The sequence below is a fragment of the Pezoporus wallicus genome, unplaced genomic scaffold (assembly GCF_028554395.1).
Source record: "Pezoporus wallicus isolate ANWC-B61680 ecotype Strahan unplaced genomic scaffold, APGP_CSIRO_Pwel_v1 contig_14689, whole genome shotgun sequence".
Lineage (NCBI taxonomy): Eukaryota > Metazoa > Chordata > Aves > Psittaciformes > Psittacidae > Pezoporus > Pezoporus wallicus.
In genome coordinates, this window is record NW_026637698.1 from 873,821 (window position 1) to 987,667 (window position 113,847).

The 113,847-nt window shown below is 45.6% G+C and overlaps 4 protein-coding genes across 6 annotated transcripts; 1 reads left to right on the top strand and 3 right to left on the bottom strand.

The window, feature by feature from the left end:
* Positions 1 to 4,116: 4,116 nt before the first annotated feature.
* On the bottom strand, positions 4,117 to 25,237 carry SSU72 (SSU72 homolog, RNA polymerase II CTD phosphatase). Its single transcript, XM_057407285.1, has 5 exons — positions 25,007 to 25,237; positions 17,648 to 17,791; positions 7,039 to 7,178; positions 5,692 to 5,810; positions 4,117 to 4,714 (listed from the first exon to the last, which is right to left on the bottom strand). Exons 1-5 carry the CDS (start codon positions 25,084 to 25,086, stop codon positions 4,613 to 4,615), a joined length of 585 nt encoding a protein of 194 aa, XP_057263268.1. The 5' UTR covers positions 25,087 to 25,237; the 3' UTR covers positions 4,117 to 4,612.
* Positions 25,238 to 31,966: 6,729 nt separating this feature from the next.
* FNDC10 (fibronectin type III domain containing 10) lies at positions 31,967 to 32,916 on the bottom strand. Its single transcript, XM_057407277.1, has one exon. The coding sequence runs from the start codon at positions 32,678 to 32,680 to the stop codon at positions 32,018 to 32,020; it is 663 nt and encodes a 220-aa protein (XP_057263260.1). The 5' UTR covers positions 32,681 to 32,916; the 3' UTR covers positions 31,967 to 32,017.
* A 5,307-nt stretch (positions 32,917 to 38,223) lies between these two features.
* On the bottom strand, positions 38,224 to 64,834 carry LOC130598132 (Golgi integral membrane protein 4-like). Of its 2 annotated transcripts, none has more exons than XM_057407267.1 (14): positions 64,283 to 64,834; positions 58,465 to 58,539; positions 58,231 to 58,280; positions 56,557 to 56,610; positions 53,026 to 53,176; positions 50,870 to 50,952; positions 47,491 to 47,646; positions 47,098 to 47,382; positions 46,304 to 46,461; positions 42,361 to 42,569; positions 41,055 to 41,122; positions 40,606 to 40,770; positions 39,438 to 39,522; positions 38,224 to 38,752 (listed from the first exon to the last, which is right to left on the bottom strand). In XM_057407267.1, exons 1-14 carry the CDS (start codon positions 64,467 to 64,469, stop codon positions 38,736 to 38,738), a joined length of 1,743 nt encoding a protein of 580 aa, XP_057263250.1. In that variant the 5' UTR covers positions 64,470 to 64,834; the 3' UTR covers positions 38,224 to 38,735. The 2 variants fall into 2 exon arrangements, with proteins under 2 accessions (XP_057263250.1, XP_057263249.1); XM_057407266.1 differs by having other exon boundaries at positions 39,451 to 39,522; positions 64,283 to 64,832.
* A 7,993-nt stretch (positions 64,835 to 72,827) lies between these two features.
* Positions 72,828 to 109,539, top strand: MIB2 (MIB E3 ubiquitin protein ligase 2). Of its 2 annotated transcripts, XM_057407288.1 has the most exons (20): positions 72,828 to 72,951; positions 73,383 to 73,501; positions 83,294 to 83,644; positions 84,079 to 84,250; positions 90,323 to 90,429; positions 92,660 to 92,854; positions 93,644 to 93,786; positions 95,464 to 95,571; positions 96,787 to 96,891; positions 97,623 to 97,785; positions 98,653 to 98,786; positions 100,691 to 100,839; positions 101,461 to 101,617; positions 102,317 to 102,471; positions 103,046 to 103,172; positions 103,280 to 103,510; positions 104,868 to 105,046; positions 106,013 to 106,197; positions 106,858 to 106,923; positions 108,342 to 109,539. In XM_057407288.1, exons 3-20 carry the CDS (start codon positions 83,398 to 83,400, stop codon positions 108,581 to 108,583), a joined length of 2,865 nt encoding a protein of 954 aa, XP_057263271.1. In that variant the 5' UTR covers positions 72,828 to 72,951; positions 73,383 to 73,501; positions 83,294 to 83,397; the 3' UTR covers positions 108,584 to 109,539. The 2 variants fall into 2 exon arrangements, with proteins under 2 accessions (XP_057263271.1, XP_057263273.1); XM_057407290.1 differs by lacking the exon at positions 96,787 to 96,891 and having other exon boundaries at positions 72,929 to 72,951.
* The last annotated feature ends 4,308 nt before the right edge of the window (positions 109,540 to 113,847 follow it).

The following is a 113,847-nucleotide window of genomic DNA, read 5'->3' on the forward strand; positions in this document are numbered from 1 at the left end:
GAGGCAGCAGGGACTGACTGTACTCAAGCAAAGCGACATTACACTTGCAGGAGCAAAGGCTGTTTTTTTACTGTAGGTAACGCTGTGCTACACAGATACATCTGTGTAGCAAATGCTTAGACAGTTTTGGGTTCCTACCACAATATGTTTGTTAAACATGCTCCTGATCGCTTTAATATCACTAGAAGTAACCTGCTCCTTTTGGAAAACAAGCACCCACATCCACACGACCTCGGGCTCCTGCTCAGCTTCGAGTCCCATGTTGTCCCATCACCACCATCCTCATGCAGACAAGTCCGTAGTCCACCTGCCTTTTCCCTTTGTTTTAGCCCAAGAATGACCTGGTGCTGTCACCCAGCCTCTAGCATTTGAGGGCAGACAGTAAACACATCCTTCCCTTCTTATAAAATACCTTTTAAGCCCCAGCACTACGACGATAAAAGAGTTCAGAGACACCTATATGGGAAGTATCTCAGGTTTGGTTTTGCACTGTCAGCATGCAGCCCAGGTAGGAATACTATCACAAGCCAAAGTCACAGGAACTGATTCCCTCTATTTCCATCTTGAAGGGAGCACAGCCCTCAGCTGGAGTTCTGGGGTGCTCACAGGGGTCAGAATTTAGAGTCTGCACAAGAACTAGAGCATTTCTTCCACAGGAACCCATGCAGCTGTCCAATACCCTCCCTATACTCCACTTGCTTATTCCCCTGTTCTTTTCATAGCTCCTGGTACAAACATTTATGTGTGTCCTTAACTGATACCTTCTCCTAAGCTCCTACATGTATGAGTAGTAGTTGAAGCTGGGTAATCTGCCTAGCAACAAATTAATTAGGCTGCTGCATTGGGGAAATCTAACTGGGATCATTGATCTTTGCACAGTCAGATCCAGCAATATGAAAACCTAGGAGGAATGCTCTTCGCCACCATATGCGGCCTGATTGCATTATCTGCACCACTTTGTGCACCGAGTGTTATCAGCAAGTGAAGGAAGCCAATAAGCAGAGAACTTCAGGGATAAGACACCAGCAGTGCTCTTAAATCACCAGGGGTTTTTATCCACATAAACCTAAAGACGTTCTGATGTCTCTGACAAAAGAATGTTCATGAGTGCTATGAAGGTCTTAAGCAAGATGAGAAACGCAGAAATCTGACGCAAAGTCAAGAGTGATTTGTGTGAAAGAAAAACAGGCTGCAAACGAGAAGTGAACGGGGCTCCACTGCTCCATACTGAATGGATAGGATCAGCAGAGGGCTGGAATGTGAGATGGAAACCTCAAGAAGCTCTTGGCAAAGATCTGCCCGCTCAGGAAGTGGCAGCAAGCGAGCAAAACCTTACAAACACACTTTGTTTGTTAATCAGTGTGGCCTTTCATAGCAAGTCAAAAAATGAGTGAAATGCTGACATTTTAAAGCCACCTTTATGGGAAATGGGAGAGCAGCCTTGACAGCTGAAAACTCATTTACAGCAGCAATCTCCCATCACAGCCAAGTTCTGAGCACTCGCACCCTATTCACAAGGTGTTAAACCCTTCATTGCTTTCCTTCCTTCATTAGACAGAAAGAAGGGACTTCAAAAGATATGGACCATCTTTCAGTACTAATACTCATCAAAAGGAGTGTCAGTGTATCTACAAGGAAGGGATAAACAACCATCATCATATATATGCCACCCCACTCTTAAAGGAAAAGTACATTCTTTTCCCCCTTTTCCTCTAAACCAAAGTTTCTCTTGGAATTTCTTTTTGACACAGAAAATTATTTTATACCCACATATGTATTTGTGTGTGTATAAATATGTTTCTCTCAAACAAGACTAGGACCCCATAGAATTCCTTATAAACTGAGCTTCATTGTGGATTTCAATACAAACGAAGCATATAGAGACAAAGCCACTATATAAATGCATATATTTTTCACTAACCTGCAAGTTAAATGAGAAGTAATGTGTCAGAGTAGCAACAGCTTTAGGTGAAGCAGTCTTGCTCACAGCAATTTGAAATGCTTTGGACTGTAGATCACCCAGAATACTTGCTTGTCCATCCATTCATCCATCTATCCAAACATCCTTCCACACACTGGTAAATAAACAAAATGACAAATCACCAGCTCCAAGCATTGGTTTTGCTTGTGAACAGAGTATTTAGGATGGAAAGAACAATCCTGTAAGATCCTGTATGTTATATCATGTTTTTAGATCAAGACTTCTCATTTCAGTTGAGGAGATGCAGTGAACTTAAGTTCTGCTAATGAATCCCTACTTGGCACTACAGCAAGCACAATCCTCTGCCAATTACACATATGAAAAGTATAGTTTATGCAATAGAAAGGACACTGCTGTAAATCTCCACATACACAGGTTAAAACATCCTGTTTGGCTTTTTACTGCATTTCTGTAAAATGACAACGAAGAGTTCTGCTCAGGATGGATGAAGTTGAAAGCAGAAAACATTTTCAAACACTCCCCAACTCCCACCTTGCCACAGAGTAGACTTCAGTACTGACACTGTACAGGGAAAGAAAACTGCTCAAAATACTCTGTATCATTCTTGCCTGAAACGTCTTTTTCAAGAGATCAACTAATGCAGTCAGTCCTTAGAGAATCATTTTCTTCCTTTGGCTGTAAATATCCCCATGGAAACAAGCAATGCTATCAGACAAATAAGAAGGAGCAGAGGAGGCTGAATGAAATCCTTCAAATACGGAGTCTCCAGAACCAAAATGGGACAGGACAAGCCACCCAGAAAACATGAACTCTGCAAACCTTATCACAGCTGCTGCTTGAGCTCCCCATCCCCTAACTGCTCTAATCCAGTCATTCATTCTACACAAATTTTCTGCTTTAAGTATTTTTAACAGACAAGAAAACCAGCACAGGTAATTCAGGGATATTAAAAATTCCTCGGACCCAAGTACGATGCAACAACCCATTTGGACATTGTCCAGGGCACAGACTGAGCTGGCAGAGGTCTAAGGTTTCCCACAAGGCAACTGAAACCATAGCCAACCCCCAGATCTCAGGGGCAGAGAGACATACAAGGTTTCTCTAGGGGCCTGACTCAACAGACTTCAGGATTTGTAACTGCAAAGAAGTATTTTCAGATACAGACCTGCAGTTTTCAGATGTGAAGCAGATGCCTTTTAATAGATTTGAATGAGAGAGGTTAAGCAGCATTGCCATATAACTAACTGCATACACAGCAGAAGTTGTCCACATAGATGGGTAACATTGCCCTAAATCGAGGCAAAATACTTCACATTACCATCCTACATGTGCACAACAATTAAGGTAAATTAAGTGATTCATATGATCTGGCAGAGGCCCGTGACAGAATGGGAGAGAGAAGCCAGGAGCTCAAACCCAAGTTCATGCTACTTCACTTTTAACACGATGTTGAAGAAGCTCCCCTCGCATATCCAAATATTGAAGAGAACACAGACCTCATCTGCTCCATGGTGTTTACACGTTCCTGTAACAAGACTTGTAAAATCTGCTCTTGCCTGTAAGCAGTAACATTTTAACATCCACATTTTGAATGCCTAATGATTTGGTTTGTTTACACTTTTAACTTCCATCCGTTAAATACAACTCTGACCTCTTGCTCTGTATACATATACTCAGTTTCTGGAGCTGGAGCTGTGACAAGCACATTTACTGTTGCTGTATGGGAGGAAAAGCGTTCTATTCAAAAGATAAAGCAGTAAAAACCCCTTTAAACTACTTCTATTGACAGTGGAGTTTGCCATTTCTCCCCATCTTCCTTATAGGAGGCATTTACGCAATTGGCCATGACTGCTGCAGTTCCAGCCTCAGTCTTCTTAACTTTCCACACAATAATTCAAAAGCAATTAAGATCCCAAAAGATTTCCTTGTAGTGCCCTAAAATTCATACAGAGAAAACAGCTCACTTTGGTTCAATATAGGATCAGAAATCATTAGAAGCTGCCCAAACACCCAGCCTCTCTGAACACAGAATGAAGTTTGGGTCTTTTGAATCCCATCAAGATCTTCTTGTCACTACCAAGACACTGAACAAGCATTCTTCTGCTACTTCAGCTACTGTGTTTTACTTCCCGGACAACAGTCACACTTCACTGCTGCTTTGAAAACAGACAAACTTCCAGGGTTTTCACTTTTATTGGATGCTTCCAACTTTAATAATATACAGATACTCATTTTTATATTGTTCCATTCAGATCCTCACGTAATTCAGCCATTCTGTCACATTCAAATAAAAAAACAGAAAAAGCACAACTGAAATAAAATAAATTTGTAGGCTGGAAAAATCCATTATAAACTTAATATTCATGAAACATTCTCTTTATAATTAAAACCCTACTTTGTAATAATTAAAGTAGGATTTAAAGAAAAACTTGATTTGCATTTTTAAATAGGTGGCCTTTGCGTATACTTTTAATCATCTCATATGTACAATGCCAACCAGTATCTCTGCCTCCCTGTGACAGAATACCTGAAACAAAACAAAAAGACACTGAAAAGGAGCTTTTAAACCAAAAAAAGAACAATAGTCATTTTCCAGGAAAATACAGTATAGTCAGAACTTGAAACACATGCTTTCCTCATCTCTATTAAGGCCTAAGAGACAGATGTGCTTTAATAAAAGCAGACAGTATGAAGAAAAGTCCTTCCACTTTTCTCTTCAAATTCCTGTAACAGCTCATCTATTTCATTTTCCATGTCTTCTGTGTGCTGTATCTAGAAAAGAAAAAAAAAAAAACTAAGCAACCACACTCCAAGGACATGATGTAGCTTAGAAAACTGTAATAATTCAATGCTTGTGGCTTACTGTGCAATCTAAACTGGGTGCTTTAGTGAGATTCCCAAATATACATATATTCTGCATCATGTTTATCTGCATATCCTTCCTCCTCCAACCCACTGAACTGGCACTTAACTAGTACTTTGTTGAGTAGGCAACATTCATCCTCGCTAGGTAACAAATGGAAGCTTCAGAATAGCTACAAGCACACTGAACAGATGGTTAAAATTGCAAGTCCTTGAACCCTTTTAGGCTTTTTGAATCTGGAAGGGATTTAACACCAGAATAGATCAAACAGGCTAGAGTAAAAAAAAACCAAAGCCCGTTGCCACACTGGAACAGGTGAACTCAGCAACTTGCACGCTGTAAAAGGACTCAGATCCTTCCTCTGGTCTCCTGACAGTTTTATCAACTGCTTTGAGTGCAGCTTATTTCAGTCTTAAAGGACTAGGTCCCTGAATGTGGATAACAGAAGGCACCATTTTCCTCTTCCACATCATACATGCAACAGAGTGGTACTACAAAATACACCTACATAGGATGTTTTTCCAAGTGTATCATGATTCAGAATGCAATGTATCACAACTGCTTTTGAAACACTGCTTTTCCCATAAACAATGTTTTGAGTACAGGCTCAACCTGTGCAATGGTTACTACTGCTTTTCATCAGTGCTTTGGTTTGAATGCACACATGCACAAGATCCACTTTGGAAGCCATGAACTTTGTTACAGTTTCTGTTTGCACAATAGCTCCAAAAATAACCTAAAGAATTTGGGAACTTACACCTTTTGACAAGGATTTTACTTAACTTTTGCAATATGCAGCATCTTCAAAGATTACTAAGCAAACCCCAACCTCTGTGCAGTCAGCTGGGTCCAAGGAACCCATAGGCAATGAGCCCTCTCTACTTACACACTGGCAGAGCTCACAGATAAGGAATGCACCCAGCGTTGCCTCCTCATGGTTATCCTGAATGTCCACATTGATCACATGTACTGGCTGACATGTCTCCTGCTCTCTGGAATTTAAATCTATTTGGAAACAAAATATATGTAACAGCAAAATTTTGAGTGGAATGGTACCATATTTTACAGAGTATTCTTTTAAAAGTACATAGACATTGTGTAAATCTTCCTTCTTCAGTTGAAGATCCACTTAAGGTTCTTCCTTTCATTGGTTCACTGGGCATTACCATGAAGTTGGGAGATGCACCACTGGAAGGAACATTAGCAAGTGGTTGTTCTTCACCTCCCTTCCTCAGGATATTCACCTAAAACACTAGAGTGAAAGCTGCTTTCAATGTGAGACATGCTCACCTTGCTGAAGATCCATTCAAGTACCAGGGCAGCTGCTCTCAGAACTTACTAATACATTTCAAACACTCCACTTAACAAACACTTAAACATTCAGAACACTAATTGCTCAGCTTGCAGAAGCCCAAGGGGATCCTGCACTCTATTGCTTGTGACGTGACCACTAAGGACAGTAAAGGCAAGGTAACAGCCTTTTAAAGCACGTGTATGATATTAGTGCAGCTGGTTAGACTTTCAAAGTGAAGGAAACACCTTAAACCTCACATAAGCCTGTATTCCCAGAGAGAGACAGGCTTCTAAGCCCAGGAGCTGAATCACTGCTGAAGCCCCATGACTTTCAGTGAGTTCATATCAAGGTTGCTGCATTATCTTCATGCAGAACCCAAACCCTGAGATTCTTCTGGTGTATCTCGCTTTGACTCTCATAAGGGAAAAGCTGCTGCATGTTTGCAGAGCGTAAAGCACACTCAAGAACAGTTTTTCCACCTGTACAGGAGGATTTTGTTGTGGATAAACTGCTTGGTAGATCACAAGTCTGCAGAGAAGGGAAAGGACATTGCATAAGGAACACAGCTTAGACTTCATTTCTCCATCAACCCAGGGCGGAAAAATGCTCATCACATACAACCTGCTAGTCCATGAGCATTTTCCAAACAAAACTGTATCTGAGTTTCTTCAAATGCTTGTTATTTCCTTATGCCATCCCTTAAAACTGCCATATATACAAATTCTGTGTAGCTGCCAACACCAGCATCTTTGAGAAATAAGCATTCAGCCACCACTTCTCTGGTACATAAAGTCTACGTCAGTGAACGGCGAGCTCATGTCCCTGCTGGTGTTCAGCAGCAGTAGTCAGAAGAGAGAGATATTTCCAGATTTGTGAAGTACTCCGGGGGGGGGGGGAAGCACTCAAAGTTAACTTGGTTTATCAGTTCAAGGTCCTTACCTTCTACTACTTGATCATAGACTCTTTCTTCACACGTTAGGATCAAATCAAAAACATCTTTGCAGTTCTGGAATCTTTCTGGTCGTGGCTTGATTCTCTTATTTCTGTCCAACATGTGTAAAATCCCATTCTGTGTGTATCTGAAGTTGCTTGGGTTAAGTAAAGTACCTTTTACTTCAAGAAAAGTCATGGTTTTGAGCAAATGACCAGAACAAGTCAAATCATTACTGTATCTTTAAACCAAGATCATTTATGTTTGCAAATATAAAGATCAGTGACTGATAAAAATAGATTCCTAAGGTAGCAGCACGATCCCCACAGGGTAATTCATGCAGCTTCTGGATTTCAGAGCCCTGTCACTGGCATTAGTACAATAGCAGAGACAGCTTTAAAGTCCCTCATAAGAGCAGAGTTCCTCAGAAAAACAACTTTCCTTGGGCAACTATTTTTATATCCATAACGCTTAGAATGCAGGCTTCACTGTTTGTGAGAGCAGAATGTCCTACATTCATTTAAGTCTCTGTCCCTCACTCCAGGGGCCTCTGTCTTCAAAGTCAATTCTATGGCGTTTCTATTGTCCACTGCACATCTGCATGAAGTCCTGCTCAGGGCTCAGGTTTATGCAACTGAGCTTCCAAAGAAAGCTCAATAAATCACAGGAGCATAGTCCCTTAAAAATATCCCAAGATATATATAAATGGAAATGAAGAAAAACACTGACTTTGTGCCTGTCAGAGCTTCAGTCACTGTGTGAAAGGAATCTGTTATGCTGCTTGGTAGCTATATTTATGCTGGTACTGTAACCCTGAGGCTCAAATTCACATCCTGTATCCCCCTTTCTGAGTGGATTCACTTATCCCACCATCTTCTGAGCCTTCCACGACATGCAGATTCATTAGGAGCACACCAGGGTTGACTGTCACATAAATCTGCTCACTTGACCAAAACCAAACTTGCTGGAAGGGCGAAGTTTTATGGGTAAAAATGAGGAATACCAGGAAAGATTTTGAAGAAGAAACCTGGAAACTCATGCATCTCTTCCTTGCTTTGAAGCAGCAGTGTTTTTAGCCATCTAAGTATATAGTTTTAAATTAAAATAGCAGTAAGGATAACAGCCTAATTTCTTGAGGTAAGGAACTTGAGTAAAAAACCTTCATCATTAGTAGGCATGTATGTAAGAGGTCATTTTGGCTTATTTTTTTGTTCAAAAGGCCATATACATACCTAGCAGGTATCTTAATTCTTTTCAGAGAACAGTCCTAATCCTTTGTAAAAGGCCAACAACTTTCTGTCTCCCTGTTTGCAGTCCCTCTCTGGTATCTCGGTTCTACTGCCCTGGGTAGATCTGCCCCTGCTCATCTATATGCTTCAAGGTGTTTTTCAACAGTTTTCAAGCAAACTGCCTCCAAAGCTTTTAAATCTTTGAAGTGTTTAAGCTCCATTCAAAATTAAGCCCATTTTTCTACCTGTAAGAGCCTACTTGATGGAAAATATGTTCAGTTCTTGAAGTGCAAGGGTGCAGACACATTAAACTTCTTAAGGACATTTCAGTTTTGAATGATACACTGTTTATCACAAATATGGTGTCAATTCTCTCTCAGCCAACTGGCTACTACTGCATTTCTGTTCTTCAGGTCCTCCCCAAGCCTTTTATCTTCTTTCCCAAAAGACTTCTCCCTATATAATTAAATAACTTTCTTTTATAGCCCAAAGCTACCTCACAAGCAGCTCTTGCACACCAGCACCCCTGTAAAACTCTCACTGGGTTTGTCATGCTTGGAAGAAAACCCACTTCAATGTAGCCATTTCAGACCTCTGGTTATTTGCAAAGCAGGAAAGTGACTGCAAGAGCCATTTTCAAACATCTGGCAAACATCTGGTTCTGTTGCTCTGTTCACTTCGAAGGTGAGCCCTGCCCTGGGCTCTACAGACCTCATTTCTACATCACGCAGCTCAAGGGGAAAAAAAAATACACAGCGTCCCACACAGTTTTTTGGGTTCCTTTTTTTCCCTTTCTAGGATGTAACACTGCTGGCATCTGTCCCCCAGCTTTGCAACTGAGCTTGGAGACAGGATTACGCATATTCACAAACCCACACAGTCAAGCTTGCTGCTTCACGCAGTCAAGCATGCTGCTGCCAACTTACAGCTATTTTTTTTTCCTCCAAGGGTCCATCTGCCTATAAAAGGAGACTGAAATAAGCAGTTAAGATTCATGACACTGTCATATTTGGTTCTCTGGAATCTTTTCCACCTGGAAAAAGAACAGCATAGCATCCTTGCAGCAAGCAGGAGGATGTGATCTGCATCATTGTTTTCAATGCATAATCATAACCCAGCTTCTTTCTCTTCATGAGCTCAGGTGAATGCAAAGATATGACAACTTAGTAATGGTTTCCACCATAGTGCCAGATGTTGAGGCATTTAAGTGAGGTTCTGCTTTCCTTCCAACAGATTTCAGCTCCATGCTCCCTGCCTCCTGCACCTCTGCTCTTTCCTTCAGCAGTCATTTCTTCAGAAGGTACTCACTAAGTCTTCCCCGGCTTTCAGTGATGCTTTGTTGTCTGGCCGCAGCAGCCTTCTTAACACTACCATGCTCAGAAATGCATCCATTTATCTAAGAGGCCTTCACTTACTGCAAACTATTAGTATAGTAAATCCATTACATTTTTACACTGAGTCCAACTCAGGTATCACCTTTATTGGAGTAACTATGCTTAACAGACCTACAACATAATGAAATGTATGCATGACAACTCACTGTTGGAAAGACTTGGTATAAAAAGGAGATGGTGTAATTCAGGTTGAGTTTTGCCAATAGACATGGCACTGTTCCTCTTTCTTACAGAGACAGCTACACCCAGCTATTTCTACTGTCACTGACTGAGCATTCTCTCCATTTACTTAAGGATATCACATAATAATGTATTGATGAAGATACTACTCTAATATGTATGTGTGTGTTTAGATTAAAACCCTAAGGCTTTCACAGCTTCTTCCTCAAGTCTGGTGGGGGCCAAAGCTGCAGGCTACATATCCACACATCACTGAAAGCAGCAAAGATCCTTAGTTTGGCCTAGAGCTCAAGAGATAGACAATGACTTGTCAGTGCTGAACAGCTGAAATTGTAGTTGAGGATGAAACTGGAAAGCTACAAGCTGTCAAAGAAGAAAGAACGGGAGCAATGGCCAAGTCCACTGCCAAAGAGCTGGAGAAGGGATATTACAGACTTACTGAAGACAGAACAGACTTACCAGAGACAGAACACAAGATGGTCTCAAAGATGTGGCATGTTTGGTTATGCCATTCAAACCTTGTGTACTTGATCCAAGTGTGAAAGAGGAGCTTGCTGTAGATTGCTGGAATCTACAGTGTCTGCTCACTTAGCAAGACAGTTCACAGTACTGACAACTCCAGCCCACGACACGACATGAACATGTAACAAAGGAATACAGAAATCATTATGGGGACCAGCAGGCCAGCTGGTTCCTAAGAGGGTTCCTAAGTATCCCACTTGACTTTTGGATGCTCTTCTCAGGCTTAGAAACAAGTGCCAGATTTCAGAAGATGAGCAGCAAATGTTGTAGGATTGGGTGGGGGGAAGTACTGAGGTAGCTGTGAGATGTCTGTGAGAAAAACATTAGTCACTGCATTTCATGTCTCAGAGAAACGGGGTCTGCAACAACTATTTTCAAATTGGTTTCTGTTGTTGCCATTGCTTTGTACTGCAAAACTCAAAGGTAATTCTGAAGTAAGTAACAGTTGTAGCTGGAGAGGGTAACTCTGATAAAGCCAAACACAAGCATTACAAACTGAAATCAATTAAAGCATTTCATTTAACGCATTGGGGAACCTGGAGAACACATTCATGAAGACAGCAGGACCACTTTTAAACAGCAGCATGCAGAGCAAAAAACATGCTGGATGAGGTCTTCTAGTGCAACACTACAAACAGAAGACTGAAGAACAGAGGGATGTGGTTAATCCACAGTCTGAGTACCAACCAGCTCTGCAAAGCTTACACACACACAGCCTGTGTGCCTTGGGCAAACACTTCTTACAGGGGTCATCAGGATGTCTCTGTTCTTGCACTAAAGATCCTGAAGGCTGCCAGTTCTGTCACTGGGCAGCAACAAAGCTGGAACAGATTCTGCCCCCCACCTCAACTTACTACCTGTGGAAAATACAGTACTTTAAGCACTTTAGGGTTTTCCACTAAATGATCTCTACACTATGTCAATTAGAGGTACATGGCAGCAAGACAGTCTGAATTTCTTATACACATCCTGAAAGTGGACTTCAGTAATTAATACTACTTCTGATTTTAACACTACTTTCACTCCCTTGTACCCAATCAGTCAAAATAAAATATCCCATAAAGCAGCAGCATCACTCTTGGGGAAGATAAGCACTTAAATGCAGATTTCTAGTAAATTCCCCCTTTTGCTGACTTTCAGAAACTTACTACAGGCTTTTTTTTTGACAAGAGCTCTCATGCATATGAACTTCTCAGGGCTGCCAGAGCTCTACCTGGGATTATCAAGCTCTTCAGACACATCCTGCGTGCACATGAGCAGCACACATAAACAAGATCTTCCAATGAGCATTCCACACCCGTAACTGTTCTCTACATCGAATGGGATTTTATAAATACAGCTGTGTCAGCCAACTTGTTTCTACTGAGATGGAAAATAAGAAACTGGCACAGACCTCTCCTGCCATTCCCATGCTAAACTTCCAGTTTGCGCTGCTAAATGCTTCCTTATATGCTGGGTCATTGCTGAAACCTGGCTGTATTTACTCCACTTGAATAAATCTGGCACCTGGATCCCCAACTGCCAAAATAATTCTATCTGAAACACAGAGGGAGATCTGCTGTCCTTCACAGAACAGTGACCCAAATAATTCAGACAACACTTGAAGCATGTACCTGCACACTCCTGTGTAACCTAAGAGTACAAGGAGTATGACCAATGTAAAACGGTAACAGCCACCTTATTTGGATTTCTCTTGTCACCTTTTTCTGATCTTCCTTCTAACTAGATGTGGGTTATTGAGCATATTCCCAAACACATCCAAACAATATTTCGTTTCTACCTGTTAGGGGCTTTCAAAGTGCTCCTCTGTGAGCTGCTGAGAGATGTTTTCTGCCATGCTACGTGGGCAAGCTACACAGAAGCGAGCTTTCAAAATGCCTCATAAAAGCAGGTGACATAAGCCATCTCCACTGCAGATTATCAGAGAAGATTGACACAGTTCACTTCATTTCTATGATTTGTATCTTTGGCAGAACTGAGAAATTGTAAAGACCAGAATCATTAAAAAAAAAGATGACGAAGCATCAAAGTTTCACTTGCTCTCCCAATGACCATTGGAATGACAGCTTGGAACAGAAGCTGACACCTGTTTATCGGTTCAAAACCCATGAAGAAAATCAAATGGAAACATAAGATAAATACATGCACAAAGAGCTTACCTGAGGTAGAATTTCATTTAAGTTACTCCTCAAGATGGAGCTACATGGCCCCAACAAGCTGCGTGCAGATGCTCATAGATCTCAGTAGTCCTCCTGTACCCCCACAACACAGGAGGTGGTGTGACTTCCCCCATCAAGCAACTCAAGGGTAGTTCAATGATTCAGAATGTCAGGAATTACTACTCAAGTATTATGGATCCTAGAGCTTTTGTTACAGGTGGCAGAAGTTTCTGCAACAAACAAATGGTGTTCAAAAGAAACTGGGAAGTGGTTTAGAGCAAGATATTCCTGTCACTGCCCACTTTCCTTCCAACAGCTTTTCCGCATCAGTGCCTGTGCTCATTAGCTCGGGCCATGAATCATCTGGTATCAGTATCTTATGCCACTTTCTGAAAGTGAAAAAGCACAACCAAGAAGCAAGATCCAAGATCTTATTTGATACTACAACCCTCTTAAGGAAATGAAAGTCTAAGCCCAATGGAAGAAAGATCTTACATAACCAAAGAACTTAGGAGATGTGAAGTGGATGTTAAGGGAAAGCAGAGGAAACCTTCTGGAAGAGATGACTTAATACTCCAACTGTTGCTAGAAGCTAAGCTTGGCTCCAAGACAGGAAATGCAGTTTCTCTGCAAGAAAAACCTAACTGCAGTGGTGCCTGACCAAGATTTCAGCACCAAAAGATCCTCCTTCATCACCACCCTACAAAGACAGAAAAATTATTCCTCCCTACAGTCTCACTGCTGCTGGGTGCCCCCTCATCTCAGCTAGTCCTAATCCTCTTTGTGTTTATTCCTCTTCATGGGCACAGAAGATGGTGTCTCAAGTAGGACTGAAAAGTTTTGGGAAAGGCACAGAATCTCTCTCCTACACAGTTCTATAGCAAGGCCAACCTAGTTCAATGATACACTTCTGTTGGCCTTCCTCTTCTTCTGTAGGGAAATACAGATTCCCATTTTGTTCACCTAAACCTGGTGAAGATCCTGTGCATCAGAACATACTTCAGATTCCCACTCCCCTCAATTCTGGAACTCCCTTAAGCACAGTCCCTCAAGCCAACGCTTTCTCCACAGCCAAGACATTTTCCTCTACTGATGTTCTACCACAACACATCAGTTAATAAAGCATTATCTTCTTAGGCAGATGGAAGACGGGGATAAACCAGGGATAAGCATCAGCTATGGGAAAACCATAATGCTATGCAACATTGCAAATGAGTATTTCCTGGCAAAGAGGTCTGTATATGGCAGAGAAAAATGGTTCTGCTTGCCCCGAATGTGAAAGGTACTATTAAAAAAGCCAACCAACCAACCACCACACATCAGCAATAGCACAAACGTTCCCATATGGCCATTCAGCTTAAACATGGAGTTCACACAGAGAAAACTAGATCTGAATCACCTAGACACCGACTGAGATGTACCAAGCCAGTTTTGCTTCTTCATTTCCCAAACATTTTCATGCTAACTGAAGCACACCTTTAGTAACTTCTGGAGGCATGTTCCAACCCCCTCCCTCCAATTTTGTATCATCATGTAACTATGGAGCTAAAACTGGAATTGTATCTACAGTTAAGAGATCAGGTGAAATTAAAAAGAGGAGGTTAAAGTAGGAACCAGAGGAGGAGGCCAAGCTTGCAGAGTTAGGCTGCCTACAAATCCTAACAAAACCCCCTCCCTATGGAAATCACTCGGGATCTTCCAGCTGAGGGTCACAGATTGATCAGTGTTGAGAAAGGGATAGAAGCAATCAATCATTAAGTTAATGTTGATAAAGAATCCAGCACCTCCTGCTGCAGAATTCTGGACAGATTTCCATTTGAACAGCTCCCGTCCCTGAGGATAAATGCAACTGCTGCTGCAGTTTTAAGGTGGCATTTAGGAAGTTCCATCCCTGACTAGTTTTTGCATTCACTTGAAGGCAAAGTTCACCAGTTTTTCCTCTATTTTTGTTTAACCTTTAAAGTCCCCACCATATAACTAGAACCAAGTCCTTAAAATCCTTCAGACAGCTTTAAGGGGCAAGTGTTCACAGTGGCCTGTCTTTGAGAGGTCCAGTTACACATGCAAATAGAATGTAGTATATCTGTACTATGCACACAGAACTCCAGAGATAACCACACAGTGTGGTCATGTCTCTTGCAGGTGAGTAGTAGAGCCCTCTGCTGATACAGAAATAAAAAAAGGAGGACTTTAAAAGCATCCAGAAGTCACATTCAGAACAGCCTTAAATGGCTTTGTCACAGCCCTCTATTAGGACTTGGGGAATTTAAATGCTGTATTCTAAAGATGCAGTGGTAGATGTGGATACTTATTTTAACTGTAAGGCTTAACTACCACATCTTAAATTGCTTAAGTAATTCCATTTTAGATACACTGCAACCACCTACTCAACTGAATCTGTATGCCTGGCTCCATTAATCCCTTATTCCTCTGCATCTGAAATTCAACATATGCCTTCAAGATATGTCAGCTTGTATTTCACTAATTACTGCAATGAAGGTGCTTTTAGTCTCTGTGGAGTGGGATTTTTAAGTTCTCCCCCATTTCCACAAGCGAATAGGGGAGTTCCAATGGATCTTTTCCCCCTAACTTTGCCCTGACTTATGTTCAATACTGCAGAAGCTCCTTTCTGTTAGAGACTACTGGTTTCCACAACAGGGGGTCATTCATTTGGCTGGCCAGAAAACATTCAAAGCTTCTCACAACCACAACTTCGTGGAGTATCTAGCATCTTTAGGCCCCTACTGGCACACAGAACTGGAAGAAGGACATCACTCCTGAGGCACTTCCACTGCAATATGGGAGCACAGGCAGCTGTCACCAAGAAATACTATTTCAAACCCCATGGAAGGGCTACAACTGAGTCATCTCACTGAGCTGATGGAAGCAAGGGTGGGGAACAGAACAAGCTGCTAAACTGTATGAGAAAACCACACGTTCTTTTGTTTCTCCATCCCACTCAGAGCCCATCAGAAGAGCAGACCCTCACAGCCTTCAGCAGCAAGCAGCACTTGCATTGCCCATCACCTCCAAGAAAGGAATGCTCACCCAAAACCCTGAAGAGTCCCCACGACCCTGGTTCACAAAAAATTACCCCACAACCCCCTGATGAGAGTAGGCCTGGGTTTGGTTACCGTAGAAGTATTTACCCTCAAAACCTGTTTCTGGCAATGGAGCTGCTTTCTGTGCTGAGTCTTGACCCTGGAAACCTTAACTTTGTTATCTGAGAATCAAAAACACTAAGATGTAGAGGCAGTTCTTCTTGCCCCGTTTCCCCTTGAACAGCTATTGTTTGAACTTGCTTTCTTTTATCTTGAGAAAAGGTTTAACTGTAACACTGCATATACATATGTCCAGCACGGAGCAGAACAAAAATGGTAACTCCAAAATATGCTGAAAGGGGCAGGAGTAGGTAGTTTTTCTGATGGTTTTCTCTCAAAGCATCACTGTATTCAGTACAGCAGCAATGAGGAATGCAACAAGGAATTTACAAGTCTTTAGCACTTGCCAAAATTACTTCTCAATTCAAATAATTTTATCTTGAAGCAATTCTTTTTTGACCAAGATGGGTTTGCAAGGTTTTCCTTTTCTTTGTAGGCAGAGGGATAAAAACCCCCAAACACCCCAGCACATCACAAGGGATTCATTAAGACTACACCTTACATTTTGATTTTCTGTTTAAAAAGACTTCTACCTAGGTATTAGGAATCAAACAGCTTGCAAGGGACACTATTTGTGTGGAACACCATGCAGAAAGGTACTGCAATGTTCTACCAGTTCTCATTGTGCTCTACAGCTTTAATCGAACAGCCCAGCCCTCCTTAACAGGAGCCTTTTGATGCCAAGTGGAAAACCCTCCACCACCCTTGGAGTATCAGCAGCTCTATTTCTGGTCAGCAGATACAACAGCTTGCTGTTGTAGTAAGCCGCAATATCATGTGTGCTACGCAACAACTGTACAGTTAGCTTCCCAAAAGTTCCTGGATTTGCCGACTCCTTAGGTAACAGCTTGAATGTTTCTACCACGTGCCAAGTTTTCGAGGCTCTGATAACCTGTTTAGTCTTTCGCCATTTTTTTTCCTCCCCAAAACCATGTGAGAAAACTGGGCTATTTGAGCACAATGAAGATATTTAAACCATTCCTGTTGGATCTCCAGATGGCCATACCCGAGATTTTAGGGAAAAACCTTGCAGCACTAAGAAGTGCACAGACTGCTCTATTAAACTACCTAGATTCATTTCTGGGATTCTTTCTCTAAAGGGTTTCTATCTTTTAAGTATAAATTCAGCATATCCCAAATCCCTTATTTTGGGCAAGTTTTCTCCTTCATATTTAACACTAAAAAATTAAAATCGGATCCCTTGTTGAGGAAAGAGTACCCAGAACGAGTTTCCCAAGTTGTGGGTCTGTGGGTTTTCTTAAAACCAAATGAAAATTCAAGTTGATTTTTAGAATTTTTTGATTTTTTGATTTTTTTTTTTTTTAGCATTCAACTGCAAAACATGCAGCTGGACACCATGGGTTTAAGTAGTGTGAATAACCTTGATCACTTCTGCTGGTCAGGATTAAACATGTTATTGAGCTCTCCTATGCCCATTCTTTATCATATTCTATAGGGATTTTTTTTCAGTGCACAGATCAAATAATGTATCAAGAAATTCTCAGTGAGAAGGGTGAGCTCTTTAATGAAAGTATCCTCTTTCCCAGAAAAGAGTATACAGGAAACCTTACCTGGCAGTTTGAGCTAAATACAACACTAATGGCAAGGTGGTCGCTCTTCACATATCCGTATCAGGGCAGTCTTTGCACTGAGAAAATACGATCCACAGTGCAATGGAGGTAATGAACAATCTGTGATGGTATTAATGTGCTTTCACTCAAGAGCTAAACATGATAACACACTACAAAAGAGCATTCTGAATGTGTGCATTGTAACTCAATAGCAATTTACAAGGGAGCACTAGAGGCCCATTGTAAGGAAAAAAAGAAAAAACCCTCCTATAAACTTAAAACATTTTAAGTTCTCCAGTCAATCAACTATATATTCCTAACGCATAATGCCAAATAATGAATTACACCTTTCAAGGATGAACCATATTGGATTTTTTAAAGAGGCCACGCCACAGGGATACAGTTCTTTGTCTTTCCTAAGCAGATCATTGTACATCTGATCATATGTTGTTTTGAAATCATAAACATTCGGCTTGTCCGGTGCTGGTCCTGGCAGTTTCACATGAGTCCCTGTTCCAAAGGATCGGACACTGAATCCTCGTTTGCTGGAAGACAGAAAGGGAAAGGGGGAGAGAAAAGGCAATTAGAGTGGATGGACTTTAAACACCAAAGTGCTGAAAAACACAGACTGAATTTTAAATACACCTCTTAGCAATCAGCCAAGTCACAATCAAACAAATGGGCAACTCATCAGCTAAGTTGCCAATTGTACCCAGTGTGCACATTTCTTTACAGTTACAACTGAAACTCACACACCATTTCTGAAGAAAACTTACATAAAATATTAAATTTTCTTAGAACGACTGTACATAGAGTTTTGGTTATTTCTTTTTTGCTTTCAGGCATCTTGGATTTGCAACAAGCATGTGTTCTCTATTCACTCTCAGACAATAATACTATAGGCAGTGATGTTTTTGTCCTGATAGAAGAAAGTAACAATACCAACTGCTCAATACTTAATTATTCTGCTAAATTGCTGGATTAACTACATTATTCCCCTCACTATGTTGCCAAAACTACCTCTAATGTCACCTAATTAGCCGAGTACAAATATTTGTGTACCTCAAGTGGACTGAAAAATATGCCATGCCATTTACAGAAGTGGGGCTGGTAGCTAACGCCAGGGAGAGCTTCATTCCATTCTTATGAACAACTGTATGTTTAATAATTATAATTAAAAAAAGAGGCAGAAACCTGCCTGACTTTAAGGATAATGACAAAATTTTTGATTAACCTATAAACATTTATTTGACCCTCAACAAATCCTTCAGCAATATTATTTAACAAACATCGTAATGTTTTTTAACAGACAAAAACTATACTTATTTCTGGTGGCCTAATGGACAAAATTACGTGTTAAAAAACATCTGGCTTTGTAATGATAATCTAAGTTCTAAAACAGGTCAGGACCACAGTTTAATCTCATTTTTTTAGACTCACACTTTGAGTAATTTAATAGAGACTGAATAGAGCAAGCAATGTTAAATGAAAAAAAAACACAACCCACAGCCCCTAACCCTCATCAAAAAAATTCCATTTATTTTCCCTGCAATACTTCCAGACCGAAGTTTTTATTCTACTGCTTGTGTAGACATGGAAAGAGCCACGATATGCACAGAAGAAACTGCAGTGGTAAGATATTGCTATTTCAAATTGATCAATATGCATTTCTCATGTGGAATTTCATGCTTTGACACCAGCAGGTGCCAGGGTGCAGCTTACACTATTTATGCACTAGCTGTACTATTATGAAATATTCTGAAGATGTTTCAACACATTTCTTGCAACAGTTGGGGGCGGAGGAGAGGGAAGAACGCACAGAACCATATTCAACAGAGCCTGTTCTTATTAAGCAGCTGGACAGATCTAGTTTAGTGAGTCATTAAGTATCTGTTGTCATGTGGCACACAGCCTTTAACAATGAATATTTTCTACAAGACAATGTTTATGTGGTATTCCCTCTTGGCCTAGCAAAAACTATTCAGAAGACAGAAAATAATGAGCATCAACTTTACCACAAAGAGTAAAGGGTAAGATATACTGCTATCCTATCCTAGCACTGACTCCTGAAAATGTGAAGCTTGAACACTGACCTGTAAATGCTGTAAGATTCTGGGAATGTGTTTCTATTAACATGATAAAGACCAATGTGTGTAAACTATCAACATAGTGAGTAAATACAGGCCAGTACACAGATCTCATTTTCAGCAGGTATGCTCACCTCACTGCAATGTGATCACATGCACTACTCACATGCTCATGGGTTTATAGACTTTTAACTGAAGAACCTGTAAACAGTCACTGCATTACCCTCCAAAGAATCTCACAGCTCACAGCAAATAGTGCTTCTGATATGCTTTCTTTCCATTGGAAAACAGATGACCCGGGGAATTACAGAGCAGTCAGTCTCACCTCCGTGCCTGGCAAAATCCTGGAGCAGATCCTCCTGGAAGGCATGCTAAGGCACATGAAAAACAAGGTGCTTGGTGACAGCCAGCATGGCTTCACTAAGGGGGAATCCTGCCTGACCAATTTGGTGGCCTTCTATGATGGGGCTGTGGAATTGATGGACAGGGGTAGAGCAGTTGATGGCATCTACCTGGACTTGTGCAAAGCGTTCGACACCGTCCCACACGACATCCTCGTCTCTAAATTGGAGAGACATCAATTTGATGGATGGACCACTCGGTGGATAAAGAACTGGCTGGATGGCCGCACACAAAGAGTTGTGGTCAGTGGCTCAATGTCCGGCTGGAAACCAGTAACGAGTGGTGTCCCTCAGGGATCGGTGTTGGGACCGGTCTTGTTCAACATCTTCGTCGCTGCCATGGACAGTGGGATTGAGTGCGCCCTCAGCAAGTTTGCCGATGACACTGAGCTGTGTGGTTCAGTTGATACCCTGGAGGGAAGGAATGCCATCCAGAGGGACCTTGACACGCTTGTGAGGTGGGCTCATGCCAACCTCATGAGGTTTAACCATGGCAAGTGCAAGGTCCTACACCTGGATCAGAGCAATCCCAGGCACAGCTACAGGTTGGGCAGAGAAGAGATTCAGAGCAGCCCTGCGGAGAAGGACTTAGGGGTGTTGGATGATGAGAAAATGAACATGAGCAGGCTTCAGTGTGCGTTCACAGCCCAGAAAGCAACTGTAACCTGGGCTGCATCAAAAGGAGCGTGACCAGCAGGTCAAAGGAGGTGATCCTGCCCCTTTACTCTGCTCTTGTGAGACCTCACCTGGAGTATTGTGTGCAGTTCTGGTGTCCTTAACACAAAAGGGACATAGAACTGTTGGAACAACTCCAGAGGAGGCCACGAGGATGATCAGGGGACTGGAGCACCTCCCGTATGAAGACAGGTTGAGAAAGATGGGGCTGCTCAGCCTGGAGAAGAGAAGGCTGCGTGGAGACCTCAGAGCAGCCTTCCAGTATCTGAAGGGGGCCTATAGGGATGCTGGGGAGGGACTCTTCATTAGGGACTGTAGTGACAGGACAAGGGGTAACAGGTTAAACAGGGGAAGTTTAGATTGGATATAAGGAGGAAATTCTTTCCTGTTAGGGTGGTGAGTCACTGGAATGGGTTACCCAGGGAGGTTGTGAATGCTTCATCCCTGGCAGTGCTCAAGACCAGGTTGGACGAGGCCTTGGGTGACATGGTTTACTGTGAGGTGTCCCTGCCCATGGCAGGGGGGTTGGAACGTGATGATCTTAAGGTCCTTTTCAACCCTGACTTTTCTATGATTCTATGTAGGAAGCAACTGCTGCTGAAAGCAGAGCTCAACCAGGACTACACTAACAAAGCACTAACACATGACAGAACTGCTTCTCTTTTTATAATAGCCAGTAATAACTATTACTAGACACTAAAATGCAGTAAACCCTGCAGGACCACCAAAGGTGGGAGGGGAGAAGATTTTCAGGTCAAATCATTAATTTTAATACATCACCTTCTATAACATGTAGCAGGAAAATATCTGGCATCAATCCCCTCTCACCACAGACCCCTTCAAAAATACCTTGTGTTACCAATGTAAAAAAAACAAAGCCAAACGAAAGAAACCCCCCCCCCCCCCCCCAAAAAAAAAATCCTACAGTATTGAACAGCAGGAACAGGAGCACTGCTAACTGATTTTGACTATGAAATCTTTAAAACATTAAGACCTTGCTGTAATTTGCATTATCACTGATAAGCTGTCAAATGGAAGTGCTTTAATATATAGAAGCGTTAAAACATTTCCTTCTTTTTGAGGGTTTATTAATACAATTTAAGGTTTCTAAAATTAAGGAATACAAATTCCAATACCTCACTGCATTCAGCTGCTGACAGATAACGTCAGCAGAGAAGCTGTCTAGTGACTTACATCAACTGTGAGGGCTGCAACTTAACTTATGTGGTCAGTGTTGAACTACAAATCCTGGCACCAATATGAAATACAACTTTCAGCTACGAGGACTTCAGTATTTAAATCTAGTTGCTGTCACTACAGATCTCCTATTCACACTCTTAATTTCTTAACACACTTCATTCCCTAAAACAAAGGAACATTAATATATATTGAGCATGTATCTGTACCCTTCATGTTTTCATTATCAGCAGTAACACACACACCCTGAACTCAGAAGACTGAGATACTGTAGCTATACCTTAAGAGCCTAAAAATGCAGTTACCAGAGCACCTCCTATACACTGGGAGAGTCTGAAATGATAACTTCCTTTTAAAGGCCATCAGTGTGATACCAAATAAATATACACAACCAGAAATGTCAAAGTTGATGTATAATAAAGATCGGTAATGAGAAGTGTTAGCATTCCACCTTCCTCTATGCTTGAGGAACTGTGGCCTAAATCTGCATAATCTATAGCAAAAAAATCCCCCAAACCTATACACAGATTACAATTACACTTATAAAAGCAAGCAATGTTGGGCGAGTAAGATTCAACCTAGGGACTAGTTACAGACAGACATCCAGTTTGACAGCTTTCAAAAAGGGAAGGATTATGCCTTTCCACTAGTCCTTACAGCTTTTCCTCTTTTCCCTGTGCTTTAATGTCTCAAAATACCCCTATGGTGATGGTAACAGTACTACCAACAAACTTCAAAAGACCTTCAGTTGAATTCTGTTGGAAGATTAGAATGAAATGTTTAAAACCTGGTTAATTAGAAAAATATGTAAACACACTACAAAGCACATGGGAAATACTGAACCAAGATAACATCAGAAATTGGAAGACATGAAAGAGATCCAACACATGCGCTTGTTTTCCACAGGCACAAGTGGCCACAGGGAGGTATCAAGTACAGAAAGGATGAGTGAGAAATTCAGGCTGGAAATGAGACTCATTACTAGAACGAACCACTGCAATTTAGAAGGACAAAAAGTTTGTAAGTGTCCAAAAAAAAGCAACTCTTATTATCTGGTATGTTGAAAGAAAGAAAAATAAACCTAAACACACACCACCACCCCCCAAACTGCTGAAGTGTGTGAAGAAAGTATTACAGGTTTGCTTTTCTGAGTCCAAAGGAGAAAGACCATAAGGACGCTGTAAAATGTAAATTCATCAAGATGTTAAATCAAGCCTGTTTAAACCACTTGGTAAGTTTGTACATTCAAGAGGATAAACTACCAAGAAGCATAAAAGCAAGAAGTGATGGACTGCAGGTACTTCCAAGAGATGCCTACCAGGTAAGTGGAACATTTCACCTGGATGTTCTATGTAGACAGCTAAATTTGATATCTTATAAATGAATAAGAAGTTAAAATTCAGGCATTTCTGCAAGACCATTTTTGCTTTAAAAGGCATTAGCATCCAATTCATGCAACTTTTAGTAGGCATTAGGTAGGCCTAACATTAGGAAAGTAAAATAAGCTCACCTTACTGCTAAGTATTTTTCTCTGTGAACTGAGGAATGGATTAAGCACAGGTACTGTAAAAATTCTACAGAAAACTCTGGCTTCACTAAAACTTGTAATTCATTAAAACACTGAATAGACCAGAGGAGTTAATTCTGAAACCTGGCGTAAAGCATTACAGAAATGTAAAAGACTCAACATAATCACTTCATCAAAAATGTTGATTTTTATACATACCCTAGCATAAATATGTGCAAAAATAAAAGCCTATATAAAATATTTCTGCAACACCCTAGTGCTTTCTAATGTGTAGCCTGTTTATAAATGTTCATTAAGATGTTCACACTGAAGATTGCACTCCAGACTGTTTCCAAAGTCACCTGCAGTTCTATAGGACTTTTATCTTTTAAAGTCTTGTAATCTGTTGAAAAATACCTTTAAGATTCATTTCTTCTTAACTCTTCTTCCTCCTTAAGAGTGTTCCTTCCAACTGCAGTGCAACATAGAGCAAGAGATTACCCTGAATTGAAGCCTGCATTGGCTCAAAGCCTGCCTTTCCCAGAGATTCACTGGCAAATGAGCATTCTCATTGTGTGGGCTAGTTATTTCTCTAGAAGTGCAATTCATCTCTGTTTTGCTATTTATGCTATTGTTGCTATAATTACATAGGATGTCACTCAAAATAAAAATTTGCTGAATGCAAATGTTTTGCTACTTTTAATTAAAGTCCTATGGAAGAAGGGACTTTTAAAAAACACCACCACATTTCCCTGTCACATTTGCCAGGGAAACAGTCACACCGGAAGTGATTTATTACTTCTGCAAAAACAGAGGAAGAAAAAGGCCAGACATTAGAAGTAAATGTAATTTTGCCCTTAGTACTCAGGTTTTGATTAAAACTCAGCTCCAGTATTATTAGCAGAAAGAAACCAACAGAAAAATAGCACCCTTCTCCCCCTCAAAAGAGCCACTGGTAACACTGTGTTTTCAACGAACCGCCACATGTAACATCTGATGCCAAGTTTAAGCATTAACAGCATCATACGCGGCTCACAGTAAGATGGCTGCCAAACCAGATGCTTCTGTTATTTATTCCTTTCAAGGCTGCTAGTTTTACTTAAATATAGCACACAATTTACACGCAGTGGTTGAGTTTACTATGCTAGCACTGTGTATCGCCTAATGTGAATGGTATGCTGCATAACTGTAACAAAATCAGAACATCTTCACCGCGTTCCTTCAGTGTATATGGAAGGTTTAAGAACAAGGTTTAGGTCTCTCCTGTCCATCAGTCTGTCCCCAGCCTCCCCTCTTTTGAGCTCAGCCAAGCTGAAAATACTTGTAGCGCTAAACAGATGAACCCTCATAACCTGGAAGACATTCAGTACGATGAGCTAAACACTTGTTTCCAGATGCCGAAACACGAGGCCTGCTCTGCGCCTGTCCAACTCCCCAGCTCGTGTTTTGCAACGCTGGATCTGGAGTTGTGCCAGCGGCGGTGGAGAAGAGCCCACGGCCCGGCCCCGCCCCCCCCCCCCCCCCCCCCCCCCCCCGGCGAACCCAACCTGGAGCAGGGTCCGGAGGAGGCCGAACGTAAATAGGACCAAGTCCCCAAGCCCATGGGACCAGCAGGGCCAGGCGCGGGGCCCGAGCACATGCTCGGGCCGCAGCCGGCGAGGGGCCCCACTGCTCCGACAGCCCACTCGAGCCCGGCTCCAGTGCAGGCACAGCAGCCAGCGTCCGCACCAGAGGGGCCAAGGAGGCGGCTCCGATACGGTCCGGAAGGGCAGCCCGAAAAGGAAGGCGGCCGGAGGGGCTTACGACGTAGTCGCGGGGCCCGGCAGCAGCGGATCAGGCCACGCCGCCGCCGCCGGCCGGAGGAAGGAGGGCGGTCGGGCAGGCTCTGTTTACCTGAGGATGTTGTGCGCCTCCATGCTACGGTTCTGGTTGCTGGAGCACACCACGGCCACGCGGAGCGGCGAGGAAGGCATGGCGGCGCAGGAAAGAGCCCAGCTCCCTCCCCGCGGCTCCCAAACCCTCTCGGCCCCGGCCGCGACTCACACAAAATGGCGGCGGGAGCGCGGCGGCGGGCGGTGCCGGGACGTGTCACCAGGGCCGCGCCGCCCCGCCGCGGCCAACCGCGGAGCGGGCGTCAGGGGGCGGGAGCCGCCGCCGCACGGAGCGAGAGGCGGGGCGGAGCGGCTGGAGGCGGGTGTCGCCTCCGGACCGGCCCCGATCAGCTGCGGGACCGGCTTCGTGTCCCTCTGTGCCCAGCAGCGATGGGCAGGCCCCGGGCTGCTCGCAGGAAACACCGCTTCCCCGGAGCTTCCCGGGCAGCATCGGCGAACCGGCGGGCTGAAGCGTGCACCGAAAAAAGCAGATCGTCTAGCCTGAATTCGTGGATCTTGCTGATTGCAACTGAAACCACCACCTGACTTGCCAGCCGCTTGCTGAGAGAACAGCCACCACACGGCTGTTCCCTGGCGATCCCATTTGTTTGCTTCCATCCAACCGCGTTCCCGGTTTTCTAAGTGGAGCAAGAGGCTGGAAACAGCGCTCCACAAACGGTTCCTGACCCACTTTCTGATTTCCCGCAGGACAGCCCCGCTATTAGCACACAGCTTCTTATCCTTCAATGATAAAACTTTGTCCTGATGGAGTATCCAGCTACCGGGTGTTTTCCACCCGTGCAGCTAAGCACTCGTATGAAACTACATTAGGGCTGGTGCACAACAGGGAGTGGCTGTGAGGAAAAGTCCAGCTTTGCTATCGACTACCATTAAATGCTGTAATTTGTACTACTCTGCTGTACACAAGGGCATATATAAAGTATTTTACTGGATAGACATTCACACACCTCATGTAAATCAAGCACGAACATAGGGATGTAGGAAATGTTTGGTGACATACCTGTCTGGGGTAGTGTCTTCGCAACTAACCACAGCCTTGTGCTGCTGCTGTGTCAGCCTGTGGCTCTTTCCACATTGAATACAGCAGTTAAACAATGCCAGCAGAGACAACAGCAGCTTTTCTGCTTAGTACTTCTGTGGTTCCGAGTCTCAGGCACATGTATACGTATTCACATGCCAAACACAGACACAGGAATGCAGTATTTTGCTGTGACCTCATGTTATACATTCTAGTCACCCCCAGTTCCAAGTCCCCTAATTTAGCTTCTAGACAACTCTGTGTCACCCAAATACACAAGCAATTTTCCAACATCTGGAAAGAAATTACTCCAAATTTACAATGTAAGGTCTTGGGTCTTCCCATCCTCTTCCAAAATGTGCCCTATTTCCATACTTCACAGCAGTATAATTCCCGTCAATGTAAGCCACATTCTTGTTTTCAGAAGTATGTAATTGAAGCAATCCATCTTTATTCCCGAGGAACAGTCTTTCGGCCGGTTTTCTTTCTCGGCACTAGATGGCAACCGAATATTGCATGGGCGACAGATCCCCGTTAAGCAGCATTTGGATGGAGCTGAATCACCCCTAAGAAGAAATAAATTGGATCTGATCCCCAGAATCAATCCCATCTCCACGTCTGTGCCCAAAAACCCTCAATTCTGAGGACTGTGGAAAACGAGACAAACGAAGACATGCCTTCTGTTGTGCTTAATAATGGAGTTCTGCACTCCCTGCGGTGCTTGAGAAATGGAACAGGAGAGATGAGCAGCCAAGACTTCAGCAGGATGCAGAAGTTGCCTCCTTCATTCCAGAAAAGGTCCTTCTGAGCACTGAGAGCACATCAGCAGCCTGGTGAGGTGAAAGCTTATCTCTTGGTGTATACAAAAACCGGGAGCAAGACAAATACAGAAGACAAGATCAGGACATTGAAGAAACAACTCTACTGCTAGCCTAGCTGAACTCCACCAAACAAGACAGGACTGTGCCCAGGAAGGGGTGATTTCCCCTCAGTGCTTCCTAACACTGTTTTCTGCCCTCCCAATAATGCTTTTCCCCCTTCACAGCTAATTCTTCCCTCCCTTCCCTTACGCTTTGCACGAAAGCTTTTCCCCTCCAGCACCTTCCACGGAAAGCCTTTCCCCACAGCCCATGGACACATCCCTGCAAACCCTCCTCCCTCACACACCCGGCACTTCCCGACGGATCCTTCCTCTCCCCCTCACCTCAGCCCTTCCAGCGGAGCCTCTTCCCGTCCTTCGGCACCTCCTCACACAACCGCCGCTCTCCCTTCAGCACCGCGCTCGGAAGCCTGGCCCTCCCCAGCGCTTGGAAGAACCTGTCCCGCTTTCCCTTTGAATTCCTCGCTCTTTTCCTCAGCATTCCTCGACTTTCCCGACAGAATCTTCCTCTCTCAGTCAGGGCAAACCGCTCCCCTCACATCTTCCACCTCACGTTTCCCGCCTAAACGCGTCCCCTCAGCGCCTCATGAGGAAAGCCTTTCCCCTTCCTCCCTCAGCGCCGGCCTCCCGCATGGATAAACGTCGGTTTTCCTCCTTCTCCTTCACTGCTTTTCCACACTGCCCGCCCGTCCTTCTCCTTCCTGCATTCCCCATGGAAATATGCCTTTCTGTTCGGCCCTTCCTGCAAAAACCTCTCACCTCAGCTCCCCCTCAGCCATTCCTGCTAAACCTGCCCCGCCGGCTGCAGTGCCGGCTCCTTCCTTACTTCTTACTCTGCAAAGGCACCCTGCGAATCATCTGGTAGTTCTGGAACAATTAAATTAGTGACTTAGTTACCTGAATTAATTACCTGAATGTGTATATCTAGGTTTACAAAGGGTCTATATGTCCAGAGATGTCATCTGGAAAAGTCTCCCACCACAATCAGTTTTCTTGGCGCACTGTGTAAATCCTGTACTATCCTGTGCCATCAAATGATATCAGATTTAAATCAAATGTAAATATATGTCAGCAAAGCAGGCTGAAAATGCTGCCAGTGAATTTTAAAGGCCAAATATGTGCCATGAACATTTCTGCATCAAAATCAAATCCTTTTGGGTGAAAATGAAGTGAAACAAGGGATTTGGGCAATTCTTTCCTAGATGAGATCAATGTGTAAAGACAGGAGATGCAGTGACCAGAACCATGGTGGAACAAGAGCAGTCAGGGTAGATTCACTCAGGCTAAAAAGACCCCATCCAAGCATCACTGCTATAATCCCTTAAGCCTTTAAGAGGAGGGTGACACGGGTAACTGTTGCCTGCCACTTCTCTTCCTTTCATCCCACTCTTCCTAACCTTTCTTTTGGAACGCAGTGCCAAAGGAGAGCAGCAGTCTGATGTCTTGCAGGACTCCAGGTCTCCATGGAAGCAAAACACCAGCTTTCACTTGCACCTCCAAAGCAAGCCGAGCAGCCTCGCCTTTTATGTCCCACAAAGAGCGCTATCATCATTGAATTAAGAGAGATGCTCTGCCTGAGGCACAGGCTGTTTCCTCCAGAAGATTCAAAGTCGAGGTCAGGCTGAACTTGGCTGCTCCTATTTAGCACAAAGCAATGGGGAAAAAAGGCTTGTTAACAAGTGTATCCCTCGATTTGTACCCCTGCAGAAGCAGGGCTTGATATTTGTGCTGGAAATCACTAGGCAAACACAGAACCATATGTATATAACAGTGTGCCAGATGGATTTTTAATACCCAGGTACTTGTATATGTAGTAGTTGCCTTAGAAGCTATTTCCACTTCTCCCCAAAGCATTAACAGCCAGCTTCTTGGCAGTTAGAGATCAGCATACTGCCATTTGACTGATAGATTACAGGATCTGATCGTAACCCCGAAGATACTCTGCATGTTTGGGGAATTACAAATACTGGATAAAGCTTTCTTTCACTGTGCAATCTCACAATGGCTTGTGGGAGTTAAATTAACAGCACATCTGTGTACGTGGCATTTTCCCCATTGTTGCTGAAACGTCTATACTCGTGGTGGAAGGAAAAACCTGGTTATCAATGGGTCAGCAAATTCTTTGCTTAATATCACATAAAATGAAATAGGGAATACTCTGATTTTTCTTTTCCAGACACCAAGGTATGCTCAATTAAACCTTAATCCACCAAAAATAAATGAGAAACTATGAGATAGTGTTTCCCACATTCCATTTATAACGCATTTATAAGGGGAAAAATGATAAAAATAATCCTCTAGAGAATTATAGAATTTCCTCCATCAGGAACTACATTCTTGTCCCCTATTTTGCTCATCTTTCCTTTGCCTAGCATGCTGTTGCAATGCAATCCACAGAGACAGATGTGTGAAGATGTGGGATGACCACAAATAACATCTCTGTTGTATCTGCTAGCTGCTGGTTTAGCAGCTAACTGTATCCTACCGATACCTGCAGAGGTGCCTATAGAAGACAGTGACACACAGAACTGTAAATTAGATTTGGTGCTCAGCTTCCTCAGACTTACATCAATGTTACCACACTGAACAGTGCTGTCTGCATACAAAAGGAAGTAGCTTGAATTGGTAACAAAGATGGATTTAGGAGTTAAAGGTCCAATAGGGATCATTTATATTCCAACCAAAGACGTGGAATAAATGGGTTTGGCTCAGTGAGTTTTCATACAAAATTTCACACGAGGCTTCCAATAGGTGAAAGACTGAACTGATTATCTTAAGTGTTGTGCCTTTCCCCTGCTTTTTGACACATAAAATCATGAGCTTCTTGTAGCAGGTGCTATGACCTCCTGGTTGCAAGGAGTAATTTAAGCTGCACCAGATGGACGTCTCTAGCCCAAGCTGACACTGCTTCCAACAGGAGGCTGGGCTAGATGACCTCCAAAGGTCTCTTCCACCTTGAACTAGCATCACCTAAACCTCTCGCAAAAACAAATCACGTATTCAGAGAATAAATCTCTTCTCATTTTCCCATTAATGTTGCAATTTTACAGTAGGCAATGGAATAAATACCATTAGGAGCAGTCTTTGGGCAGATTTGCTCACTTCGAGTCAAACAAGATCTTGAATCATTAAATATCTGTGATGTTTAAATTTCTTTCCATTATTCTCTTCATTTATTAAGGTGAACGCCAAGGTGGTACAAGGCTCATTGTTTATACATTTCATTTTCACATCTGGCAATTCACAACAAGATGAAGAACAGAAGAGTAATGTTTGGTTGACAGAAGCTGAGAGAGATACACAAAATCAGTGCCGCTCTAATAGCCCTGTGAAGAACTGGCTACAGGAAAGACTGACCCAAGACCTTTGTCCCAGAGTTACTCTGTGTATAAATTAGTTGAACAAAACCACCAGGTACAATTTGTCTTCATGTAAAAATGATGACATTGTCCTTCAATATCAACAAATGACACCATCCTCCTGTTGCCACATTGCTCGATATTGCTTAAATCAAGTACATTGGTGAGTTAATACAGAGAGAACACTGTTGAATTTAGAGTCAGCTGCATGTAAGAAAGCAAACAAAGCAAGAATAATGCACGAGTAAAAGGTGGTTTTGCCTGATGAAACACAGACCTTCGGTTTCTCAGCCACTCTCACATTACTGAAGGGATTATTAGTACAAATACTGCATTTTGTGAAGGATTCCATACACTTTCTATATTTACCCTCTACTAGCAAGTTTCTACTTCACAAACTACTTTCACAAAGAAAAGCACAGGGATCATTCACCAGGGATGAACATGTACACAAACAGACTGCATATAATACTGAAGTATTTTAATAACAGTACCCCTTTACAGAAGAGCTGTTCCCCTACTTTAGCTTCAGGTGCTTGGTGATATAAAGTCATTTTCTCTTACAGCAGTCAACTACACACAAATAACACTAAGTAAAAACTAGCACACTAAATAAACACCTCTCAGATAGTAACCGGCTCTATTTTTGTGTTTATATTAAAGTTCAAGTAATGATCAGCCGAAGTTTGTGGGTTTTAAAACCCAAACAACTGAACAACCAACCAACAACCACTAGTTTCAGAGACAAGAACACCAGGGGAGATACAGTTGTCTATGAAGACTACAAGAACAGAGATACTGCTATAAAGGGGACAAATTCTCAGCACTAAGGCACAATAGAATTAATACTAGAGTATGGCTAAAACCTTACTTACTACAGCATTGGGTGAGCAGGTAACGGGCAGTGCTCCTACGCTCAAAACGCTGGGCTACATCAGTGAGCTCTGTGTTTAAGACGCTTTACTTCAGCGTAGCTGCACGCAGCATTCCTAAAAGGTGGGATGTCGGAGGGCAGTGATGGTGCTCACTTACACTGTACTTACTTTATAATTAAGGATCAACTTATACTTGCACAACAAAACAGAATTTTCAGGCTAAATTTATCCCTTTAGCATTGCCCTTTGTGGAAACTATCGCTATGACAGTTCTAGTGGGAGAAAAGCAGGCTGAGTTGGTGTAGGATGTTGATGGTCGCTCAAGCTGACCAGAAAACCCCCGTTGTTTCGGACAGCAGCCAGTCCAGGTCCCAGAATTTGTGAGCAGCATAAGGCACGATACAAAACCCACTTAAGTCACGAGATTTAGGTGGGCTTTGGATCAAACACACACTTAGCTATGTGTGGGAACCGGTCTGTTCTCTCTCAGCCTTCACACAACGCTCCCCCTCAAGAAAAAATTCAAGCACATGTCTACAGGCGAGGAGACTCAGGCTTAAAACTGGGGTGTTGTTGTCTTCTCAAGCGGGCCCTCTGTGAGATCTGCTGCTTGCTTTTAAAAACAGGCATTTCCCTGGCACTTGTGGACCTTTTATGTTAAATCCACCGGGTTCAGGAACCATGTAGGGCTGAAAAGCCACCCTGCGAGGAAGGAAAGCTCCGAACAGCGAGGAAAACCCAAATCCTGCAAGTTTGGGATAGGAAAGCCCTGGCTGCGAGAGCAGTTTGGAGCCACACACACATACACCCCCTCCCGGTCCCCCCGTCCCCTGGACGAGCTCCAAGGAGAGCCGCTCCGCTCCCGTGCAGCGCTGCGGGGCTAAGCGCGGCGCGGAGCGGCGGCCGGGGCCCCGGCCAGCGCCGGGCTCATGAGGTTCTCGGTGATGTAGGCCACCAGGAGGCAGATGAAGACGAGCATGACGCAGATGGAGCCCCCCACGGCCGTCATGGCGACGACGATGTCCCGCATGGCGGCCGGCTCCACGCGGAACTCCACGCACTGTGCGGGCGGCGCGGGGCGCGGCGGCGCGTAGCGCGGCTGCAGGCAGAGGCGGTAGCGCACGCTGCCGTGCGCCTCGGGCAGCAGGTAGTCGCGGCAGGCGGCGCCCAGCTCCACGCTGTCGCAGGGGAAACGCGTGTAGGTGCCGTCCCAGGAGCAGTTGAGCGCGAAGCCGCGGAGGCCGGCGGCGGGGCGCGGCGGCCCCCACTGCAGCAGCACGCTGCCGTTGCGCAGCACGTTGGCCACCAGCGCGCCGCTCGGAGAGCGGTGTGCGCGGCAGGCCCGCGCCTGGCACTGGAAGCCGCGGGCCGGCGTGCGGAAGCACAGCCGCCCGTCCGCAGCTCCCTCGGCCCCCACCTTGTAGGGGCACCACGGCTCTTCCGACCCGGACCCGTCTGGCCCCGCGGCGGGCGGTGCCTTCAGGGCGGGCGCCGGCGCCCCGAGGCAGAGCAGGGCGAGGAAGGGCGGCAGCAGGCTGGACATGCCGGCCGCCGCGGCATGGAGCCGAGCCGCGGTGCCGGCGGAGGGCTGCGGCGTCCCGTGCGCCGGTTATAAACGCGGGCTCCGCAGCCGCTCCGCCGGCCGCCAATGGAGAGGCGGCTCCGCCGTTAACTCTCGCTGGGCTGCGGAGCACCCGCCGCGCCGGGCAGCGCACGCAGGACGCGCACCCGCTCCGGCCGCTCCGTGCGGGGGGGCCCGTAGCCCGCGGCGGGCGGTTCTCGGGGGTTCTGAGCACTGCGCTGCCCGCAAGGGCCGGCACGGTGTCGGCTCGGCTCCCCCCATTCCTCCCCGGTGTGCCGGGCAGCCCCCCGGTCTGCGTCCTCAAGGGATGAGGCGAGCGCGGGTCCAGGTACTGCGCACATATGCCGGACGTCGGTGCTCGGGAAGAGTCCCGGGCCACCGCATCTCACGACCGGCAGGGATCGGGTCCAGGACAGGGCTGGAGAAAGTCACCGAGTGTGGTCAAAGAACTGGGGGGCACCTGGATTTTTTTTAATGGGTATGGCTACAGACCGAGGCTGCGTTAACCCCTTAGGACCAGGAATTCACAGAAACTCTGCAAGGATGTAATACAAGGAAAAAGGCTTGAGTCCCTCATGAGGACTGCTGCTAGCAGCGAGGAAGCTGCACTAGTCTGTGAGACCAAAGGAAAAAGATACTCCCCTTCTTCCAATAAATGCCATCTTCCCCTCCCTGCAGCAGGACCAACCCACAATCCATCCATCTGCTCTAGAGCCGCTCATGTTGCAGCACAGAAGAAGGCTGGAGGAGATAGAGCAGTGCTCCATCCCAGCATTACACCGTAACACTTTCCCAGCCCTTGCAAGATTTCCACTAGACTTGTCTAAATGTGGCAACAAGAGATCTCTAATGAAATAATAGTAAAAATACATACTTAAGCAATGTTTGAAGAGTCTCTGAGCAGTTAAATGGGCAAAAGCTGCCTTAAGTCCTACCTTTTCTGGTTGTTTCTTTCTGGTTTATCTTTTGATCAGGTTTTACATAGTGTCCTGTTGTAGGTTTTATAGCAGAACAGAAGCATTTATCTATATTTAACTTGTAAAGCAGAACAATTATCACATTACATGTTTACCACTCCCAGAAACATGCCTAAACACATTGGTGTCCTGTTTCTTCACTGTTACCTGTTTGGAGATACAAGATCTGCAGATGACTGGGTAAGTTTCTTCAAAACTGTTTATTGGCTTACATTGTAACCTTGATATAACAAAAATAAGATTCTGAAGCCTGGTTTTTATTTCATAGCCTAAATAATAAAACCCAAACCCAAATCATACACCTTGCACTTCATTATATATATGAAAATAACACCTTCAAAGGGTAATTTGCAGCAATAAGGAATTTACTTAAGTTTTGTTTTCTGATGCATTGAACATGAACATGACTCGATAGTCTCGTGTCAGGACACCTTTTCCTGTCTGAAAGAGTTGCCTTTTAAAAGTGTATGGTTTCCTTAAGGAAATCTTTAAGCATAATTTAACAATACCAAGTAGTTTTTAAACCAGATATAGTGTTGGGGAGGAGGTTGTCTATTTGCCTATATAAAGTTGCTAGAAATCTCTTTTGATACCAGGAGGCATCAATAGGAATTAAAGAAAAAGCAGGATCAGCATAGAAAAGGATGCTGAAGCTGTAGTAATGGGTGCTCTCCTCGGAAAACGCTGGGTTATCACACAACAACAGGAGGTGCTGTGCTGCTGAAGGCACTTCTTGGTGACTGAGGCAAACTTACCTGTGGAAGTTCCAGCCAGGATGCAAAACTGAAGATGTGACAGCCCTTCCCAAGAAACTTGTGGGTGTTGAGGAGATGGATAGAGCCAAACCAAGCAAGTTTCCATCCTTGAACTTTGTGCAGTTCTACCAAGAGCAAGTTGCACTCCAGAGCTGTCATTGTTTCAGTGATCAGGGTCAAGATCTGACACCAGCCTCTGATGCTGCTTAGGATTTGCTTTGAGTTCTCTTGAGAGATCCATCAGCAGGGTCTAGTGTTTAGTACAGGAAACGAAAATGGTTGGCACAGCAGTGAAGGAAGGCACCCGATGGCACGTGCCACATCACTTGGCTCTGGACTTCATTCCAAACTTGCATTTGAAGTTGCAGAAGAGACAAAACCAAGTTAGCCAGAAGCTGTGAGAGCCTCCTCTTTCCCAGAATGACTGCCAACATTACCAGGAATCGGAATAATCACATTGTTCCCTTTGGATTCACATCCTGAACCTCTGACTCCAAGACAGTAGGACACCTGTGCACTCACTTCCATTTAGCCATTCACATATGGTCGGAATAACTGGTTCTCTGGTTACAGCCTGGAGCAGGTTTGTTGTTGGGCAGGACAGTGAACACCCCAACCTCTGTCAGGGATACTTACACCTAACTCATCTTTTCCATGGATATTGATATTCTCTAACACTAAAGTAGCACAGAGCTCAGAAGAACAGCTCACTCCAGGGGATATGCAGAGAGTTCACACAGGTTCAGGGCATTCTGTCCTCCATCTATTTTCAGATGTCTTAGAGAAAAACATCTTAAACTCCTATTAGATTGTCACACTTTAACCCCTAAAAAATGCCATGTAAGGCTTAATAATCCTAAACAGGCTTCCAAGAAGTGGATTACAGAGAAGTAGGCTTCATTAGACAGAGCTTTCATTTAACTAATCAACAGGCATATGTTTTCCTCATCTGTGCCTTTATTTGTGAGGGCACAGTATGTACTATTTATTAATTCTAATTATCCAGCTGAAGCTGTGGCCAAGTCACTTCATACTTTGACATCATGTGAACCCTGTGTGCAGAACTCTCAGCTATAGCATCTTGCTGGAACCCAAAGGAAAATAAAGAGCAACCCATCACAACCTTTGTAACACCACTACAGGTTAACTTACCCTGTGTCCTCTGGACTTGTTGCTAAGCAAAAGACCATTATTTATGCAAGAGACAAGCAGAAACACATGCTTTGGCTGGGTCAGTCTGCCAGCACTGGCTTCAGAGAGTACTTAGTCTCACTGTTTGCTCTCTTTGTAATCCAGCTGCTTTCTAAAACCTTCTCCAGTGCCCCAGCCTGCAATAAAACTCAGCCTGGACTTCTCAGATATATTGCTTCAACAGTTCACTGCTCAGGAAAACCACTATTATTTGCTTTAAGCAGTGAACTCCCAGGCAGCATATCAAACTCTGTAACAGCCCATACTGCAGAGCCAACACCATGGGTTTCCTGCTTTTTCTGGTTCTCCTCCACTGGGTTTATTGTCTCTTGTTTCATCTCCTGTTAGAGGAAACCATGACCGAGTATTAAAATGGGGGCAACTTGCTATAGGCTAGATAAGGAAGCACTGACCACCCACAGCTTACCATTTATGCAACACCATGCTAAGTTTAGTCTTGGATACATCCAGGGCAAAGAATCCCTGGAGGAGAGATGCTCAGCTCTCAGCTAAGGGCAGCACATGACATATGGTTGCTAAAGCATTCTCCTAACAGGCAGCTTTACACTCAGGGCCGAGTTGCTACAGTTCCCTCCAAGTCATAACTTTGAGGATTACTCATCCTAGACATGCAAAAGCAGAGCATTTGCCTCCTAATTTAGCTAGCTGCTGCAGCCTCTCTGAGTCAGCACGCAGTCTCACCCCCACTGGAGGTCTATTTCCAGCCCTTGATTCACTTCCAGTGAGGTCCGAACTTATGTACTCTGACACTCAAAGGCTAAGATAAGCACGAAAGAGGAGTGAATGAAGTTCAGCAGACCAAGAGCTGTACCACATATCCCACTGGGGCAGCTTGGGCAGGCAGGTTTGAGGCTCATGCCACAGACTGTTGGTCATTGATTCTGCACTGAGCTGTGAAACAACAGCATCTTGCCAGCCCAGCTGAGGACTGGAGACATTTTTGATCAGGATGCATCCAAAATGATAACTGCAACTCCAGCTGATCCATCCTGAGTGTGCTATTTATAGCAGACAGTGGCGGCCGAGATTGATTGCATCATACAGCAAGGTTGGCAATGGAAAGCACTAACACAGCATTAACCATTTCAAGTCACTCTGGGTATCTTAAACCCATTACAGTTTTGCAGTGAGCTCCTTAGTGGGCTATGTGAGCAGCTATGGCACTTGGCTAACAGACCTTTTCCTAGACTCACTGGAACAGCCTCTGGCTGCTGCTTTGCCTCTGGCACCTTTGCTTATTCAGCCCAGAGCTCATTGTGTTGGTAGGAAACACAAGCAGAGTAAAAACAGAGAACCAAACCACCCTAATGACATGTTAACTTCAAGCTCCATTAGAACTAGTGGAAGAAAGAGAATTAATACTATCTGAGTGAATAAACACCAGCTTATTGGGAGATCCTGTTCTCCCAAGTGTCTAAAAGCACTTACAAAATATGCTCAAAGGAAGGGATTCAAAAAAGCATAACTAATTCAGATAGAGAACAAAGAGCTCTCCCCTGGTCCTTTATCCGGTCACAACATTTCAACCACAAGCTGTTTGATGAGCGAGCTCATGGTGATGAGTAAGGAGGAGGCAGCTCAGATGCATGGGTCTTGCACAAGGTGGGAGATGTGACAGCTCTGCCCTGTTCATATGACTAAGCCAGTCCAGGCTTTGAGATATCATTCTCTGTTTAGCTGCCTCCACTTTATGCTGGGGGCCAGGGACTCCAGCTGACTCATTCCTCCTTTCCTTCTTTCTATCTGAGGTCAGGCAAGATTTGCCTTGGAGTCTAAGTACTGCAGATTTCAATCTACTGAATCAACAGAACACCAGAAATACCCTGATTAAAAACCAGACCTGTCCAGAAGGAACAAGATTTATCTTAGCTCCCTGACAAACGCTGGGAGACTGGAAAGAAGCTGAACGGGATGGAATTGTATTAGCTGGGCTCGAAATACTCCTCCATACTATCATGAGTACTCTTCCTTATTTTTTTCCCCCTCCTGTGCACCAAATTCCATCCTTAGCAAGCCTCTCATGCTTGCTTGGTGCTAACAGCTTAGGGAGGTACCAAAAGCTGAGTGTACATCAGTAGGATAAGGAAGGAGGAGGTTATGGGTCTGAGAGGCAGAGGCGGGCTGGATATGTTCCGACGCACTCTGCTAATAGCCTGAGGAGGGACAGCTCTGCTGGGATGCTGCAGCTGCACCATAAATAGGAGTAAGGTTGGAGCATACCCATCACAGAAGTGGATGTCTGCTCCCATCCTGCTGCTTGCATTTGAAGACTTGAAGCAGCCCAGCAGGACAGTGACATCTCAAAGCCAAAGAAAGACCTCTATGGGGTTCTACTGCAAATCACTGGGAAGCATCTCTGCACCAGGAAGGGGATCCAGTCATTCATATACACACATGCACACACACAGACACACCCAGGCTGGTACGTGGTCATTTCTGTTGGTGCTCATGGTTAGTTATCACCCTTGCATTACTCCAGACAAAAAGCAAGCTAAATTCCTCTCCACCTTATTCTGAGGGGAGCAAAGGATGTTTTAAAGAAACACTACTGAGCAAAGTATGTTATGAAGACAGATTCCTTTGTATTAGCAATCAGTCGAGTCAGTCCAGGGACCAGTTCAGGCTCCCCTCTGCTGCCCAGGGGGTTAAAAAACATAAGAAAAACTCTCCAGCTTGGGAGGGGAGAGGGAAAACGAGAGGGTGAAGAACACAACAAATCAAAAAGTGCTTCTAAGAAAAGCAGCAGGATAAAACCCATCCCTACAGTCTGAGAGCACTTCCATGCTATTGATTGGAGAGGCAGCAATGGCCCCCCACATGCAGCTGTGATGCACATCTGCAAGCACCCTGCTCAGTGCCTGTGAAGACCGTTACCTCCTCCTGCCTCTGGTCTGGGCAGTGTTCAGTACAGGAGCCAGTTCCCAGGAGGGGTTCCTGACCCCTCACTCCCAGCTTATTCCACTTTCCTTTAGCATCTCTCAGTAGTAGTCATCCTTTTTGCCATCAGCTCCCTGTATGTTTGCCCGGTCTTTCTGGTCTTGGACAAGTTCCAGGTCATCATTGTCATCCACCTCACCTCCATGATCCTCCTGCATGCAGACAAACAGCCAGGAAGGAAAAATCAGCAAGGGCTGGGAAAGGAGACCCTAAGCAGCACACTATGCTGCTTCTGAGTATAGCTGTTCTACTACACAGCTCAGGTTGGGAAATGAAGGAAAAGAAGGAAGAATCAGGAAGTAAAACAGGTCCATCTCTGCCAGGGACCTTTAGGTGTCATCAGCAAGCCACTTAGCCAAGACACAGAGGGGGCACAGGCAGAGCTCCATCCCTTGTTGCCCAGAAGGCACCAGGGTGATCTTCTCTAGTACTTCTGCTCTCAAGCCTGGGTGGCCTCCAGTCCTTCTCCTAGAGGGACTGTCAACTTGACACTGGCTACAGTAGTCCTGGAGCTCTGACACACAGCAACAATACCTGGTTTTCAGTCAAACAGAGGAGCAGTTGCTATCTGACAACTGTGGCCTAACCTGCACACCACCTCCCATGCTTGTTTGCCTCAGGAGTGGGACATCACTTTCTTCTGCCACAAATACCTTTGTTCAATAAAGGGAGCAGAGGTAAATGGGTCCAGGTTTGTTCTGGAGACCCCCTTCACTGAGCAGAGACAAACCTGAAGTCGGTGCTCACATCTGGTTTCCTAAAAGCTGAGTCCTGCTCAGCTCCTGGCTACCAACATACGCAGGTAACAATCACACCAGAGAGGGAAAGAGGAAGAACCTTGGTGTCGTACAATTTCTTGCTCCTGATCTTCTTGATAGTCATCCATTGGGTCTTCCCTGGGCTTGGCAGGTCTGCCAGCATCCTGGAAAATACAGGAAATCAGATGCTGCTAACAGTGCTCCAGCCCACTCCCACCCCCTGCCAGGGATACAGCTGTCTTGCATTAGAGCCCCAGGTCTGGAACACTGGGAAACAGATCAGGAATCAGGGGACAGCAGAGACAATGAGGCAGCCAAACTCCATCTGTACTTTCTCCACCCAGTCTCTCTACGCACATGCCAGCAGCAACTGCCCAGCTCCTTCCTTTGTGGAGAGAGGGCCCCAGGGCCCCTGCACATGCTGCTGTTGCAACAAGCCTCAGGACTGCAGGCAATATACAAGTCATTTAGGGCAGAGCTTTAGGGATCACAGCACAGCCCTATTTGAAAGTCAGGTATTTATGTCACTAATTCTTTCCCCATTTTCACTAATCTTCAAGCAGTGCTGCTCAGCTGGTGCCAGCATCTCGCTCTTGTTTGGTTTCATTGGCCTGCATGTCTTTTTGTTCTTTTTAAACCTCACTACTAATCATGATTTTAGAGCCTAACAGATAAAACACTCCTTTTAAAAACAAGCAACGCTCAGCTGCTTGTCAAAACAAGCTAACATCTCCCTGATGCAGAGGCTGGGTTCAGACAGCAAGGAGCACTTAGCAGGATAAATGGATTCCCTCTGCAAGCAGGCAAGCAAAGAGCCAGAGCTCTCATGTTATGACTGCTGCACACCCACCCCAGGAACAGCAGTGGCTGCATTGACCAGACCCTGAGCTTAGGGCCGTGGTATTGTCTCCGGTTTTGGTCTCTCAAGTGCTTGAAGGGACCCAGCACCTCTAAGGTAATAGCTGTGGAGTGAGCCATCTCCTGTTCAAGTATCTCTCCAGCCATGCTGCAAATGCAAGGGTTGACTTCAAGAAGCAGAGAGGGCAGGGCCAGGACAAGTTCTGGTACTGAGGAACCCACTGATTCTCACTCAGAAAGGTTTCTCTTGCCTGCCATATCCTTGCAGTTGGATTGTGGATCCGTTCAGGAACATGATATTTTCCTTTGGGTCCTTAAGCTCCCTGCCTCCCCCCATTCATAGCTGGGATCTCTCCCTGGCCCCTGCTGGTTGCCCTCATGTCAGTCACCTTCGGTGGCTTCTCCTTAGACTCTTCTTTCACGCTGGGCTCCTTGAACTTCTCCAAACCTCCCACCTTCTCTTCAAAGTCAGGTCTCTCCAGCTCAGCTTCCTCAAACTCATCCTCACCTTGGTTATTGGGATCCTGGGCAGGATCTGCAGCATCATCTGGCATCTGCACAAGAAAAGCCTCTTGTAAATAACCGGCAGCATATCCCCTCGAGAGACAGAAGGTTTGCTGCCTTCCCCAGCAAGCAGGAAGTGCTGGCTGGTAACATTTCAGTCACACCTCTCTTCAAGCCTGTTAGTGCTTGAAGGCTTCCCCCCCCCATCTTTGTTATCCCTCTGAATCACTCCAGAGCCAAGGAGTTTGGTTTGTTATAGAAAGCATCAACTTAAATGGGATAGCTGGATTCTTATTCCAAGCTAGGGCTGCATCCAGCTGACAGCGTTACTCACCATTGGTTCCTGGACAACAGTCTCTTTCTGAGAATGCAAATTCTCCTCCCTCTCAATCACTCCTGCATCTGCAAGGAAAAGGGACAGTTACCAGTGTACTCTCTCAAAACCCAGTGTCACCAGTCAGGATTCCCACTGTTGGGAACAGCTGTATAACTCTATGTCAAGTAGGGATTTGCTTGCTACAGCTGCCAAAGCTGCTTCCTTGTCCCTGAGGCTGGGGCATAAGCACACGTTGAAGCCTGCCCATAACTTCTTGATACATGTCCAGCCCTGGTACTCATATGCCTGCCACCACAGACTGTGTGCTTCTCTCTGCAGCATCAAAGAAGCCTGTGTGACAGCAGTGTTCCAATGGGACAGCAGCACAGCCAAGGCATTTAAGCCATTACTGTAGTTCTTCATTCCAGTTAGGATCCAGAGTTCAAGGGCTGTGGGTCCTCACTTATACCTGCCATGAGGCCTTTTCTTTTCAGGGTAGAATTCACTTTGATGTGAACCAATTAGCTCTGTTCCTCTAAAGGGGCCTGTTGAAAATCAGGTCAGGAAAACATTAAATAGCAACTAAACACAGCTGTGGGAAAGCATGGGGATACAGAATGTCCTCTCCAAACAGGCATCTGTACACACCATAGCTGTCACCTAAGTGTCACTGCTCTGGAGGGGAGGACTTCACTGCCCAGAGTGAACCTAGCCAATGGTTCCAAATCCAGAGCTAAAAATCTACTGTCAAGAAAGCAGGCTGAGATCATCTTTATAATGTTTAATAGGATGCAAGTCAGCATTTCAAATGAGATCCTCACAGGAGCCTCAGCTCCCAGCTTCCCTGTCTCACTGCCTTCAGGACTGCAGCAAAATGTTAGCTACATGAAAAGCCATGCACTTAGTCATTCCCCCTCAGCCTAGCAACACGCAGAAGTAGCATTAGTCACATCTACATTTCAGTGGCTTTTTGACAAAGGTAACTAGCTGACTTCCAGATCTTCCAGGTTATTTCCACATGTGCAAGAGAAATTGATGGCAGAGTCTGTTTGCATCAAAGAAATCTGTTTACAAAGCGTTCACACTGTATCCCAGCCCCTTGAGCACAGCAGAGCATCTCTGTGCAGAGTCTCAGACTGGATGCCTCTGCTGAAAGCCCATTTTAGCTCTGCCCTGCCTGCCTGGCTTACTGTAATTCATTTTTGATGTCTTTATTTGCTCCCAAGGAAATTTGCAGCTTCCCTCTTCCACTCATAGACATACATAACCCACCTTGGTTAGCAGTAAGTTAGTACTGGACAGCACAGGGTTAGGGAAACCATACCCATTTCGAGCTCCTCATCATCTGTCCTTTCCTTCTGGCCTTCCTCATCAGCTATCTGATGCTCTTCCCCTCTCTTCTGCTCGGGTGCCTGTGAGCTGCCTTTCTGCATCTCTTGCCTAGGCCTGGGCTCAAAATGAAGGCTCTTGGGGTAACTGTGAGCTTGTTGTTCATCCATCTGGGCATTCACTTTGTTAACAATGTCTTTCCAGCTGCAACAAGGGCAGGAAACAAAACAATCCTTCTGCTTCAGTATATCAAGAGCTATTTCATAATGCTGCTATTTCACTATGGCAGAGGAAAAAAACAACTCCATCATCAGCAGAAGTTTGTCTTAATTTAACTTTCTGGCAGAACTAGCAGATTGCATTAGTTACTGTGATAACTGCCTGAAACTGGGTATTTAACATGCCAGAAGTACAAAGTTACGCTTTATAAACACGATTTATTGTAGAACTGCTTTAATATTACTCATATGATACAATAACACATCCCCATAGCAATAAGCTCCAGTTCCAAATAGATACTTACTCATGCCTCACACATACCCCAATACAGAAATGATGTCTTTGAAAACATACCAAACCCAAAAGTCCTCTTTATTGTTCCAACTTCATTTAAAATGAAGGTGCTAAAGGAAAACTGTAGAAGTGAGGCCTGCAAGGAGGAAAACCCTTTCCACATAACCAGGAAAGCTGCAGTACAGAGCTGACAGTTTCCGTTGTCTGCTGATGTTTGTTTCAGAGCTACAATGTCCTCACAAAGCTTCACGACTGGGATGTGTATACTTAAAGCAGCAGATGTTTATAAAAGTCTTCCACAGCATCTGTGCCCTGTACAAACCCAAACTGTGACAACAGAACCAGCTGAAAACATCTGCATATTGCTTTGGTTTTCATGGGAAAAATGCTTCACTGCTTCACTCAGAGGGAAGCCACGTTCCAGTGTGATTTCCTGCTTCTCCTACCACCACTGCTCAACTGCTTTGATCCATCTACTGACCTGAAAAATCAATTATTCACACACAGCTCTATCTGAGAGAGTTCAGGCAACCCCTTTCAGGCAGCCACAGTCAGGAACTGCTTCCTCTGTAATGCTTCCACCTCCCATTCTCCTGCTGTCCACATCAATATCTATGCCTGCTTCCTTCGTAGCAGGAGTGCCTCAGAGGGACAAGTACTTGATACCAAGATACTTGCCAAATGCAGCACATCTTTCATTAATGCCTCTCTGCCTGCAGCAATGGCACAGCTCACACAGATAGCCAGAGGCTCAGCAGCAGAGGACTCTGCAGCTTAGCACCATTCCACTGCATGGAAATGGATTGGAGGTCAGAGAACAAATACTATTGAATGAAGCCCTGAAAAGCCCCGAACGCTGTCTCACAAGGAATGTTTTCCTCCCAAATATCCTTACTCAAGGACACCTTTAGAAACAAAGGATCAAGGAAGGGATGAAATCACGGTAATGGGGACTCTTAAAAGTGACTGAAACAACTTCTAACCTGAGTAAGTTACCACCAGTTCCAAGCAGGATTACTGCTTGGCTTAGCCTGAGCCAGATGGCATTTAGAAGTCTACTTAAGACACCTGAGTTTTGAAGTGCTGAAAAAGAACAAGTGGCCTTTGCTTTAGCAGCTTTTCAAAGCCAGCATACTACCACCACCACACCAAACCTTCAGTGAGAAAAAGCATAACCTTCAGTCCAGTTTTCCCCATTACAAACCCATCAAAATGCAAACTGGCCATCAAGAGCTCGTCTGGAATCTGCTGGTCTCAGCCATCCAATGCAGCAGTTCTTGGCATCGGATGCATGGCCTCTTTTGTACTCTGCTGCGGTTTGCTGTTGTTCTTGGCACTGACACCTTCTGGAGAAGGTTGGTTTATGCACTCCTTATCACCAAGCTCATGCAGTGTTAAGTAACAGCCTCCAGCTGCTCAGTGTGATAGATCCAGGCACAGAAAAGCACATCAAACATACCATGATCTCTGTCCTTGCCAAACAAATCCAATACTTGCATTTTCTGTTTCACAGAGGAGACACAGCATCGTCTCTAGGCTCTACACGGCTGAGGAGAGGCCATTCTGCCATCACAGTTTCAACCCTCACCTTCAGCTACACCCACACAAGTCTCTCCCTATAAAAAGGCAGAGTATTCTCTGTGCTGTTACTCCTTGTGTCCATGCAAATTCCTTTGAAGGAATATGCAAAGCACAATCTCTGACCTGGGAACATTTCAGGTTAAGTGAACAAACAAAAGTGACAGAGAAGAATGGGAAGGATCAGGCTGAATTTAGAAGTAAATCCAGAAGCCTCCTCTATTGATAAAACAGAAATGAAATCTGATTTGCTCCGGTGAACTGGACAGATATGACCTGGACACACACAGAGAATAAGCAAGTTAAATAAGGAAGCACTATTTTCAGAGCCAGGTTTTGGAGCACGGCCAGGCTTTGATGAATTGCAGCCTGAGAAAGACATGTTCTTCCTTTTGCAAAACAGCTTCTGCTGCGCCTGTACAGCATCCCCAGCAGCAGGATCCTGGTCCCTGACTAGACTCCCAAGTACTACGGCAATACAAGTATCGTACTGTAGGAATGATCCACTCTGTTACCTGCGTGGAATGGCTCATGCTGTTCTCTGAACCTCTGCCCTTTGTAAGGGACTCACCTCCACAGAGCTCCCTCTGTTCTTGCACCAAGAACAGGTCTGGAGAACACACTGTGCTGAGGATGCCAGATAGGAGCAACAATCCCAGAGAATTTTAATGCCAAGGCTTCAGCTAAGCTCAGAAGATTGTACCAGTTCCAAGTCTTTTCTTATTGTAAACCCTGATCCTTGTATTGATATGATTGAACTGGTTTGTTTGACCTGTCTAGGTGAAGCTGAAGTTTATATTAACTACATCACCTCAAATGCAGATATGCAGGAACACAGACAGGATGAAAGCCTGGGCTGTCTGATGGATTCTGCTGTGTCCTCTATTGCTGTAACCTCTTCTACTCCATTCTGGATAAAACCCAATAGTTTCAGGACAAGAGGTCTCAGACCTGTGTGACTTTTCATGTGCCCTGTGAAGGAGAATCCCTAGCATCTCTCAGGAGTGCACTGGCAACAGGAAGCCAAGCTCCATTCCCTGGGAGGAAAGGAAACAAAGGAGAGAGAATACAGAGTTTGGGATGTCTTTGCCCTAGAAGCAAAGAAAACATCCTAGTACCTGAATTGGGGCTGGCTGCCAGCTGCCTGTAGACTACCAAGTAACCTTGGAGATGAGAGGCTCTCAGATCTTCAAGGTCTGGTTGTTCCTGCAGAGCTTGGCACATTACAGATTAATTAGTGGCAAAACTGGATCGCAGCTCTAATGTACAACTTATGCCTCTCATTCATAGAAACGGAGGGAATTTTTAGCCACCCTTGCTGCTGCATATGGTGCAGAGTATCTCCAGCTTGCTAAACAAAACAGGGTATTTCAGTCACCATCTATGAAAGGGAGGAAATTTCTTCCAGTGAGTTCAGCCTCCCATCCCACTCTCTCCTCTAGCTAGCAGGAAATGCATGGTGACCTGATCTCACTCGGCAGGAGCTCCTCTTTCTCTCTCCTCCCCACACAAACACTTCACTGAACAGTTCAAATACAAAGGCAGCCAATAGAGCATGCACCATCAACATAAGAGCCTTTTATTTTCCAGCACAGCACCCACAGCAGACTGTGCACTCCATCACACAACATTGCCTGCAACATGACTAGTGCTCTGCTTCAGCTGAGATCAAGACCTGGCAGCGACAGTCGGTTACAAGCATTAGATGGCAGTGGAACCAGTAACAAACACGTTCTTCAACCACCTTTCAAGTAGAAACCACAATAAGCACAAGAAGTCGGGGATGAGCCTGTATGGTACCTCTCAGCCTCAATACTGCAAGCAGAAGGGAGTTTTACTTCACCAACCTTTGCATCTGGACCTGTTTGCTCCCTGGAGAGTGGTGGTTGTCTGGTGCCTGAGGTTTTTCTGCTGCAGAGGGCTGTTTCAGGTCAGAGGGTGCCAATCCAGGAGCCTGGCTTTCCTCATTGCTTTGAACATGAATGCGCATCACCATCTTTAGATCCTGCAGAGAAGACACATGCTTGGGATACACACAAGCTCCTAGTGTGATACCTCAGCATCTCCCTTGCATTCAGGCAGGTTTATGGACCAGGGCAAGCCTTTATCAGAGAACAACAGATTCAGAAGTGCTCCAAAACAAATCTACAGTGCTACCCAGCTGGCCTGCAGTAAGAGAAGTCTTTCTCCTTCCACACAGCCAAGAGGAAAACTTGGAATTTATCTGACCCAAGCTTTTCTTGGGTAGGCGAATCTCCAAGAGGAGGAACAACAAAACCGCCTCTAAAAAACATCCTGCAGGTTCCCGTTGGAAAGTTACTGTAATTCCAGTGGAACCACACTGCAATTGTCTGGTTTTTAGATACCTGCTTTCCATAAACTCCCTCTCTATCACCCCAGGAGTCAGGGGAGCTGCTTTTATGATTCACTCTTTGCAGGTCCAGCAGGATCCAGAACAAGAACCCGTTCATCTGAGCCCAGCCACTAAACCACAAACCCTTAAGAGTGCACAGGAGTCCGAGGCCTGAGGCCAGGACAGTTTCCACATCAGGGAAGTGGAATGCACACATGCAGGTCATTACAAATACCAGAGCTTCGAGCCTCAGAAGCAAGTGCTACAAAACAAGGGCGCAGGACTTACAGGGTTCCCATTTGGCAGACTGTTCATGGTGCGGGTGAAGCGGACCACGTGCCCGTCCCCGCGTCTCACCGGCCAGGCTGGCAGAGCATCCGGCAGTGAGTTGGCATCTTGCCTTGGGGCTGGATGTGGATGGGTAAAGAGCACGTTGGCTTGTGGCCTTGGGCCATCGTTACCGTACGAGTTCTGGCCCTGCAGCAAAGGGCCACCTGCCTGCTTCTGAACCCCGGAGACTTGTGAGGCCAGCGGGTTCCCAAAGGGGCGGCTCTCCTGGTTGACTGGAAAAGCCTGCAAGGAAGAATGGATGAGAACAAGCTCTGAAGGAACAAGCTCGGTTCCCTCCTGTTCAGCCCCCTGCAGAACTCTTGTCCCTGGGGTTTCCTGGGAATACCACACCTTCTGCCTCACAAGCTGCAACTGGCTGTTGGCTGGCACCATGGGCTGCTCCTTCAGCACCTGAAACTGCTGCTGCCCCTTCCCAGCACCTCCTCCTTTGAAACTTGGCATCTTCTGTAGAGCTTCCTTGAGCTGCCTGAACTCTTCCATCTGGGCCTGAGGGGATGAGAAGTGTACAGAGAAACCTCACACAATAACAGGGTTAAACCACTCCTTGCTGAGAAGAGCCACTTTTTTATAGCCAGTTGTTCAGCATGGATACACTGCTAAAGAAGATAGAATTTCATGTATATGAAAGGCTGGAGATAACACCATTAATGTTTAGTCTTTAGCTTTCCCTCCAGATTCCAGTCTTGCATCTTATTGCATACCCTGGAAGTGCTGGCCCACGACATCCATTCTTTGCCCAATGCATTTAGTGCTTAAGCCATGGACACAACTCCAGCCTCTGCACAAGAGCTGTATCCTAGGTCCTGTTAGGTTTGGCTCCCTCTCCTCCTGTGCTCACACACGTGTACCTCCAGGTCAGCTTTTCTCTTTCCCTTCCTGCGGAGGCATTTCCCCATGGATGTGCTCAGCTCAGCAGGGCTGACAACAATTGGCACAATCCTCCTTGACAATTCAATTCACTTTGCAAGACAAATGAGAACTGATTCTCTGGGACTCTTCAGCAAATGCAACACTTCTCTCTCTGCTGCAGCTTATTTCTTCCATCTCCAAAAGTAGGGCTTGAGAAAGCTACTCAGGAAGAGCTCCTCACTCCCACCCCAGCTATTTATAGGGAAGTGCCGGGGAAAGCTTTTCATATGCTTGCCAAAGGTACCTGGAAAGGGACCAAACTAGGGTCTGGGCAGAGTAGGAAAGCTTCCAAGCAGCAAGGAAAGTGCAGCAGGAAATGAATTCCTGAGCAGGCTCTGGTGATTTGTGATCTTCCCCCTGAAATTTGACCTTAACGTGAAGAAAACAAACCAAACCCCAACAAAACCGCTCAGCAAAGCTAACATAAAAGGAATGAGGAAAGGAAAAGGAAGCCAAGTTCATGGCATATAGCCCTAGCTAGTGGGAGACTGCTTCCAGTCAGAACAAGCCAGATGGAAGCAGAGCTTGTACCCATCAAAAGCCTGTTAAGGTGGTCAGCCCAGAGGGAAAGCGGCTATAAACCAGCCTTAGTGCACAGACTCCCACACGCCGTTTGCACCCCGTCACAGCAAGCTGTGCGTGTCTCACTTGATGCCTCCGTGCCTCATTTTACCTGGCAGAGCAACTGATGTGACAGCTACTGCAGGCTGGGCTTGGGGAACGTGTTAGAACCCTTGGAATGGGAACGTGTTGTCTAGAATGCAAATTACTCCTCTAAATTTCCACCTGCCAGCAGGAAGCAAGACAGGATACAGTGCAAATTGCCACGGCAAAGAGAAGCCTGAGCCTTTGTAGGTGTCTGCTCCTCCACATGGCACCTCACCCCGCTGATGGCAACCACGGCTGCGTTCATCTTTGTGATGGGAATCACTGATTACACGCTACAAAGGGCTGATCAGAAACGCAAACAGAACCCTTTAACACTAGGCTCTTTGTCCAAAGATCCAAGGAATTTTCTGAAATCATTGGGATCAACCACTGCCTCTTCTGTAGGAGCCAGAAATAGCAGGCAGACAGATGGCTGGAGCACAACTTCATTACACGACTGTCTGGTACACCCAGAGCAGGCAACTGAGCCCTCTCCCTCACCCAGGGCAAATCCTTCTGCTCATTCTTTGGCAAGCAATGACAGGGAGCTGCTTCTTACAAACCACTTTTCCCATTGGACTCAACACTGAAGGGCCTGAAAGTTAAGACTGGCAGCACAAACGCTGCCACCACATTTTCCAGCCTCAAGTGCTTGACTTTTTAGCCTCAACCACCTCTGCCCAAGGGGTTGTGATGCTGTTCCGAGTGTGCACTAGTCTGCCCAGCTGAACTGCTGATTGCTTTCTCTAACACGGCACAGGCAAACAGCATTTTAAGGGTACTCTGCTGAAGTGGAATTCAGGAGGTGTGAATGAATGTAGGCTTGCCAGGGGCACCGGGGAAGCTTGTCATCTCATGCTGCTTCAATTCCCGGCTTGGGCTCGCTGGACTGACCCCTACAGAGACTAGAAGTCTTTGTTTAGCTTCCAACAAGTACACTGCAGGCAGCATCACTGCAGAGGATCCGAGCAGCCGTGTGGAGGAGCAGGGTAAAAGAGCAGTTCAGTGCTAAGGCATTAAGGCAGGCAAGTCACATACACTGATGGTGCACCCGAGACCCCTCAAACCACATCTGACATGAGCCAGAGAGCTGTCAGAGCCACTTAAATCCCTCCTATTTTGCAGGGCAGATCCAGTCAGAACTCAAGAACAATCTTGGAGTCAAAGCCCACTGCGCCCTCCACCTCTAGTTCAAGTTCAGCATCCAGTTCAGGGGAAGAATCGGCTGTCGACAGCATCTAACCAAAACCAGCTCCTTGCTTCTGGGCTTATCCTATAATCCCAGGGAGTGCTTGACAGAAGGCTGTTAATTAACAACAGAAAAGGCTAATTCAGACTGTGAAGTGACTTGTAAAGTGTATTTACAAAGCTGCTTGTGTCTTGGCTCAGCTCAAGAGCCTCAGGCACTGTAAAGACATTAAATCCTCCTACCTCTGCCAGCATAACCCCCTTTCTCCCTCTCCCAAGTCTCCCAGCTTCAGGTGGATGAGCAGAATTCATTGAGGTTGGGACGTGCAGTGTGCTGAAGAGGCTCAAATCACGAGCACAGCACCGTATGAACAAAAGATTTGTCTTTCCCCCTTGCAGGAAAGTGCTTTTCTGCCTCTCTAGCTTTAAGCCACCACCACTTGTATTGCTCCAACACTTACTAACTGAACACCTGCTTCTTTACTTAGCTCCTTACCATTTCCAGATTCCTTATAGATCTCCCTCTCTACTAAGGCTTCACATGGAGTTGTAGAAAGGAACCTTGTTGCCAGGGTTGTTGAGTGTCTGTAGTCTCAGCAAGCACCTCTGCATTGCTAATCCTCTCTGCAATTAGTTATGGGCAAAACTAGGGGCAGTTCGTCATCATTCAGGGTATTTGAGATGTGTGTGAGTGGAGGAGGCATTCAAGGGTTGGGAATGTGCTGGTTCACACTCACTTGAACCAGTGGCTTGTGTAGCATATCCATATTTTCAGCTACTGGGATAGATTCCAGGCTGGAGAGCTTGTACAGAATGCATTTTACAACCAGCACCATTTTAGGCAACGGACCACACTGGGATACAGTTGATAACTAGATTTATTACTTAGAGAATACTTGATGGTGCATCCAGACCCCAGTGAAAGATTGTCCCGTGTGGCCACAAACAGCCCCTTGCTGGTTACCTGGGCATTAAGGAGCTGCGAGTGAACTTCCTGGTGGGCCTTCCGAAGCAGCTTGCTCTCTTCTCTGAGTTTAAACACTGTATCTGCAAGAGAAGAAGATATTTGCTTAAGAAAGCTATTTTTTCAAGTGTCCCTCATAATTAATTCCTCTTGATCCTGACAGATCTCTCCAAGCCCAGGGATTACAGTGAAGCACTAACTAGGGATTAGGCAAACACACTGACAAACCTGAATCCTCCTTCCTGTCAGCACTCAGGAGTCCTGCCCATCCAAGGAACTTCCTTCTCTCCAGAGTGTCTCTGCTATCACCATCAGGTCAGGCTCTGGCTGTGCTTGCTGTCAAGTTTGTTTCTTCATTTCCCTTACCCATTGCAGCTGAATACCAGGAGAGCAACAGTCACTGCCCCTACCTGTTGTAAGGGAAGGCTGAGAAGCAACTAGAGGAGAGGTCTGTCCTGTCTCCTGAACCCACAGCAGATCCAAGGAGGTTCCCCCCTACTGCACAGAGAAGCTGCCTCTTGAAAGGATGGCACAAAGACCCCCAACACACAAAGCAATCGCAGGACAGCTTGGTCCTCAGGCACATGTATTCCCTATGCTGTTAAGTAACAAGCCTGTGCCTTGCAGCTCCCAGGCTGGGCTCCTTTCAAGCTCTTTGCACACTAAGTACTCCAGTGACAAGACACACAATGCACTTACATTTCACTGCCTGGAACATAATTGTGTATCCTCCAATAAAGACTGTCAAAGAATATCAGCCTTATTTGGGATGCTGAAGCTCTCTCACAATATCAGCATTGCTGCATGCACTGGGATTTCTGTGCAAACATAGCTGCATCTGCCACTACGGACAGGGATGGGAATGTTTCCCTGTAAAAAGGATGGTGACTTTGCCATAGGCTGAATTCCATGCAAGATTCCAGCTCTAGATTATAGATATTTCTGATTACAGTGGTACATATTTTTATATACTATTCATCCCTGAGACAGGACATTCTGCCATTGAGGCTGGGTGCCTGGGAAGATGGACAGCGAATGTCAATATCCCAGCCTTAAGCCGACCTTCCTGACCAGCTTCCCTCTAGGAATCCCTTTTCTGATCCTTATTCTCCTTCCTCTGCACAATTTCTTTTCCTTCTTCACTGAGGGTTGCATATTGCAAGAAAGAGACAATCAAATATTTAGGTTTCATTTGCTTGTGTTCAGCTTCTCCCTTCGAACCCAGGAGTGCTCAGAGAAAACACCCAAACAAAACAGGAGCAGATTTCCATCTCCCAGACCTAATATAAGTAAGAACAGATGTGAACCTTAAACCCCCCCCCCCCCCAATCTAATTAAAGAGCAGACTAAATAGAAACTGCTCTTTGGGAATTACAGGGATCAGCATTCTCTGCAATATTTGCAATAGTAAATGCATTTTATAGAGCTACACCATTAACTACAAAAAGTATGTTTAATTTGCTTCAATGTTAGCATTTACAGAATTCTAGTAGTGTAGAAATTGGTTTTTATTGTCAAAAATGTACAGAGAAGTGGGAAATGTATATTGAACCAGATGGGATACCTAAATGTCACAATGCTGTATCTGTGCCACATCTGTGCCCATGTCTGCCTAGTTACACTCACCCACCAGAGAAAGGATAGGGTAAGGCAGCATTATCCGATGGATGAACCTTTGCTTCTTCTCCAGCCTACTGTGGAACCACAGGCATGCACCTCTACCTTAGCCTCATGCCTTTTACTTTGGGATTATCTTATCCTGAGTGTCACCTCCTTGGGACATGGACTGTTTCACAGGCTGAATACCATCAACATCTGGCACAATGATTTGTTCTCTTACCTGGTCCTGCACAAATTCCACACAAGATAAGTAGCATGGATGTGTACTATGAGTAAGCAGACAGCAAAGGTCAATTAGGCTTTTAAAAGAACACTGTGAAAGCTGGTGTTGACAGAAGCCAGGGATGCCCCATGCAGTGTAACAGCACAGGCAGCTCTGAACCCCAGAGAACTCCAACTGGGGTACAGAAGGGCTAAGGCACTGCACACTCACGGTCCTACAGTGTTCCTGCACTCTTCTGGGGGCCTGTAGAGGAAACACTGTCCTCTCCTGAACCCGGTTTGTCGGTGTTTTCTCAGCTCTCCATCACACTCACCCTGCAAGTTCGCAACTTCGCTGTCCTTCTCCTGCTGCAGCTGGGCATATTTCTGGCTATGAGACTCCAGTGTCTTGCGATGTTCCAGTTTCAAGCTGTTGTGCTGCAGCTGCAGGTCAAGCAGCTGCTTCTTGACATCTTCATGCTGGTTCTGAATATGAGAAGAGGGGACAAAGTCAGTACAAGGTGAAGAAGAGTGATTTAGCTATTGCCAAGTGCTACTCGAGTGCCTGTTTAATAAGTTGCTTGGGGAGGCAGAAGAGGTGGTTGCTCCTCCAATAAGGTAGCCAGAAACCCCCGATACAGCGAGATATTCTTTGTGCTCAGTGGTTCAGGAGGGATGTGAAATGCCAGTTAAACTCTGCTGCGTGAAGCAGTTTGGGAGGTGTTCCTGAAAGCTACTAAACGGGAAGCAGAATGTGGTGGCAAGTCCACTCCTGCCTGAAAAAGAGATGGAGATTCTGGGGCACAGCCAAGAACTACTCCTACTCCTTCCCAGCTTCCCTGCACACCCTGCTCTGTGAGAGCAACACAGGCTGTGTTAGCTGATCCAGCACAAAGCCAAGGTCCTTTCCAGACTCCCAGCCATGCTGAAGGACAAGACTGCTTGCAAGGAGAGTTTCCCTGGTGCACGTAGCATCAGTCTGCACATCTCTTTACAGGAGTAGTTCACCTTTAAGTAGGGCTAAGGTCCAATTCCCATTGCCTTTGGACACCCAACCCCTCTGGTTGTTCTCCGTTTGGCTCGCTTCCTGCTCGCCTGGCTGTTCTCCCACCCACCACTCCAAGCTGCTAGAACAGGAGGGAGGAACCTTTTGCAAGGATATCACATCCTCTCACATAATGAGACCAGAGAGAGCTCGCATCCCACCCAGTAATGTGGGGCTTACAGGCATAAAAAGCCAGGATAACAAGACTCTCACAAGACCACAGACTATGTCAAGCAGGCTAAGAATTCATCAGGGCTGAAGGGCTGTTCTCTTCTCCCTTTCTCTCTTGCAGAGCCCTAGAACAAAACATGCTGAGACATCCTTTTGCTCAGACCCACTGAACCAGAATTCACCTCCCTTTTTGTTCCCATGGTAACCCTGAGAGTCCTTCCACATTCAGTTTGTCAACACCAATCATGTATGCAGATGGACAGGCTGCAGGTGAACCCTGGCCCTTCCACACAACAGCTCCTCAGGACTCAGGCTGCAATTTCCAGCAGCATTCCTGTAAAAACCACCTCCTCTTCTTTTCTAGAAGCCCCAAACCTCTAAGTGCTATCAGTGATTGCATTTATCCCCAGTAAAACAAAGCATCTGTGGCCCAGGCATTCTCCCCTGAAGCAATTATCCTCCACTAAAAGAAGAGAACTAACTGTACTCCAAAAATACATGCAATGCAGAGGAAAAAGCTATTGGTATGGAGGGTCCCAGAGACAGAACAAAGGAGTGAGACGAGGATGTCAGGTTAATCACATCACCAGATCAGGAGGGAAAAGAGAGAATAAAAGATTCCTGCTTCGGCTTTCAGAGACGTTCGGTACTTGCTGTTCTCATCAGAGCCTCTGGCAGAGAGCTCTGCAGAGGAACCACATCCCTCAAATCATTCTGATACTAAACACCTCAGAAGCCACCAGCGTTAGCAAGTGGGAACTGATTTCTTAAAAGAAACCAAGCAATCGAAGGCATTTTTAGTCCTCATCAGCTCAGGTCAATTAATTTCTAGCCCATATTCTGCCTGGCAGGGGATGCGCATAATGCCTGTCCCCAGACTGCTCACAGCCGGGAAGAAGGGAGGGAATACTCATCCTTTGCTAGCAGCAGGAAGCTGAAGTGCCTTGACCAAGGTCACACAAAGCACTGGAGGCCCAGGCAGCTCATTAAGCACACAGAACATCCTCACTCTGCTGGTTTCTAAGGATGGATGTGACCAATGGATGCAAGATTTCGGAGGACTCTAAAGGCGCTGGGTTTTGTCTGGAACATGCTGTGTTGGGTTTATTTCAGAGAAGCATCTCATTCAGGATGCCACCTCATCTTCCAGATATCAGGAGTCCTTCAGCTGAGCTGTATGAATTCAGGCCAGCTTGTCCTCTCATCCCACCTCCCCTTTGCTGTTCAGACAACATGTAGTGCCCAAGATGCATGAGCTATGCAGCTCTATCTCTGGGGCAATGGGCAGGTAAAGAGAAAGATATTAAGAGTACCTCAAAACCATGTATTGCTGCCACGATTTAGAAGCAGCTTTGTAGATAGCACAGATGTTCATCAGACATAGATGACTTCAGAACAGACCAGAGTGAGAGCAGTGGCCAGAAATACCAAAGCCAGTTATGCTGATGTGGCTTCATGGATGTCTTTGGTCATATTTGGGACCTGCAGCGTAATAGAATCGGATGCTTCTGTTCAGCATAAGTCTGCTTCCTAGGTGATGACACTGCTGGCAGCAGTCTTCCTCCTGAGGAAGCTAGCATCAGTGGGAAGTGGTTTTCGTCTGTGTTCCAGTACCAAAGTGTTACTCAGGCTCAGAACTAGCTGGAAGTTGGGCTGAATACTGCTTTTTTTGGGGGGGGGGGGGCTTGGGGAGGAGGCTGAAATCTCCCTCACTGCAGTGCCAAGGGCTGGCCTGCCTTTCAGCAGCTGTAAATACAGCTAAAAAAACAGATTTCTCCCCCCCAAAAAATAAGAGGAAGCAAGAGAAAGGGAGCCAGGACAAACGGCTCCCACTGTCCCCTTGAGACAAGCAAGCCAGAGCATTCTGCTCAGACTGCAGTTGCTATGAAGAGGAACATTGCTATTGCAAAGCGTTCCCAGAATCCGCAGTGCTGGATAATACCCAAGAGACAGAACTGTACTTCCCTTTTCCCGACGCTTGAATCCAAAAGCCAGGCAGCTGGAGGTCCAGCTCTGCTCAGGAAATACAACCCAGTGGTGCTAAGGGCTGCTGGAACATAGCCCTCTTTCTCCATCCCAGAATTAAATTACCATTTCACTGCCAATGCTCCAACTGAAACCATCTCACCCCCACCAGCACCAGGCACACTTGCACTGCTCTAACAAAAGCAAACTTTAACATCCAGATATGCTTTAGAACGTCAAGATATAGCATGTGATAAGCTATCAAATGCTATAAGATGCCTGCCTCTGAGCCTTTTGCAAGGCCTGGAATACACTGTGTTAGCCCAGAAGGGCAAGTTACAATGAATAGACCTATTTTCACACAAAGAGACCCAGAAAAGAACATTCTGAACAACAGAACTCCTGTGAGATAAACTGCACAAAGACTTCCATTGAAATGAGGTATAGGTGAAGGCTGTAATCCGACACAAAGCCCAACAGGATAAATAGGAAACTCCCATGAACCTGAATAGCCAGGAAGGAATGTGGATCAGCACCACGGTGTGGTCTCCTCCCTCTGTGCTGGCACTAGCTGCAGGAAACCCTGCGTCCCTCCTAGGCACCTCTGGTCAGCAAAAGCACCGACTCTCCCTCTAGGGAGCATTCCTTAATGCCCAGCAGATGCCACACCAGACTCCTCCCTTACCTTAAGTATCTTGTGCTGGGAACTGAGGGCCCCGTATCTGTTCATTGAGTCTTGCTGGAAAGAAAAAGATCCAACAGTGTCATTAAACCCCAGGAAAACCTAAGACAGGAAACACCCCAGCCCAGCACCTGCCCAGCCACTGCACCCCCAGCAGCTTCCTGCTGGTCCTTCACGCACACACACACACACACACTGACTGGGAGCAGGGTGGCCAGCAGAACAGGCAGCTGGGCACAGCTGGAAGAGAACCTTTGCACAACAACCCAGCCAATTAACTAACAATGAGCTAATTAACTGCATGCCCTTGATTCACGTTCCCAGTAGTTCTCCCCAGTCCTTTATCTAGGACAGGCCCAGTGCTGAAAGAGCTTTGCACAGTAAACTCCCCCCAAAGCAGGCTGAGCAATCCCTGCAGCAGCTGAGGAGGAGGAGGCAGCCAGCACCAGAGCTGAGGCTTTCACCCACACACACACAACCTGCACCACTCAACCAAAAACCATCACTGAGCACTTGGCTAAGCCTCAAGGAAGCTCCTGCAACCAGGTACAGCTGAACTGAGCTCAAGTGACACAAACCAGCAGCGGGAGGGATTTACACATGTCCACAGATGGGTCTGTACCAATCTAATGGATGTGCTTATGCCTTGCTAACGGTCACGTTCATCCCCTTTGTGCCCAGGGTACCATTCTTCGCTGTAGCATCTCAACACAGGAGGTGTGAAAGCCACCAGCACTCACAGGGCAAGTTCCCACAGCAGCAGTGGCACCCACCTCAGAGGGAACAGGCTGCAGCTCTCCCTGTTACAGGCACTTTCACAACCATCTGCTGGGATCTGTGGTTGAGTAGCTTAAAGCAACGGGGCTGAAACACTAAGCAGCACCATGGCAGTGCAAACTAACCAGCGTGCAGAGATTTCCACTACAGCCCACAAGGTAACTGACAGGTTAAATACTCACTATGGCATGAAATATTACCAGCACAAACTGCAAGGGGGCTGCCCAGCCATGAGAGCATTCAGATATTCATCCATGAGTTCCTGTTAACAGGATGACATTCACTCACAGATGAGCAGGCTAAAAGAACTACTTTTCTCCAGCATCTCGTCAACAGATGCACTGAGAAAGGAATATAAGCAGCCTTATAACTTGAAGTGAAGGGGACAGGCTGTCACCCAGGGATGTTTCTTCCTAACCCTCACTGGAAAGGCCTCCTCTTCCTGCAGAATGAGAAGTCCACAGGGTAGTGGAAGCAATTTGACAATCCCTGGAGACAGAAAACAATGGATATGCTTCCCAACACCACCATGGCCTTTTGTCTCCATGCTCCCTGTGGTGTGCCTTGCATTCAAGTTCCCCAGGACTCTTCTGTACCATGGAACAGCAATTCTCTTTCCAGACTGCAGCACAGGACTCCCTGCTACCCCACGAGCTACTCTGCTGTCACGCAGGGGAGAACAGGCAGAGCAGCTCTAGCACAACACAGCCATGCCCCGAGATGAAGTAAATCCTCACACACCAACAGCCTTGCAAAGTGGAGTCAGCCAAAGTTCACCCTGTACCATACACACTCGCAGTCTCACACATGCCAGACACCCCTGGCCTCATGATTGTGGTGGTACTAGAAGGATCTTTACCATTCTCACACGCACAGCTCTGAGGAACAAAGTGAACCTACCTTCTCCTTGTTGAGAGCTTCCTGAGCCTCTAACTTATACACTAAAAAATCTAGAGAGGGAAGAAGAGAAAACAGTTCAATGAGCTGGAATTTAACGGGAGGGAATAAGGAAATCAGCCTCTTGCTGAGCAAAAAGCTGCAGCTCAGAAAACGCTTTGTGTACGACACACACCTCCCCACAGAAGAGCTGGGGCTTGGCTGGCCACCCCTCTGCCACCCATGCAAGAGGCTCACCTTCCTTTGTCTTCTTGTGTTCCCCTCGCTCCTTCTGCAAGGATCGTTCCAGCCGGGATCTGTGCTCATACACAACTAGGGAAGCAGAAAGAGGCAGAGCATGAGAGAAACCCTAAGATTTCTTCCCACATCTTCCCCAAAAGGGGCATAAGTGGACCTCAAATCCTGCCTTGGACTGCCAAGGGGCCTTTCCTGTTTTCATCACTCTGGATGTCCAGGCTTGAGCATGCAGTAGCTCATGTGTAAAATCCACACCAAGAAAGCAACAGTCCTGGCATACACGCAGATACCTGATGTTCTAGACAATGAAAGGGTCAGGTGCATCTTGTGAGCATCTGCGCTTGGGTTTTGCTTTGGAGCCTAAGCTGCAAAGCCCAAAACCTGGCTTTAGTGACCAGTGGCTAAACTCTGTATTTGTGGAACAAATCCACTACCAGGCTTGAGACAGTCAGAGCCTTTCAGGTCATCTGTTCTGCAGAGGAATCATACAACCATAGCATGGTCAGGGACACCTTCCACTAGAGCAGCTTGCTCCAAGCCCCATCCAACCTGGCCTTGAACACTGCCAGGGATGCAGCATTCAGGAGAGACATCTTCTCCCCTTCCACAACCCAGCCATTCAGTGGCCCTGAGGCCACTAAGGCAAAGTGAGCCAAGCAGCTCCCTCTCCCATTACACACAAAAGAGCATCTGTACTCCGCACAGGAGCTGGGAAGGGAGAGCAATGAGGCTGCACCACACAGCAGCCACATGACAAATGCAAGTGTCAGAGAAGCTTCCTGATGGATGGTGATGTTAATCCACCCTGATGGCTGAATGCTACCCAAGAGCTTTCCCAGAGTCACAGCACTCAGCTGCAACAGGCTCCTCCATCCCCTCCACAGGCTGCCACCACGCCAGAATGGCACCGGGCAGCAGTTCAGAGGGGAGGAGCAATGGGAGAAACTTGCCTCCAGAGCCAAGATCTTTGGGGTCAGGCTATGCCATGATGCAGTGTCCAGGAAAAGGAACAAAGCAAGATGGTATCTGCATGCATAAAACAAGTGCTAACCCATTCCAGGAGCCCCAAGGACTTGTGTTCTCACAAATGAATCTATAGAGAGAGCCAGCTCCACTCAGGTTGTATGGGAGCAGCAAAGCCAGTGCAGGTCCTGCACTATCAGGTGGTTTGCTGCCTGAGAGCAGATACTCCAATCTGGAGAAATAAGAGACATAAGACATCCTTATGCATCCCTAATATTCACAGTGTTGACCATCAGTAGCACCAATGATAATGTAGATGCTGCTCTCAATGTATAGTGAGGAAACTACCACATTCTCCAATCCATTACAGCACAAATACATGTTTTCCATCAGGAAGGACATTTTCCCCTGCTGAGCACACTGCGAAGCAGCAAACCCATCACTGCTGCTGCCCAAGTGTCTGCTTCATAACAGCTTCAGGTTTAGGAACACTCTTTCCATGGGACTACTCAGATGTCACCCTGAGGGCTTCCCCAGCCCAGCAAAGCACCCAAGAGACTGTGGGTCCTTCTTCAGTACATGACAAAAAGCTTTATTGCATGAAATGGTCATCTTCAGAACATCAGCCACTTCCCAAAAGACCTGTGGGCTCTGGGCACTTGTTTCTGCCCCAAGCACCTCACTTTCTTTCAGGCAGATCTAGCAGAGCACCCAAGGACAAGCCTTTGATGTGATGGGGACCTCACGCCAGCAATGAAAAGTCACAGCTGTTGGGATTGTTGGGGATGCCCAGCAATTCCCAGGCTTTACCAAGCCCTTCCATGTACTCCAAGCTTCAACTCTGCATTTACCCCAGCAGCCCTGGCCTTGGAGGAATTCCTCCTGCAAGCAGTTCGTGTTGTGTCCCAGTCGCCTGAGTAGACTCTGTTTTCTTCTGGTGTAAGAGCAGGGTTAGAGATTCCCCCTGCAGGAGCAGGTTGTCCACCCCTCCAGGTCCCACAACAGCCGGGGCAGGCACCAGCCTCACAGTTGTGCTGTCACCCAGACCAAAGTGCACAGTGGGCCAAGTTCAACAGCTACAGCCTCACTCAAACGAGCCAAGCACTCCCAGCAGGGACCGGGCAAGGAAATAACTGTTTCATGCAGAAATATCTGCTGAGATGACCCCAAGCCACAAGGTCTCACACAGTAAATGGGAAACTAAAGCATAGGAAAGCACAAGCCTGTTGCTGTAGATGCTAACACACCCATAACCACAAATCCTAACGCAAGCATCACAACACAGAGGAGTCTTCAAGAACAGTTCCATCCCATAAGCTGTTGCTTGCAAAGTTTAGGAAAAAATCTGTCTCCCTGATATTTGTTTTCTTTACTAAGACAAGCTGAAGTTACCTCCAGCAACTAGAAATGCAGTTGTCCTCTCTCCTGCCATTCCTCCAGGTTGACAGGGCCCAGAAAAGGTGGGTTCAGCTTTACACAAAGCAGTCAGTGCTCTCCCTGCTCATGCCTGTGGTGGGATACATCAACAACTCAGCTGAGCTGACCAGCATGGCCCAGTGTGGCTTCAGAGGACAGGAAGCCAGGAAGTCTTTAACAATTTTCAATTACAGGAGAGAATGGAGGGTGGTCAGGGTCTAAATCCAGGCTGGAATTCGGCCAGAGCTCAGCACTAACGCCCCGTCACCTGCTGCCAAAGGAGCTGAAATGCAGAACTGGGGCTGCTAAGACAATGAAATCCCCTGCAGGGCCTTGCCTTTGGGAAAGAACAGGTCAGGTCTTGCACTGACTTGTTCTCACTCTCTCCCAAAGCACAGAGTGATTGTGTAAAGGGGTTGCCTCATAACCCCCACAGTGCTAAGATGAACTCTCCCTGCCAGGTGCTTGAGAGATCCATAAAGAGAGGGCAATTCCAGTCTTGCCACCAGTCTCAGATTTTACTCCCATGGTCCTCAATTTACCCCTGCCTGAGTAAGCCATGAGCACGTGCTAGCTCCCTGCTTTCATGGAGCAGGGCAGCAGAGGCATCGGATGTGTTGCTCTGGTTCTGCTAAAGCTATGTACATAGTTCGTTAGACCACTTCTATGCCAACGATACGTGCTGTGGGAAGAGTCCCCACACTGCCCATGCCTTACAGCTCCAAGCAGCTCTCAGCATAAAGAGACCAACACCAACTCCTAGACTGCACCGTGCTCCTTCCCTCTCATAGCCCATCACCCAGAAAAAGGCTTTCTTCTCCTTGTTAGAAGCATCAGATACTCCTGCCAGTCTCCATCCAGTCACATCACAACTACCACCAATGGCATCAGTCACTCAGGCTCAAGAATCATCCACAGCAAGGGACAAGGGGAGCAGAATGAAAGCCTGACTCATCACACCTCCCTCTCTGATCCAGAGAGATGGCAAAGGAAAGGGACAGAATAAAACACACCCGCTGGGGAGGACAGGAGTGCCGCATTCTCAGGCTCAGCCAGCATGCAATGATAACCTCTTGTGAGAAAGAATCACGGAATCAATCCCAGACTGCTTTTAGTTGCAAAGGACCTTAAAGCTCATCCAGTTCCTACCCCGTGCCATGGGCAGGGACACCTTCCACTAGAGCAGGCTGCTCCAAGCCCCATCCAGACAGCAGCCTGATGTTGTCAAGCCCCACCAGGAATGTCAGATGGAAGTGCACTGTAACTGCACCTTCCTTCCCATGTGTTCAAGCAGTGCTGTTGGTTAGTGAACTGACCAAACTAAAACCTCTCTAATTGCACAAATATTGTGCTCGGATACAAGAAGGGTAGGAAATACTTGATAGGTAGGAAATAGTTGATAGGTGAAAGGAGACACCTGAAGCACTGGTTAAACAGCACTGAATTCCACTTTGGAGCAGCACATCCTCCTTCTGTAGAGCTGGAAAGACAGAAATGGGATGCAGAAGACACAACAATAAATCAGGCCACGAGTCAGCACAGGGGCAGGGATAGAGCGCGGAGCCCCAACTCCCCGCACCAAAGCACCAGCAGCACAAGAGCCATGGCCAAGTGTGCAAGATGCCACTGTGCAGTGAGTCTTCCATGAGTGTGGCTCCTGTCTGCCAGTCGCCAGGCGTCTCCCACCAGCCAAAGCCAGCAGGAAGCCTTGCCTTTGTTAAAACTGTTGGACAAGTAAGTGTCTTCTCAAAATAAAGAGGGTAGCTATGGCAACAACTGTATTTAGGAATGGGAGGACTGAGAGAGGGTTAGAAATCCCAGCAACAGGCTACAGCTCTGCCACTCCAATGTATTTGGGTGCAAAACCACAGGAGCCTGTCTCAGTTGTTTGCTTGGGCCTGCAGTTCCCAAAACTGGGGTACCCCAAGGCTACCACTGTCAGCTTATCCTCTGAAGAACCAGCCCCTCTTTCCAAGAGGAGCAAGAGATGCTGACACACCAGAAAGGAATGTGAGCTAACTTCGGCCCTGCTGATCTTCGCATCTCAGAAACACAGGATGCAGGTGGGAATTGCTGTGGCTGGGACTGTGCAACACATTAGGAGCTGTAGCTGTTTGATTGCCGTGTGATAGAGCAACAAGAAGTAGAAACAAGGCATAAGATCATACCAGTGAATCTATACACACACTGCATCGATCCACAAGATTCATTGGCTCTTTTAAAGCGTGTTTCCTTGGGAGACAAACCAAACACATACACCACACTCTGCTTTCCCAGTTTACAGATAGAAATACACAGCCCTGAGCACAAGGAAGAGCTCTGCATTTAAGCACAGTGGTCTAAACCCACTTGTTATAAGAACCTCTTGACCTTGACTCACTAGACCCACAGGCAAACATACTTTGTCCACACAAAATCCATCCTGTGGGCACTCCGGAACCTTCAGCATTCCACACCCAACCACTGGCTACCAAAGAGCTGATTCCCACCAAACCTCTCTACAAGGACCTCAGCAAACCCCTCTGGAGACTCCAAATCTAGTGACAGATGCTGGAAACTTTGGCAGATGCAGTGAGGCTGGGGTGATAGACAAAGACAAAGAAGAGTTCAGCAAGGGAGTAACATCCTCAGCCTTCCCTGCTGGGATCTCTCCATGGGCTAAATGCCATTCTCCCACAGTTAAACACGTCTGTAAGGAGGACAAATGAGGGGAGAAAAGGAAGGGGGAATATACACATTATGCTTCCCTTCTGGCAGCTCTTGCCAGAGGAACCAAGTGGTGGTCAACAGGCTCAGAAAAGCCAGTTCCTCTTCCTCCTCCCCTCTTTTTGGGGAGCTGTGTGCCAGCATCTGTGAGCCCCAAACAAGCAGGCAAGACCTTTCTAGTCACAGATCAGTCTCTCTAGAAGCAGGTGGGCTGTTGAGGGTTGTCTCCTTGCAAACGCAATAGGCAGCATGATGACAAACTTTATGAAAGGATCCCTTGCCTGTCTCTTCCCTTTCCTGACACTCCTGCAGGCCAGAGAGCAGAGCCACATATCGGAGCCTGCCCAAGCAGCTTCTCCAAGTCCTGCTGGCATCTATACTGCTTCACATCTAGAATGTCACAGGACTAGTCCTCACAGCCAAAGAGAAGTACAGGGACAAGAAACAGAATAGATGTGACGCAGCTGAACTCACCAATCCAGCACCCTCTGTTCCCCTTACTGCTGTGAGCAGCAAGTTGGATTCTAGGCTGTTCCAACTGTAGACAGCAAAGGGGGAAAGAAAATACATGCCAGCATCTTTCTGGAGCTTTTTAAAGCCAAAAGCTGAACCACAAAGGCACCCTGCTCATCAGCAGGCTGTGCAGCAGAACTGACAGCGGCTGTGTTGGGAGAGAGGGAAAAGGAGGGAAGTTCAGGCAGCGTGTGGACACAGAGAGCAGGTCAGAACTCACCTTGGAGCTGGGCAGACAGCGCTTCCTGCTGCTGTTTGTATTTCTGGGCCAGGGCTTCAGCGTTCTGCACCTTTTGCTGCAAGTGGCTGTAGATGAAAACTCCCGAGCCCAGGCACGCCACGGTCACCAGGCAAAACCCGGTCTGCAGGAGCCCCTTCTGCCTCCTCGAACACATGCCGGTGCCCATGATGGGCCCCGGGCACAGCGATGCTGTAGCGCTGCCTCTCCGGCGTTGCTAAAGCATCTGCTCGGGTTTGCCCAACAGCCCTTTTCCTCCGCAGATCCCTCGGCAAGGCGCGATCAAAGTCTCCTCTTCGCTCCTTCCCAGCCCTCAGGGAGGCTCAGGCGCTCCAGCAGCGGTTTATTCCTCATCGCCCAGCGGAGGGAAGCGCAGCACAGCGCCGGTACCCGACAGCAGCCGCCGAGGAGCCGGCGGGAGCATCCTTCATCTCCGAACCGCTCCGGGGGAACCGGCCCGGGGCCGCCTGGGCGGAGGGGAGAGAGGAGGAGGAGGAGAAGGAGGAGGAAAACTTTTGCTTCCCATGTGCTGCAGCGCAGGGGGGGCGGGAAGGGGGCACCGCCGCCTTTGGCTCTTCCCACCTCCCTCTCGGCAGCACCGACCGGAAAAAATAACCCATCGGGATAAGGAGCGCTTCGGCCCCCTCCCCGCGGCCTCCCCCCGCCGGCAGCTCCGGGAGGAAGCGGCGGCACCGGGGCCCAGAGACGGGCCAGGAAACCGGCGGCGGCGGCATCCGGCGGGACCGAGGGGGAGCCCCCGAGGGGACCCGCTACCGGCGGATGGGGAGCAGTGCCCGGGGTACCCAACCCGCAGCGCCCCGGGAAGCGGACGGGGATGCCGGACCCACCGCCCTGCGCTGCCCCCGCCGCACCGGCCCGTGTCCCCGCCGGTAGAGCGGAGCCCCCCCCCCCCCCAGGCTCTCCCACGTGTTTGTTTTCCCCTCCCTTCTCCAGAGCAGCGGACAAACCCGCTGCTGGCACCTGCTGCTGCTGGGGACACCTGCGGTAACAAATGGGGACATTAACAAGGACGTCTTCAAGGGACCTTCAGGTTCATCCAGCTCCAACCCCTGCCACGGGCAGGGACCCCTTCCACTGGAGCAGCTTGCTCCAAGCCCCTGTGTCCAACCTGGCCTTGAACACTGCCAGGGATGGGGCAGCCACAGCTCCTCTGGGCACCCTGTGCCAGCTCCTCAGCACCCTCATAGTAAAGTATTTCTTCCTAAAATCTAATCTAAGCCAGTTTAAAGCTCTTCGTTCTACTTTCCCATCCCTGGCAGTGTTCAAGGCCAGGTTGAGCAAGGCTCTCAGCAACCTGGTCTAGTGGAAGATGTCCCTGCTCATTGCAGGGGCTTGGAGCTGGATGAGCTTTACAGGTCCCTTCCCACCCAAACCATTCTATCATTTTATACTTCATGGGACAGACAAAGCTTTCCGGAGCCCTGCTCATGCTCTGAGCTCAGATCTACTACGGAAGAATCCCAGATCTGTAATGAATCTTGCCTGCACCAGCAGCCTGGCTGTCAGGTTGGCTCATCTCTTATCTGTGCTCACAGAGATACTTCCTCCGGAATTCTGCCAAGTTCTGTATTTCAAGCATCTGGGGAGCAAGCAAAAATCATAACAATTAATTCTTCAGCAGCAATTCCCCTCCAAGAATCATGCATGGCTTTATAAATGTTAATCCAATCAGCTGCACAGTACTGCTGGGAAACAGCTGAATGGCGTTCCTGTCCCCCTCGTTTTCTGATGGGAAAACTGAGGCACAGCATTCCTGTAAGGATCCAAAGTAACTCAGGTTTTTATGGTGGGGGTTTTAACCCAAGCCTTTTAAGTGGATTGGGTATGTTGTTTGAGATGTCTGCCAGAACAAGGGGGAGACTCAGCCTACTGGAAACCGGGTGATTTGGCCACCGGTCCTGGCTCCGAGTACAGCTTCCAGAAATCATTATAGATTTTCCTTAATGAATTAACTGATTATTCCAGACTCCCTGCTTTGCTCTTTCTGAAAGCCAGAATAACACTAAAGGGATGCTGCATGCAGCCTGTGTCTGCCGTGGATCCACTGCATGTAAGACAGGGATAATCTTGTTGCTGATTCCCATATCCTCAGTTTAAGAGACACTCCACCTACAGACACAAACACTGCATCGGCCTCACTGACCGACTGTTTCTTTACCTAAATGTCCTGGGGGATTGCTGGATGCTTCAGCATCTTTCCAAGCTGTTTGTCAGGAGCTGGAATGTCTTTTGTCTGCATCTCGAGGACTGAGGAGGCAGCCTGTGGGATGAGGACTCTGAGTCTGTTTTGCCTCTATTCAGGACATTCTTTTTTCCCCTCCTGCTCTCATTAATTACTTCCTCATGTGCTGGTTCCTGCCTGAGAAATACTGGGAATTTCTGTGGTTTTGACTCTGGACAAGGTTAAAATCCTGCATTAGGGTATGCCTATCTATCTGAGAGAGATTTGATTGACAAAGATTCTGCAATCTAGCACTTTTCTATGCTGTAATAAACTCAGTTATAGCTTTAGCTCCATACTTCTGCACCAGATCTAGGGCCAGATGAACAGCACAGCCCCAGCAAAGAGCCAAAGGGTTTGCTTCTTGCTCATGCTTTGCCAGGATTTCTGTTATGTGGCCTGCTAGTGAGATCCCAGGAAACAGAGCTGATCCCACTTCCCCTGCAGTCAGGGATAAACCCCTCCACTTTGGTCCTGGCCTTCCACATCAAAACAATATAAGGGGCCCACCACTAAAGTCTGTTCTGAGACCCATGGCACAAACCCCATATTCAGAGAGTTCATTTTTATTGTGCCTAATTTGTATTCAATACTTCAGTATCAATACTTCATGACCATGTCTTTAAGCTATATCTGCCTGGGACAGGTCAGAAGTTCTCTTTGCCAAGGATTTCTATGCCCCAGAAGAAAAGGGGGCATCCTGCTGATTTGGCAAGGCCTGGTTTGGGTATTTCCCTGCTATTCACTTGTGCAAGTTTCTCCTTTAACCACGCATTCTTTCTGGGAAGGGGTTGTCACATCAGCCAGCTCAGAGGGTACTTCCTTGAGCAAATCACATCCCACATCTCTAAAGGTCCACAACCCCTAGGCACAAGTATCTTAAGGAGGATACAGGGAAGTGCCCTGAGCTGAACAAACTGGCCATAGGTGGCAGCTCTCTTCAATTCCAACTCCAAATGCTTTGTGCCACAGGGGTTATCTGCCCCATGCAGCATTTTGGGATGAGAGATGTGGATTCTTCTACTACTTCTACGCTGCAGTGTTTTTCCAGGGGATGCTTTTATGCCTGCACAAGCATTCTCTTGGAATCAGTGGGGACACAGGGCTTTTTTGTTTTACTTTAAGTTTGGTTTTATGCTATCCAGATGTCCATGCTGCATTCTGAGTGTCAAGCTGGAAAGATCATTTATGAGGAACTTAATCTGGCATCCCTGCACACTGGGTGTCAGCCAGGGAGATTTCAATCTGGTTTTTAATACCCCCATAAGCCAAGAGCTTACATCGTCTCTGCTTTGCCACTGTCTCTTCGCTGTGACCATCAGCAGCCAGGATACAGATTTAGGCTGAGATTCTCCAAATTGTTGATTTAAAACGCAATAGATTTTCCCGAATCATGTCTTTGGTTTTGCAAATTTCAGTCAATGTCCCACTACTCCTGCACAGAGATAATGGGAACATAATCTAAATGGCTTTGCCAGAGAGATGCTCTATTGATTCTGAGGTCCACATCTGTTTGCAGAACAGTGACGTGAGTATCTCATCTACCACTCAGATTGGCTACCTGGGAATTCTTCTAAGGTAGTTGCCCTCAGCATCCTCCTTCCAGGTATTCCAGCTAGCGTGGAATGGATATATTTAATAGTAAGAATTCAACAGGGAGAACAACCCAGAGCTATAAAGATGGAAATCAGCTCCTGTTCTATATTAACCTGTCAAAAAGCCTCTGCATGGCCAACGATCAAGTTGACACTAAGTTAATTACAGAAAGACCTTTAAACACAAAAGACTGTTACCTGCCTCCATTTCCAGCTCCACATGCCTGACCAGCCCAGAAGTCTAAAAGTACTATTGTTCATTTGCCCCCCTGCACACATACCAGAGCCCCCATTTGTACAGAAAGCCTGCAGAAGTGCCTGGTACTCTCCTAGCTGCTGTGCCTGTGAGCACAAGCAGCCAATTTGGCACATAGGCACTCAGCTCTTGCACAAAAATGCCTGTTCCAGCCAGCACTGCCTGCAAAACCCAACCTCAAGGAGCATAAACTCTGTTTCTTACATAACACTAATCAAGAAGCCTCATAGAAAGTGACTCTCCTGGCCCTCTTTATAGGATTTAGACAAGAAAAAAAGCCCCTTTAGGGCAAAGCAATTCAAGCCTCTCTTCTCCAGATGATGACAGAATGATGGTTAGCGCACTGCCTGTTTGACTTCATTCTACAGTGCACTGTCGAACACCCCAAGGAGAATAGCACAGGACAATTATGTTGATATTTAAGCTTTTATCTCTGCAACTCTGCCAGTTACTTCCATTTTCCCTCTTTATTTGCCTGCTCTCTGGCTCCCACTGGCACAGCCTCTCTACCTCCAGTTCAGCACAAAGGTTCACTGCAGCATCTCGCATTCTCCCACCAGGCTTCATATATGGCATATGGATAGGGAAGAGAGATACCTGTAAGGCAATGGCAACCCAGCCTGGGTACCAGCTGCCCCCCATGCACAGCTGGAAGAGGAGAATGGACTCTTCTGGTAGGAAAAAGAGAGAAGTGGCAAATGTTCAGCGTTACAAGGTCTCCTTCCTCAACAGCCTTGGAAAGTCAGGCAGTCCTACAGCAAGGATGTACTGCCCCTGCTGATCAAGCTCCCTGCGGAGGACGGGGTTTCGTGCTCTGGGCTTCCATTTGCTGCAGGAGCCAGTGTTTGCAAAGATCCTTAAACTTCAACTTCCAAAAGGCCTTTGTTTGACGACTGAAAGGCTGAGGTTGCTTTGTGCCTGTTTACTGTCCCATTGCTCCCTATGGGCGGCGCTATTAGAATCCTCTACTCTATTCAGTCCCTCAGAAGTGAATGGGATGAGAGGGTAGATCCCACTCATCTCATTTTACAGATGAAACCAAGACAAGAGGTTGCTTCAGAAGCAGAAAGCAGTGCTCCTCTGGACACCTCTGGCAGCCCCCAGGCTGAATACATGCCACCAGTGTATTTATTTGCCATTTGCCTTATTGATGGCAGGCTCCATCCCGCAGATGCTTTGCCAAAGTTTGTTAGCAAGTGTTTTAAAGCTCCCCCTGAGATCTCCGATTGATGGATGAAGATCCAAGCTGTCACCAGTACTTTGTATCACACTGCAAAGAGCAAGATGGCAAGGGACTGGCAGCTGAGTGACTCAGGAGCCTGTGCAGGCACACACGAATGGCTCAGGGGAAAGACTCCACTGAACTCCAAAGTGACCAGGCTCACACCACTGTGAATCACACAAAGCTGGACTCGTGCTTTGCTATTATTTATCAGTTAAATATTTGCTTTCATGTTTATCGGATGCAGATGGTGCCCCCAGATGCAGGCTTTTTAATGTATACATCTCTTAGATAACTGTCACAGCATCTTTGCCACAACCCCTGGCTTATTTCACATCTCCTGTTGTTCAGAGCAGCTCCTGAAAGCCCAATGGCTCAAGACATGAGGGAACACTTCAGTTGTTATAATCTGAAGGATTCAAGGTTTCCTTTACCTTGGAATCATACATTTTTCTAACAAGAAATGTGGATTTAAAAACCAGGATAGTTGTTTTTCAGTGCTAAAAATTGTTGGAAAGGAAGAAAAAGGAATTCCCTCGGGTTTGGATTCTATTAGCCTGTGATTCCATTTGCTTCAGAGGAGACCTAGATATGGAACTGAACTTCCTCAAAGGTAATTCCCAAAGCTGGGTATTGGATGTAGGTCACTTTCTGCTTGTTCTGAGACTCAGCTGAGCTGGAAATACTGTTCAGTTTTCCCTAAAAAGTGGAAGCCACACGTATCCCTTCTGTTGTATCCAGGTCATAGCGTCTGAAGGCAGTGCCACAAGGTGTAACTGTAACATCAGTGCACATCTGCAGTGTGTGAGCCAGGGAAAGCTACTTCCAGGCTTTGCTTTTAGGGAGAGAATCCTCGGAAACAGTCTTTCCACACACAAATTCCTGTATTAAGCATGCAAAACAGGCACTGCAGGACAGAGTTGTTGGGGAAGGTGTCCATCTGTCCATCACCTAAAGACACGTTTTGGACAACCTGCTTCTCCTAGCATCCAACCTCAGTTTTCATCGCTGTATTTTGACCCATTACTTCTTGGTGTACCCCCTAAGCACACAAACCAGGTTCTTTCTTTCTGCTCAGTATCAGCCTTGTGCATGAGGGCACTTCTCTAGGACTCTCAAGTCCTCCCTTCTCTAAGATGCAGCACTTCCTACATCTGCCTTGCAGTTGTAAGCCTCAAAAGGAAAACTCCTTACATCTCGCAGGCTGCCTTTGGGTTATACATCCCTGCATGGCTCATCCCTTGTCACAAAGGTTTTCCCACAAGAAAAGATTCATTGGAGCTCACACTTATTTACACACCGGAGAAGTCTGCCGTTTGCAGTGCCTTTGGTCTTCAGTACAACCAAAATACCACCTCCCCAAAGCGGTTCCATTCAAACACAGGCAAAATCCCATCAGAATAATCACAGTGAAGTTTTTACGTTGGCCATGGACTCAGCTGCTGATGCTGTATGACTTGGTCTGGGCACGCAAGTTCACGTTTACAAGCACTGGCAAAAGTAAGGCCTAAGTTATCTTGGTATTTATTGAGTGAGCACAACAGAAGCTACTTTAAATGTGAATGGCTCTTTTCAGACAGTCATGTTGGCTGGACTCCCCTGGCTCCAATGTATTTCTATGTTTATGCCAACATATAAATCTGCCTGGCAAAAAGCAAGCAGAGGGGGAAGCATCAGTGCCTGCTTCGATCCGCTTACCACGTTCCCAAACACTTCACAGTGCTCATTCTCCACCTTCTGGCCAAAGGGTAAAACGCACTGCAGGTCTGGTCAGGACCAGGGCGCATTCAGTTCACTCATTTCACATCCATGTTTTCCCAGTCCCTCTGATGCGTGTGTGTGAGTGGTTTGGCCAACATCGCTTTTGTGCAACACAGAGGACAAGGGGCATGGAGTCGTTCAATTTGGCTTTTATCAAGTGACAACGACAAACGTGGTTTTGGACACATCCTCTGTACCCTGTACGGATAAAAGTTATGGGGAGTGCAAGCAGAATTTTGCTCTCTTCAGCCTTCATAAGCCCTTGGCAACTCTGCTGCTTGGTGTCTTTGTTTCCTCCTCTAGGGCTCTGGAGAGTATTCCCGAAGGGACAGTGGGAACAGGGATGGCATGGGAGGTTTGTATGACCTTGCTGCCTTGTGAGCGCAGGGTCTTACGCTGGCAAGTCCTGTGCTGTTGCCTTAGCACTCTGAGGCTGCCGGGGCTTGCCATAAACACATTACTCAATTTCGCTGCTGTGAACGCTGTTCTTCGCTATCAACACAGGCCACTTTTAAGCCTTGCTCTGCCTCGCCAGTCTACATTAGCAAAGACTCCATGTAAACCAAAATTCCAGTCCTTCAGCTTCAACAGGGCCACGCTTGATGTGCCACGGAGCAACAGAATGGACCAGGCAAGGGTAATAAGCGTGGTTTAGGTGTCTCTGACCTCAGCAAAGGTAAAGTCAGCAGAGTGTGTCCTTCCAGACACAGCAGAGCCACATGAACAGTGATACAAACTCCTAACCTGCCTCTGCCTCGCTGGGGAGAAACTCATTATAAAAGCAGTATTGCCTTATGCTGTTAGATTTGCACACCAATAATCCCATGCAGGCAATACCCGAGCTATGACCTTACCCTGCAGAGGCTTTCAAAGCCCTCCTGTCTACCTGCTGAGCAAAGACACACGGCACCTTGCAGGGAGTTACAGTGCATTCCTGAAACTCCCTACATTATCCTAAGATCACCTCAAAAATAGAACACTCGAGTGTTTAAAAAGGAGTGCATTCATTCCAGCAGCTTTCAACGGCACAGAAGAAATAGGAATCAACCATGGAATGGTTTGGGTTGGAAGGGACCTTAAAGCTCCTCCAGCTCCAACCCCTGCCACAGGCAGGGACCCCTTCCACTGGAGCAGCTTGCTCCAAGCCCCTGTGTCCAACCTGGCCTTGAGCACTGCCAGGGATGGGGCAGCCACAGCTTCTCTGGGCACCCTGTGCCAGCGCCTCAGCACCCTCACGCTGAGCACCGCTCCCAAACGTTCATCCCCCTCGGCACCACGAGTGCGGCAGCCGCGGCAGGGACCCCGCGCACAGCCCGACCGGGGCCGGGGCACGGCAGGGCCGGGGCCGCGCCGCTGGGGCCTCCCGGGAGTTGTAGTCGGCGGCGCCCCGCGGGCGGGGAGCGGGGCAGGCCCAGGACTACGTCTCCCAGCGTGCCCCGCCGCTGTCACCGGGCTGCGGGAGGCCTGGGCGGGGCGCGCGCGGGCGGCCCCGGGGGAGCGGGGTCGAGCGGAGCCGCTGCACCACCCGCGGGCGCCGGGCGGCCGCGGCCCGGCTCCTCGGCCGCTTCCCCGGGGGTAAGCGGGGGCGCCTCGGGCGTGAGTGGGGCCGGGCTGGGGCAGGGCAGCGGCAGCGCGGGCCGGGCCGCCTCAGCGGGCGCGGGGCCGCCTCAGGGCCCGGGCGGCAGCGGAGGGTCTGTCGGCCCCTTTGGTGGGGCTCTGGGCGTCGCGGTTTCGCCGGGCCCGGGGTGTTCGATACCCCCGGGGCCGTGGGGGGAAGGAGAAGGGCGGCCCCGACGCTGCTGCTGCTGCTGCTGCTGCTGCTGCTGCTGCTGCCGGCGGCGGTGGGGAAGCGCCTGCGGCCGGGCCGGAGCAGCCGCGGCTGTGGGGTCTGGTGCCGGGTTCGTGTCTTCGTCCGGCGGAGGGCTTGAGGAGGGAAGGAGCCGGTGGCCGTGGGCTGCAGCCGCGGTGCTCACCTGGGCCGCTGCTTGTGTTTCCTTTCTCCCTAGGCCACTGTAGCGGGTCTGTGCTGAGGATGAATGAGGGGAGGAAGCAAACAGAGCCCTTGGCTAAGGACAGTGGCTTTGTGAAGGGTTGTCCGAAATTCGTTCTCCTTCATATCTGTCAGGTAAGTGCCTGGCTTTTATCCTTTTCCTCCCTTGGGCTAAGCTGTAAGTCTGCTGGAAGTGGCCGGTTTTCTCGGTGCCATGGTTGAGGCTGTAATAGGGTGAGTCTGCTTGGTCCTGCTCCAGTTTTGTTCTTTTCTTCTGGATGGCGAGTGCTGGGTGCCCAGGAGGGTGTAAACACGGATTCTGTCTTCCTGTTCTGGAACAGGTACTGCAGGTCAGTCCTTGCGTTCTAAGGTGAGAGCTGAGTGCTGAAACATTGGCAGTGATTCCTGCCAGGCATTTTGTATCACTGGAGCGTGTGCTCAGGTCCAGTGGGAACTGAAGCACATGCAGCTTTCTCTCTCCTGTGTTTCTGTGCAAGAGCAATCTTTGTGAACTGAGAATCAGTCAAACAAGGGGCAGACTTAAACCTAGAGCGGGTGGTACAGCCACACTGGAAGCAGTGTGCACGCTTGTTCTGATTTCCCTTCAGACACTCAACTCCAGAGGTTACTTCCTCAACATAGCAAATCCTAATTTCTGACGCAGTTCGAAGCAAGGGAGCTCTGGCTCACCTTCATGGAGGTCACTTGGGCTTGGCTTTGCTACTCAACCCTCTCTTTTTTTGGCTAAGCGCCTCATTACATCCTCTGCACTTCTCTGTTGCTATAGGAAGAGTTTATTTGGCTCAAATGGGATACAGTTTGTATTTATCATCTGTTTGCCATGTCCTTGGTTTCTTAAACCTGCTTCCTATGAAGAACAACGCAGTTGTGCATCCTTCGGTCTTTCCTCCATACTTGATTACCTGTTGAATTTTTCATCTATGGTTTCAGGATGAAGACAAGTGAATTCTCAAGGGATGCAGTTACCATAAATTACCCACACTGTTACAATTGGAATGATGTTGTGTGTCATGTTGATAATAGAAATCAGAAAAAGAAAGCTTCAGTAGCCTTGGCAGAGCTGGGGAAGCTCTTGCCCAGAGCAGAAAGCAAAGCTGAAAATGAGTTATAGGTGTCTAGGTTTGTGTCTGGAGAAGCTAACTTACATTTGGTGCATGATGGTTCCCTTCAAGAAGTTCCTCCTTAACTCAGCCGACTAACAAGACAGTAGATTGGGTGTCAGGTAACTCATGTACTCCCAGCTCTACCACTGATGTATCTTGAGTACCTTATGCCTGTTTTCCATATTATTCCTGTCTGTTCCTGTGGTGGAAGGACATGTTTTCTTGAATCATTCCTCTCTTTTTAGGCTTCAGAAGGGTAAAGATGTTTCCCATCCCTTTCTCTTTGTACAGCATACCTCTGTGAGCCACTGACATGAGAAGAACCTTCATACCTGTATGATATTTGGTTAATTCTCTGCTTATTATGGTAGTGCTTGTAGCTTCGTGTGTTTTAATATTTATTTTGGGTGCATGTTTAAAGCTTTGTGACTATCCTGTGCTCAATTAGTGTATAAAGAACCTGTTATTTTCCTGCTTTGGTTGGCAGTGGCAGCTGATCCACTGCTGGGATTGTTTGGGAGAATTGGGAGGCCATGCATAGCCTCTTACCACTAACACTTCGACAAATGTCTTGGAAATTGCAAGAACTGTGGAGATACTGCAAGTGTGGAGGTGGAAACTGTCTCCTTCCATTTTTACTTGGAAAGGAGTATATTCATGGCTACTTTGATCAACAAGTGTGTGGCTACATGACCACCATGGGCTATTCAGAGCTCATCATCTCTTGCCTCGTCTTTGTATAGCATTAGTATTGGCTGCTCACGCATCTGCTTGGTTTCATATGGTTTCTCTGAAGTTGAAGGCTCTCTCCAACTTGGTAATTAAGCTCTCCTAGGTCATGTTGCCCCTGCCTGCCTGTTCCCATCAAATCAGTTCTCCTCGCTCATCATCTCTGATGCAGAACTGCTCCTGGGCTCTGGCAGAATTCAGGGTCACACTGAATGTGACCATAGCACTTGCAACTGTGCTGATCATGCCCTTTCATTTGGGGTTACTGTTTTCCAGGGATCCAGGAATAGAATGCAAAGTCCTGGGAGCAGACTATTTGAATCCCAATTGTTTTTCAAGGATTCTGATTCATGGCTTATCAAGGGCACTTATGGAGGGGCCAGGGTGTTGCAATATAGTGTGCTCAGAGGGAGACAAAGGCAAGGACGCATGCTGGATCATGGGTTGATACCTTCTACTTGCTATCCAGAGCTGAAAGATAACATCTGTGCTTCTAGAATGTACAGACTCCTAAGTGAATTGGTGTGCATGCTGACCCTCAAACCTTCGTTAAGTACCAGGGAGGAAAACAACAGCAGAGCTCCATTCTGCTCCTATATAGCTGATGTCTCTCTAGCCAAAGGCATGTCAGGTTAGATTAGACTTAAACCTTTTGATCTGCTTTCAGAGCACAGAAAGGGTAAGTTCCATGCTGGAAACTGACAGGAGTGTGGTGTTGACCATTCTGAAAGCCTGAAGGGGAATCTGAAAGTTGGTAGGATGACCTATCAAGGAGATTCAGCAGGTTTTATGCTCTAGCTTGCTTTATGCCAGAGTCTGAAGTAGCTACTTTTCATTTTGAAAAGTTGAAGGAAGTTGTGTTCCTAACTCAGATGATTTATAATCCTGTTGTGTGAGTTCCTATGAACAGCCTATCACAGAACCACCGTACTGTTTTCCCCAACCACATGCCTACCAACAGGACATTAGTGTTAATTCCTCTTGATTTTTTTTCACTCCTGCAGTGATGTTAGTCTTCTGATTTGGAATGACTTGCAGGGAAACTTACTGCCTTTCTAGACAGACAAGGCAATTGTGTAACTAGATTGGAGGATTTTAAACTTTTAACTGATTTATCCCAGATTTTTGTGGTAAATAGGATTTGAAAGCTGGTGTGAGGGATGTGGACCTGAGCTTTACTTAGGGTTCAATACCACCAGCTCTGGTCTGGCCTCAGAGGTATATTAGAGCATTGTCTAAGAGCACAATTTAACACAGCGTTAGCAAGTTTCTGTTTGCTTTCCTTATGCCACAGGGGTATTCCATGAAGGGTATGAGAAAGTGAAAATACCATTTTTTCCATGTAAAGTGAAAAAGACCTTAATTCAGTCTTAACAAATAATCATTTGGGTTTGGTTTTTTTAAACCATCACCTGGTGGGTTTGGGGCAGGGGGTGTGTGTGTGTGTGTTTACTGTAGTGCAATGTAAATTTAACTCTGAAATCTCTGTTGAGGAAAAAGTGGATTCTCATCAGTCCCAGCTGCTGAGCTTTTCAAGGCTTGAGGCAGCAATCTGCAAGCTGTCAGGTCCAATTAAAGCAAATGGCTGGAGCTGTTTTTCTCCCTCCTGGAGAGAGCACAGTTCATCAAGAGCCAGAAGGAAATATCATTGGGATCATGAGCAATTATCTTGTGGGATGTAATGAGAAAGATCCACCACATGCCCAGTGTGAACTTTCACTTATAATTACTCTTAATTCTGCAGTGGGCACATGAGTGCTGATCTAGCCAATCTAAAGCCTGGAGCTCTTGTATTCAGTAGAAGGTGGTACAAGGAACTTGTTCTTTTGTAGGGCTTGACTGATGTTGACTTGTAAATCTGAATTTTCAGTATCCCTGACCTGACAGAAATTATCCCACCTTTCCGTGTGTTGTTAACTCTGGTGGGCAGCTAAGTATCACACAGCTGCTTGTTCACTTCCACCCCATGGCATAGGGAGAACTGGAAGGGTCAAATTGAGCACTGTTCAGCAATAGCTAAAACATGAGTGTGTTATCAACAGTCAACACTGCTTTGGTCACAGATCCAAACCAGAGCACTGTACAAGCTACTATGAAGAAAATTAACACTGTCCCAGTGAAACCCAGCATGCTGTAGTATACCAGAGCCTTTGTCGTTGGAAGCCTGTGACAGCTCTTTGTTTTTGGCTTACTGGTGGTGTTTTCCAAAGGTTGTGTTTGCATTTGTATGGTTTAAAGCAAATATTGACCTACTCTGCAATCCAGTTTATTTCATGGGTTTATTAGTCCATTAGTTAGCATGGAGCTGATTCATTAAAAATACTGTGCTGCATCTTTGCTCCTGGTAGATCATGTGGTTGATACTGTCACTTTCTATTTAACTTATTTTGTTACTCACTGCTGACAAAAATCCCTTTTTGGTCTATAGAACTTGGTGACAAAACCAGTTTGGATTGAGGCTATGCAGATGAGCTCTTGGTTTTTGGAACAGGTTTTCTCTTCTGTGTCTGTTGTCATCACAGGTGGTTGTAGTTTGAGTAAGGTGAGAATTGAAGGTTCAAGGCCAGCTCAGCTCTGGTTAGATAGCTTTAGAAGACTACAAGCTTTTTGTATGCCTTCGTACCCAACTGGAGGAAGTTTTGTGATTAGTATTTTTCATGAGACTTCAGCCATATTGAAGATGTGGGGTTTTCTGGATCCAATCTGTGATCAAAATAAAGGAGAGGTGTCTTCTAGCTGAGATTTCAGTTGTGGTGCCCCTGGATCTAGAGGTAGGCAGTACTTTCTGTGTGTTTAACCTCAGAAGTAGAGAGGACTTCACAGTGTTAGCGTATAACCACAAAGCATACTCATCTCCAGTGTTTGTACTTAAACTGAAGACATTTAAATCTTGTAACAAGGAAGATAGAAGATAAACCTGCAGAGTTTTTTAAACACCATCTCAACCTTTGGAAGCATTATGGGATGCTGACCTTCTTAGGCTATGGAGCCATTTTTTTCCTAGTGCATCTTCCTTGCAGTCCAGATGATTACTTGCACATTATGAACCCAAAAATGTTAAGGTGTGTAAATTCTCTCTAACTTCTTCCATCTTTAGGGTCTATTCTGAGGTTGTCTGCCGTTTTTTAGGGAACCAGAATGGTGGGGTCAAGCTTCTCAGAAGGGTTTGCACAGATCTAATGGTATTGAATATTAATACATTTGCTGGAGGTTCTGAGGCCTTCAGCCTTTAACAAGGTGAAAGAATAAATACTAAACCAGCATGATAGCCCCTGAGAGTCTGCAACTTGAAAGGCACAGCCTTCCCCTCTCACCATAACAACTCAGTGCTAGAATACAATCGGTGTGAGCTGAATGTAAAATTCAGTTCAGGCAAAACAGATCAATGGGCTGGCATTTGTAAAGGACAAGTGTTGATTGTAGAGGTAAAACGCACTCAATGGCACCTAGTGCCTGGCTAGTTATTTTTAGCACTTGCTCACTCTCTGTCCCAGTATTTCAGGATGTGTGCCGGCTCTTAACACAGCAAAGCTGAGATGACAAGATATTAATCCCTGAGCAAAGGCATATTAATCACCTGCTTTATTCTGTTTATATAATACAGTTAAATATACTCTGAGAGCAGGTGAGGTTTGGGGCATGGAAATGATTTAACCCCATGCAGGCTTGTTCTTGATTGATTGGTTTTAACAGTGGCAGCTGCCCCACTGCTATTTTTCTTGCTGCTGGGAGTGATTTGTCAGCAGAATGGCTTCATTTATCTGCTATCAATATTTAAGCCCCAGAAACATCATCTGCTCTTTCCTGCTCTGTGCCAGCGATGCCATCTCATAAAATTTAGACTAAGCAGAAATCCTGACAGCACAAGAAAAAGTGAAGCAAAGGATCATTGAGACCTTGTGGCTTTGCAGTGGAATGTTAAACTCTTGAGTCAGCCCTGCAAATCCTTCCGTGGGCTGAGAGGAGCAAGGATTTCATGGGTTTAGTCTAATTTCTAGTGGTTAAGTTTGTCACAGAGTAGCTAAGATAGTGTCAGTCCTGTACCCTAGAGGATCTGCTAGTGCTGGGAATGAGGAGTTTGTAGTTCAGCACTGTGGCTTTGCAGTGGGGCTGGGCTCTTAAGCCTTTCTTGTTTTAGCCATGAAAGATTGAGCTTGGAAACTGCCTTCTCCAGGCTGGAGAGTGGGACCTTTGCAGACTTTCAGTCCCAGTGGCTGATCTGACTTGTGCTGCTCTTTTTATGAGCAAGGGCTGTGGAATGAGATCTGGAGAGCAATGAACAACTAGATGGACCTGACTCTGTGTTTTTCCACATCAAGAAGCGGGGCTTGTACTAGTGCTGTGTTATGAGGTAATACGAAAGCTCCGTGTTTGTGAATTAATAATTTACTGAAACAACTGCTCTGAGAGCAAAAAACTCCTTTATCATGTGTTAATTTTTTCTCATTTAGTAGGGGTTTCTGTATAGGTAATAGAAGGCACTATTACCACGGAGCTCCTTAAGAGGCCTGCTATGAAGGCAAGGGTTTTGAGTGGTGGGGGAGCTAGTTTAAAGTAAGAGACTGAGTTGAGGAGTAGACAAACTTGGTTCAGAAGAAATGGGAGCGAATTAGAATATGAACTTCCACTGGAGGACTTTTGGGCTGTGTAGAAAGGCAAAAGGAGAGAGATTTGCAAGTGGTAGAGCTTGGCATTGAACTGATGTGAACTGGAGTTGGTAAAATGCCAGGGCATAGGCAAAAGTCTCCAGATGGGGCCTCTACCAGGAGCTGGAGGTTGAGTACATCAAGTTCAGGTGTGATGGCAGCCAGGGCCTCCTCTGGGATTGCAGTTCCAGAAGGCAGCAATAAAAGGTGAAGATAACTCCTGGCCTCACCTGGGAGCCAGGAGGGTACAAAAGCTACAAAGTGGTCTTTGTGTGGTGGTAAGTCAAAAAAGTTTATTTACTGTGTGCTTTGCTGGGTTTTTTGGCCTGTTTTCACTTAACAGTGACTGTATTTGTGGGAATTGGGTGTCTCCTTGTGAGAAATGACACTGCCTCCTGTTAGTAAGAGTACTTGTGTGTCTGCTGCTGTGCTGTCCTGGGAGCTTACTGTTTGCTGAGAAGAAAGAAAGGTGAAGGGTAAGGCTGGGTATGTACCAGGGCTGCATCCAGAGGGTTGAATTGTATCAGTTTTAGGGGTTTGTAGCCTCTCTGAGCTTTGTATTCCTTGGAAAACCACCTAAGAGTAAAAGGATGAAAGAAAGAAGTAATCCCTGGCAGTGTTCAAGGCCAGGCTGGATGGGGCTTGGAGCAACCTGCTCCAGTGGAAGGTTAGCAACCCCATGGCAGGGGGTTGGAACTGGGTGAGCTTTAAGGTCCCTTCCAACCCAAACCGTTCTGTGTTTCTGTAAGTAGACAATGTGAGCTCTTTGGTAGTTGTTGGATGTTGCAGAGCTCATTTTCAGAGACAGAAAAACAGCATTGCTTGAAAAAAAAAAAAATCATCACCTGCATCTTCCTCTGTTTATTGAACTGTTCAAATAATGTGATAACTAAATGACATGCACTGATTTTGTCACTGCTTGCACCACTGGTTGGTTCTGTTTACTGTGTATCCAGTGCAGCAGCAACCTTTGGCTCTTGCCAGCCAGATGCCTGGCTGTCTCTAGAGCACCTTCTACCAGCAGCAGTTTGAATGTTGGCAGAAAATGGCAGTAATTATTGCAATTAACGGGTGAACTGAAGGTACTAAAGTATGTTCCCTTTGTTCCAGTTAAATATTACTGGGATTTCCCAAGAATGGGCTCCTAGGTTACACTTGGGCTGTTCTTTCCTTTGTCACGGTCGATGGGGTCAAAATGTTAGGTCAGGATTCAGAAATATGCTGGTGTCATAATGGTTTATTTGTTCCTAGTTACTTTAAAATCCCATGGGAAACTGACATTTTCTCTGTGAATCATTTCTGGCAAGTCTACCTCTCTTCTCCAGGAGAGTTTTCTGTGACCCAGAAAACATTGAGGGAGGAGTGTTTGCTTCAATGAGTGAAACATTCCCACTTAGGAAGTAAATAACGCTGATCTCTGGCAAGGTTCAGCCTGCATGAGCATTGTAATTCATCCTGTAAGGATGTTGAATGGTTCTTTGCTCTTGTTACGCGTCGCTCCTGCGTATTAGGTGGAAATGCAGGCTGCATTTGGTGCCTTCTTGGGTGGAAAATGTACCTTTGTATTGCTGGACGTTTGCATTTGCTTTCTCTGCGGTGGCTTTGTCTTGACTGGTTGATAGCAGCATTTTAAAAAGCAGTTCTGCCTCTCAGTTAAAGCAATAAATTGCCCATTTTATTAGTCTCTGATCTGAAGGAAGAGGGGATGGTACAACTCCTTAGGCTCTGCAGTGCCTTCGAAGAAGGATATTCTTTCTTTTTACTTTCATCAAGACAGCAAACACTGGTGCACCTTAAACTTGGCAATTTTACATCCACCTCCACAAAGGAAGCCTAAATTAAAGCGTTGCCTGAGGCATTTTTAGTGATGATGAGAATGAAGCTGACATGAAATTCACACGGACATTTGGGTTTGGTGTTGCTCTCATATGGCTGGTGTTTGGATGTCGCAGTGATGAGTAGCAGGAAAAGTCTGAAGCTAGAGATGCTAAAGCTGGACAGAAATCAGGCTCTCTCTGCATGCTGGAAACTTGATTTTGCATCCAGTTACTCCTCCATACATTTAAAAGAGAATGTTTGGCTGGAGAAAGATCCTTATTTTTAGGCCTCGGTGGGTTCAGTTGCTTTATTGGTAGGTGGTGGTGCTAAAAACACATCACATGGCACAGAGCTGCTGCTGTTGCTGGGTCTGAGTACACATCCTATTAGCTTGTCACCTAAACCAGGTTGGTCAGCCTGGTTTGAACCTGCTCTGGGGCAGGGCAGTTGGGGAAGTTTGCTATACCTTGGGAATCGTTACTGTTTGAGCTTTGGCATTCTGTTGAGTCTTTCTTTCAAATGTGCAGAAAATTCTTCATGTTATGGGTGCCCAAAAATAAAGGGGTGCTGCAGTATATTTTTCCAGAAGTCAAACCAGCAGCTTGGTCCTACATACTGAAAGCCACACTGTGTCTGGTTCTGGTAAAAGAGGTAAACCAGGCTTTGAAACTCTGATTTAATTCAAAGTTGTGGACATGCTGCATGCATGTGGTATTCATTTATCACTTCATTTATCACTTGTCATGGCAACAGCTGTAAAGGCTACTCCAAGCTTTTAATGATCCCAGCACAAAATCTGCAATGCTTATTGCAGGTAAGCGATTCCACTTCCCTGTTCCTGCCATTGATAAATAGGAGCAAAAATTGACGTTTCTCTGACATTGGCACTTTAAAACTGCTGTTACTTTTGGAGAACAAACATTTTTTTTTTATATGCACCTTTAAAACTTCTTGTATCCCAAAATCAAACCCAGAACTAACTTTCTGGGCAAGTGAAATTCAACACTGCAGTGTCATGTGGTGCGATGCATATAAAGAGTCTTCCTGAAAAGTAGACTGGTATTGACTTCATTGCTAAAATCACGCTGCTGGTGTTTTCCTGGTCATTTCTTTCAACTCTTATGTACTGTGCTCCTTTGTTTCTGTTGCCATTGTGTCCCTAGGAGCTGTTGCACACAATCACAGAACTGGTTTGGGTTGGAAGGGACCTTAAAGCTCATCCAGTTCCAACTCCCTGCCATGGGCAGGGACACCTTCCACTGGTCCAGCCTGGCCTTGAGCACTGCCAGGGATGGGGCAGCCTCAGCTTCTCTGGGCACATGTTCCTGAGTTTGAAACCAAGGGCTGGTACTGGAGTTCTGTAAAGATTTCTTGCCCAGTTCTCTTTTTTCATGCCCAGTGCTCTGAAATAAGTCTCCTGGCTGTTACACAGATGTTTCTGTGCCTTGGAAGTCTGCTGGTTTGTGTATCTGCAAAAGCTGTGAGGATCCCTGTTTTGATAAAGTACAGATTTATCTGCTCAGCAGGTCAGGCCTCTTCTGTAGGCGTGTCATTGTGGGGAAAATGTGATGTGTTGAGCGGCATCACTTAGTTCTATGTTACCTTATTAGGTGTGCTGACCATGCTGCTGGCGATGCTGACTGTGTTGCTGATGATACTGCCTGTCTCCAGGACCCTCTACGTGGAAGAACTGTAGGGCTCTCTGTGCAGATCGATGGACGTGGACCCCTATGCCAGCATGCAGGTTGGGATGCGGGTAGTTCGTGGAGTGGACTGGAAGTGGGGCAACCAGGACAACGGAGAAGGGAATGTTGGGACTGTGGTTGAGATTGGTCGGACAGGCAGCCCAACCACTCCAGACAAGACTGTGGTTGTGCAGTGGGATCAAGGCAACAGAACCAACTATCGGACTGGATTCCAAGGGGCTTACGACCTTCTTCTGTATGATAATGCTCAAATAGGTAAGTATAGCACAGACAAGAAGCACAAAACTAGTGCTGTAAACCCGTCTCCTCTAGCATATGCCTGCCTCACATGCTAGCTGGAATGTTAAGCCTTTGACAGCTGCCTTTGGGTTGATGCTGAGCAGCAGTGTACATTCAGCCAATTCATGCAATGAAATTCCTGTTTGCCTCTATGCAAAGGCTTTTCTTTCCTCTTTTATATCTGTGAGCCTTATGGTTTTGCTGACTGTCATTCTGTTGAATTCTGGCATGGCTTTTAGGATCAGAGTCCATTAAGCTGGGAAATGGATAATTCATATTACACATCACTTGATATTATGTTGCTGCATCATCTTCAATGCTCAGTGCTTGATTTTATTTCTTTAAAACATGCTGATGTAGTTCTTAAGAGCCTGGTCAGCCCGTTTTCTCTGGATCTTTTGTTCTCCTAGGTGTACGTCACCCTAACATCATCTGTGACTGTTGCAAGAAGCGTGGGATACGGGGAATGAGGTGGAAATGCAAAATGTGTTTTGACTATGACTTGTGCACACAGTGTTACATGAACAACAAGCATGATCTGTCCCACTCCTTCGAGCGCTATGAGACAGCGCACTCACAACCGTAAGTGATGCTGCAGGGGAAGTCCAGTTAATCTTGTTGGGATCTGTAGGTCACTGTTCTGTCATAGTGGTCTCCAAAATGGGGTGTGTATGCCCCAGGGGTTGGTAATGTGCCAAGACATGGAAGTCTATTCTCCTGTCCTGAGGGAGAACTGAAAAGCAGTCTCAAGCAGCAGTTTAATTTCCACCTGCTAAGGTAGATATGAAGGTGAATCTTGTAATCCTCTTGCCTTTAGGAAAAGTAATAGGAAATCAGCTCTTGTCACTGTCTCTTATAGTTTACTTCCCTCCTACCCCTCCCCTTGAGAACATCACTGTGCATTGCATCCATCTGCAGAATGAAAAGTGTAATTACTTTGCTAAAGACAGTGGTGCTGGATTTGCAGCTGTTTTTCTTCCCATATGCTCCCACTGAAGTTGATTACAACAGTTTTGCCAGTGTGGTTGTGCCGCAATTCTTGGTGTTAGCAAAGGGATAGATGTTGCTGTCCAGAGAATGCCCCCTCTGAGCATTGAGCCTTATGTTTATCCACCGGATTAAGATGTTTCTTGAGCTTGTGTTGTTAATATGACAAGTAAGCCAGATCCTATTGTGAAATGAGCTTTGTGATTTCATATATAGATATAAAAATAATACATATAGATATAAAAATGTTCTGATTTTAGAAAGAAGTGAAACAAGGGGCATGGAAGGAGATCACCTTTGAACAATGCCACAGAGAGGATTTTTTTGGAATAACGGAGGTCTGAGCTGTAAAGATACATTGCCTTAGGCAATGCAGCATCTTTTTTTGAGAACAAAAATTGCATACTTATGACTCACTAGGACTATTACTTAAATCACCCATCTCAATTTTCTTGCTTAATAAAACAGAAGAGAAAACCTTTGGCAGTTCCCCAAGGACCAAAAACAAGCTGTGTGTTTAAAAAGACATGGTAACTGCTGCGTGGATTTGAGTTTGCTTGAGATTTTGTTGCTAGCTGCTGTTGTTTGAGTGGCTGTGACACAGGATGAGTCTCCATATTCTCTCCTTTCTCTGGCAGGGAATGGGTATCTTTCACTTCACAATGAGCCTCAAGTGCAGCAGTGTGTTGCTTTCAAGACTGCTCACTAATCCTGGGATTTAAGTGGCCTTAAGCCCAGAGAGCCATTGTAGAGGGTTCCCAATCAGTTTCCTAAAGAGGCTTTGAAGACACCTTTACCTGAAGGCTATTTCAGGTCTTCAGTGACCTGAGTTTGAACGTGAGTTTGGAAGTACTGTGTTTTTTATATTGTGCCATTTAAGGGCATCTTTTCCTGACATCTGCCAATTGCTGATGTGTTTTATTGGTCTTGTTTGGAATGAAATTAATGGCTGTTTTGGGAGAGGCTCTCATCCTTAGTTTAAAAGGGTGGACTGTTCAATTTCACTGAAGACCTTTCTTGGCAGTTGTGTACCCGTTTGCTAAATATACACTTAATAATTGGAAGGTAAATCAATGTCTGTCAGCAGAGTGCCAAGCAAAACTTATCAGGGTTAGGGCAGGAATAGTCAGGCACACTCAATCAAATCTGAGATAACCTTTCTGTCATCCAAAATCTTAATAGTATTATATTTAAGTGCAAAAGCAGCAGTGGCATTTTGCATGCTTCCCCTTCTCAGGGATGATGCTAAGTTGAATTTCAGTAGGGGATGTGGTGCATTTTACCAGGCTGTTTTCTAGACTTCCCTCACCAATAAATCACAACCTTAACACTTGAAAAGGTCCTGTTCTGTTTGTGGAGAACAGTGGAGTTTGAGGAGCCAGCAAAGCACACAGGGAAACATTCTGTGTAATCGAGCATAAGAAACACAAGTATTTTCTCAGTATATGTTGTGTTTTATACTGGACTCAAAACAGAGTCTGCAGTTATTTTCAGCCATAGTTCTTAAACTAGCTCTGTCTAGTCTAGTTACCAGTAGGATTTCTAAGTCAAGATACAAGAACAAACACATGATACCACGTAGGTATGCACGTGCAATGCAGATCCATCCAAGGCAGCTTTAATAATGCAGCATACCATCTGTGACGGCTTCTACTATAAGCCTGAACTAATATAGTAGTTGAGTGATAACTGCTGGTGTTTTACTACTAGGCAATAAATAGGATGCAGGTTTATGTACTGTAGTAGCCTCTTCAACGTGTGTTATTTATGCAGTGTCATTTAAGTTGCTAGACTAAGAAATGTTGGTGAGTAACATTCTGAACCAAATCTGTCTTGTGTGATGATGTGCTTGTTTTCCTAACTTTTTGGGAAAGAAAAGCACAGTAAGTATTTAAGGAATTTATCAGTATGAGTTTATGAATTTAGTAATGAATGAGTAGAATCGTACTTCTTAAAAAAGCCACCATGATTTACTGGGTAAGTTACCTAATATGTCTCCTTAAAATCCACATAGATTGGAGAACACTAGGGCATATCCCCACACTAGGCTTCCCTTATTTAGTTTGGGATATTCTGTTTGATTTGTGGAATTAGACAGTAAATTTCATTGATATATTTTATCTTTTCTGGATCAAAACGTCAAGCAAGAGAAATCTTCCATGAGAGCATAGTTGAGAGAACCTTCTGTCTGCAGCAGGGTGTTGAGTTTCAGTGCACACACACACGTGCTTTCGTACACATTTAGTCTGAAATCTTGCCCATTGTGGCTTTCCCAAACTGAGTCTGACACAGGTTAGCTTTGGAGGTTATCAAAACAGACAGCAAGCATTTAGCCCAGCTCAGGCCTTGCAGTGTAAGCTACAAACATGCAGGTTTTGTGAAGAGCTGTGCCTGGGCAAGGAAGGGTAGGATTGACAATGGAAATTCTTGGTAAAGCCAGTTCCTGAAATAGGTTCCTGCGATCCTGATCCCTCGCTTACCAGCATCGTTGTCTTAGTCTGGTTCACACTTGAGCAATCAGCATCCGCTTGCCATCTGTCAGAATTTCCTTCCTTTATCCTTTGCTGGAAGTGCTTCAGTAAAAGCTTTGCTAGGGAGGATTAGAGAATCTAGAATCTCTTGTAGTGCTGAGCTTGGTTATACCCATAATTTCTGCAGGATATTGTGTTGGCTTGAGGTGTAGCATATGTAGATCTTTATATATTCCAGGAGTTTGTACCCACCATGAGCTGAGATTCTAGTTACAGCAGTGCCTTTCTGAAGAGATTGACGCAGTATTTACAGGCTGCTACCTTGCAGGGTGACCATCCCTTTGACTTTCTAGTCCTGTTTGTTGTGCTTGTTTCTTCAGATAAGACTTTTCTGCAGTGAGGAAGTCTCTGTCTTATAAAATATGTTAGGTGTGTGTGGTATGAAGAGGCTCTGCCTTCTGCAGGACCTCAGATTGTTGCTGTACAACTCTTTTAAACTCCAGATCAGTCGTTTTGGGTCTCAATATCTGTAAAGCATGGATGATGCTATTTTTCTAACTGGCTGGAGCACAGATCTCAGTGATGTGAAAGGCTACGTGAGCACCTAGTGAAATCTGAACACAGGCAGAATATCCCCATGGGGTGATTCCCAGCATGCTGAGGAGAGACACGGCTTCATTCTATCCAGCACATGCTCCTCTAAGTGTTTTCTGCACTCTATAGTAATTTAATGTCATTGGAATTTGTAGGGCAGCAGTGGCTGCAGACTTTGGCTGTCATAATTGAAGTTGTTATTAAAAGCAATACTGTAATGATTTAAGTTTATCCCTAGGGTATTTTTGCAACACGCTGGTGACTTTGGTTGTTAGCCAGTATTTGGAACAAAACATGCTGAATTAGATGAAAACCAAAGATGTGTTGGCTGAGGGCATTTGGTTCTCTCATCATTCTTTGGTGTTGCTGGTCAGCGGTGTGTGGTTCAACACAAGGTCGATGTTTTTGTGAGGCTGGGGAAAGAAGGCACTTACAGTGGGCTGCCTCCAGCATGTAAGTAGAATGGGAGATGGAGTTTCTTATGCTTCTTTAAGGATCAGCTTTCTGACCTGGGCACCTTTGTTTTCCTGGTTTCTACCCACAAATTCCACTCAAAGTGGCAAGTTAATGTGAGAGCTGTTGAGATGGGAGATTGCTGCTGTTATATGATTCATACACAAAGAGAAATGATGCTGGAATGTAAGTAATGATGGTTATTTTGTAGTTTAAGCATCTTGCTGCTTTATTTTACTGTCACTGAAAATCTTTGCCTTGAAACCCCTTGTGAGAGTAGGGTTTGGAGAAGTGTATTTTTATCACTTTGTCTCAGGGCTCGACTGAGACATCTTTGATAAACTGCTAGAAAAGCATTCAGCAGAATACTGTGAAAATAGGATGTTGCAGCTGAGTTGCTTCAGATGTAGCACACAAATCCTGGGATTTGTAGCAAGTCTATAGGGGATGACACTGTGATGAAATGAATGCTGATCAGTGTTTCTTTTTAGCTGAGTTTTTTCCTGGCCCTCTTTCATTATCTTCTTTCAGAACAACTGCCACCAGCCTTGATGGTGTTTAAAACAGACAAAATCTCAGTCATTCAGAAGATGGTCTCCATCTTCCTCTTGTTGAGCTACACTCTGGGTAACAATTCAGCTATTACAAGAGCATGTGTAAATAATCTCTCCCTCTTTAAAAATACATTAGGTTGTAAAGCACAGTTCCCAAGTTAAGGAAGGTAAAAAACTTAGGCATTTGATGGATAAGTAAACAGTAAGTTCAAGCATAAGCTTTTTATCCTTCTGAGTCTCCACCTTCTCTCTCTAGGTATTAGATGGAAAATAAATACAGCATTCTGAGGTCAGGCTTCCCCTCCCCTTCCCTGGGCTGGAGCAGCTGCTGAGCTTGGGTTTGCTCTGTCTGCTCTGGGAGCTGCCAAGAGCCTGTCAGGAGGAGGTGCATGGTTATGGGTATGGACTGTGGTACTTCTGCAGTCACCTGGCAAAGTGGATTGTACCTGAGTGAGCAACACAAATTGGTCCATAAGGAATTTGGTGGCTTGGTGTCTCATGAGACAGCTTTCTGCTAGGGAACAGGGACTAGGAGCAGCAGGCACAAAACCAGCAGAGGAGCTGCTGTAACATTATGGGAATTGGAAGCTGCTTTAACAGGACATCAGACCCCCTGTTTACTATCACGTAGGTATTTCTTGTCTTTGTTCTTTATCTGGGTCAGTGTGTGTGTCTGTGATGCAGACAGAAAGGTCTCTGTTATCCTGGAAGCAGTCTAGCCACAACACTGCTGCTCTAATCTGCTCTGCTTTTCAGCCAGTGAACTGGGCTGTGCAGTCTGCGGGTTAGGTTATGAAATGTGCTGAACTCCTTACCAAATAGGAGACTGCCTAAGCCATTAATGCTTCCATGCTGTGTATGTCTTAGTAATGTCCAAATGTGTTGCATTCAACTTAACAATGGGATACAAGGGCATCTGAGTGCCAGTTTTGTTCTATGAAGTGATGTCAGACTTCCTGGATAAATGACTTTCTTCTTATTCCTCTGATTTTCTTTCTCTTCCTCTCGGAGGCTCTGTTTTTTAATTGTGAGACAGTATTAATTGACTTGGGTGGTGTTGTATGTGTTCAACTTCCTGAGTCAGCAAGATGCAATTCTGGTGGCTACCAGCATGAGAGAGAGATCCCACCACAGTCCTGCTGCTTGTGTATCGATTGTGTTGGTCTCCACAGACTGTCACTGAAGTGTGCCTGTTCCTCATGGCAGCCTCCATCCCCAAATACTTGCATCTCACAGCTGGGAGAGACACAGCTTTTTTAAGTTCTATAGCATGAATCTCACAATTTTTGGTAACGTTTGAAGATAAAACCTGTGTCATCCTTAGCGCACTCTATTATTTGTTAGTTGTCTTTCTGCCATCAGTGGAACAGTGCCTGAATATTCTGACCTTCCTGGGGGACCAGCTTTTAGGATCAAAGACCCTGTGTTTTGTGGTTTTCTTTCACTTCTTACATGCTCTTCAGAGCTCAAGCCGTGTTTTTCTGTGTGTAAGCGTGGTACACTTGGTCCTCACGTGACAGACCTTGGCTGGAACAGAGCTTCATGAAGTGGGAATAGTAGCAATAAATTCATGTGTTTTCTCTTTGTTTTTCCAGAGTCCTTGTGAGCCCTCGACAGAATTTGACTCGCATCACACTAAAAGGAACTTTCCAGGGGGCTAAAGTAGTGCGTGGCCCTGACTGGGAGTGGGGTAACCAGGACGGTAAGCTGCTTTTGAGGTGTCCTATAAAACATACTGGTGACATAAGCTGTATGCATCCCACCTTTTCCTGGAAAGGCTTCCATTCACAGGAGGAGTAGGGTCTGTGCAGTACTCCATTTTAACTTTGGAGTTCTCTGGGATATCCTTAGTTGCACACTTTTAAGAACAGTTAAGAGAAATGATCTAGAAGGAGTGTTTCCCCTGGAGCTTTAATGAAGAACTGTCTGCTGTGGTTGCTGGTGGATTGTTTCTGCTTTCTGTATGAATTGTAACTTCAGGCTGAAAATACAAGAAGAAAAAAAATGCCTTTTCTAGAGCTGCTTTTGGGGTATGACTAAGTTGAACTCACTGATAACAATTTCTGTGTAGCACTGCAGGGTTAAGGACATGTTACTGTCCATTTCTATTCCAGAGCCTTTTACAGCTTCTTTTTCCCTTTTATAATTACATTGTAAGTCCAAAGGTTTCCAGTGTTGACTCCACCTTTTATTGTAGCTCTGAGTTCAGTGCAGGGCATATGGACACTTGCAGGGTATGAGAGCAAAAGAAGCTTATGCTCAGTACAGCTTATCCATCCTTTTGAGATCAGATCAACATTTACATGTCTGAGACTTGTGTTGCTTACGATGATTGTGACCTGAAAGCAGTTAATATGTGCAAGACAAGTGAGGAAGCATAAGGTCAGCCACTCAGCTGGTCTCTGATGAGCACTGCTTTGTCTTTGATGGAGCTGCTCCCATCCCCAGCCATTTGCTGTTCTGAACTTAGCTTCCTGGTAGCAGTAACACATCAACTCTGTTTCCATTTAAGGAGGTAACATGTAAGACTGGTAATAAATAACCTTACAGACTCTGTGATAGGGTCCTGGTAAATCTGTGTATTTGGTAGGGGCAATAGTAGCTAGTTGAGAAATCTGATCAAATGGTGTTGCTTTTCAGCCACTTCAACTTTTTCACTGAACATATGTTTTTCCTTACTACCACTTCCCAAAGTCCAGACGCTGTGGAAGTGGAAGCTGGTGCCCTTCTCAAAGAAAATCATCTGAACAGGGTGAGGCAGGAGATTACTTTTTGCTGTTTTTCAGTCTGAATCCCTGCTGCAACACACAAACATAAGTTCTTGTGTCACTTTGGTCATTTAAGTTATTTTGGTGCGAAGTTTCTGTCAGCATTAACTTGAGGCCTGTGACACATACCAGGTTTCTTACAGACTGAAGGAGCGGGGAGAGGACAGCCATCTGCTACAACCTGTCCACGTTATTATGGTCAAAGGAACACAGTGTTGATGCAAGATGAGTGTTTTCCCATACTTGAACCTTGATACTGTCCAGAGATTGTCCCTTCCCCTGGTCAATAACTGCATATTGGATGTATGCTCCCCATGCCCAGCCACATTTACCTTCTCACAAATATATCCTGCTGTTCTGGATGGTTCAGTAGTATGCTTCCTTGCTTGGGCTAATAAAGAGAAGAACCAGAACAAACTTGGTGTTCCTCCACCTGGCCACAGCTGGGGAGAGATTAAAGATTTTGGGTGGATTTTACACCACTGCTGTGTTTTTATCTTGCCACAGCGTGGTGCCATGACTCTGTGTTGTCTAGCTAGGCAGTGTTTCTGTACACTGAGGGATGGCTGTTCCTACACAGAATTCACCTTTTCCATACTTGTATTCCTAAGTAAATGGCTGGCTGGCTTTCAGTGAGTTTAATGCAGAGATTCTGGCCTTGTTGGTCAAACCGAGTTGTCTCATGGTGTAATTTCCCTAATTAAAAAGGTGACTAAGATTTCTTGTGCCTTCTGCAGATCCAGGTGAATCATGCAAGCTTTGAGGAAGTTGTACAAGTTGCTGAATAATTTGAGGGTATTTTTGGTGTGGTTTCCTCCTTTCATTTGTATGAATACTCGACTGGAGGGCATTGCTTCAGGCAACAGTGTGCTACTGTTTAATACATAAAACTGGCCCAGGACAGGGCCCCACAGAAATCCTTCCTGGTGGCATCCTCTTTGTCAAAATACTGTCTTCCCAGCTATTGACTTCTGGCTCTGTACCTACTCCTCTGTGGTGAATATTTGGAGAACTGACAGTTTTTTCCTTCTTTTTTTCCGTTAGTTAAGGTAAAAATCTCATTAAGCTGCATCTCAGTAAAAATCTTGGTGTCAGGTGAGTTTCTGTGTATTGGTCTCAGTGAAAATGCAGACTGAACACTTTGTCCCCCTCCTTTTCCATCAGGTGGAGAAGGTAAAGTTGGACGAGTGGTTGATATTCGTGGCTGGGATGTAGAGACCGGGCGCAGTGTGGCCAGCGTAACGTGGTCTGATGGTACCACCAATGTCTACAGAGTTGGACACAAGGGAAAAGTGGACCTGAAATGTACTGTGGAGGCATCTGGTGGCTTTTACTACAAAGAGCATCTCCCAAAATTAGGTATGTAGAGATAAGTCTTTTGTTGAGAAATGGTGACGAAAGGGAGATATCTAAGAAAGGAGCTCCCAAATACTTGTCCAGCAGGGATATTAGGAACAGTAATGGGAAAAGGTGATGTCTGTGTGGGCAAACGTGCTGCAATCACCTTTCTCTGATGACACCAAGGAAATTACTTGTGGTTTTGGATTCTTTTTACTAAGGTGTAATTTAGTTGTAATTTTTTTTTTTTTAATGAGGTGTAGGGACCATCTTTTGCTCCCCTGGGAAAACAGGGAGGTCTGTTCTTGAGTTTGCAGCAGAATTAGGTCGTTCTCATTCTTTTCTCTCCCTGAGCAGCTTGGCAAGAGCATGAGGGAAGGGAAGGGTTGGATGGGGAGCCTATTTCCAGTGGAATGGCCTCTTGCTATGCAGGAAACTGGGAGGATGAAGCAGGCTATATGGCTGCCTGTGGAAGAGAACTTTGAGTCCTGTGTGGGTGTGCCTGCTCAACAACTGGTGTGGGTGACTGGATTGCTAAGAACAGCTACTGATGTTTGACATGACATGAGAGGCATCATTCAAAGGCATTCCTCTCTCTGAGAAGGGACAAAATTGTCTTGTAAGAGCTAACTCATCCTTAACCCTGTCAATGTTTAGTGAGAGCTAAATCTTCTTGAACTCTTTACATAGGTTGCCCCCCAGCCGTTCTGCCCCAATTAAGACTATTAGTTTGTAACCCTTGTTACAATGAGACATAAAGTGTGTTATTGCATCCTTCATCTCTATGGATGGTGTTGTCCTTCTCTTTAGGAAGGCCAGCTGAACTGCAGCGGAAGGAGAGCACAGAGAGGCATCCCTTCCAGCACGGGGACAAAGTGAAGTGCCTGCTGGACATTGACATCTTGCGGGAGATGCAGGAAGGCCACGGGGGCTGGAATCCTAAAATGGCTGAGGTATGCTTCTGCTTGCTCCCGTTCTCTCAGTAGTGTAGTAGTCACTATCTCAGCCTATGTATGTAGGCACTGGCTAGGAAGTTAGCAGAACATCTTTGTGTAAATTGTTACCTTCTACATCTATATTGTATTGACTGAATCACAAACACAAATCCTTTAGTGATAGGACACTGGAGCTGGATTTATTTTTAGGCTCGGATAAATCTGTGTTGTATGAGAACTGCCCTGGGGAGCCCTGTCTAATTCCTAAGAATCTATGATGGGTCTGAAGAGTTGCTCAAAAGTCTTGGAAGCCAGCATAAAAAAAGCAAGGGCTGGTTTGTTTGTTTTTCAATGAGCCATGGATCTTTTCTTTGGAGTTCTGGATCCATTCCCTGCTTTGGCATTACTACTAATGAAAGTTATGTGTTTTGTCAATAGTGGGCTCTATCCTTGGCCAGGGCTAAAATTTCTCATCCCATACAATGTTCTTGGAGCTTGGCCTGTTACCTTGGCTTTAGTTTGAAGAGCCATCAGTCTGTTGTCACCTGTTATCTAAAAAGAAGAGGAAGTAAAGACAGAAATGATGCCTATTACTGTAGTGGAGCATCTCAGGGGGTTGTGAACACTGGGGATGTGCTTATATCTAGATGAAATAATAATAGCTAAATGAATAAATTTGCCATTTTAAGGGTTTGTGCTTTTTGTTTCTCCATAAGTCAACATTTTTTTGCTTTTCATAGACTTCAGATACTGCCCCAAATTACCTTCACGTATTGAAAAAGGCATTATTGCTGTTACATAGTAGATTTGCAAGACAAAATCAAATCACATTTTGATACTCACCAGTCCAGTAATAAAACCTGTCTCTGAGCTTGTATTAGTAACTTGTATAAAAGTGGCTTTTTGGAGAGAGAGGGAAATACATAGTCACAAGTGACCCAAATGCCTGCTGCACTTGACTCAGTAAATGAATAACCTGCAGTTCTGATTCTGAGGCAGCTGTCTGAAGCCTTGATACATGAAGCAATGCTGTAAAATGATAAGGATACCTTCTATATGTATTCTATCCAAGCCCACCCTGTAGGTGAGCAATCTTTTTGAAATCAGACTTTAAAATACCAAGACAAACTATCATTTTGGTTTCAATCTGGAAATCTATTAACTGAGCATCAGCCTCTTCTTTTAGCCTGGCAGGCAGGGACTCGCCTGTCATCTCAGAAATAGGTACTTTTTGTCTCCTTCAGTACTCTCAGGACCTGCCAGAATCACAGCTATAGAATACAGCACTACACAACTATACTTGTTTTCTGTAGTCTCTTCTGCCACTCTCCCTTCTTTTTCCTCTCAAAGCATGCCTTGCTGGTATTATACTGCAGAACAATGTTGTAATCTCTGCCCATCTTTGTCACTTGGAAAGAGGAGGACAATTTGTGCTGCATTTTCAAGGGTTTTCACACTTTGTATTCCTATCACTCTACTCCCCCAGTGTGCTGCTATTTTAAGGGGCCTTCTTAAGCAGCTTTCCCTCCTTTTGCAGAGAAACAATGGCTGCATCTCATTTTCAGCAGGGTTGGGAGAGCTGTTAGTCTGTGAATTGGAAATGATGCGTGATTTAGCCATCTATGCTTTCCCCACTGTTAAACAATGTGATTTATTTAGGGGGTTTCCCCTACTTTTTTTTTTCCCCATCAAAAGTTCATTGGCCAGACAGGGACTGTGCACAGAATCACGGACAGAGGGGACGTGAGGGTCCAGTTCAACAGTGAAACGCGCTGGACTTTCCATCCTGGAGCTCTCACTAAGGTAGGTGCCTGATGGGTGAGCTTGGCCACAACTGGGAATGCTTCAGAGAGTAGCTGTCAATCTAACTTGCTGTGTTTGAGACACATTGTGTCCTAGCAAGTGCTGAAGAAATAAACTGGTGTTCTAAAAGCAGTAGTTCTAGGCAGAATTCCCTGCATGCCATCAGAACTAAGACAGATGATTGCAGACACTGGACTTGGGCTATTAGGCTGTCCAGTTATATGAACCTTTGCATTTGAAATGTTGTAAGTTCTTAAGGTAAATTCCATTTCTTGATTTCAGCTTCCTTGATAAGAGTGGTACCAGTAGACCTACAGTAGCTCATCCTTCTGCAGCTACCTGTCATCTGTGATGAATCTACTTCTGCATCATTTCCATTTGATTTTCTTCCCTGTTCCTGTGTCTTCATGTTATGCTCCTTTTTACACCTTTCTTTGTCTCGCTTCTCTCTGATTCTTCTGGGTGACCTGAGTCTTTAATCCAGCTCTTCTAATTTTGTGTCTGCATTTCTAAAGCTTGTAGTTTTGGCCTTCCCCAGAGGTTTCAGGACTTGAAAGATGGATGATTAGAAACAGAGCTAATAGATATAGAAGCAGCTGCTGGAAGAGAGAGTTCAGAAAGACCTGAACAAGATCACAGTGCTAAAAGCTCCCAACACCAATGGAAAATGCAGTGTCAGACTGTTTTGTGCAGAATTAGTCTGCTCTGAAAAGTATGTTTTGACAGTGCTCCCTTCTTAGCTGAGTGAGCAGAGGGAGCATCTGCCAAATTACCAGTACAGGCAAACTGTTTTCTCTTTTCTGTCTTAATAATAAACAGATTTAACTTCCTTATTAAAGGGAATTAAAATCTCCTGTGCCAAGTCAGGTATAGCGAGGACAGTTTCATATGCACTTGATACTGGTTTTCTTTATAAATGATGAAGAAGAAAGGAAAGAACAAAAAAGTTCTGTCCCAAATTATTTCCGTACTTAAATGTGCACTTGGCTTTAAAAAGAAAATACCCCAGTCCTGGAGCTACATTTACTTTGTAGGGCAGTGCTTACAGATTTCTTGGTAGTTGTGCTTAAGTTTTGTAATGTCTTGGTGTTTGAGTCAATGGGCTTCTTGTTTGGTTGGGTTTCTGAGGGTGGGGGTGATGTGGAGTAGTGGCTGATGGCTATTTTTTTTCCTGGCTTCATCCCCCAAAAGCTTATGACTTTCTTTTTCTTGTAGCTCAACACCTTTTGGGTTGGTGATGTTGTCCGAGTGATAGATGATATGGAAACAGTGAAGCGATTCCAACCTGGTCATGGGGAGTGGACAGATGAAATGGCACCTGTGAGTGCGCGCCAGTTCCAGGACAGTCCAGTAACTTCCTGAGTTTTCCCAAGGAATTAGTGACTGGGCTTGCATTGCCCTCCAGCATTCCTGCTGGTCAGTGAGCACACAGACCTTTCCAGACTGCTGAGGCCTTGCAAAGTGAACATTGCCTAGTGCTATTGCTGCAATAATGCAATCCTATTGCAGCATCCAAAGCAAAGAGGGGAAATGGGGAATCTGACAAAGGATTTGGCTACAGTAAGTCAGACAAGAAGCTTCACTAACCAAGGTGAAACCCAAAGTCCTCTTACGCCATCCCTAATTTTCTGGAACAAGGCAGGAAAGTATTCAAATGGAAAAACGGCCTGATCAGACCAATATGGCTAAAAAGCAGAATGCAGGTGTTCTCTGGTGCAGTTAAATGCACAGAGGAACCTTTTCCTAGTTCCAGTTCTATCAGTTCTCTCAGGGTTTCTCAGACCATGTCATGTTGTTTCACCACCTTCTCCAGACAGTTGTGATGAGTCTGGAAAACCCTTCCTGTGTAAAACCAGTAATAGAGAAACTCCTGAGAACCCTCTGGTGTCCTTGAATTGGGAGCTGTCTGTGAGTGTGTCACTGTTCAGTGCTTCTTTTCACACAGCAGGAGTGCCGCCTGCGAAGCCACTCTTAGAAGCATTGCATTGGCTCTTGAGATGCAAAGCCTGCAGCATCTTACCTTGTAAAAATCATTTCTCTTTCCATTGCAGACCCTTGGGCATATTGGCAAAGTGATCAAAGTCTATGGGGATGGAGATCTGCGAGTGTCAGTTGGAGGGCAGTCCTGGACGTTTAACCCGGCTTGCCTGACTGCCTACCAGAGAGATGAGGAGGCAAACCTCATGACTACGGACAATGCAAAGGAGTCAAAAAGTGAGATAGTGAGAACAGAGATGTCTGATCTCTCTGGGATTGTGAAATGGTTGCTCTACTGTAACAACAGCCGCACTCTTTGGACAGTGTTAAACTCCAGCTGCTTGTTCTTCCTCAGACAGAGCTTCAGAACCAAGCAGTGCCTTACTGGGGAAGCAAAGCTGGCCTCAGCAGCAAAATACAAAATTTGGGGCTCATAAATGCTAACTCTAGCATGGCCCTAGGTTCAGTGTTAGCTTCTGCCTTGCTCTGTCCCAATTTCTGCTTCCATCCTGCTGCATTTCCTGTAGGAATATACCAGTTCTTGAATGCCTGTGGATTATTCCCAGGTCCTTGTATGGAAGTGTTGTCAAACCAACAATTATTTTGCCCAGTCGACTTCAAAACTGAATCTGGGACGCATGATGTGTCGAGAGATTTTGTACATGTGCTCATAAGATATGATCTTAAACTGTTTGCTTAAGTTAGACTTCAGGGAGAACTTCCATATGAGCTCAAGATTTTAAACTTTGCTCTATCTGGAGGACTGTAACACCTCTGTCCTCTCAAGCACTTGAACTCTATTAAGGGTCTTTTCAGATGGGCCCTTTACAGCATGCTTTCCAAACCCATGCATTCCTCTTCAGATTAGTTGCCTTTTAGTAGTGGTTGTTCTGTGTCGATCTGCTGTAGCATGATCTCATGTTCTCAAAACATCAGACTTGTGAAGCAGAAGTTCTGTGTAAGCTACAGATTTGTAGAGCTCTTTGTGTGAGCTAAGTATTACAGGTAAAGCAGGCCAATACTGTGGTTATGCAGCTGTAGTATGCCAACTGTACATATGTTCTTTGGTCCTCTTAACCTGTGGCTATTTCTCATTCCTACCAGGTACTTTGATTACTGTACTGGAGAAGCTGTTGTCCCAGAAGGCAGAATCAGAGCATGCAGGCTGCCTGGTCATTTGTGCAGCACTCAACAATGCAGCTAAAGTTCGGGAGCTCCTGCAGAAATACCCAGACAAGGTGAGTTTTGAAGCCACCCCGAATGGGTACTTTTTGTTACTCCTCTTTAAAATGCTGTCATAAAAACTTGTAGTCAAGCTGGGGAAAGGATGGGAGAAAAAGAATAGACTTTTTTTCAGGCCTGTTGGCTCCTTACAGCTGGAAAATTATTTTGCTGCGATTTAAGATTAAATATGTGTTAAATGTGCCTATTTTGTGGCAGCAGTTTGTGGCATTAAATCTTGACTAGCGTGAAGTCCTTACCACACATTTCCAAAGCTGGCTTTTCCCAGGTTTCTTGTATGGATGCTGCACCTCTAGAATTGGGAGGAGAGGTATTGATCTATATTAAACCAGTAGCAAGATGTCCAAATATCCAGCCTGTTTGAAGAGAAAGCCACGGGTTTTGTTTGGCTCAATGTGTCTGTCCTTAGATGACCCTTGCAGAATGGTATGTTGGAATCGGGAAAAAGGAAAGCTGCCCAGATCCTGATGCTGTGCATGTCTGTGCAGTATCTTATCTCATGTCTGACTGGAGCAGGGAACTGGGCTTGACTTGTGCTGAACAATTTATGTGCTTGCAGAGTGCCAGACTGTTAGGATCGCATCTACTGAGATCACTGCTCTTTCAAGCTGCCTCTTTGAAGGTTCAGGCTCCTTCAGTGCAGGTTTATGAACAGGTTAAAAAGGAGAAGCAGAGAACAAAGTATTTCAGCATTGGTTCCAAAACATAAGTTTTGTTGAGGTTATGTGTGCATGGCTGGCAAGAGCAGCTGGATGTGTGAACCAGGAAAACTAGAATCAACTCTGAAGGGACCCTTGTGAAGCTGATTTAGTCCTTCATTGTCTGGTGTGTATTATAGTCCTTCATTTACATAGTTAATGGGGTCTCTGGAGACAGGAGGAATAGACAAATACCTGCACTTGTCAGATGTATCCCAGATAAGAGTGCAAGGAGTCAGAAACCAATTATGTTGTTAGTTATTTTTATTAGATTTCTATTCTATTTCTGTTCTAGTACTTCTGTTGATAAATTATGTCTTATTAGAGTGTTATGTACAGCATCAGAAGCCTGGATTCAAGGCTCACTTAGCTGGAACTGCTTGCCAAGGTCTTTCCAGCTTATCAGCATTGTCTGCATAAATGGCAGAATGACACAGTGTCCTCTAATGCCTCCTTGCCTAAATGACTCCCCCCATCATTTGGGGTGAAGCAAGGAAAGTGTTGCTTTCTCTGTTCTTCTGGCTGCTGCACAGAACCAGCTGCAGGGGAAAAAACATTGTTTTCATTGCCAGTTTGCTGAGGGTTTGCTACCTCCTTCATCTCTTCTCCTTAACCTCCCACTGATTTCAGTAGCTTCTTCCCCCCCCTCCTTGCCTTTTATGCAGCCTTTCTTTGTTCTTCAGTCCTTTTAATTCTCAAAAACTCATTGTAGCACTTCAATGCTGTGATGTATCCTCCAGCCATTGCGCTCTGTAAAGTACCTGGAGTAACATAAACGATGGGGACTTGGCATCTTCAAAGCCATATGCAAAGCTAATTTGATCTCCTCACACATTTTCCTATTGTGAAAGGAATTGTTGGCAGAGATGTCAAGAGTATTCTGCTTGCAGGCATACAGGGATTGGCATCAGAGCTGCAATTAGAGCCCTGGCTTCCAGCTCTGTTTGCTTGCTTCTCCCTTCTTGGCTACGTGTGTTGTCCTCCTTTAGAAGTATTCTGGGACAAGGTCAGCCTTGTCATTGATGGACATAAAGTGGAGCCAACAGGGCACAGATACTGTTAAGCACTTCTGAGCCTTCAGGTGTTCCACAGGTAGTGACTTCCATCCTGTTAGGCCTGCTCTAGAACAGAGCTAAGGCCTGAACACAAGGCCAGGTCTTTCCTAACCCAAGCTGTTTGCTGTATCTCTGCCCTTCCTGTAGGTGGATGCAAAGAACCAAGGTAGAACTGCCCTGCAGATTGCCTCTTATCAGGGGCATCTGGATGTTGTGAAGATTTTGCTGCAAGCACATGCCAGTGTCAACCTAAGGGATGAAGAGGGGGATACGGCATTGCACTATGCAGCTTTTGGGTAGGGTATTTTTCCTCTTGCTGTCTAATACAAGACCTGAAGGGCTGCAAAAGGGCTTTTCTAGATATAAATGGGCAGTCTGTTTTGAAGGATGTGTGGCTGATGGAGGCTTTTCTCTGATTTTCCTTTATGTTAAAAATTGGCCTTGGAGCTTCAGGGCCACAGGTATGTTTCTTAGTGCACTAATTTAACCTCCACAGCTGGGTTGGTTTCCATGTTAGGAATTTGGGGGGGGGGGGTGGGGTGGTGGAATTAGAATAAATGATAAGGTTTTGATGATCAGATTTCTCCAGGGGTTTGGGAGGGTGGTTTGGTTGGTTGGGACTGCAGTTACAGAAAGTGTGTATGTCTTCCAGAGCAAGATGAATTGTGTCACAGAGAAGAATTCGTCATTAAGAGCAGGAGGTTCTTGTTGATTTAGAGTGAAGAGAGAGCAGGTTCTTGAGTATAGATTACGAAGGTTTTTGGTATTTGGTTTGGGGTTTTTTTATTGCTAAGAGGAAGTGAGATGAGGTCAAGAGGATACAAAACGCAAGTAGTTCTCTTGACTTGCAAGAAGGAAGAACTTAATGTCTGCATAGGCTTGAATCGAATCTGCTTTATTCCTTGCTTTTAAATCAGAAACCAAGCTGAGGTCGCCCGTGTGCTTATTGGTAAAGGAGCCAGTCCAGACCTGCTGAACAACTCAAAGTGCACAGCGTTGTATGTTGCTGTCAGTCAGGGATTCATAGAGGTGGTACGGACCCTCTGTGAGCTCAACTGTGATGTCAACCTCCCAGTAAGTTTGGGGTTTTGTGGGATTTGGGTTGTGTGTGTGTTTGGGGTGGTTTGGGGTTTTTTTTGAGGCTGCAGGGTGCTTTTTTTATGTCTTACACTGTTTGCTGCTTTATATAATTTGAAAGTCATTCACTTAAAATGCACTACTGTGCATTGCACAGAAGAAACATTCCTCCAACTTCGGTACTCTGAAAATCCAGGTTTGGGTCTGCTCCTTCATCCTCATCAGCCTGCTCAGTTCAATTCAGTAGCACTGTTGTACTGGACTCAGGCTTCTAGTGAGAGCTGACCTATGTGTGTTGCTGAAACACTCTTATTCCCAGCAATGAGGAGTGGTGAGATTTTTAAGCCTGGCATTTAGGAAGTTAAAGGGCAGTGATGGGGAATTGGAGCCAGCCCATTTTGTAGGGTGTTCTTGTAGGATGGTGGGATTGGACTGTGCTGGGTCAGTCCCTAAGCTAGTTAGGAATGTTAGCAACTCAGCAGCTGGTTTCAAGCCCTGGGGGAAATGGTTTCAAAAGACTCTGCAACTGCCATGGATGCCAGTGGCATCTGGATGTTTGATCTAGAGTTGATGTGACCTGGGGACACTATAGATTTTCTTGTCTTGAACTGTCTCTCAGGGCGAACTGTTTGATTTGATATTCTGAGGTAGGTAACATATTCTGCATTGATATTCTGCATTGATATCCTTGTATAGGATTCCCAGGGAGACACCCCCCTGCATTATGCTATCACTGCAGATTACAGAGTTGTTATTGAGATTCTCACTGAAGTACCCAACATAGACTTCACTGTCCAGAACTGTCAAGGCTTCAACCTGCTCCACTATTCTGCTCTGAAGGGCAACAAGCTGTAAGTGACTTCATTTTTACTGCTTTTACAGATGTTAACTCCTGCTTGCTGTCTCAACAGCAAGAGGGGAGCAGATACAGTTCTAGAGAGCTAGAAAGGCTATGGCTGGTTATACTTTCCTTGGTTTAGGTATGGTTAGGTATAGCCATTGCCCTCCTTCATGCATTTACAGGAAGCTGCTGCCTGTTTTCCCCATCCCACCTTTCTCATACCTCCTTAGCTTGGCTAAGAAATCTGTCTGCTTCTGTCTTCTTAGATGTCTGTGTTCACACATGAGAGGACAGCGTAAGGTCTGTAGTAAACAGTACTTGAAAAGCCTGTGTCTGAGAGCATTGGGAATTCTTCCAAGGACAAATGTGCTTGTTATTTTCATAGTAGTTTGAGTTTACCCTACGTTATTAAATTATAACTGAGGGCTTTTGTTTTATTCTTGCAATTCAATCTGAGAGATAGAGTGCTCTGTCGTGTGCCAGCTCATCGTGCTGCCTGTTAAAACATGACCATTCATAACTACTGAGAAGAGGCAGGCCTGATAAAATAACTCCTCTGTCTCTGTTAAACTCCAACACTCTAGAGCCATAAAGAAGATCCTAGCAAGAGCTCGGCAGCTGGTTGACTCCAAGAAGGAAGATGGTTTCACTGCCCTGCACCTTGCTGCTCTCAATAATCACAAAGAAGTGGCAGAAATTCTCATTAAAGAGGTAAAAACCTCAATCACCACCACAGGGGGACCCAAACCACTGTAACAGGGCTGCTCTTCAGCCAAAATCAGCAGTAACAGCTCACTGATGTAATTCTTCTCTTCAAGGGTCGCTGTGATGTCAACCTCAAGAACAACCGTAACCAGACCCCGCTGCACTTGGCTGTCATCCAGGGGCACGTAGGGATGGTGCAGCTCCTGGTCAGTGAAGGCAGTGATGTCAATGCAGAAGATGAGGACGGAGACACAGCCATGCACATCGCCTTGGAACGGCAGCAGCTTATGTCCATCATGATGGAGAAGCAGGAAGGGGAGATGGGGCTAACCCTCCTTTCCAAGGTGAGCTGGGAGTAGGAGAAATTCCAACGCCAAGGGCAGGAAAACACTTGATGTTAGAATGACAGCAGATAGCGGGATCTAAGGGGGCAAAGGAAGGCAGGAAAATAGTGTAAAGCCAATCCAGATGGGGAGCATGGAAACAAACCTTTTTGCTTGTTGGAAAGCAAGAACAGATGCTTCTGAGGCCTCTGAGGGTATGCTTGAATTTATAGCATGAAACTTCACATAGTCAGACAGCAATTCATACTGTCTCCCCTGATATTTTTTATTAGCATTGTGTGCTTCTTTCTTGACATGGGAAAGGTCATGAATCCAGTTGCAGAGCCAAGAGTCTTGGGTTTAATTCATGCCCCAGAACCACAGCAATTCATTTCTGTCTGATGGTACGGAAAATATGAGGAGAGTTAACCACGAGCACCCCAGTTATCTACAGATGTAGAGCAGAATGTGAGAGGTGAGACGCATCAGGCTGAACATTGCTATAAAGCCTGAAGGGGATTTCACTATGTTGCTCTGTATTCATGGATACATACGGCCTTTCAGGAAATGCCTTAGATCTAGAAATCAGTGCCTGATATGCCAAGGACTGGAAGGTTACTTTGGCTTTTTGGCAAAGAAATTAGACGTTCAAAGTGGACTCTGCCATCCATGTAAATACCAACATGTGCACACACCAGTGCAAACCAGGAATGCAAACACTGGTTATACTTTATGGATGGAGTGAGAATGATTCCATGTAGGGATGATTTAGCACACTGGAAAACCTGGCATAGATTTTATTGCATTTTGAACTGATCAGAATAAATTCTGATCCATTCTGAAGGGCGGCATGCTCTGTGCCAAACTACCCGGTCCTATTTTTACATGTTGGTGCTTGAAAAGCTCATCCATTCTGCTCATTCCAGTCTGATTTTGCTTGCCCTGATCTATGTGCCTTGGGCTTTTAAGTCAATGGAAGATGTTTGTTAACTTCAAAGTAGTTTGGATAATATACACAAACTTAGCTTTTAAACTAGCTGTCCCTTAGGGCTTCATACACCAGCTGTTCCTCTATTGTGAAGTCCTGTGGTATCTTCAGTGTCCTTCCTTTTCACTACCTGAAGAAGTGAATACCTATGACTGTGATTAGTAATGATTGGCGCAAGTTAGGACCAGTCTTAGGCACTTTTGGTCCTGAATGCAAGATTTTAATCTGCTATTTACATGCTGAAGGATCTTTTTGTGTGTTAAAGAAGAATGCTAACATGCCTTTTCAAATTGTAAGTACCAGGATTAAGACGTTGTTTAGAATCTGATACAGATCAAAGCCCATAACAGAAACTTCTATTAACAGAAAATGTTTCTCCACATCTTTTAGCTGCAGGCTTCTGGCTTCCTTGGAAATGTGGAACTGAATGTTGGAACTGCAATTGCGTGTTACTTAGCACAAGAAGGAGCAGATATCAATTATGCAAACCACAGGGGAAAGGCTCCATTAGACCTCATCACAGATGGAAGGATTGTCCAGATTGTCAAAGACTTCTCACAGAAATTCAGGTAAACCGTGTCCTCTGGAAACTGGCTACAGATAGTTCCTTGCAAATACAGAGTACTCCCACAGCACGGGGGTGTCACTCATGCAGCTGTTGTTCCAGGAGGGATGAAGCACCTTGGAATCACTTTGGATGTCAGTCTGGGCACCTCCTGTGTCATCTGGAGCTGGTTACTGACCAGGGGTTATTTAAGGCTGCATAATGCCATTTGAAAGAGTTGGGAAAAGCAGATTAATACTGCTCGGTGCAGACTTGGCCTCTAAACTTACAGAGAGCCCTGAGAAGACGGGCCACTGAAGCCAAGAGCAGCTTCTTTCTTGCAGAGTAATTCTGGGTTCTGTTTTACTTTCACTGGATTCTGCAGTAAAGTCTAAACAGAGAGGAAGTGTGACAAAAGAGTGGCACCAAAATCCACAGAGTTCATTTCAGAGCTGGATAAATGCTTGTTTTTCAACTGATAAAGAGATTGCTGAGAAAATGCCCAAGGGAGAGCAACAAGTCAGAGCTGGCTTTATCTCTGGTTGTGAGAAACATTTGTTTGGATTTTGACTTTGCAAACATGAAAGCAGAGTTCTGTTTGATCTGAGGGCACAGACCCACAGTTACATTACTGCTGGAGGGACCTACTGCCACTTTGGTAGGAAGCTGGACAGTAGATTTCCCTCCCCCCAAAACTTACTGACTTTGTATCAAACGACCCGAAACCACCCCTCCAAAAGAGCAGTTTCAACTTGTGTAAGTATCAGTCATCCCTGCTCTTTCCTTTCTTTTTAGATAGATCCAGTCAGAATCCCAGCTGCTAGAGGCTGAGTTGTTCCCACCAGAGCAGTGAAGGTTCACAAGTCTTTGCCACCCGAGCATCTCCTGCTCTCCATGCAGTGCTTTCCAGGGATCAGTACAGTGTTATGTGATTGCTGAAGGAGGACCTGGAATACGTGGCTCAAGTCTTATTCTGTGTTCATGATTGCAGGGAACAGCAGGTTTCTTCAGAGAGCTCAGCCATCACCTGCAGCCTTCGCCGTGTGCACACCACCCCCAACACAATGACCAACCTTAGTGTCTCGAGTGTGGCGGTCCCCACAGAGTGCCTGGTCTGCTCAGAGCTGGCCTTGCTCATCCACTTCTTCCCATGCCAGCACAGTATTGTGTGTGAAGGTAAGTCACGAGCCTACTGTGCTGTTTGTGTCCTGAAACAACCTCAGCGTGATTTCGGTGCCACCATCTTATCTAAGATGTCCAAAGCTATCTATGAAAAGCAGGGTGCTCTGACTACCTCAGGCAGCTTTACTTGTGCTTACAGATGCCCTGGATAATTCAGATGGCAAGCCAGATGTTTCAGCTCTAGCTGGCAGTGCTTTATCCATCCAAAGCCTCCTGAGAAGGATTTCAGTCTTCTTTGGCTTTTGTTACTGGTTTGCATTTCAGTTGTTTTAATGGTAGCCTGCTCAAACATGTCAGCAAGTTTATCTTGCAAGGCACTCACAGAGAATTTGGTAAGGATTCTGTGCCAGAGCTGCATCTTCTTCCCTCAGAGCAAAGGGCTGTTTTGATCCACAGTGCAACAGTTGCAGTAGCACAGAGCATTGAGGACGTAAAGGTGTTGTATTTGCTACTAGTGTAGGAAAGACTAAACCAAGAGACTAGGACATAGCTCAAAAAGAAGGTAGTGTCCTCACTTCTATGCAGAAACAATCTCTTCATCATCCAGGGAGGTCTCAGGTTGTTCAAAGGTGATATTCTTGAGTTTGTTGTCTTCCTCTTGAGTCTGGCATCAGTGGGCTTAATTGCAATCTCTTCTTGTATTGTTCATGGTAGAATGCTCCAGGAGAATGAAGAAGTGCATCAAATGTCAAGTGACAATAACCAAAAAACTGAAACAAGGTATGTTTGCTGTTCCTACTGTCAAGTGCTATGGGAAGGGTGCTGTATAGTGTTAGTTTGAGCAACATCAGTGTTTCCAGTGACATAAGCATAAGGAAGGAGTTTGGTTGGTTTTAGTTTGGGGTTTTTTTTTGTGTCTGTTGCATTGACCACCTTTAGAGAGGAAGAGGTAGATTCAGATGTCATGGACCAAGCTCAAGCTGCATAGACAGGGCATTTGAGGAAGCTTGTCCTGTACCTGGCTTATTTTGTGTACTGAAAGCAAATATGAGGTTCTCCATGTGTCAGTGTAACCATTTTCACAGCTGGTGATTAAACAGTGAAAATTTATGAGAAAGGAAAAACTACATCTTGTGAAAGCCTTGCTTTTCTCCCTTGGCTGAAATTGCAGTGCCTGTGCAGGGCTGGCATTAACCAGCTAGCCAGGAATCACTAGTCTAGATTGTTTTCATAAAGCTCTTTAGCCTGGTTTTAAACAGCTTGTTTTCTATCCACATTAGTCAGTGTCCAGAATGAGCAATGTCAGGAGGTAGAAGCAGGCTTGCACTTGCCTTAGAATTAATGTGTGTTGCCCACTGAAGCTTTTTTCTGTAGGAGCTATGAGAGCTGATCTCTTTCTAGCTGAGGTTGCTCTTGGATTAAGTGCATGTGGAAATGAATTACATGTCCTGCTGCTCATGGCTTAGTATTGTGGACTCCTTTGTTGGAGTCAGGCTGCAGTCTTATGACCTGATACCTGTACAGAAGCATAGGGGAAGCAAGGATCTGTCTGATGGCGTTGGACATACACACCTGACAAAACCAGAAATCCTCTTTGGAACTCCATAATGGAAAAAATTAGGAAGTTTACCTGGCAGTAGGCAGAAGCATTTGTCTTGGCTACAGACTGGCAACAAGGTAATGGTGGGAATTCCAAATGAGAATACACAGAAGTCAGTGCAAGTGATGTAAAATAGTTTCTTCTTGTTTTACCATGTATGTCCTGAAAGACTCAACCAGAAATTTGAATCCTAACTGTGAAGAGGAGGTTGAGAACACATAGTACTCACAGCACTGTCAGGATTCCTGGGCTAGTATGGCACAGCATTTCAACCAGCTTTGAGTGTTTTGACTTGCAGGTAGCACAGCATATTCTGGAAGGCAGGACGCTTCAGACAACTTCTTCAAGGAACACAAACTCAAAGTAAAGCACACACACACACAAACCAGCCGAGCATCTAAATGGACAAAAGCAACACTCGACAGTCTGTAGAAAGCATCATCTCAGGCTTATTACTTGAGGAATCTCTGAATAAGGCTCAGTGAAGAGAGTTTAGTCTGAACTAGTTGCTGCTTTTGAAGGGCAGTCTCACTAAAGAGACACTGCATGAGGCAGAGCAGACAGGGACTAACTCTCTTCCTGCTCTCCACCCCTGCAGACAGCACTGAGGTGGAGTGCAGCCCCAGCTCTGAATCCACAGATCAGAGGAAGCTCATGGAGGAACTGCAGAACCGCTACCGGCAGATGGAAGAGCGCATCACCTGCCCCATTTGCATCGATGACCAAATCAAACTGGTCTTCCAGTGTGGACATGGCTCTTGCCCAGACTGCAGCACAGCCCTTACCGTCTGCCCCATCTGCAGGCAGGCTATCCGGGAAAGGATTCAGATCTTCGTCTAAGGATACGCTTGCTTCCCTTCCCATCCCCACCTCCCTCCTTTCCTTCCTTTTTGTTTGCATTTTAGAAGAGAAATGCTAGTCAGGCTGATGTGTTTGGCTACCTGGAAAGCCATCCTGAAAGAGAGGGAAGCCAAGAAGTGATGGTACTTGGGTGGAGGTAGAAGGAATCCCCTTTACATGTAATGTCAAAAAGTCAAGGAGCGGTGCTTGAGGGCAGGCAGCCCCCTCACCCCGTGCTGCTGATCCATCACAGAGACCTGAAGTAAAGGACACTGGCCTGCTTACTGAAGATGTAAGAGACTTCCAGACTGGATGCAACTAGACTTCCATATGCAGATCTTTTCAGTGGCATCCAGCTCCAGTGACTGCATCGTGTTGAGTGCCCTGCAGTGTCAGCCTTGCACTGCTCCAAAGGGAGATGCTGTAGAGGGATGTACCTTATACCTTGGCAGGCAATGGCAAAGCATACCCTTGCATTTCACGTGAGGAGATACCAGAGATAGTCATGGCATCAGTTCTGCCAGATGCCTGTCAGTGGTAGGGGGGTAACGTCCTAGGACAGCATGCTCTCTGCACTACTGTGTATGGGCTCTGCAAGATCTTGGATGTAATGAGGTCCTAAAGACAGAGTGTGTGCCTTAGAGATAAAGTAGTGAACACTGATTGGAGAAAATATGTTGTTACAACAAATATTTCTAACCTCTAAGTGACACTCTTCTTCCATTTTTAGTTTTTCTTTTGGCACAACCATGTGTTCAGAGACTCCTGAGCTTTCTATCCATAATGCCAAAGGCAGGTGTTAAATACTCCAATCAAAGTGTAAAGAAAATAAATAGTAATAATTAAGACATGAGAAAAAGGGATTTCATTTTTGTTTCTTGGTTTTGCAGCAAAACTTAATAAAATAAAATCTATATTTTCCTGAGCATTAAAATGAATGTACAAACAGCAGCTGAGATATGGATCCAGCTCTATTGTGTTTTCCAACTGTGTGGCTGAAAGAATATTATCCACTGAATCCATCCTGTAATGTGTTGGTGGAAGAGGCAACCCGTAGGGCTAGTGTGCTGTGTGTGTACATACATAGGTGTTTGTGTGTGGTGAACATCTTTAATGACACAGTTAAGCATACTGTTTGTTACATATTGCAAGCAATGTTTAAAACAAACCATTGGATTTCTCTCCTGTCTTTGTTCATTAGCAAAGAGGTGGCAAATCTTTTAAAGAAATGTTTAACTTTGTGGAATATATGGGAGTTACAGGAGTATTTTTTTGCAACTTCATGGTCCCTTGGTGTAGTTTTGTGTCACAGCCCTTGAATCCTATAGATAATCTTTGTCAACATCTCACCTGAGGCTGTTTAATTTCAGTGGATTTTTTGAGCTGTGAAAATAGATCAGATTTAAGTCTTTATCTGCATGTCTGATTGTTACCAAAGCTAATTCTGAAATCAGCTTTAGGTTACATGGGTGTTAAATACAACCCAACCAAGTGTTTAACTCTACTGTGCAAAGGCTGTTTTCAAAAGGTGCAAGGCTGAGGCATCTAATCCATTATCAGAGGGGCAAATACTTATATCCTAGAAGTTCTTGGTGGTGTAAATTCCTCTGGAATAAAGCAGACATTTACCCAGAATGTTTGTTGTAGGGCAGCAATAGACAAATACTGTAAGAGCTGCTTTAACCACTATTTGTTGCTAGTCAGTAGTTTTCCAAATTATAGATCACCCCATCTAATGTGTTAATGCTAAGCATTCTTTTTGAAATGCAGTTCTCTCCCAAGGCTCTACATCAAATCCAGAAGCAGTTTACTAAAGGTAAAACTGATCAGTGCTTCATCATGTGTGTTAAATGTGTATGTGTGCTGGCACTTGGGGAAGAAGGGACAGGGGTGACAAACTGTTCAGTACCAGTTTTGTTCTTCTCATCCCTTTAGATCTGCCTAAGGTGTCAGTTTATTCAGGAAAAACCAACAGGGAGCATCTGCTTCATTTGGTTTTAATGATTTCTTTGGCTACTAAATGAAGGGAAGCTTCCAAGTGATTGTTCTCCCTAAAGGAAAGAAGTTGTACGAAGACCAACTTTCGACTTCCAAGCTGTGCAGCTGTTGCAGAAAATGGAGGCTTTTTTTTCCCCCTCTGGCTAATGAAGAGATTCTTGTAGGGAACCAAGGGGTCGCCCCAGTTTAATGTTGTAAGGCAAGTTCCATTTCAGTATCTCCTGGTCTTATTTTCATCTCTGAAATTCACTGTATGGCCAAAGTCGCGATGGGGTTTTGCACAGTGTAACATACGTGCTGAAGCCCTACAGAAATGGTTTGTAAACAGAATGTGGGTTGGGAATATGTTCTTTCATTTCCCTGTGCCTGCTCTGATTGCTTTTGAGGAGCAAGCATTGAGCTGTTAAGCACTATTTTAACCCATTCATTTTCCTAGTAAGAAGAAGGGAATTGCTGCACCACAACAGCGAAGCAAGATGGTCAGTGGAGCCACAGGACCAAGAGATAACAGAAGGCAAGCAGATGCCCATATGTGCCAGGTATGTTTTTGACAAGCCCATGACAGGCTCACCTCCATGGGAGTCTGAGGCTCTGGGGAAATAAAGAAGGATCTGCTGTTTTATCTTTCCTGATAAGCCTGTTTATGTGGAGAGCCAGGATCAGGGGGTGACCTGTGGCCAGTGAAGTGCCACAGTGGGTGCAGTGATTAGCTTTGCCTACTTGCTAATTTGTTTGGTTCCTGGGTAATCTGGTCTGTGGATAGCCAGTAGCTTTCTGCCTGATGTTTTTTAACAGTTGTTCTCTCACAAATGAGATTGACAGGTCTTCTGCAAATGAGCTGGCGAGTTCCTTGTTATCACTGGGACTTCTCCCATCTCCTGAAATGCAGCTCTGTTCCTTGCAGCAGTGTACAGCAGTGGTTTTGGAAGGGGAAGCTCTTGCTTAGTCTTTCTGGTTAAAACCTTAGCTATGAGACAGCAGCTCATCTCATGCTCAGAACCAGGGTTTCTAAAGCACTTCCTTTGGAAGTGTGGCCAAAACTCTGTTTTACAGTCAGCATGAGACTGAGGGAGTAGAGGGAGAGAGATGGCTTGTTGAAAGGCAGTCAGGAAAAGAACCCATCTCTCCTTTGATTATGTTCCCACTAGTCCCTGCTGCTCCCAGGGTTTCGGGAGGATTGGTGCATCCACAAATGAATTACAAATCATTAAGGGAGCCCACCAAAAAGCAACAACAAAGATATTCCCACCCAGGGAAGCAATTCTTCCTCCTGAGGAGAGCTGAGAAAAAATTCTCCCTCATTTAATTCCTGAAACTCTACTCGCTACGTGGCCATGACTGAGCTTCAGAGTGGGGTCAAGCCCATGTCTCTTTGGTAACACAGGGTCAGGCTAGTACAGGCATTTGTGTGAGCTGCAGCTCCAAACTGACAGTTAAGCAAAATATTCCGTTTTCTTTGCCAGCTGGAGCTAGCCCTTGTTTGCAGCTCCTTTGCTATTCAGCAGACCATAGATTTTTCTAGGAACACCAGCAGATGCTGATCACGAGGGGCTGCATGATAGAAAGTGGGAGAATGCTTGGGGGCTGAAGAGCACTCTTCTTGTGGCTCCCTGGGGAGTGCTGCTCCCTGCTACAGCAGATACAATCCTTTTTAGTCCATGACCCACTGTAGAAAATACAAGCTTTAACCGCTGTTCCCACAGGAACCATGCAGGAATGTTGGGTTCTTGTGGGCTTTTTTTTTTCCCCCAAGTTGTGAGATGGAGGATAAATATGTAAGTGCTTTTAAAATAAAGAGCTATATGAGGATTTGCTAATTCTTTTCACATGGGCCACCAAGGAGCCAATATGTGGTAAATCACATTCAGCTGCTTGCACTCTCCCTCCCCTGCCTGTGGCCTGTATTTGGACTGGTGCCCTAGAGATGAAATGCTGATGTTCGTGCCTTGAGCCATGAGATATTAGGTCTTTCTTCTTTCCCTGTCTTCCCACCTCCACAGAGAATGCCCACTTCACAACAGGGGAAGCTAATGGGAGCAATTTGTTCCAATGCTGAACAATACACACTCAGTCCATGGATAAAGAGGTATCATGAGAGGCGAGGTATTGATTTTAGACAGTCAGACAGCTGCAGTTGTAGCACTAATGGTTGTTCTCTGTGTAGCACCTCTTAGCATGAGTATATATGTTGTAATAGATTGTTCTTGTGGTGTTTGGGGAACTTGAGCAATGCAGTGCCTGTGTGCTTCCTGACCTGCTGCACCAGGGCTAACTCTGCTCTCTAACTCGAACACAGCAGAGATATTTAGAAACAGTGCTGAAAATAACATTTACTGTTAGTAATGCTGAATATAGGGAAGAAGAGAAATGCTAAGAATAAACCATGGAAGGGGGAAAGTACTTATTTTTGAGCTAAAGCTTACCCTTGGGAATGGAGCCATATGTTGTGTCTTATACAGCAGCCCCCCTTTAAACATTTCAGCAACTAAGATTGAAAGGAGCAAAACAAGACTGAGGTGATTTAACAAGGAAAACTTATTGTGTTGTGCAAATGATCCAATGCTTTATGTTCCCCATAGTCTCTAGTTGACCATTGTAGGTTTTATGCAGCATTATGTAGCATTCATTCCCTTCTGACAGCTGGTTAAAGTCTGTTTTTTCATGTGACATTTATTGCATGGAGAGAGATTTCAGGATATGCCTCCCTGACTACTTAGAAAATCCCAGCTCCCTACAGATGATATCCAGGTCCTGGTCTCTGCTGCTAACAGCATGAAGACAAAGCAAAGTCAGTTCTGCACCCTGCCTTCCTTTCCTGTTCCCCATTACACCATATGGATTCCCTCAAAGTGTAATGTGTTCCACTGCTTTTAGACACTGTGCAGAAACCCAAGCCAGGAATGTTTTTCTGTCCAAATATAGTCAGGATGACAGTTCTCGCCTGGAGTCCAAACCAAATACCCGCACTTGAGAACCTGAGACCTCTAAAAGCCATCAGAACTCTGAAGTCACAGCAGCAGTTCTCTGCCCTTGTGTAAAAGCAGTGCCTTCAGGCCCTCATGGAGGGTATTGTCAGCTCTTGGAAAAGACAAGGATGAAATGAATTTAGGGTTCTGACTAACTACCTGCCCTTGGCACAGGGCAGCAGCGTCCTCCTGGGAGATGTCTGAAGCATCTGAGAGACGCTTAAATTCTGATAAGTGCTCTAGATTTGAGGCCACTGGTGGCTGCATCTGAGAGTCCTTTAAGCTCAAGTATCTCTTGGG

Excerpts from the sequence above, each read along its gene's own strand:
- SSU72 (XM_057407285.1), bottom strand. The coding sequence starts at position 25,086 with ATGCCTTCCTCGCCGCTCCGCGTGGCCGTGGTGTGCTCCAGCAACCAG. Across the intron at positions 5,811-7,038 it reads CTATGATCAAGTAGTAGAAG|ATTTAAATTCCAGAGAGCAG; the intron begins GTAAGGACCTTG and ends GTTTCCAAATAG. Across the intron at positions 4,715-5,691 it reads TCTGTGAGCTCTGCCAGTGT|ATACAGCACACAGAAGACAT; the intron begins GTAAGTAGAGAG and ends TTTCTTTTCTAG.
- FNDC10 (XM_057407277.1), bottom strand. The coding sequence starts at position 32,680 with ATGTCCAGCCTGCTGCCGCCCTTCCTCGCCCTGCTCTGCCTCGGGGCG.
- LOC130598132 (XM_057407266.1), bottom strand. The coding sequence starts at position 64,469 with ATGGGCACCGGCATGTGTTCGAGGAGGCAGAAGGGGCTCCTGCAGACC. Across the intron at positions 47,647-50,869 it reads CGCAGCTCCTTAATGCCCAG|GCCCAGATGGAAGAGTTCAG; the intron begins GTAACCAGCAAG and ends TCATCCCCTCAG. Across the intron at positions 38,753-39,450 it reads AAGATCAGGAGCAAGAAATT|GAGGATCATGGAGGTGAGGT; the intron begins GTACGACACCAA and ends GTCTGCATGCAG.
- MIB2 (XM_057407288.1), top strand. The coding sequence starts at position 83,398 with ATGGACGTGGACCCCTATGCCAGCATGCAGGTTGGGATGCGGGTAGTT. Across the intron at positions 92,855-93,643 it reads AGAGCATCTCCCAAAATTAG|GAAGGCCAGCTGAACTGCAG; the intron begins GTATGTAGAGAT and ends CCTTCTCTTTAG. Across the intron at positions 95,572-96,786 it reads ATCCTGGAGCTCTCACTAAG|CTCAACACCTTTTGGGTTGG; the intron begins GTAGGTGCCTGA and ends TTTTTCTTGTAG.